Here is a 144,179-nt window from a genome sequence, read left to right on the forward strand (position 1 = left end):
ACCTGCACTTCCTGAGCTGAAAAAGCCCTGTGGGAAGAATTACTTCATGGCATCTTTCCCATGATGGTATTAACTAAAGTGTGGGAAGTCAAGGAGCCTACAGGCTGCCACAGAGATTATTGTACAATGACATACAGGACACTCATGCACACTCCTCAGCTAACTCATAAGTAAGGTAAGCACAAGAACCCCAAACCCCAAACATGAGAATTTCTCCAAAAAAATTCTCCTTTGAATTTCTTTTCAAACACAATTTCTTTTCTATCAAATTGAATGAGAATGGTTGAAAAAAATGTGGGATTTTTTTTTGGCACAGCACTACTAATATATATCATTCAGTTTAGTGTGAAGTGATTGGCTCCTGACTACGAGACTTCAGTGACTCTGTTCAGAAGTCAAAATGAAGGATCATTTATCATCACAAGAAAAAGTCTAAATGACTGTTTGGCCCATAAGTTCCCCTTCCCTTTCCTCCTCCACAAGGAGGAGATCAAAAGCTTTTGCTTCCAGTTTCAATGAACTGCTGGCTAGCATTACATCCAAACCCAAAACTGTAGTTAATCCTAGGGATGGGAGGATTCCCTACCTGCTGGTCCAGGTGGGAATCTGCCCGCAGGGGGAGGTGATCTGTCCCTCCCCCGGAATCCTCGGGAGCTGGCTCCACTCTGTGATGATCCCGCGGAGCCAGCCGCTGGCTCCGCATCGCTGGCAATACGGCCAGCTGCCGTTACCGTGCTGTATCGCTGGCTGAGTGAGGGCTAACTCCGGACACAAAAGGCATAGTGGATGCCATTTGCCGCCATGAAGCTGTTAGATTAACCTAAATGCAGCCATTTGCATCTCTGTTTTTTCACGCGATAGGCTAGGCATCCACTACGCCATTTGCATCTGGAGTTAGCCCTCACTCAGCCAGCGATACGGCATGGCAATATGGATACTGGCAGCCGGCTCCACAGGATTGCCGATTGGAGGAGCCAGCTCAGATTCCAGAGGGAGGCAGAGGTAAGTGCTCCATTTTGCCATGGACTCCAGCGGCCAGATTCTTTGGAATCTGGGCTCACTGGGGTCTGCAGTGGGGATGGCAGAGAATTCCGCCACGGATTCCAGTGAGGCCGGATTCTTTAGAATCCAGCCCCCCGGAATCCGTGGTGGAACGGCCTCCTGCTCCTCTGCCCCCCCCCCGCGGAATCCCCCAGGATGGCACTTACCTGGGGCGGATGCGGCAGATGTGGCGGCAGCGGTTCCGGCGGTGGCAGCGGCTGGTCTCCTGGCCGGCCGCAGCCGGGCTGCAGTGGCCGCCATTGGCGTCTTTGCAGCTGTGCTAGGCTACATAAGAATTTATGTAACCTATCACGGCTAACCCCTCCCCCCAAAAAAACCAGAGTACGCAAACAGCGGCCACCATTTGCGTTCCCTACTTTTCGCCGTTCTAGCTTACGTAAATATTTACGTAGGCAATGACAGCAAAAAAAAAGGGAACCACAAATAGCGTAGTGGGCGCTATTTGCGTTCTTTTTTTCCCACCGTTTTATCCTATGTAAATATTTACGTAGGCTTTTATGGCGAAAAAAAACGAAACGCAAATAGCACCCACTGTGTTATTTGCAGTCCCCCCCTTTTTTTTTGCCGTAATTGCTTACGTAAATATTTACGTAGGCTAGAACGGCAAAAAATAGGGAACGCAAATGGCGGCCGCCGTAGCCGCCGCCATTTGCAAACACGGTTTTTTTTGGGGGGGGTTGCCCAGCCATGATAGGCTACATAAAGACTTACGTAGCCTATCGCGGCTGCCTGGCTGGATGCAAATGGCGGCCGCTACGGTGTCCGCCATTTGCGTCTGCACCAGCCAGTCCGCAGCCGGAAATCCGGCTACGGACGGCCCTGGCTGGCCGGCTGCTCCATGAAGCCGCCGCAGAGCAGAGCTGGCTGGGCAGGATTCCGGGGGGGAGGACTGGATTGCCTCCCCCCCCCATCGAGGATTCTGTAGGGAGGGACGGAGTGCCTCCCCCCCCACCACGAACACAATCCGCGAAAAGGTAAGTGACTTTCGTACATCCCTAGTCTGTGGTGGAATTCTCTGCCATCCCTAGTTAATCGTAGAGTTCATTGAAACAAGCCAATTGTATAACCCATGGTTTGAAGTTGGCTTGTTCCAAATAACCCATAGTTAAGATTAACCACAGCTTGGCAGATTTGGAAGAACCCAAAACCTGTGGCTACTCAAAAACAGAAATGAAAACTTCTGAGATCTTCTTTGTAGCCATGCATGCTGGAGAAGGAGAGTGGAGGGGGAGCACGTGATCCCAGGGCTCACCTAGGCTCATTCCCATTACAATTAACCACGGATTTTAGTAACATCCAAATGCAGCCAATGTGACAAAGAGCCATCTTAGTTGCCAGATACCACTGATAAAATATAATGTGAATGGAAGATGAGCTTCTATGATATTCATTACAGCAGGGGTGGGGTACCTGTGGCTATCCAGATGTTATTGAAAGGCTATGCTGTCTATGGTGTTGACCACTGGCTATGCTGTCTGGGGCTGATGGGAGTTGGAGTCCAGCAGCATCTGGAAGGCCACTCGTTCTCCAGCCCTGCATTACAGAGAAGCAAGACACTTTACATCATAGTGGAAGGAAGCCTTGAGCCAACGTCTAATGATGTAGATTCTAATTTGAGTTACACCAATATAAAGCATGTCCAGTTCTACTGATGGCATTAAAATGGGAAAATAAGCATAAATATAATGTGTGAGGAAAATCCCATTGGTTTCATTTCTACTCCAGATGAAACTTTTCTCCTTGTGGAGCTCGCTGTTCATTAATCTCTGGTTTTGACAGTGGGTGTTATTACTACTGGGTGCTACTAATTTGAGAAACAAATTAGAAATAATCTGCCTGTACCTTTAAAAGGACCGTAAGCAGCATTTTTTGGCACCAGAATCTTTGTAGCTAAGGGAGGGATATGCACAGTTCAATTCAGATAGTTAGCAGGGTGCTGACAGCAACATGTTGGTACAAGACTTTGCTGTTCGGTTTTGTTTTTAATTAAAACAGCATTGGGTTTTCCAGATAGGTCATAAAACTAACATTCTCCAGCAATGCAGCAATATATATAAACCCATTTCATATCATATTTGTAAAACTCTGCTAAATGAGATGAAAATATCTTTAAACAATAAATACCTAAGGAAATTTTCATACAGAAATATTATGGAAAGACATGTATGTTAGGGAAAGTTGCACATAAAAAGAAATGCAAGGTGTTGTTGTTGTTTTTCTAATATTCAAATATTGGGAAATGGAACAGATCCAAGATTCAATACATGGGAAGAAAACTAATATGGACCAGATATAGACTTAGGGCTCAATGCTATGCACGTTTAGACAGAAAAAAAAGGCCTACACCTCCCAGCATACCTCAGCCAGCCATGGCTGGGGTATTCTGGGAGTTGTAGGCCTTATTTCTGTCTAAACATATGTAGGATTGCACTTTTATTGGCCCATCCATAGCTTTTATACCAGATTGACTGTCAGTGTTCCCACCAAAGAATCCTGGGAATTGTAGTTTGTTGGGTGAACTAAACATTATCTACTAAGAGAACCCTAGACTCCCTTAGAGAACTATAGTCTCCATTGTAAAGGTTCCCTGAGCAGAGGAAGTGATTGTTGAACTAGTTTTGCATCTGTAGCATAGATATGCCTTTTCTTACAAAGATTAAGATATGGTAGTTAGGGATTGATGGAATCGCCCCTCTCTGTGCAGCTGGGCACTCACTGAAACCCCGCCAGCTGGCTGCCCCTGTTCGGCTCCCTGGACAAGCTGCCACATGGTCCACAGGTGCCCTGTGAGTGCCTGGCAGCCACCTGACCCCTCAGCGAGCCACCATTTTGTGAAGAAATGGTGGCTCGGGTTTTCCCATAAATGTAATGTTGTGTAAATGGTGGCTGTAATGGGGCCATTTATGCAACATCAAAGAACCATCTATGTCTGTAATGTTGTGTAAAAGGCCTTTACGGCAACCATTTACATAACACTGCATATATGAAAATACTTGAGCTCCCATTTTTTCACAAAATGGTGGCTCACTGATAGAATGGGCAGCTACCAGGTGTTCACAGACCGCGTGGTGGCTCAGTGAAAGGGGTTCAGTAAGCACAGCAGTCTGCAGACTGGGGTCTGGGAGCCTGAGTGGGGGGGAGGGAGTCCGCTGGACTACACCCCCCTCTCGGATTCCCACAGCATCCCTAGTGGTAGTAGTTGGAGGCATGCTTTGTATTCATTGCACATCTTTATTATTTGCAATATGTTGATGTTGCCTTTCTGCTATACAGTAGCATAGGTGGCTCACAAGAAATAAAATTGTGAAAGCAAACATACAACAATGAAAACACAGACACAACAAATAGAACAAATGTTACTGATTGATGACATTTATATCCTGTCTTTCAGCCAGGAGCTCACTGCAGTGAAGGTGGTTCTCTCAACATCTTTTTATCCTCACAACAACCTGGAGGGTGATGGCTGAGAGACTGTGATTGGCCCAAGGTTACCAATGAGAGATTTATGGTAAAGTTGGGGCTTGAACCTGGATTGCCCCAGTCCTCCTAAACTGACGCTCTAAACCTTACACCAGAGGGGTTCAAACCCATAACTCAAAAGAGCAGTAAAAACAAATCCCAGCAATGCAACCAGGCCTCCAGTGGAGGTTGCTAGAAGTTTTTATTTAGTCTGCATCTTGAAGGGAACTGACATGATTGGCAAACAGTAATCCTTCAGGTTTTGCACTTCTCCAAATTTTATAACGTAGTTCTTGGCTCAAAATTCGTACAAAAATACCTATAAATTAGTGTGTTTTAGAATAAAATGCATACAGAAATGCGTATTTTCTAATATGTTAAAAATTTTCTAATGTGTTAAAAAAATGTTCCATGCAGATTTTTTTTTTTAATTGCAGATTGATGGGGAGGAACAGTCTTATGAATGAACACATGCAAAACTGGCCCAGACTGGAAATAGACTGATCTGACCATCTTGACCTCATTCTTAGCCAAACAACCATAGTGTCAGGAATGCTTCTGAGTGCGGGGAGTGGGACAGCAGTTCAGAATTCAATCTGAACAGGAACCGCCAGACATGGGGGAGGTATGTTCCCAGGCTAGTCCAGATATGGATAGGCAGGCTCCTAAGATTTCAAAGGTCCAGCTGAAGGAAGGTCCCTCACCACCACCCCACCACCCCATGAGAGACAGTGAACAGGGAGAGGAAGTGTTTGGTGAATCTGAATTAATAGATGGAGGGCACAGATGCAGAGCCAAGAGGGAGATGGCTGGGGTGGAGCTTGGAAGTTCTTCCTGATTGGCCCTGTGTGAAGAGCAGCGCTTGGAAGCCTCACGAGAGAGAGAGAGAGACCTCCCCCCACCCCTTAAGTTAGGCTAGTGAGCCTGCCTTTTCTTTCAAATGGTGGGCAACTTTCGCAGCTACCTTTTGAACCCCCTGAAGGCATTTCCTTGTAGACTGAGAGTCACTGAGAATTTGCAACTGTATGACCCTTTGTGGTAATGGAATTAAAAGCTGTAGATTGAAGCCTCTTGTCTGTGTTTGATTCGGCATTTGAAGATCAGTGGGGGCAAAGGGAAATCTGACACATAGCACAAACAAACTCCACTAAAAAGTATGTACAACATAGACCATCAACAAAAAGTTCAGGAAACAGGGGATAGGAAAGTATTTGGGAAGTGAAGGATTAAAACTCCCCTCCCCGTGTGCGATAGGGATGGCTGTCGCAGTGAAATCCTGTTCACTTTTGGCTCAATGGATCACCGCGATACCCCTGACTTGTCATGCATTTGCCAAGTGGCAGATCAGCTCCCAAAACCCAGGAACTTTGTCGCTTTTAAAAAATATGTGTGAGTCCAGATTTGCACAAAATCGCAGGTATAGCTGAAAAGCGTACACCTGGCCACCACATTTTGCACCACCTGCAGTTTCTGAACACTCTTCAAGGGCAGTCAATGTAGAATGCATTGCAGTAATGTAATGTGTTAATGACCAAGGTGTGCATCACTGCATGGCCTCATCTGTTTTCTCTAGGAAGGGGCACAGCTGGCATACTAGCCAATTCAAAGCCAAGTAAAGACACTCCAAGACTGAGGAGCTACCTGGACATTCAGGCACAATACTTCATCCAGGAGCATTCCCTGACTACAAGCCTGATTCTTTAGAACAGCCTTCACCAGATGTTTTGGACTTCAACTCCCATCAGTCCCAACCAGCATGGTCAGTGGTCAGGATCAGGAATACTGAGAGTTGTTGTCCAAAACATCTGGAGGGAACCAGGCTGGGGAGGGCTGCTTTAGAGGGAAAGCAAACCCATCTAGAACAGGCTGTACTTCCAATTTGCAATGTTTGTGCTCATTGAGATTCTCCAAATTCCTCCTTGAAACTTGGTTCACCTTGTTGCATTCCCAAACATGACACCTTTTATTTTATTTTAATTTTTTATTGGGAAAAACATGCATTTTTAAAAGTGCACATTTCCCCCAATTGAAAATGAGCATTTTCCCCCATGGACAAAAGGGTGAAAATGTGGATTGAGGAGGGTGTGTGTGTGTGTGTGCCAAATGCAAGATCAGGAAATTACAAAACAATTCCCAGAGAACTATATTCCTGCTCACAATTGCATTCTAGGCTGTGAAGAGGACATGTTTACATGATTTGCGAACAGGAACAAAATTCCTGTACATCTCTACTTCTAATCTTGGATTATGGAAGATCAGAAAGGATGAAGCCAAATGCACAGTCCATGAAAAGGCATTCCAAAGCTTCAGAGTGGCAAGAAGTGTGTTCTAAAGCTCTGGAGTGCCAGCTGAGAAGGCCCTGCTTTTTGTGAATACCAATCTGACCTCCCAATTTGATTACAATTGAAACAAGGCCTTCTCAGCTGCTCTTAAACCATGGAGAAGTCCAGAACCCTCTATAACAACCTCATGACAGATACAATTCTGCTTGTACAAAAATATTGAGGGGAAGAGCCATAGTTCACTGGTACAGTGCATGTTTTGCATGTCCCAGGTTCAATCCTGGCATCTCCAGGTAAGGTGGGGACATTATTCCTGTACACATCCCTGGAGAGCCACTGCCTGTCAGTGTAGACCAGGGATGGAAAAAGTGTAGGTCATGGGCCACATGTGGCCTATCAAGCCATTTCTGTCAGCTCCCTAGCCCCCTGCATCTGCCCTGATGATGGCACTTCCCCTCACTTCCCTTATTTCCAGTCTTTGATAAGAAGTGCTAAGGTGCTTAAGCAGGGATGGATGAAAAAGAGATTTTCATGATCACCCAGATTCTCCAAACACCGATCTGAAGCTTGTCTTGCCTTCTTTCCCGCAGTCATTTGTGCACTTTTTCTGCTTCAGTCAAACAGGAAAAGTGCACATTTAAAAAACTCCAAAAATGTGCACTTTCCCTCCATAGAAATGTAAAAACAACAACAACGAGGGATGGATGGAACACTTACCTTCCGTTCCGTTCTGTTTTCCACGGGGGTGGGGGGGAGGCGATCCATTCCTCTCCCCTGGAATTCTCTGGAGCGGTTCCATTCCTGGAGGATTCCATGGAGCTGCACACCGGCTCCATACCACTGGCGATACGGTAATGGCGGCCACCATTACCATATTGCCAGCTGTATGGAGCCGGTGTGCCGTTCTGCCTGAAATCCTCCTGGAGCGGAGTTAAGTGATCCCTTCCACCACGGATTCCGGAGGCTGGATTCCAAAGAATCCAGCCTCATTTGAGTCCATGGCAGAATTCTTTAACATCCCTAAAAAAACCCGAGTTCAGGTATTTGCAAGCATTTTCAGAGAACACACTCTCCTGCTCATATTTGCAGTGTGTGTGTGTGTAAAGGACATGTTTGCATGATTTATGAACACAAACAACATTACTGTACATTCCTATCCTGTAGCAGCCTTCTACCTTCCCCAGCAACCCAGAAGTAGCCCGAATTGCAGCTTTAGCATTGCTAATGGCAGCACTAAACCAGTGATCCAAGCTCCCCCCGCCCCAGTGTGTATGTGTGGGTTTGTATCCCACCCCATCCCAGTGTGTGTGTGCATGTGAATGTGTAGCCCACAGATACCATGGCAAAACAGGATTTGGCCCTCACGGTCAGGGCCAAAAGGGTTGTGCACTCCTAGTGTAGGCAATGCTGACCTAGATGGACCTATGGCCTGACTTAGTATAAGACCACTTCCTATGTTCCTATGGCTTGTTTTCGTACTATTTAATGAAATATGTAGATAAATTCACCTTAGCTGTGAATAATACTAAGATGAAGGTAGCTGAGGTTAAGTAGCCATTTTAGCAGCAACAAAAATATTTTGACAGACCCTTAAAAAGTCTACAGACATGGATAATTTATGCTTTCAGGTTTTCTTCAAAAGAGTCTCCTCTTCTCCTGGTATAACCGGGCAACAAGAACCAGCATGCCTGGTTTGACAATGACGTTAACCGCAGCTGGAGAGACATTAACTGCAGCTAAGAGAGCTGCCTTATGGATGCATGAAAATACAGAAGTTGGATATTTTCTGCAGACACCTGACAAGCGAGGTTCTGTTCTCTCTCCCTCCCTCCCTTTTAACCTCCCTCCAGGTGAAACTCTGATTCAGCATCTTAAACAAAGTCTGAGAGAACTCTGCCTGTCAGTCTGGGAGTCTTGTTGTCTCTTTCTTCTCATTGCCACAAGACTCTACATGCCAAACTTCGACAGCCTCAGAGGCTTCTGCAGCAAAAGAACAACACAGTGGATCACTCGAGAAAAGCTGCCTGCCTTGCTGGAGTTTCTGGAGCTGTTTAGACTTGCCACGTTCCAGGGAGGGCGTCATAGTGTTCTCTGCTTTGTCACCCAGACAAGGCCTCCTCTGTCAAGGTTGCAGAGACAAATGATCTATATTAATTCCCAGCATTATAGATCCTTTTATGAGGGTGCCATTTAAGAAAAGAAAAGGGGTAGTTATCCACTCTCTCCTGTGTTTCAATCCACATGCAATTATTCTTCAAAGTCCCTGTCCTTTTGCCCTGCTCACTGACTATACAAACTGGGTTGAGTTCAGATGTTCTTAGAGTAGACTTATTGAAATCAATGGGACATACATTACGACCAGCTTTTAGGTACTAGACATGGTTATTTCTGTGAGAGGGAGCTTCGCCTATTGGGCAGTATAGAATTGTAATAAAATAAAATAAAATAAATCTATTTTCCCTGGTATTTGGATAGTTTAATGGGTCAGCTTTGGTTGTTACTTTTGTTCATTGTGCTGGATGGGGAATGTTTTTTGTCCTTCTGGTCATCTCTTCGATGGATACTTCTGTAAATTTGTATGATTTTAATGAATACATGATTGTATACTGTATATGCTGTTGTTTTGTGTTGTTATGTGTTTGCAAATTGCTTTGGCACTTCTTTTGGTTGTGTGAAGTGACACATACAAGTAATAAACTGAACTAACTAGTGCTGCAATCCTATACTCACTTATCTGGGAGTAAGCCCCATTGAACTCAGTGGGGTTAACCCCTGAGTAGACATGCATAGGATTGCACTGTAAACTAACTGTGATTAAGTTTGGATCCAACCCCCTGAGTGACTGCTGTTAAAAGCAATGAAATGAGTCAGTAAACTAACTATGCATATGAAATGCAGTTTAAGCTGTGTTCTTAATAAAGTTGAAGACTGATTTACATGGAAGTGTGGATTAGATGTGAGTTTCACTGCCTGAATAGACACACAGCCCAATGTGTGTTGAGAGGCCAGAACGCTCCCTCCCAGTTAAGATTTGGCAGCCTCCTTTATTCACATATTTTAATGGATGGTGTGTTTTTTGGCTATCTTTTGATTAGTAACTTGATGTTTTATGGTGGTCTTGATGAGAATATCATCAAGATGGATTGATTTCATACATTTATATCCCACCTTTCTTCCATCATGGAACTCAAGGTGGCTACATGTAGTTTCCAGGTGGTCTTCTCCTCCAAGCACTGTCCAGACTGTCCCTACTTAGCTTCAGCGAAGTGGCTGCCTCATGTGCCTTTAGACTATGCCCTGGGACATAATCTTGCTACCTTTTGACGTTTTATTATGGATGACTATTAATGCTGTATTGCTTCATGGTTGATGATTTTTATACTGTATTTTCTTTTACTGTAAACCCCATTGGCTATTTTTAATAATAAAAGCAGGATATAAATAAGAACAATAAAGTAAGAGCACAATCCTATGGTCCCTAGAGGCATCTGAGGGGTCATAGTGTGGGGGATTTCCCCCTCTGAGGCTATGGACAGCTACAACCTTGGAGGGGGAAAGCCATGTGGAGATTTTATCCCACCTCCCAAAGCTCCTCCCAGCCATCACTAAAAGCTCTGCAGTGGCTCCCTTTCCTGAGGCCAGTGGGCAGCAGGGAGGAAAGGCTATGGATCCATTCAATCCAATGGCCTCTCAGCCCTGCTCCAAGCAGTGCAAGTCAGCTAGGTAGGATAAAAAGACATCTAGCAAAAAGCATTGCAAAGGAGAATGGAGAGTCTAAAAAGCCTTCATTGCTCCTCCCACCCTTCTGGCAACAGCCTGGCAGGGCATCAGATAATGGGAAGCTTCTAATCTCAGAGGCTTCCATCATTCAGGCATCATCTAAAAAGGATTGTGCCGTAAGTAAACTAAATTTAAGAACTGCTTTTGTTCAGTTGTCAGAGAACTCTTGAAGAGACAACCATAGGTCTTTTTCTGTGTGATGAAACTTTCTGCTAAGTTGCTCATCATCCTAGCCTTTTTCAGGTCAGCTGGGCTGCTAAAAGCATGAATCCAATACTTTCTTATTGGGTCCTAAAAGGTAAAAGCTGATGAAACCGTTCACAGTCTGTTAGATGCCAGAATCACATATTTGACGGTTTGATTGCAACAGAATCTATGAGTCACTTAATAACGTATACTGTACAAAGTCATAAGAAAAGGCCAGGACTTGCCTTGAAGAGCTGTTGATGAATGTATATGGTAAGATGTAATGTGTGGGGAGAACACAAGGAAGTAGTGGTGAGAAGATGCTGATCCACAGACCTGATGTCTAGTTTTACTAGATTTATGGTAGTCCTTGCACATGAGGAAACTTGCCCCCCCCCATTCTTTCTTTCTCTGACTTTCCTATTCTGGACCTGGGATATAGCTGATATGTGGCATGACTGCCTCAGTGTCACCTTAACAATAACTTTCCTAAGCCCTAGATTCGAGGATTTTAACAAACTTTCCCAAACCCAGAGGTTCACCAGATTCAGAGTTGGGGGTGCCAGTATCAGTCATGCACCCTAGCATGATTCCTGGGGCAGTAGCATCATTTTGGAGAAGAAGCATATCAGTGGCAGCCAGAGCTCTCTGCACCTGCTGCACTGCTGATGCTGCTGTCAAAGAGGATACAGCTTTGAAACGCAGGTCTTTCTTTCTTTCTTTCTTTCTTTCTTTCTTTCTTTCATCTTTCTTTCTTTCTTTCTTTCTTTCTGATTATTTATATCCTGCCAAGAAAACCTGAAAAAAATGTAAGCACTCAAGGCAGCTAACAGCAAATGCATAACACAAATTCAAAAATATATTTAAACAGCAATGATAAAATAAAGGCAGGCATAAAAGCGACAGTGTGGTACATGCATTTACTATATAACAGTCTAATGAAAAGCGTGCCGAAACAAAAGAACAGTTTTAGGTAAGGGGGAAAAAAAACCTTTGAAGTGAAGTGAGAGGGGGACACAACACTGAAGAAAAAGGACAGGAGGCCACCTTCATTTCTACCATGGTATGTCCTCTCCCACTCCTATGTGCTCCTCCCCTTGGAAACATATTGGGACTCCCAGCATAATAGCATTGCAATACCCCCTCCAAGTCACCGGCTGTGATCTGGGGTGGCAAATTGGGGACAGTCATTTTGACCCAGTTCTCAAAAGAACCAATGTAGCCCTCTTATTTTGTTCCCCTTGGTTCTCCATTCTTCCTGCCACTGGTATAGTCTAACTTTGCCTTTATACCTCTGCAGGTGAAAGGGCGGGGGGGATAAAGAGACAAGACACAAGTACTTGGTATAAATTTGGGCCACATTTATTGAAATTGATCAGATCTGCAAAGGGAAACCTAATGGCCGGTAAGCCCCTCCCCTCCCCAGTGGTGCCACTTGAGAATGCCAATGGTGCTCCCCTCATCCCTGCCTCCCTCCCCCACCCGCAAAATCCTTCCCATGCCCAGGCAAGCCAGATGTGGGGTGAAGGTACTTCATTGTAGGGCACCCCAGCTCAACTCTTTACTTGTATTTGTAGAGTCTACACCAGACTCTATGTGGGGAAGGGGATACCTTTAGAAAGGGTCGTGGGACTTCAGTCGGTGTAGACAGAAGCAGCAGCTGGAGTGTTGACAGGAGCCTACTTTTATGGTCATATTAGACCTACATTGCACCAACATGATAGGCTCCCAATTTGTTTCCAGGCTCAATTCAAAGTGCTGGGTTTAATCCTTAAAGCCATAAACAGTTTGAGGCCTGGATGTCTGAAGAACCACTTCCGCTCGTATGCACAGTTCAATTCTTAAAGGGTACCCTACTTTCATTATTACTTGCAGACTGCAGTGTAGTTGGTGGGCTCAAGGAACAAAGAGTGCCTTCGCAGTAATCTTTCTAAGGAATCCTTGATCTGGCTCAGAGGGTTCTGTCTAAGCTATCTAAGAACTCTTTGCCCCTGAGATATGGCTAGCCTAAACCCTATACACCTTCAGCTAACCTAAAACTGTTGTGTTGAGATTTGTTTCTAGTAGGGCTGCGCACGGACCCCCATCTCCACTTTGGATGTAGCTTCAGATACTCCTTAGTGACCCCTATCCACCTCAGACTGATTCGGGGGCCCTATGCTTCAACTCAGATCTGAATCTGAAGTGAGATTCAGATATCTGGATCTAGGGATGATGGAGAATTCAAAGGAATCTGGCCTCGGGAGTCCATGGCAGAATGGGGCACTTACCTCCGCCTCCCTCCGGAATTCCTCCTTGTCCAGATCCTGCCTGTGGCAACTCCGTGGACCCACCAGCTCGGTGGGTTCGCCAGCGATACGGCTGCCATTGCCATGCTGTATCACCAGTTGAGGCCTCACTCTGGACACAAATGGCATACTGGACACCATTTGCGGCTGTAAAGCTCTTGGATTAAGCTAAATGCAGCCATAAATGGCTGCATTTAGCTTAAACTAAGGGCTTTATGGCTGCAAATGGCATCTGCTATGCCATTTGCATCTGTGGTTTTTCATGCAATAGGCTAGCCTCCCCACAGATTGGATTCCCCCCCCCCACCCAGAGGAGCAGGTAGGGAAGCCTCCGATCCCTATCTGGACCACCTGTTTTTGGCATTTTCTCATTGACTTGCATGGGAAAACACAAATGGTCATAACTTTTTCAGTTTTACGATACAGACATGAAATTTGGACACCTCTCAGTCCATCGGGATGGGACCCCACCTGCCAAATTGCAGACAGTTTGGCCCAATGGTTTTTGTGCTAGGTGTACGTGACATTTGACACTTTCCACCAAAACTCCCAAAGCAAAGAGTTATAACTTCTCCCTGTTTCCACAGATGTGTGTGAAACCTTGGCCTCTCCCAGCCCCTTTTGAGGGCATCTCACTGGCCAAAGTCCAGGAAGTTTGGCCCACTGGCTTGTGTGCTTGTTGTTGTTGTTGTTCAGTCATTCAGTCATGTCCGACTCTTCGTGACCCCATGGACCACAGCACGCCAGGCCTTCCTGTCCTGCTCTCTCTCCCGGAGCATGCTCAAGTCCATATTCATTGTATCAGTGATGCTATCTAGCCATCTCATCCTCTGTTGTCTCCTTCTCCTTTTGCCTTCAGTCTTTCCCAGCATTAGGGTCTTTTCCAGAGAGTTTTCTCTTCGCATTAGGTGGCCAAAATATTTGAGCTTCAGCTTCAGTATCTGTCCTTCCAATGAGCAGTTAATTGATTTCCTTTAGGATGGACTGATTTGACGTCCTTGCAGTCCAGGGGACTTGTAAGAGTCTTCTCCAGCTCTCACCACAGTTCAAAAGCATCAATTCTTCGGCGCTCAGCCTTCCTTATAGTCCAGCTCTCACAGCCATATGTTGCTACTGGGAAAACCATAGCTTTGATTGGACGGACCTTTGTCGGCAAGGTGATGTTTCTGCTTCTTACTATGCTGTCTAGGTTTGCCATAGCTTTCCTCCCAAGGAACAAGCGTCTTTTAATTTCATGGCTACAGTCACCATCTGCGGTGATCTTGGAGCCCAAGAAAATAAAATCTGTCACTGCTTCTATTTCTTCCCCTTCCATATGCCAGGAAGTAATGGGCCCAGATTAGGGATGTACGAAAGTCACTTACCTTTTCAAAGGGTGACATTCGTGGGGGGGGGAAGGCGCTCCATCCCTCCCCTCGAAAATCTGGCCGGGGGGGAGGCGCTCCGTCCCTCCCCACCGAATCCTGGCCAGCCGGCTCTGCTCCGCAGGGATTTTGCAGAGCCGCTGGCTGGCTAGCAGGGACGCAAATGGCGGTGGCCGTAGCCGCCGCCGTTTGCGTCCCTGCAGTCAGCCATGATAGGCTACATAAATGTTTATGTAGCCTATTACGGCTGATTTAAAAGGAAAAAGAGTGCGTACACAAATGGTGGCGCTCTTGGGCGCTGCCATTTGCGTTCCTTATTTTGGCACGTCTTAGTCTACATAAACATTTACGTAGACTAAGACGGCGAAAATAAGGGGAGCGCAAATAGTGTAGCGTCTATGCTATTTGCGTTCCCCTTATTTTCGCCATCTTAGTCTACGTAAATGTTTATGTAGACTAAGACGTGCCAAAATAAGGAACGCGCATTTATGTACGCGCGGGTTTTTTTTCTTTTAAATCAGCCATGATAGGCTACGTAAAGATTAACGTAGCCTATCTCGGTGTTTTTTAAAAATCTAGCCATGATAGGCTACATAAATCTTTACGTAGCCTATCACTTTTTTTTTTTTTAAACTGGAAATGGTGGCGGCGGCAGCCGGTCGGAAGACCCGCTGGAGCCGCCGCTGCCAGGAAGATCCGCCCAAGGTAAGTCCCATCCCAAGGGGGGGCGGGGGGGGCAGACCGTTACGCCACCGATTTCGGGGGGCCGAATGCGCTGGCATTCGGCCTCCCCGAGATTCGTGGCGGAATTCTCTGACATCCCTTGGACAGAGCCATGATTGATCTTTGCTTTTTAATGATGAGTTTCAAACCAGCTTTTGCACTCTCCTCTTTCACCCTCAACAAGAGGCTCTTTAGATCCCCTTCGCTTTCTGCCATTAGGGTGGTATCATCTGCGTATCTGAGGTTGTTGATAATTCTCCCAGCAATCTTAATTCTGACCTGTGATTCATCCAACCCGGCGTTTCCCATGATATACTCTGCATATAAGTTAAATAAGCAGAGTGACAATATGCAGCCTTGTCGTAGTCTTTTCCCAATTTTGAACCAATCGGTTGTTCCACATCTGGTTCTTACTTCTTGACCCTTGTACAGGTTTCTCAGGAGACAGGTAAGGTGGTCTGGTACCCCCATCTCTTTCAGAATTTGCCACAGTTTGTTGTGATCCACACAATCAAAGGCGTAGTCAATGAAGCAGCGTAGCCAATGAAGCAGAAATAGACATTTTTCTGGAATTCTCTTGCTTTCTCCATGATCCAGCGAAAGTTGGCGATTTGATCTCTAGTTCCTCTGCCTCTTCGAAACCCAGCTTGTACTTCCGGTAGTTCTCGGTTCGCATACTGCTGAAGCCTAGCTTGTAGGATTTTGAGCATCACCTTGCTGGCATGTGAAATGAGCGCAACTGTACGGTAGTTTGAACTCTCTTTGGCATTGCCCTTCTTTGGAACTGGAATGTAAACTGACCTTTTCCAGTCTTGTGGCCACTGTTGAGTGTTCCAAATTTGTTGGCATATTGAGTGCAGCACTTTAAAAGCATCATCTTTTAGGATTTTAAATAGCTCAGCTGGAATACTGTCATCTCTTCTAGCTTTGTTGTTAGCAATGCTTCCTAAGGCCCACTTGACTTCACTCTCTAGGATGTCCGGCTCAAGTTCAGTGACTGCACTATCATGGCTATCAGGGACATTAAGATCTTTCCTATATAGTTCTTCTTAGGGATGTACGAAAGTGACTTACCTTTCCGCGGATTATGTTGATGCTGTGGGGGAGGCATTCCATCTCTCCCCCCGGAATCCTGGCCGGGCGGGGAGGAACCCCGTTCCTCCCCCCCGGAATCCTGGCTGGTTGGCTGTGCTCTGCAGCGATTCTGTGGAGCAGGCGGCTGGCTTCGCCAGCAGCCGGACATCCAGCTGCTGACTAGCAGGGACGCAAAGGGCTGCGGCCGTAGCCGCCGCCGTTTGCGTCCCTGCAGTCAGCCATGATAGGCTACGTAAATGTTTACGTAGCCTATCACGGATGATTTTTTTAAAAAAGAAATAAACGTGCATACGCAAAAGGCGGCAGCCATGGTCACCGCCATTTGCGTTCTTTATTTTGGCACATCTTAGTCTACGTGAACATTTACGTAGACTAAGATGTGCCAAAATAAGGAACGCAAATGGCGGCAGCCATGGCTGCCGCCATTTGTGTATGCGCGTTTTTGTTTTGTTTTTTAAATCAGCTGTGATAGGCTACATAAACATTTACGTAGCCTATCACGGTATATTTTTAAAATCTAGCCGAGATAGGCTATGTAAATCTTTACGTAGCCTATCAGGTTTTTTTGTTTTTTTGTTTTTTTTTATCTGGAAATGGCGGCGGCGGCCGCCGCCACCAGGACGATCCACCCAATGTAAGTCTCATCCCCGGGGGTGGCGGGGGGGTGGCGGGCCGTTCCGACACCGATTTCGGGGGGCTGAATGCCAGCGCATTCGGCCTCCTCGAGCGCATTCGGCCTCCTCGAGATCCGTGGCAGAACTTTTATACAGCCCTAGTTCTTCTGTGTATTCTTTCCACCTCTTCTTAATCTCATCTGCTTCTGTTAGGTCCCTGCCTTCTTTGTCCTTTATCATGCCCATCTTGGCACAAAACGTTCCCTTGAGTTCTCCGTAGGGATGGGGGAGAATTTCTCCCCAAAACTTCGAGGGGCCGAGTGCCAACGCATTTGGTCCTCCAAAGGTTGTTCGGGAGAAATTCTCCCCCCCCGCCCCCCCCCCCGGGATGGGACTTACCTTTCACGAATGTCGCTCCCGGCAGCGGGTCCCGGTGGTGGTTCAGCAGGTCTTCGTCAGGGGCGGGGGCAGCAGCCGGTCTTTCGACCGGCTGCCGCCACCGCCATTACAAGAAAAGTAAAAAAACCCCAAACACCCCTGTGATAGGCTACGTAACGATTAACGTAGCCTATCATGGCTAGATGTGCAAAGTCAGCCGTGATAGGCTACGTAAATCGTCACGTAGCCTATCACGGGTGACTTAAAAAAAAAAAAAGCACGTATGGCTAATGGCGGCCCCCATAGGGAGCCGCCATTCACGTTCCTTATTTGGTCCCTGTAGCCTACGTAAAGATTTACGTAGACTATGGCGAAAATAAGGGGAACGCAAATAGCGTAGACACGACGTTATTTGCGTTCTCCTTATTTTCGCTGTAGTCTACGTAAATGTTTAGTGCCAAAATAAGGAACTATTTCCTTATTTGGTAAATGTAGTGCCAAAATAAGGAACGCAAATGGTGGCGCCCATGGGAGCCGCCATTTGCATACGCGCGTTTTTTTTTGGGGGGGGGTTACTCAGCCGTGATAGGCTACGTAAAGATTTACGTAGCCTATCACGGTGTTTTTTAAAATTTAGCCGTGATAGGCTACGTAAATCTTTACATAGCCTATCACATTTGTTGTTTTTTAACTTGGAAATGGAGCCGCTGGAGCCACCGCTGCCGCCAGGAAGATTCGCCGAAGGTAAGTCCCGTCCCGGGGGGGTGGGTGGCAGACCATTTTGCCACCGATTTCGGGGGGCTGAATGCACTGGCATTTGGCCTCCCCGAGATTCGTGGCGAAATTCTCTGACATCCCTAGTGCTACTCCATTTCTTCTAAGGGATTCTTGCCCACAGTAGTTGATCCGATGGTCACCTGAATTCAATTTGCCCATGCTTGTCCATTTTAGTTCGCTGAGTCCCAAGATATCGATGTTCAATCTTGCCATCTCACGTCTGACCACCTCCAGCTTACCTTGATTCATTGATCTTACATTCCAGGTACTTAACAATATTGTTCTTTACAGCATTTGACTTTCTTTTCACCACCAGACACATCCACAGCTGAGTGTCCTTTCGGCTTTGGCGCAGCCGCTTCACTCTTTCTGGCACTACTTGGAAATTCCAAGTAGTGGGAATTACTCCCAAGTAGTGGGAGTAGGGGCTCATCTTCCGGCTTCATCTCTTTTAGCCTTGTGATACATTCCATGGGGTTTTCTTGGCAAGAATACTGGAGTGGGTTGCCATTTCCTTCTCCAGTGGATGACATTTTGTCAGAACTCTCTGCCATGACCTGTCTGGCTTGGGTGGCCCTGCACGGCATAGCTTATGGCTTCACTGAGTTACGCAAGCCCCTTCGCCACAACAAGGGAGTGATCCATGAAGGGGGGCTTGTGTGCTAGGCGCAGGTGAAATTTGACATTTTCCACCAAGACTCCCAAATAGGGATGGCGGAGAATTTCTCCACGAATCTTCAGGAGGCCGAATGCCAACATGTTTGGCCCCCTGAAATTGGTGGGGAAATTCTCCGCCAGCCCCCCGCCCCCCCCGGGATGGGATTTACCGTGGCCGAATGTCCCTCTGGGTGCCGGGTCCCGGCAGCGGTTCAGCGGCGGTTCGGTGGGGGCGGGGGCGGCGGCCGGTCTCCCAACCAGCTGCCACTGCCACCATTGCAAAAAAAAAAGGAAAGTAAAGTAAAAAAAACCACAACCACCCATGATAGGCTACGTAATGATTTAGGTAGCCTATCACGGCTAGATGTCCAAAGTCAGCCGTGATAGGCTACATAAATCGTCACGTAGCCTATCACGGCTAGATGTCCAAAGTCAGCCGTGATAGGCTACATAAATCGTCACGTAGCCTATCACGGGTGACTTTGAAAAGAAAAGAAAAAAAGTGTGTACGCAAATGGCGGCGCCCATGGGGACCGCCATTTGCGTTCCTTATTTTGGTACGTCTAGTCTACGTAAAGATTTACGTAGACTACGGCAAAAATAAAGGAACGCTATTTGCATTGCCCTTATTTTCGTCGTAGTCTACGTAAATCTTTACGTAGACTAGATGTGTCAAAATAAGAAACGCAAATGGCGGTCCCCATGGGAGCCGCCATTTGCGTACGCGCTTTTTTTTTTTTTCAAAGTCACCCGTGATAGGCTACGTGATGATTTACATAGCCTATCATGGCTGACTCTGGAAATCTAGCCGTGATAGGCTACGTAAATCGTTACATAGCCTATCACGGGTGTGTATGTGTGGTTGTTTTTTTTTTACTTTTTTTTTCGTGGCCGGGTAGACGGGGCGCTCCTACCCGGCCTGAATTTCACCGGCGAGGGATGGGGCGCCTCCCCCCCGGCCTGAATTTCGGCCGGGCAAGGCGAGACACCTCCCCCGCTCGCCTGAACTTCGGGGGGAGAACTGAAGCGCCTCCCCCCCACCGCGAAGCAAGCTTCGAGAACAGGTAAGGGACTTTCGTCCATCCCTACTCCCAAAGCAAAGAGCTATAACTTCTCCCTGTTTCCACAGATGTGTGTGAAACCTTGGCCCCTCCCAGGACCCCTCGATAGCATCCCATTTGCCAAAGCCCAGGCAGTTTGGCCCACTCACTTGTGTGCTAGGCGCAGGTGAAATTTGATGTTCCCAGAAACTCAGACCAAACCCAGAAGGTTTATCGAAGTGGAGGTCACTATCCCTAATCTCTGTTGCGGGTTTCTTTGAAGTACAAAACAAACCTTATTCAGAAGAATCACTGGCTCAGCCTCTCTATAGCTGGATATACACATTACCTGGCAGGCAGGATGGAAGAGGTTCTTTTTTCTCTGCTTTTGCTTATTCTAGCACACATTAAATGGGTATTTTGAATGTATGTTATATTTTAATGGCCACACCACTCCTGCCAAATTTCAAACAGGTTTTAATTAAAAACCTGATTCTAGGGAACTGAAGGAACTGTTAGCGTAGCAAGTATACATAATTATCCAGTTTATGCAGTTGGTGATCTCCGATGACCTCAGGTTCTCAGTGGTCTTCTGATAGAGGCAGGAAGACAGAGCAACTCTGCCAGGCAGGACCTGTGCTGGTTCTACCGCTCCTACATGCCAATGAGCACCCTATAGGGAAAAGCTGCCTGGGGATAGGGATGGCAGAGAATTCCGTCACGGATCTCGGTAAGGCCGAATGCCAGTGCATTCGGCCCCCCGAAATCTGGGGCGGAACGGCCTGCCCCCCTGCCCCCCCGCAGATTCCCCCCGGGATGAGACTTACCTGGGGTGGATCTTCTGGGCGGTGGCGGCGGCTGGTCTTCCGACCGGCTGCCGCCACCGCCATTTGCAGTCTTGTTGGTTTTCTTTTTTTTTTACAAGATGTGATAGGCTACGTAAAGACCTGCATAGCCTATCACGTCTGGCTTAAAAAAAAAATGTGTAGCATAGCGTAGCAAATAGCGTATTTGCGTTCCTTATTTTTGGCTGTCTTAGTTTACGTAAATATTTACGTAGATTAAGACAGCCAAAAATAAGGAACACAAATGGCGGCGGCCGTAGCCGCCGCCATTTGCGTACGCATGTTTTTTTTGTGTTTTTTTAAACCAGACATGATAGGCTATGTAAGCCTTTACGTAGCCTATCACTGCTGACTACAGGGATGCAAACGGTGGCAGCTACGGCTGCCGCCATTTGCATCCCTGCTAGCCAGCGGCTGGATGTCGCTGGCTAGCAGAGCTATTGCGTTGCCCTTATTTTCGCTGTAATCTATTTAAATCTTTACGTAGACTACAGGGACCAAATAAGGAATGCAAATGGCGGCTCCCTATGGGGGCCGCCATTTGCATACGCGCTTTTTTTTCCCCCAAAGTCACCTGTGATAGGCTACGTGACAATTTACATAGCCTATCATGGCTGACTTTGGAAATCTAGCCGTGATAGGCTACGTAAATAGTTACATAGCCTATCACGAGGGTGGGTTTTTTTTGTTTTTGTTTTTTGCGGCCGGGTAGACGGGGCGCTTCTACCCGGCCTGAATTTCGCCGGCAAGGGATGGGGCGCCTCCCCCCCTCGCATGAACTTCGGGGGGAGAAGCGAAGCACCTCCCCCCCACCGCGAAGCAAGCTTCGAGGACAGGTAAGGGACTTTCGTCCATCCCTATTTCTCCACGAATCTCGGGGAGGCTGAATGCCAGCGCATTTGGCCCCCCGAAATTGGTGGAGAAATGGTCTGCCCCCCCCAGGACGGGACTTACCTTGTGTGAATGTCTCTGGTGGCGGCAGCTCCGGCGGCGGTTCGGCGGCGGTTTGGCGGCAGCAGCTGCGGCGGCCAGTCTTCCGACCGGCTGCCGCCGCCGCCATTTCCAAGTTAAAAAAACAAACAAACAACAAACCTGATTTACGTAGCCTATCACGGCTAGATTTTTAAAAAACACCTTGATAGGCTACGTAAATGTTTACGTAGCCTATTATGGCTGAGTGAAAACAAAAAACAAAAAAACCACGCATACGCAAATGGCAACGCCCATGGGCGCCACCATTTGCATTCCTTATTTTGGCACGTGTAGTCTACGTAAACATTTACGTAGACTACAGCGAAAATAAGGGGAACGCAAATAGTGTTCCCCTTATTTTTGCCATACTCTACGTAAATGTGTACGTAGACTACACTTGTCAAAATAAGGAATGCAAATGGCGGCATCCATGGGCGCCGCCATTTGTGTATGCGCGGTTGTTGTTGTTTTTTTCACTCAGCCGTGATAGGCTACGTCAACATTTACGTAGCCTATCACGGCTGACTGCAGGGACGCAAACGGCGGCGGCTATGTCTGCCGCCATTTGCGTCCCGGCAGGACAGAAGGATTCGCGGCCGGAGGGATGGAGCGCCTCCCCCCCGACCAGAATTTCGGGGGGGAGGGACGAGGTGCCTCCCCCCCAGCCAGAATTTCGGGGGGAGGGACGGAGCGCCTCCCCCCCACCGCGAATCAAGCTTTGGGATCAGGTAAGGGACTTTCGTACATCCCTAGACTGAGGACACAAAGATCTGAACATGTGCAATGTAATACACTGTGAAATATTTGAACATGCTAAGACATTTGAATTCATTGGCGACATTGTTTTGTGCATTTTTATTTTTATTTTACACTTTAGGGCACGGGTGACTTTAAAAAAAAAAAAAAAGCACGTACGCAAATGGCGGCCCCCATAAGGAGCCTCTATTCACGTTCCTTATGTGGTCCCTGTAGTCTACGTAAATCTTTATGTAGACTACGGCGAAAATAAGGGCAATGCAAATAGCGTTGCCCTTATTTTCGCCGTAGTCTACGTAATCTTTACGTAGACTACAGCGACCAAATAAGGAACGGGAATGGCGGCTCCCTATGGGGGCCGCCATTATCCGTACGCGCTTTTTTTTTTTAAGTCACCCGTGATAGGCTACGTGACGATTTACGTAGCCTATCATGGCTGACTTTGCAAATCTAGCCGTGATAGGCTACGTTAATCGTCACGTAGCCTATCACGGGGGCGTTTTTTTTTTTTTAGTTTTATTGGAATGGCGGCGGCGGCAGCCGGTCGAAAGATCGGCTGCTGCCCCCGCCCCTGACGAAGACCCGACGAACCGCCGCCGGGACCCGCCGCCGGGAGGGACATTCGGGAAAGGTAAGTCCCGTCCCGGGGGGGGGTGCGGGGGGCGGGGGGGTGCGGAGAATTTCTCCCTGAAACTTGTTCGGGGAGCCAAACATGTTGGCGCTCGGCCCCCTGAAGTTTCGGGGAGAAATTCTCCGCCAACCCTGGAATATATACACAAGTGTGGTATTCAGATTGTATCAACATTCATTTGGGATGGGTTCCCATTCTCTTATTTTAGACACACAGAAGGAGAGTCTCTCTCTTTTTTCTCCATACAAATTCTAGCAGTACACACATCAAATCTGACACTGGAATGTGCCTGGAGTTCCTCTATGCCATTAGTTTATTAAAGCTTTTTTAAAAAAACAAATAAACAAATAAACAAATAAATAAATAAAGCCTCCCTCTCTTTCTCTGTGTGCTCACAAAAACTTCATTGTTCAGCTCTTGGTGTTCCTGTGGAAGATGGAACAAGCATCCAAACCACAGACCATTAACCCAAGGATGCACTGGGTTGCATAATAAACCTTACTATCAGTGTATTATCATATGGGTGGGGTTTGATAGTGCTGCTGGAGAAACATAAAATCCAGTGAGAAACTTAACCCAAGCACGTCTGGATTGATGTTCAACTGGAAAGACAATGGTTCCAGTTTAGGAACATGTATATGCAGTTTCAAAGCTAGTTGCTGTGTTGCTAGACCTTTTCCCGACATTATTTGAATGTATGGAAAGGGGATGGAATGGGTTTGCGTGTGCCTGATCCCAAAACATTCATAAAATGCCTGAAGATGTCCCTTCATTTTTCAGCTGCATATGCAAAGGGTTATCTTCATTTGACAGGAGGAGGAGGAGGAGAAGGAGGAGAGCGCTGATGGAATGGAGATAGCCCTCTGTGTATACAGGTGCACACTCCATCAGTCATGTTCATGTGTTGCTTGCTCATGTGACACATATTGGCACTAGCAGTGCTATACCGAAACATTTTTCTGAGCATGCATTGAGCTATCATTAGACCAGCGGTGGGCAAATGCCAAAGATCCATAAGGCATTCTGCCCCCCCCATGGGCTTCGCTGGGAAGAAAAAATTAACCACAAAATTGGATTTTAAAAATTGCCAGTTTGAATTTGGCAGAAAAAAACCACTCCATAGTGCTTTGTAGCAGTGAAAGTTAAATTTAGCTTGTTTGCAAGCTAAATGTGATCTTTTTAGTGCTCTGTAGCCTCTACAGAGCACCATTTTGTTCATTGATATTTTTGAAGTCAGGGTAGTGGGGGGCAGTGGGGGGTACATGCAGCCTGCCAGCCACATGTTTCCTACCCCTGTGCTACACAGAGTGGCGAGTGAGCAAGTTGTAGGAGGACAAAGCTGAATCCTCCATGGAGTGGAAGAATTAGGGATGTCAGAGAATTCCACCACAGATCTCGGTGAGGCCGAATGCCAGTACACCCCCCCGCCCCCACGCGGATCCCCCCGGGACGAGACTTACCTGGGGCGGATCTTCTGGGCGGCGATGGCTCCGGCGGCGGCTCCGGCGAAGGCGGCGGCCGGTCTTCCCACTGGCTGCCGCCACTGCCATTTCCAGGCTTGTGGGGGGGAAAAAAAAACAGACGTGATAGGCTACGTAAAGATTTACATAGCCTATCATGGTTGGGAGTGGGTTTAAAAAAAAAACGCGTATGCAAATGGCAGCGGCTACGGCCACTGCCATTTGCGTTCCTTCTTTTTGGCCATCTTAATCTACGTAAATATTTACGTAGACTATGATGGCGAGAATCAAGGGGGACGTAAATAGCGTAGTGGGCGCTATTTGCGTCCCTTTTTGATTCCCCGTTTTAGTCTACGTAAATATTTACGTAGGCTAAAACGGGGAATCAAAAAGGGACGCAAATAGTGCCCGCTATGCTATTTGCATTCCCCTTGATTCTCACCGTCATAGTCTACGTAAATATTTACGTAGATTAAGAGGGCAAAAATAAGGAAAGCAAATGACGGTGGCCGTAGCCACCACCATTTGCGTACGCGGGTTTTTTGTTTTTTTTACCCAGAGCCCTCCACAGCCGGAAATCCGGCTGCAGACGGCTCTGGCCTGGCTGGGCCTGGCTGGCTGCTCCATGGAGCTGCCACGGAGCACAGCTGGCCACGGAGGATTCCGGGGGGAGGAACGGAGTGCCTCCCCCCCATCGAGGATTCCGGGGGGAGGGACGGAACGCCTCCCCCCAACCATCAACATAATTCGCGAAAAGTAAGTGACTTTTGTACATCCCTAGGAAGAATCAGCAAACTGCGCACTCCCCTCGACCCTGCCAGGAAGGCCTGCCACTGCCTCTTCCAGTGGGTGCTCTGGAGAGCCCCACCAGCTGCTCTCAAACTGTGGCATTTGCCACAGCAACCAAGTGGGGCCAGTGGAGCTCTCCAAAGCATCTGCCTTCTTGGTGACTCTGGCAGCTTCTCCGGAGAATCCCACTGGTCCCACTCAATCACTGTGGGAAATGCTGGCAGGGCTCTCTGGAGCAGCCACCCATCCTCTCTTTCGCTCTGGGGGGATCCTCAGAGCAAAACAGAGGATGCATGGCTGCAAGGGATGTTAGAGAAATGTGCCATGGATTCAAATGAGGCCGGATTCTTTGGAATCCGGCCTCAGGAATCCTTGGCAGATTGGCACAACTTACCTCTGACCCAGGAGGATTGGAGGTGGAACAGCTCTCGGCTGCTTCTTCCACCAGAGCTGTTCACCTCCTCTGCACTGATCGCCATTCCTTAAAAAAAAAAAAAAGGCAATTGGTAGGATGTGCCCATAGACTTATACGCAAAATAGAGCCGTGAATCTTGTGTATAAGTCTATCTGTGCATAGGCTTATATGCAAGACTCACAGCTCTATTTTGCATATAAGTCTATGGGCACATCCTGCCGATTTTAAAAAACAGCGATTGGCAGGATGTGCCCATAGACTTATACGAAAAATGGAGCTGTGAGTCTTGCGTATAAGTCTATGTGTCCATAGGCTTATATGCAAGATTCACAGCTCTATTTGTGTATAAATCTATGGGCACATCCTGCCAATCACCATTTTGTTTTTTTAAAAAAAGAAATGGCGATCAGATTAGGGATGGAGGAGAATTTCTCCACGAATCTTTGGGAGGCCGAGCGCCGAGGCATTCGGCCCCCCGAAAGTGTTGGGGAAATTCTCTGCCGGCCCCCCGCCCCCCCCAGGATGGGACTTACCTTCAGTGAATGTCCCTCCCAGCGGCGGGTCCCGGCGGCGGTTCGGCGGTGGTTCGTCAGGAGTGGGGGCAGCGGCTGGTCTCCCGACCGGCTGCCACCGCCGTCATTACAAAATAAAAAAGTAAAAAAAAACAAAAAACACACACACCCGTGATAGGCTACGTGACGATTTATGTAGCCTATCACGGCTAGATTTCCAAAGTCAGCCGTGATAGGCTACGTAAATCGTCACGTAGCCTATCACGGGTGACTTTGGAAAAAAAAAAGCGCATACGCAAATGGCGGCGGCCCATGGGCGCCGCCATTTGCGTTCCTTATTTTGGCACGTCTAGTCTACGTAAAGATTTACGTAGACTATGGCGAAAATAAGGGCAACGTAAATAGCGTGCCCTTATTTTCGCTGTAGTCTACGTAAATCTTTACTAGATGTTCCAAAATAAAGAACACAAATGGCGGCGCCCATGGGCCGCCGCCATTTGCGTACGCGCTTTTTTTTCCCCCAAAGTCACCCGTGATAGGCTACGTGACAATTAACGTAGCCTATCACGGCTGACTTTGGAAATCTAGCTGTGATAGGCTACATTAATCGTTACGTAGCCTATCACGGGGTTTTGTTTTGTTTTTACTTTTTCTTTCACGGCTGGGGAGACGGGGCGCTTCTCCCCAGCCTGAATTTTGGCCGGGCGAGGCAGAATGCCTCCCCCCCTCGCCTGAACTTCGGGGGGAGAAGCGAAGCGCCTCCCCCCCACTGCGAATCACCCCTGCGAAAAGGTAAGTGACTTTCGTACATCCCTAGATCAGCGTGGAGGAGGCGAACGGCTCTGGCCGGCAAGGTAAGTGGCCCTTTAGCTGGTACAGCTCTGTGGAATCCTTGTGGAGCAGAGCCACTCTGGAAGATTCCGGGTGGGGGGGAGGAATGAATCACCTCCCTCCCCCATGGATTCCCCACCAGAATGGATGGTGGGGAATCCGTACACCTCTAGTGGCTGCTCTCAGTGCAAGCCAGAGGGCAGGGGTGCTGTTTGGAGAGCCGTGCCAGCCAGAGAAAGCTGACAGCACACTTCTTCAGAGAGCCAACCAGACACAACTGCCATGCTCTAAGGGGGTCTTACCTCAAAGTCAGACATTGCCTGGCTGGAGAAGTCTTCTTGGATATTGCCTGTACTGCAGGTGATCTCCTGGGGCACCTCTCCTCCAGAGCAGCTGCCTGTTCCTCTGTTTAACCAGGGGATTGGCTGCAACATGATGGCAAAGGCAAGGTAGGTGGCAAAGGGTGGTGTGATGGTGGCGGCAATGGGTGTGTGGTCGTGGCAATAAGGGGTGAGTGGCTGGGTTGTGCAGTGATGGAGGATAGAGGGCATGGTGGTGCACGCAGGCACACATCATGACAGTAGCAGCAGCAGCCCCTGTTGCCCCAGGCATTGAGAGAGTTTGTGCTGGCACAGCTTTCAGACCTGATAATGAACATTTGGTGATGGATGCAATAAGCTCCTCTTTGTATGTGTTCATTTGGGATGGACGGACTCACTGCTGTCCGTGATTACCGGGCACTCACTGTGCTGTTATTGCCCGCACTCTGTGAGCCCCTGGACAGCTTGGCAAGTGCATGGGGAGTGCCATTGGGCCACCCATTTCCTTAGCAGGCTGCCATTTCACAGAAAAAGGGCAGCTCGGGTTTCTCTGTAAAATACAGAGAATAAATTACAGGCATAAATGATCAATAAACCTGTAATGTTGCGTAAATGGCCCCTTTACAGCCACCATTTATGCAACATTACTCTTACAGAGAAAACTGAGCCACCATTTTTATGCAAAATGGTGGCTCGCATTAGCACCAAGCGAATGGGTCCAGTAAGTGGTGACAGCTCATACAGCAGGGTCTGGGGGGCTGAGCAAGGGGGTGTCTGCTGGACCTCAGCCCCTTTCAGACTTCCCCAACATCCCTGGTGTTCATATGAATCTGGGGAGGGCTACCAGCGGCCCTAGTGCTAAATGCAGCCCTTGGACTAATTTCATGCAGCTTTCAGATTAATTTAAAAGGTGCTCAGCAAGCAATCAGTTCAGACCTCTGGAGAGTAGGGATGTACGAAAGTGACTTACCTTTCCATGGATTATGCTGATGCTGGGGGGGAGGCGTTCTGTCCCTCCCCCCGGAATTCTGGCCAGGGGGGAAGTGCTCCGTCCCTCCCCCCCGGAATCCTGGCCAGCCAGCTCCACTCTGCAGGGATTCTGCGGAGCTGCCGGCCGGCTCTGCCAGCAGCCGGACATCCAGCCGCTGGCTAACAGGGACGCAAATGGCGGCGGCCATAGCTGCCACCATTTGCGTCCCTGCAATCAGCTGTGATAGGCTACGTAAATGTTTACGTAGCCTATCACGGCTGATTTAAAAGAAAAAAATGCGCGTATGCAAATGGCGGCGCCCATGGGCGCCGCCATTTGTGTTCCTGATTTTGGCACATCTTAGTCTGCGTAAACATTTACGTAGACTAAGACAGCGAAAATAAGGGGAACGCAAATAGCGTAGCATCTATTATTGAACAGGAACAGCAGGTGGGAAGGAAGGCAACATTTTAACATCTCCACTCTGTCCCAGAGCAATGCCACATCAGGATGCTGCATGAAAATCAAAAAGGCGAATGGCTTGCAGATGGTGCTGGCTTCAAGTTTTGGAGGGCTCTTGGGCAAGACACACTTACTTGGCCTCCTCAGTATGTCTTCCTTCTCACCACCATTGTCACCAGCTCTTGAGCTGGAACAAAATTCCCACCATTCCCTAACTCCATCAGGTAGGCTTTCGTCAGGTGTGAATGATCCTACCCCAGTTCAGCAACCTGCCTACACACACACATATACCACACACATGTGCACACGCACCACTGTAGTTGAGCAGTTCTGTAACTCTGATGCACAGCAAGTGGGAGAAGGCTGTGTGCTGTTGTACAGCTCAGCCATCAAGGTGGGAGTAGCCACACCTGCCAAGCATCTCCCTGCCCTGGAGCTGTCAATAAAAAACAACGACCAGGAGCCTCTCTGCTTTGGGAAGAAATGACTCGCAAAAGAAATCCCCTGAAAGCGTGTGCCTGACAAACAGTTAATGGTTTTTAACTTCTTTTGGATTACAGCCAGGATTGGATTGGGAAAATAGAAATCTCCCCCTCCTGCCACCAAAAGGGGGAAAAATAATACTTCCATTTGTTTGCAAAAATGTGAATGTGTTTTTTCCCTTCATTCAAATCCAACTCCCCCCACTGCACCCCCTGCTCAGATATTCCAAATTGTGAGTGTGTTGCTTGATTTTAGGATTTTAACAAATGGCGAGTAAATTATATCATTTAGTTAGTTAATACTTGACTTATCAAGTTACTATTTTTGCTAGATATACTGTTAATGCTTGTTTTTTTTTTTTTAAGGGACATCACTGCAGACATTTTCTCTACATCCAGATGCCAGGGAGGAAGATACTCATTATGTCCTTGCTCCCTGAGTTGATCTAACACACATGTGGACAACCAGCAGCCCACTTGCAGTGCTCAAAGGCCTTCAGTGCAGCCTGTTCAGGAGTTCAAGTGTCCTCCATCAAATTTTTCCACTGCCCACATTGCCAAATGTTGCAGCTGTCTCTGCTGAAATATCCTGTGTTACTGAGAAGCTCAGTCATGCTGGCTTTCACACATTTTCAAGCATCACCTTAGCAGGAGACAGATGGGAGCAAAAGGTACCTGATGGGAGTGTGCAAGCTGCTAGCACTTAATGAACTGGAGTCATGTACTCTGTTATAAGTAGTGATGGGTGTACTTATCCTGGGTGAATTTGTTATTTCCTCAGATAATAACGAACTTACCCACGTAAGCTCAGATTAGAGTCCTCCCTTAAAATGAACTCTCATTCCACAGAAACAAGCTTTTGCAGACATGCAATATCAACATGCATCTCGGGAGCTGTAGTTCGGAAATGCATACTGCATCATGACACAATGAGTTGCCACGTTATGTACCCCCTTCTAGACTGGTTGCTTTCATGTGGCCTGCCTAGGTGATGTGAATTTACTCGCTCTTGCTGATCACTGGTATATGGAGGAGAAAAGAAAATGGACCGACAGATAGGGATGCTGGTAGGGGTGGATGAAAGTCACTTACCTGTCCTCGAAGCTTGTTCGCGGTGGGGGGGAGGCGCTTCACTGCTCCCCCCGAGAAGTTCAGGCCGGGGGGGAGGCTTCCCGCCTCGCCCGGCCGAAATTCAGGCCGGGGGGGAGGCTTCCCGCCTCGCCCGGCCGAAATTCAGGCCGGGGAGGAGGCGCCTCGCCTTGCCCGGCCGCGAACTCAAAAGTTTAAAAACAAAAACAAAAACGCCCCTGTGATAGGCTACGTGACGATTAACGTAGCCTATCACGGCTAGATCTGCAAAGTCAGCCGTGATAGGCTACGTTAATCATCACGTAGCCTATCACGGGTGACTTTAAAAAAAAAAAAGCGCGTACGGATAATGGCGGCCCCCATAGGGAGCCTCCATTCCCGTTCCTTATTTGGTCTCTGTAGTCTACGTAAAGATTTACGTAGACTACGGCGAAAATAAGGGCAACGCAAATAGCAAATAGCGTTGCCCTTATTTTCGCCGTAGTCTACGTAAATCTTTACGTAGACTACAGCGACCAAATAAGGAATGGGAATGGCGGCTCCCTATGAGGGCCGCCATTATCCGTACGCGCTTTTTTTTTTTTTTAAGTCACCCGTGATAGGCTACGTGACGATTAACGTAGCCTATCACGGCTGACTTTGCAGATCTAGCCGTGATAGGCTACGTTAATCGTCACGTAGCGTATCACGGGGGCGTTTTTGTTTTGTTTTTCTTTTATTGCAATGGCGGCCGCGGCAGCCGGTCGAAAGACCGGCTGCTGCTCCCGCCCCGCATGAACACCCGCCGAACCGCCGGCCAGACCCGCCGCCGGGAGGGACATTCGGCAAAGGTAAGTCCCGTCCCGGGGGGGTGCGGGGGGTGGGTGTGTGTGGAGAATTTCTCCCCGAAACATGTTTGGGGGGCCGAACACGTTGGCGCTCGGCCCCCCGAAGTTTCGGGGAGAAATTCTCCGCCATCCCTAGATGCTGGAGAAATTTGAGACGGACTAAAATGAGTTCAGATTTCTCAGAATCCGACCTGTGGAATCCACTGCAAACTGGCCTCCTCAGGCTGCGTAGACTCTGGACTTTAGGAGGGTTTTTTCCCCCCAACTTCCTGAAATTTGCGCAAATTTATTCATAGGAAAATATGCAAGTTTCTGGTGAGACATATGCCATGCTGTAAAATATATTCAGGGAAAGGTTGAATGGAATGGGGGACAATACATTAAACGTTACGTACTAATGTAAAGTATGGAAATGGTTGTGAACCTTCTTATGGAATTATTTGCTTATTTTCCCACATAACAGAAAAAAGTGAATCTGGCTGTGAAGAGATGCTGGAATAAATGACACCACACAATCCATGAAACCCATTGGGATGGATTTCACAAAATCCAGACATCCCTGCCACCAGAGTTGTCCAGTCCTCCTCCTCCTTGTGGAGCCATACCAGCAATGATGATGATGAGGGAAGCAGTGATGGGCACACTGGATCATTCAAGGTTTAAACCAACCAACTCATAAACAGCATTGTTTAGATACAGAATGCACACGCTCAGAAGCTTTCAATCAATTCCGAACTTAATAGTGAATTTGTAATCTAGGCTGGTTAAAAAGGTGGGCAATACGAATGGGTGAAATCTGACTAATTACAAAATTTGGCAGCATCTCTACAACTGACTTAAGCAGTTGCCCTCATGCAAGCACATAAAAAAATGGGAACTCTGAATATATGCAAATGCCTACTTAACTCCATAGTGAAGTCACCTGAACAATAAGTTGAACTTGCCACACTAAAGCCTTGGCAGACTACTAGATCCTGTAATCCTGAAGTGCCCTATCTCTGGAAAGACAAATAATATTGGCAAACTTACTGTTTTTTAATCTCTGGAGATTCACATGGGGGGTGGGGAGAGCTGGCTGAGGAAGAGGAGATCTAAATCAATCAGAGGAAAACAGCTTTCGCTGGCATCTCTGAGTTTTCTCATGTACCCAGTGGGTGGATAGTTGATAGAGGGCCTTCTTAGTGGTGGTGGCACCCCAAATCAGCGACATGCTATGTGATTAGCATGGTGTGTCATTTGTCCCTAAAAAACTAAGCCTGTGTAACATTCGATGTTTCCGTACAGAAACCACATAAGAACTCAGAATTCAGTATTCTTAGATTCCCAGTCCCAGTTCCCTCTGTAATTCCCCACCCACACCTTTTATCACCTTCAGAACTGATCATATCTAGGGATGTACGAATCCCCCCCACCTGGTTCCACGCCGGGGCATCCGCAGTAGGGGGGAGGCGCTCCATTCCTCTACCCGGAATCTTCCCCGGCTGGTTCTGCTCTGCAGTGGCTCCAGAGAGCCACCGGCTGGGGCTGGCCGCAGCCGGAATTCTGGCCACGGCTGGCTGCTGCGGCCGCAAATGGCGGCCGTTGTAGCGGCCACCATTTGTGTCCTTGCAAGCAGCTGTGATAGGCTACACAAGTATTTATGTAGCCTATCACGGCTGCAAGAATGCAAATGGCAGCTGCAGCAGCCCAGCTGTGGCCAGCCAGGAGACCAGCCGGAGCCGCCACATCTGCCCCAGGTAAGTTCTGTCCCAGGGGGATTCCGTGGGGTGGCAGGGGGTGGGAGGCCGTTCCGCAACAGATTCTAGAATCCAGACTCACTGGAATCCGTGGCGGAATTCTCTGACATCCCTAATCATATCTTGTGTCTAAATTCTACAAATGCTTCTTCTCCAAGCATGCCTCCCATTGCAAATTGGCTATGGATGCTTTATGCCAGTGATGCAGATTTCATATGGAGAAGGTCTATCTTTAATAGCTTGGGTAAGAGGGAGAATTTCAACACACTGTCCTGCTTGTGGGTTTCCCATGGGCAGCTGGTTGGCCACTGTGTGAACAGATTGCTGGACTAGATGGACCTTTTGTCTGATCCAGCATGACATTTCTAATGTTCTTACATCCTTATACATTTTGCCTGGAGACGTGACACCTGCTGATATTTAGGGATGTACGAAGGTCACTTACCTTTTCATGGATTGTGTTCATGGTGGTAGGGGAGGCGCTCCATCCCTCCCCCCAGAATCCTCAATGGGGGGGAGGCGATCCGGTCCACCCCCCTGGAATCCTCGATGGCTGGCTCTGCTCCGCGGCAGCTCTGCGGAGCAGCCAGCCAGGCCAGGGGTGTCCGCAGCTGGATTTCCGGCTGTGGACTGGCTGGTGCAGACGCAAAGGGCGGCTGCCATAGTGGCCGCCATTTGTGTCCAGCAAGGGAGCCGTGATAGGCTACGTAAGTTTTTACGTAGCCTATCACGTCTGGGTAAAAAACAAACAAACGGCGGACGCAAATGGTGGCGGCTACGGCAGCCACCATTTGTGTTCCTCATTTTTCACCGTTTTAGTCTATGTAAATATTTACATAGACTATTATGGGGGGAAAAAGGAATGCAAATGGCATAGTGGGAGCTATTTGCGTTCCTTTTTTATTTGCCGTTTTAGCCTATGTAAATATTAACTTAGGCCAAAACGGCGAATAAAAAAGGAATGCAAATAGCGCCCTCTATGCTATTTGCGTTCCCCTTTTTTTTCACTGTAATAGTCTACGTAAATATTTACGTAGACTAAAACGGCGAAAAATAAGGAACGCAAATGGCAGCCGCCATAGCCGCTGCCCTTTGCGTATGCCTTTTTTTTTTAATTGGCTTGCCGTGATAACTATGTAAAGACTTACATAGCCTATCACAGCAAAGACCAGAATGCAAATGGTGGCCGCGGCAGCTGGTCAAGAGACCAGCCGCTGCTGCCGCCACTGGAGCCACCGCTGTCCGGAACATCCGCCCCAGGTAAATCTCATCCCGAGAGGAATCCGCGGGGGGGCAGGCCGGTCCACCATGGATTTCGGGGAGCCGAATGCCAGTGCATTCGGCCTCACTGAAATCCATGGCGGAATTCTCCGCCATCCCTACTGATATTGTAGGATCAGAAGGAGCCCTATTTGTTTTGAATCTGGCAATCCTATCAGGGACTGATTTGTTATCAGCGAGCTGCCCCTGAAGTGAAGCTTTGAGGAAATGGTTGGTTGATTGGTCTATTCTTACCTCTGGGGTTTGTAGGATCTTTGAGTCTCTGCTGGAGTTCTGACTTCTGTAACCATGCAATTAAGTGAAAATATCCAATTTCTCCCCCACCCCTTTTAAGAGCAATTTTCTAAATCCCCACGGTTGTTGAGAAAACTTGAAAAAGTGAACCCTACAGGATCAAAAAATGGCACGTCAGTAAAATAACCCACAAACACTGTTATTTTGAAGACAAACTGAAACCTCTCCTGATGTTTCAACCCATGCATTATGATCTTTGGGAGCCTGAATGATACTGAACATCTTTCCTTATGCATATAACAACAACAGCAATGGAATCTGCATTGACACGGCATGTAAGTATCTGCATACAGTTGTCGGTGACTTGCCGGTCATAAGCTTATACCTGAAAAGTTGCTGCTTATCAGTCCCTCTTGAAAAGCAAAATTGACTCTGTGGCCTGGTACATGGAAATGCTGACATCTTAAGCTGCAAACTGCCAGGTCTGCTTGAGTAAGAAAATCCTATTCCCACTTACCAGCCAAGGAGAGAAACCTCCCCAAGACAAAGTTCCACTCAGGTGCCTTTTACACACAGGCTTGTGTATTAAATTAAAGACTTGTATGTGCTCTTTCCCATTCTTGAGGGGCTGTGGGCTTCAGCAAAGGGCCGCTTCACAGCCAGGAGCGACTGGTCACAATTGGTTATTAACACCGAAGCTCCTTGCTGCTTGCTGCAGATCAACACCAAGACTAGAATCCATCAAGAATTGCCAAGGAAGCAGAATCCTATAATGCTACCCAACCCCACCTTTTCATAAATGCAGAGGACACTCTGGAGATGATGACTGTTAGTCAGCAACTGACTCAAGTGCACTGCTTTTACAGAATGCCTGCTTGGAAGAGTTTGGACCAACTTCACCCCAAGTCTTTTTTCTCAGCTGATGAAACATGTTGTGTCAATCGAAAGTGGCCACACTCTAAGCCTGTTGTGCCCCAGAGAACCTGAGGAAGCGTGGAAAGAAGGTACACCAGGGCTGCATGATTAAAAAGCAAAATAGACTACGACTAGCAAGCCCTACTCAGGCACTCCCCAAGGTGTGTTGTTTCAACATGTGAGGAGGGGGAGTGCGCTGGCCCCAACCCCTTCGTTATCACTCTTATCACTTCTACATGTGGGGAGGGGGAGACTTTATGAGGAAGAGAATTCCTTTATCTATGCGGGGCTCTCCACACAATCCAGAACACTGGCTAATCAGCATTCCGGATTATGCAGAGGGCCCGCACAGATAGAGGAGGCTCTCCTCTTCACAAAGTCACCCTCCAAATGTAAAGGGTGATGAGAATGATGATGGAGGGGGCGGGGCTAGTGTCCTCCCCCTCCTCCTGTGTTTAGGCAACACACAATGGGAATACCTGAATATGTCTGCAGTCAGGCTGATATCCATTATAAATAAAGCATGCTTCTCACACTTCTTTCAGGAAGGATACAATGGTTTTGTAGCCTAGATTTGGGCAGGGCATGTGTATGATATACCATATGGATGCATGTCTCATTCTGATTAATTTCTGGCTATTAAATGTGGAATGATTCAGTCATGCTGTCCCCAAGCTAGCTAGCCCTCTTTTGCTGCCATCCCACCCTCACTCCCACCCCAATGTAGGATGAGCTGGTTGCTTAGGGGCTCAGTAGGATTTTTTTTTTTTTTTGCCTGTTAACCAAATTGGCACAAGATGTCAGGTTTTGTTATTTGTTTTATTCTGTCTACTCTACATTATTCACCTAGTGGGGTTGTGTCTGAGGGCTGTTTCTAAATGGTTAAGTGAGTCATTTGGTTGCAACAGCAGGGCTGTGTGGGAAGAGTAACATAAACAGGTAAGAACATTTGTGAAGACTCTGAGGCACCTCTAAGATGATGATGATGATGGTGTGTGTGTGTGTGTGTGTGTGTGACGGGGGAGCTCTCCAAAGAGATGCCACTCAGAACTGTGGGACCTGTGATGTGAGGTATGCAATCCCTTTATGGTCAACCCATCTCTCCTACCTAGAGTTCTGGAACTGGGGTGGGGGGCGGGATGGGATCATGCAGAAAGGACTCCTTCAACACCTGAAGCAGTGTGGTCACTGGGGAAGAGGAAGTTATTAAACTACCTCCAACTTATGGATGGGTATGGCTCACTCTTACTCTAGGGAGGAAGCTGCCTGCAAGGTGGGTCCTGAATTTGGAGTATCTCACACATTGTCATGGTTGTTGCAGACCCTATTATGTTAAAGTTACATAAATATGTGGACCTAGTTAATCCAATGACATCTGTCTCATATTTGTTATTCTGCGTATGGTCACCATCTGCTTTCCTCTTAGCTACTGGTCTTAAGGTCAAACTACACGTTATGTTAATTGCGAAGCATATAGCTGAGGATTATCATCTCTTTTGCTCTAGAGTAATTGTATATGGTCCTGTTTAGGATTGGGAGCAGAGAATTAAACCTTCCCCATGCACAGTTTTCTTCCTGAAATCCCCGTGGTGAAGGGCTTTAAAAAGAAAAAAAAAAGTCTCCATTGGTATCAATGGAGGTTTTTTTTTCTTTAATTCACATGCAGGGGAGTAGGGAATTTCAGGAAGAAAATGGAGAGAGGGAAGGGGGAAGAAGGTTTAATCTCCCCCCCCCACACACACACACACACACTGTGGTCCTGATTAAAACTGGAAATACAAACCTATCCAGAAGAGCTGACATTCTGTGCTTGAGCCAGCAGGCCTGCTGACCAATGTCTATCTGGATTTAATTGTTATTCACCTAAATGTGATTTACTGGATATGTCTCCAAAGTGGGGAAATGTATATTTTTCTGGGATGATCAGTATTCACATATGACTGTCAAGATTCCCCAAATACTGAGCACTCACTTTACTGTATATAAATAACATATTTGGAAGTGTTATACTTTAACTCACTGATCAGTAAAACATCTGAACCAGTCACAGTGTGTGCAATGTTCCTGGCCCCTTTATGATTTCCATGATCTTTGTTCTCTCAGATTTAATTTGATCTCTAAGTGCTTTGGGAACAAAAAATCCATTTTCATTTATGAACAATTGTTTTTCATAAATATCTCCCCAACTTTAGGACAAGCCAGTCTATAAATACATGTGGGCAAATGAACGTCCAAATATGCTACACCTTCCAGTAGTTTGAGTTTGAAGGTTTGGGGGAATTGGTTATTCTTGTGTTAAGTTACCTGAATTTACTTCCCTTAGCTTGCAATAGCAATGATCGACAACATATCATTTGTAATTTGCCATTTTGTTAGCAGATGTTCAGCTCAGCTGGAGACTGCAGTTAGGTGGGCACAGTTGTGCAAGGAGAGAAGGGGAATCTATTGTTGATATCAAAGCCTGAAAAGGCTCCAGAGTCTTCCAATAAATGACTTCTTGAGGGTTTTTATCGAAGTGTCTAGGACTCCTAGGAGAACATTCTTTGCTCAGGCCATATGCTGTGAGCAAAAACATCCAATCTACAACATCACTTGGATAATCAGAAAGAAGGAGTTGTGATTCATATACAAAGACAATGAAATCTTTAAGCACAACTCTGAATTTAGCTTTGGATGAAAGCTGAAACAGCTCAGTTTGCCTTCTGGTGTCAATTTGCAAGACTCCAACATAATGGCAAAAGGATAGTGGTGCAAGGTGAGAATGGCAGAAACAGGTATTGGAGCAAGGGGCAGAAGACATGAGCATAGGTACTTGGAAGGGGCAGCCAATTTCAATGGCAATATGTAAAAATGCACCCACCCACAGCTAGAAAAAGTAAGTATTTCATTTCCCTGTGAAATTCCTTTAAATTGTGAAATGACATCCTTGGTCCGTGTGGGGCCAATGTGCCTGAACACCTCCCTCATTATCTTGTTTGCCCAATTTATGGGGACTTAAGAACAGCCATGTTTAGAGATTTAGACCTGCCATCAGGAAGATCTGTTGGGTGTTTGATTATTAATTTTTATTGGGGGACAGGTCCCCTCATGTTTCTGAAAAGGTGGACTACTTTGCTTTTAGAGCAGCAATTTTAAGGGGGAAAGTTTGTGATAAGTTGAACTGCCTTGATGAGCAGTCTTTTATTTCTTAGAATGCTAGATTTTATTATTATTTTAGCTGACTAATGTATTTTACTCTGTTATTGGCCTTTGATGTGTTCTGTTTTTGTGATGGCTTCTGCTGTACAAAATAAGCTATATTTGATTGGAATCCTTTGATAGATTTTGGACTGGTTTTCAAGTAAGAAGACATTCAGTCACCTTGATTTAGGGATGTATGGATTGTGTAAAATCCACTCCATCTGCATTTTGCAGATTGTCAGGCACCTTTTTTCCATTGACTGTTTTGTTATGTAGAAATTATATGCGAATAATTCCATAGGAGGATTCACAAAATTTACATAATTTACCTTAGTACGTAACATTTAGCGTATTCTCCCCCATTCCATTCAATTTTTCCTCAGTAGAAATTTGTGTATGTTCCTACAGATAAATATGTGTAAATTTTGGGAAAGTAAAAAAAAAAAAGAGAGAGAGAGAGAGATCCCAAAGTCTGTGGTTTCTGTGCAGCCTGAGGGGTTGGTCTGCAGTGGATTCTGCATTTCGGAGTCTTAGAAATGATCCGAGTTTATTTTAATCCATCTCGATTTTCTCCAACATCCCTACATGTATTCATTCATTAATACTTTCAGGTTGACTATAGCTTTTTAATCCCCCCCCCCCATACATTGAATGGACATCACATAGAAAATATTTTGAACATTAGAAGATTCTAGAAATGGGCATGCTTTACACTGATGCACTCTTAATAGATTTGAATGACTAAGACCTGCCTTCTAGGGCTGTGCATGGCCCCCCCACTCCTCTTTCAATGCCGGTTCAGATCTTCTGAAGTGGCCCCGCTCTGCTTTGGCCTGATTCAGACCCCATCAGCTTCAACTTGGATCCGAATCTGAAGTGAGATTCGCACATCCGAATCACTTGTTTTTGACATTTTCACATTGACTTTCATGGGAAAACACAAATGGCCATAATGTTTTCAGTTTTTATGATACATATGTGGGATTTGGAGAGCTCTCAGCTGCCTTGGAGAGAACTCCACAGGCCAAATTTCAGATAGTTTTGGCCCAGTGGTTTTTGTGCTAGGTGCAGGTAAAAATAGATTTTTTCCACAGAAACTCTCAAAGCAAAGAGCTATAACTTTTCACTGTTTCTACAGAAGTGCTTGAAATCTGGGCCCCTCTCAGCCCCCCTGGAGGGCATCCCACTTGTCAAAGTTCAGACAGTTTGGCCCAGTGGTTTTTGTGCTAGATGTAGGTAAAATATGCTGTTCTCAGAAACACAAACCAAAGTTCAAAGGAATAATTAAGTTAGGTGTTGAAACAGTGAGGAGGTCACTATCCCTACACTCTTCTGTAGGTTTCTTTGAAGTGCAAATAGTACCACTTTCCTATTCACAGTCAATAACCTCAGGGTCTCTTTGGCTGAATTGCCTGGGAAAACACTGGCTGGTAAGCAGGAAGCAAACGAAGACAGCAACCCTGCCAAGTGGGCACATTGACTTGAACGAAGAGCAATGACAGTTGTCTGCTGGACCAACGGATGTAGGAAGCAACAAAGCAACCCTGCCAGGAGGGCACAGCAGCACCTCGCCCATCTCTGCCCCTGCCAAGTCCCCAAAGATATTGGGCTTGCTTGCTTTGAAACACATAGTGCAGTATTATATTATTTAAATAATAGCTGTTAATGTGTGTAGTCCTTTGCCCACTGTTTTTGGAAATGCGGACCGTGTGTAGTCCTTGTTTGCTTGTCCACACAGCACAAGCACACGTGCATGCACAGACACACACACACACACACACAAGCAAAAGAAAAGCAAACACTAAACTACAAGCAAAGGAGAGGGGAGGACACTAATTATAATCCTAAAAGAAGTGAAAGGGGTTTTTATTTTTTTGTTTTTTTGTTTTTGTTTTTTTTTTAGGTAAAAGCAATAAAAAATGGCAAGGGAAGGAATACAGGAATTGAGAAGGGGAGCTGGAGGAGACCCAAGAACAAGGGCAAGTACTTAGATGGAATCAAAGGAAGGGCAAACTACTGGATGAGAGAGAATTGAAAATGTCTGTGTGTTGGGTGGGGGGAGAGATAAGCAACTACAGAGAAATTTTCTGAATTTTTAAATGAATAAAAAACAAGAATGATCAATAAACCTATTACAGAAGGGTGGGTAGGGATGTTAGACAAATCCGCCATGGATTCAAATGAGGCCAGATTCCTCCGGAATCCGCAGCTGATTGGCCCTACTTACCTCCATTCCAGGAGGATTCCGTGCGGAATGGCTCTGGCTGCTTGCTCCTGGACCCGTCCCATTCGCCTCCACGCTGATCGCCATTTTTTTTTTAATGGCGATTGGCAGGAGGTGCCCATAGACCTATATGCAAAATAGAGCCGTGAATCTTGCGTATAGGTCTATGTACATATAGACCTATACGCAAGACTCAAGGCTCTAGATTGCGTATAAGTCTATGGGCACATCCTGTCAATTGCCATTTTTTTAAAAAATGGTGATCGGCGTGGAGGAGAATGGGACGGGTCCAGCATGTAAGCAGTCCTCAAACCGGTATCCTTGCAGAGTGGAGCTGCTCCGGAGGATTCGGGGGGGGGAGGAACGGATTGCCTTCCCCCCTGGGCAGATTTCCCACTGGAACAGACAGTGGGGGATCCGTACACCCCTAAGGGTGGGGTGGGAAGACACTAACATAGCTGTCACAGTATGCACTTTCTTCTCGGCTTCGTTCTGCCAAAGGAGAGTGGGAAAGGTTAAGGCTTCCTCTGCCATGTCTGGCAGAGACTGGTGCAGTTGCTCCCAGTGGCTGCAGCAGAGGCAGGATAGGACTGGAGTGGAGAAAGAAATGCCATGGAGCTTCCCTCTCAGCTCCCATCCCATCCCGCTGCTGCTGCTGCTGCCACAGCCACCATCATTACACACAATGACAGCTCATCTGGGCAGTGGGAGGCTGCTCAATTATCAGGTGGATTGCTCAACCGAATGGATTGTCTTGCTTCCTCCCTGGGGTACATGCACCCCACTTTGGAGTCAAATGGCATCCAAGCCAAATAATGTTCAGACAGTCCTCTCCAGTAACACTACCTCTCTCACAATGAGCGAATGGAGGCTGACTCACAGCAAAGTTCACTCCTTCCTCCTCCTCCTCCATCCCATCTCCCCTTCCCCCACCCCTCTCGGTGTCCAGATCTGTCTAAAATTGATACATTTGGTGCCCTCTCCCCTTCCTCTGTGTCCTCTCCCCTTCCTCTCTCTCTCCCTCCTCCTCCTCCTCCTCCCCCCCTCCGTATTATATTTCAGAACTTGATACATTTTGGATACAGCCTGTCTTGGCTGCTCAGAAGGCATAAGAAGAGGTCTGAATAAGTGAGGCGGACCAAGGTGCCTCGTAAGTGACCCGCTACTGTTCAGGGTGCCTCGCTGCTGTTCTCATCTGCTTCGCAGCAAGATGAGGTACCTCCAAATCAGCCTGCTTCGCCTCGTTATTTTGGCTTCAGACCAAAGTTGCCTTCAGATAAATGACTTTACTAATAGCAAAAGACTGCACAGAAGAGGAAGAGGGATGGTTAGGTAGGAATGTACGAAACCCCGCTTACCTGGCTCCACCGGGTTCCGCAGGGGGGGGGAGGCGATCCATTCCTCCTCCCGGAATCCTCGACGGGGGGGAGGCGATCCGTTCCTCCCCCCAGAATCCTGCCCTGCCAGGCTGCGGAGCTGCTGGCCAGGCCAACCCACAGTGGGGCCTCCAGCCGCTGCCGGGCTGGTGTGGACGCAAATGGCATCCTGAGTAGGGGACGCCATTTGTGTCCCTATGGTAGCCCATGATAGGCTGCATAAATATTTACGTAGCCTATCACGGCTAAAGCGGGAACGCAAATGGCGTAGGTGATGCCATTTGCGTCCCTGCTTTAGCTGTGATAGGCTATGTAAATATTTGCGTAGCCTATCACGGGCTACTATAGGGATGCAAATGGCATCCCCTACTTGGATGCCATTTGTGTCCACACCAGCTTGGCAGCAGCTGGAGCCACCACCACCACCACCACCACTGGAGCCGAAGCTGCAGCTGCAGCCACAGCCAGGTAGGCTCCGTTTTGAGGGGCTTTCGCAGGGTGGAGGGGTGGGGGGCTCCATTCCGCCACAGATTCCGGGGGGGCGATTTCACTGGAATTTGATTTCACTGGCCTCCCTAACATCCCTATGGTTAGGTCAGACTCTGTTCTATCTTCCTGAAAATAATGGGATGGTACATATCTCATCTATTTCATCCCATCCCACCCCAATTTGAGCGGTGGCACTAGAGGATTACATAGTATCTCTCTTTACACATCTGACTATGCTGTAACTAAGACAGAGTGCCTTGCATAGTTACATCACAGGACTAATAATCTGAAGACAGATTAACTTTATAGAAAGCACATTTGGCATTTAATAAAGCTTAATTATGAATAACAGGGAATCATGTCTCTTTCTCAGCCTCAGAAACAGTGCTTGCAAAATATACAGTGCTGAATATCAAGAAATAATTGTTGCATCAAAAGTTTTGATCATATTCAAGGGGGCAGGACCTAATGTCTGTGCTTCTGTTTGCCCTCTGGGCTTGTCTACATGGGAAAATCTGGTCTACTTAATCCCTATGCTCCATGGATATTAAACCATTGTGATCTAGTTCATAGGAGCACACCTTTTCCCATATCAGAATTTGCCTTCCTGTATCAGGAAACACACAGGAATGTCTTATAACCACCAAGACTCCCCTTCATTTCCAGCAAGCAATCCACTGACACCTACACATAACCACTCTAGATATAGCTAACACACTGAGCTGTCTTATGTGGTAGCAGAGAAAAATTCCTCCTTGGTTGTCCGTAAGATCAAAGTCCATGTAGGAGCCTGACTGAGATGAAAATAGCAGTTACACCTCTGCAACCAATGGCAATAGGCTGCCTGTAGATTTCGGTAGGCATCCTGGGTTCAGTTTACCTTCAGTCCACAGCTTTCAGATTCTTTTAGTAGCCATAATTGTAAAAATAAAATAAATTGCTTTGTTTTTAATGGATCAAATCGGATGGGGCAACTTCGTAGGGGTGAACGAAAGTCACTTACCTTTTCTCGCAGCTTTTTCGCGGTGGGGGGGAGCGCTTCGCTGCTCCCCCCGCGAAGTTCAGGCCGGGGGGGGAGGCTTCCCGCCTCGCCCGGCCGAAATTCAGGCCGGGGAGGAGGCTTCCCGCCTCGCCCGGCCGCGAACACGAAAGTAAAAAAAAAAAAAAAAAAAGTCCCCTGATAGGCTACGTGACGATTCACGTAGCCTATCACAGCTAGATCTGGAAAGTCAACCGTGATAGGCTACGTGAATCGTCACGTAGTCTATCACGGGTGACTTTAAAAAAAAAAAGCGCGTACGCGAATGGCGGCCCCCATAGGGAGCCGCCATTCGCGTTCCTTATTTAGTTGCTGTAGTCTACGTCAATGTTTACGTAGACTACGGCGAAAATAAGGGCAATGCAAATAGCGTTGCCCTTATTTTCGCCGTAGTCTATGTAAACATTGACGTAGACTACAGCGACCAAATAAGGAAGGGGAATGGCGGCTCCCTATGGGGGCCGCCATTATCCGTACACACTTTTTTTTTTTTTTAAAGTCACCCGTGATAGGCTACGTGACGATTCACGTAGCCTATCACGGCTGACTTTGCAAATCTTGCCGTGATAGGCTACATGAATCATCACGTAGCCTATCAGGGGACGTTTTTTTTTTTTTCTTTCATTGCAATGGCGGGGGCGGCAGCCGGTCGAAAGACCAGCTGCCGCTCCCGCCCCGCTTGAACACCGGACGAACCGCCAGCCGGACCCGCCGCTGGGAGGGACATTCAGGGTAGGTAAGTCCCGTCCCGGGGGGGGCGGGGGGGGCAGAGGATTTCTCCCCGAAACTTGTTCGGGGGGCCGAACACGTTGGCGCTCGGCCCCCCGAAGTTTCGGGGAGAAATTCTCCGCCATCCCTACAACTTCGGCTGCATTTTGCATTGAAAAATCTAACTTCTGCATGAAGGAGAAACTCACCAAGGAGATATACTGTCAGGAGCGCCCTAGCTGCCTCTGGCAGTCCCCTCCAATAGCCAACTCAGGATACAGATGATGAGGAATTCTTTCCTAGACTTTATTCCTTTATTACTTTATGACTCTTTCAGATACTAATCACTAAGCAAAGGACAAAGCAAGGAACAGCACTGGGGAAAGACAGCAGAGTAGAATAAACTCCAGGTAAGGCAGTTGGTCCCCATTTGAAGGAGAAGTGCGAGAAGTCTCTGAACTTATGGGCTATGGAGACACCCTCCCTCTTTCCCTTGGGTCCTTGGGACGCGACCATTGTTTGCTCACCAAATGAGCGGAGCGCCTCCTTTCGGCGCCCTCCATCTGGCGCTGCTCCCTGCGTCTGCGCCAAGCATCCAGCAAGCCCCCCTCCAGCACTCTCTCACTGCCAGGGTCACTATCTCTCTCAGGAATGCCGGCAGGAGGAAACTCTCCCTGCCACTGTGCCTGTGAGAGATGAGCGAGCTCCTATCCCACGGGTTGTTGCTCTTCCTCAGAATCGGAACTGCTCTGGGGCTAGGGATGGTGGAGAATTTCTCCCCGAATCTTTGGGGGGCCGAGCGCCAACGCATTTGGCCCCCCGAAATTGGCGGTGAAATTCTCTGCCCCCCGCCCCCCCTGGGATGGGACTTACCTTTGGCGAATGTCCCTCCCGGCGGCAGGTCCCGGTGGCGGTTCGGCGGCGGTTCGGCGGCGGTTCGGCGCGGGCGGGGGTGGCGGCCGGTCTCCCGACTGGCTGCCGCCGCCACCTTTGCAAAAAAAAAACTAAAGTAAAAAAAAAAAAACCACCCGTGCATACGCTACGTAATGATTTACGTAGCCTATCATGGCTAGATTTCCAAAGCCAGCCGTGATAGGCTACGTAAATCGTCACGTAGCCTATCACGGGTGACTTTGGGGAAAAAAAAAAGCGCGTACGCAAATGGCGGCTCCCATGGGGACTATTTACGTAGACTACGGCGAAAATAAGGGCAACGCAAATAGCGTGCCCTGATTTTCGCCGTAGTCTACGTAAATCTTTACGTAGACTAGACGTGCCAAAATAAGGAACGCAAATGGCGGTCCCCATGGGAGCCACCATTTGCATACGCGCTTTTTTTTTTCCCCAAAGTCACCCGTGATAGGCTACGTGACGATTTACGTAGCCTATCATGGCTGACTTTGGAAATCTAGCTGTGATAGGCTACGTAAATCGTCACATAGCCTATCACGGGGTCTTTTTTGTTTTTTTACTTTTTGTTTCGCGGCCGGGGAGACGGGGCGCTTCTCCCCGGCCTGAATTTTGGCTGGGCGAGGCGGGAAGCCTCCCCCGCCTCGCCTGAACTTCGGGGGGAGAAGCGAAGTGCCTCCCCCCCACCGTGAAGCCAAGCTGCGAAAAGGTAAGTGACTTTCATACATCCCTATCTGGGGCTCTATGGGCTCAGTTTCCACCCTGACATATACATTCCTCATTCATCAGATCAACGGGCATAACATAAATGCACTTTGTACAGTTCATTGTGATGGCACTTGGGCTCAAATAGTTATTTATTTGTTAGTATATTTATATCCCAGCTTTTCCTCCAAGCTGGCATGCATGATCCTCCTTCTCTCCATTTTATCTGCACAACAACCATGTGAGGTTAGGCTGAGAGAGAGTGACTGTTTCAGAGTCAAACAGTGAGCTTCATGGCCAAAGAGGGGCTTGAACCTGGGTCTCCCCAGTCTCAGTCCAATATTCCAGCCACTCCACCACATAGGGATGGCAGAGAATTCTGCCACGGATTCCAGTGATGGAACAGCCTCCTGCCCTCGCCCCCCCCCGTGGAATCCCGGGACGGCACTCACCTGGGGCGGCTCCAGCGGCGCGGTGGCGGCAGATTCGGTGGTGGGTGCAGTGGGGCGGTGGCGGCAGGGGCGGCGGGTGTGGTAGCGGGGCGGTGGGTGCTGCAGCAGGGCGGCAGCAGCGGGGGCGGCAGGGCAGCAGGGTGGCGGGGGTGGTGGGGTAGCGGGGGCAGCGGGGCAGCTGCAGGGGTGGCGGGTGCTGCGGTGGCAGCTGGTAATAGTTACGTAGGCTAGAATGGCGAAAAATAGTGAACGCAAATGGCGGCCGCCGTAGCCGCTGCCATTTGCGTACACTTTTTTTTTTACTTTGCCGTGATAGGCTACGTAAATATTTATGTAGCCTATCATGGTTAAGTACAGGGATGCAAACGGTGGCAGCTACGGCCACCGCCATTTTTGTCCCTGCTGCCCAGCAGCCAGATGTCCGGCTGTGGGTGGAGCCGGCCAGCGGCTCTGCGGAATCCCTGCAGAGTGGAGCTGACCGGGCAGGACTCTGGGGGGAGGGACAGAGCGCCTCCCCCCCCATCGAGGATTCCGGGGGGAGGGATGGAGTGCCTCCCCTCCCACCGCGAAGGAGATCCGTGAAACGGTAAGTGACTTTCGTACATCCCTAACACCACATCAGTGGAGGCTGATGGCTCCAATTTTGGTGGGACTATAAATCAATTCCAGATTTCAATCAGACCCAGCCAGAACTCTAGAAGTGTTATCCAAGGTGCTGAACTCCATCCCCAAAATAGGTTCAGCACTTTGGATAGTTCCGTTAGAGTTCCAGCTGGTGCTGACTGAAACCTGGCATGCATTCATTGCTCCACTGCATCACACCAGCTTTCATTTACAGGATAACATAATACTGAATATCATCACAGTGAACAAGGAAGAGTGGAGGTATGGGTATAGATGGATGGATCAGTCTGTTTCTAGTCCATGTCAGTTTTGCATAGGTTAATTCATGTGTCTGTTCCATCCCACTTCCACATCAACCTGCAATTTTTTAGAAACAACACACATACACACAATTATGCATTATCGTTTTAATGTACAAAATGCACAGGTTTGTGCTTATTTTATCCTAAAATATGCATTTTATAAGCATTTTGGCACAATTGTTAAGCTGAGAGCTGTATACCAAAATTTAGAGATGTCCGAAAAGTGCCTGAATATATGTTCATAAATATGTTCCAATCTGCATATTAGTTATGCAGACCGGTCGGTTCAGTTAAAAATTCAGACCAAACAAAATCCTTGAGGATCCCTAAGCATGGGATGGAGTTACTGTACCACTAGGGATAGAGTCAAAGTGTCAGGTGGACACTGAGCCCATAGAATCCCAGAGTAGTTCTGATTCTGAGGAAGAGCAGTCGCTCCTGGGAGAGGAGCGCGCTCCTCTTTCCCAGGGCCAACAGTTGACGGAGATTCCTCCCACCAGCATTCCTAGCTTAGATAGCAGTCCTGGGAGTGACAGAGCGCGGGAAGCAGACTTGATGAATGCGCGACACCGATGCAGAGAGCGGCGCCAAATGGAGGGCGCAGAAAGGAGGCGTAGTGCCCGGTTGGCGTGCAAACAACGGCTGCGCCCAGAGGATCCAAGGGAAAAGGGGAGGGACTCTCCCTAGTCCTTAAGTTCAGGGGTCTGCCAGTAATTCCCTTTCAAATGGGGACCAACTGTTCCAACTTAGGGCATAGGTACTGTGCTGCTCATATCTAGTTGCTAACGGTAGAGTTGTTAAGTTGTAAAAGAAGAATAAAGCTTTGAAAAGAATCCCTTTGTCTGTGTCTGGACTTGGCTACTGGATTAGACTGAGAGAAGCCTCCAAGGAGCCCTTGACACAAAGCTCCTGGGCAGGAGGAATAAAAAGTTGTTCAGATCCCACAAACTCAAACGAGAAATCACTTGCAATTAGGGCTGTGCACTGCTTCAGCCCGAGGCCTGAAGCCTGAGTCAAGGCGGACCACAGTGGGCCACTCTGGGCCCCTTCTGAGGCAAAGCGGAGGGGGCACAAAGTGACCCAAAGTGGGTCGGGGGCTCTCTGAAGTACTTCGCTGTGCTTCGGAGCTTTGGCAACCTGGCCCAGCTGTGCCAGCACCTTGAGTGCCTTACCTGAGCCATTGCAAGGAGGAGTCACCATCGGCATTGCTCCCACTGCCATCACCACTGCTGCCTTCGCTGCTGCCTCCTTCGCTACTGCTGCCTCCACCTCCACTGCTGCCACCTCCACCGCATCCACCTCCTCCATCACTGTTGTCACTGCTACTGCTGCTGCCACTGCTATCGCCACCACCATCATCGCTACCGCCAGCTCCTGAGCCCTGGACGCATGCCGGCTTTCATTGCAGGGAGTCATCATTCTTAAAACAGTGACTCCCTGTAACAAGAGCCGGCATGTGTCCAGGGCTCAGGAGCTGGCGGCGGTGGGTGGTGGCGCCTGCAATGATGGCAACTGTGACAGCAGTGGTGGCGGTGGTGGCAGCAGCAACAGCATAGGTGGAGGCAATGACGGCGGAGGTGGAGGCGGCGGAAGTAGTGGCGATGGTGGAGGCAGCAGAGGTGGCGGTGGCAATGGCAGTGGCAGTGATGACAACATTGACTCCTCCTTGGGTTGGCTGCCAGAGCACATCCTGAGGGCCCAGGTAAGGAGCTGGGGGGTTGCACAGCACAGTGGGGGCATCAGGAGGTGCCCCAGAGCTGGATTCAGCCTTCGGAATACCGCTTTGGGTTTGGGGCCAAGGTGGATTGGGAGGGGCCTGAATCAGCCAGAAGCAAATTGGGCCCGCCTCGGAAGCCCTGAAGCAGCTTTTGAGTCAGTTTGGGGGGGGGGCATGCTACTTGTGATACGTAGGGCACATTTTTTAAAACTGAATTATGAAGTCTGCATGCTATCATATCAAGAGATGAAACAGAGTTCAGAAGATCCCAAATATTCTCAGGACTCTTTGTTTTCAGTAGGGATGTACGAACGTCACTTACCTTTTGCGGATTATGTTCATGGGGGGGGCATTCTGTCCCTCCCCCCAGAATCCTAGCCAGGGGGGGAAGCGCTCCGTTCCTCCCCCCCGGAATCCTCCGCGGCCGGCTGTGCTCCGCATATATTTACGTAGGCTAAAACGGTGAATCAAAAAGGGACGCAAATAGCGCCCGCTATGCTATTTGCATTCCCCTTTATTTTCGCCGTCATAGTCTACATAAATATTTACGTAGATTAAGACAGCAAAAATAAGGAATGCAAATGGCGGCGGCTGTAGCCGCTGCCATTTGCGTACGCTTTTTTTTTTTTAAACCCACCCAACTATGATAGGCTACATAAAGATTTATGTAGCCTATCACGTCATGTTTTTTTTTAAAAAAAACCCTAACCATGATAGGTTACGTAAATCTTTACGTAGCCTACCACGTCTTTTTTTTTTTTTTACAAGCCTGGAAATGGCGGCGGCGGCAGCCGGTTGGAAGACCAGCCGCCACCGCCGCCCGGAAGATCCGCCACAGGTAAGTCTATCCCGGGGGGGATCCGCGGGGGGGTGGGGGGTGGCAGGCCGTTCCGTCATGGAGTTCGGGGGGCCAAATGCACTGGCATTCGGCCTCACCGAGATCCATGGCGGAATTCTCTGACATCCCTAGCTTTCAGCTGTTTTTATCCTTGGATGAATTCCTTGGTTGTGTCACTAAATTAGTGATTGAGGAGAGGCTGTCATCTCAGGCACACAGAATCTTTAAGGAGGCCCTTAAAGTGCTATCAATAACAATCTTTATGTTAAGCACCTTTTGAGAAAGTAGGAGAAATTTATTTTCCTATCAAAGGGAATGGGTCATTAAGAAGACGTCTGCTATTAAATGCGATCAAGGGGCTACAGTGAGAAAGATTTACATTCTCCTGACCTAGCTGACCTCTGCTTATGTCTGGAACTTGAAGTTACTGATAGCTGGAATAAATGTGCTCTGTTTAATTTATTAATTTTGTATTATTTTTTAAAACCTGTATATCTCACCTATTTTTGAAAGCGTTCTAGGTGGCTCTACCTTACTCTTGCAGCCAATGGATAGGATGTTGTATTTAGCCTTTTTCATATATCGTAATTGTTTTTTGGTAGCTAGCGCAGCTCAAGGGCCCAAGCTTTACAGTTTTATAATTGTGTCTGTATGGCTTTAGGTGGAAAGACTAGGGAATGGGTCTTAGAGGTACTGACCCAGCTGCCTGCAGACCCTGTAAGCAACTGTTGCCCCCAGTTTGATCCCTTGAGAGCCCATTTGACACTGTAGGAATGCAGAGGTCAATTGCTAATTTAGATTAGAATCTCCACCCCACCTACAAGTATACACTGAATGGCTGGGGAAATGATCCATCACTTTCCTAATCTTTAATTCTTATGAGTACCAAAAATAGTCACAGGCTATTAAGGAGTGATAATAATACACCTAAAGTTTTCAGGGTACTACTATTTAGTAGTGGAGCGTTTGGAATGACTTGTGCTCTTTAACCACAAACTTAGATAAGAGTTCCGAATAGTCCTTACTCCTTCTTTTGGTATTGCCAATAAATAGACCGTTTTTGGAACCCATCTGCCTAGTTCCATTTCTGATTCTTACTCTCCCTCTTGTAATATTTCTGGTTTAATTCATTCCCAGTTTTATTTTTAATTTGGTGCACAGCAATAAGATTTTTAAATGTCAAGTCTGCTTCCATCTTTATTTCCATCTTTCAGAAAAAAACTGTAATGAATCCAAATGAGAGAGCTTTCCCCCTTTTCTAAACTGCCCTCTTTCATTATTTCCTTAATTAAGGAGCTGAACCGCTCCCAAGGACCAAGACATCATCCAGTTGGAGACTTGATCCCTTGGGCAGTTGCTCTCTAGAAGTGCAGGTCTTTCAAGACAAGTATAATATAGTACTGATACCATACACCTGTTAGCAGCCTTTCTGCCACATTTTGCAGCAATGGAAGCTTCTGGACACTCTTAAGAGATAGCCCCACATAGAGTGCATTGGCATAGTTGAAAAGTGATGTAACCAAGGCAAGGATAACTGTTGCCAAGTCAGACTGGTTAAATTAGGCACTCGTTTAATCCCTTTCAGCCCTTTGCTGCTAGGTTTTATCCTGGTTGTATTGTTATATTGTGGTTTTAATGCTTTTATATTTTACATTGTTTTACTGTGTGCTTTTTGCTTTTCATTTTTGTGAATCACCCAGAGAGCTTCAGCTATTGGGTGGTATAGAAACGAAATACATACACACTTACATAGTCTGATTCTCTACTCTCATTTGCTTATAGAGGGGTTGCCCAGTCTGTGTGGCATCTCCCTTTACAGGCAGAGGATCGATAAGGCTTGTTCGTGACAGTTCAGCTCATCAACATCTGGTGAGCAAGTGGCATACAGAAGTATAGCCACTACACTAGCAGAATTTCACCATCGATCTGGTGAAGCACTTGAGAGAATGGGAGTAACAGGGCAATAAAGCTTGCAATATATCTTCCAGCTTGGCTTTTGGCCTGTATAGATCAGAGCTGCATTAAGAACATTACAGCCTGGCTGAGTCTGATGGGAACAGACTTTGTTGGAAGAAAAGGATGAGCTGCTAATAATGAAAGGGGTGGCGGGGGGGGGGGCACACACGTACAAAAATATCCTACAATAAAAGGCTACCAAATCCAATCAAATTCCTCTCAAACTTTAGCCTAAGCTGAGAGACTTTTAATAAATTTTCTGCAAAATATTAGACAGGAAGGTATATTCAGATAATAACAAGGCACACTTAGAGATGGTGTACACAGTTCATGTACATCATGTGGAGGCCTCTTTAAAATTAATCCCTGCAGAGACCAGCACTACGTGGAATGATTTGCAGCAGCCTCCATGTGACTGTCAGCACATGTGCACATAATGGTCGAAGCATATAGATACGATCTGTCTGGTCAACCTAACTTCTAACATCATGAAATGTTGCTGGGATTTAAAAAAAAATAATAATAAAAAATCAATCAGTCAGAATTACCATTTTGACTGCAGCAGCATACAGAAATAATGTGGAAAAGCCTTTGCATATCAGATCGGAGCATGTTGGGAGTGTCTGAGGTAAGCATAGCAATGTGGAAGGCTGGTAGGACAATACAGGAAGACAGAAGTATGGAACTGGTGGCAAGCAAGTTTGATGGGGAAATGATTACATGGTGGAGTCCTTCTTGGACTGTACCACTTCAGAATGGAGTGAGAAGATCTCATTTCTGAATGTCCAAGTGTGTTTTTAAAAAATAAATAAATCTCCCTGCATGGAGGAAACTAGCACATCAGGGAGTTTACTAGATGATTTCCTTCATGTGCTAGAGGTTTACATGCAGACATATTTTATTTGTTTTGTTTTGTTTTTACTGTGTGGAAACTCATTGATGGGACTTTATCTAAATGCATCACTGTTTTGCATTGGGCTTTCATATAGCGCCTTTTACCTGCTTCAGCTGGTTTGCCAACTTGGCCTCTCCTGGACAGGGATAGCTATCACTACGTACGTAGCCTAGATTTCCAAAGTCAGCCGTGACAGGCTACGTAAATCGTCATGTAGCCTATCATGGGTGACTTTGAAAAAAAAAAAAAAGCACGTACGCAAATGGCGGCGCCCATGGGGCACCGCCATTTGCATTCCTTAGTTTGGCACATCTAGTCTACGTAAAGATTTACGCAGACTACGGCGAAAATAAGGGCAACGCAAATAGCTTTCCCTTATTTTCGCTGTAGTCTACGTAAATCTTTACGTGGACTAGACGTGCCAAACTAAGGAACGCAAATGTCGGCGCCCCATGGGCGCCGCCATTTGCATATGCGCTTTTTTTTTTCATAGTCACCCGTGATAGGCTACGTGACGATTTAAATAGCCTATCATGGCTGACTTTGGAAATCTAGCCATGATAGGCTACGTTAATCATTACGTAGCCTATTACGGGTGTGTGTTGTTGTTTTTTTACTTTACTTTTTTTTTTGCAGCCGGGGAGATGGGGTGCTCCTCCCCGGCTTGAATTTCGGCGGCGCGGGATGGGGTGCCTTCCCCCCGGCCTGAATTTCAGCCGGGCAAGGCGGGGCACCTCCCCCCCCTCACCTGAACTTTGGGGGGAGAACCGAAGCGCCTCCCCCCCACCGCGAAGCAAGCTGCAGGAACAGGTAAGTCCCTTTCGTCCATCCCTACTTTAATTGGTAATAGCTTGTTTAATGGTTTAATATGTTTCTATGTGTTTATTTATTGTTTTACACTGTTTAAATTGATTTCATATGTATGCCATCCTGAGATCTTAATGATATAGGGTGGGGTACAAATGTTTTAAATAAATAAATAAAAATAAACAGCTTGGGACCAGGATATCCGAAAGTGCCTTCTCCCTTACCAACCTGCCTGGTCACAGAGGTCATCGGACGGTATGCTCCTGGTGGTTCTGCATGGACCTATGGCCTGACTGGAGCCCACCTGGAGGAGAGACTTCAATGTTGTGGCTCCTGTCCAATGGAACTCCCTGTCTCTGTCAGGGAGGTGTCAACAGTAGGTTGTTTACAGCACCTCCTGAAGACTAGGGGTGTATGAAACCCCACTCAACTGCATCTGCGGGGGGTCCACCAGGGGGGGAGGTGATCCGTTCCTCCCCCCACGGAATCCTCCCCGGCTGGTGCCACTCTGCGGCGACTCCACAGAGCCACCAGCCGGGGCCATCCTCAGCCAGACCTCTGTCCGCTGCCGGGCTGCTGCGGCCGCAAATGACATCCTGCATAGGGGACATTATTTGCGTCCCTCCTGTAGCCCGCCTGGAGCCCGTGGCGGAATTCTCCACCATCCCTACTTAAGACATCTCTTTTCCAGGAAGCCTTCCTGGGTTAACCAGCCTCGGTTTTATTAGCACTCTATTTTATTGTGCTCCTGGTAGGAAACTCAATTTGCTCAATTTTAGAGGCATAATTCCTCTACGATTGTGCATATGAAGCTTTCCCCACCCTGAACTGTGCATACTTAAATATGCATATTTTTAAAAAACCCTTTTTTCACAGAAAAGGAGGAAAAATGGTGGGTGTTCACTGGATGGGGTCGCAGTGAGTCTGGGAGGGTGTGAGTGGGTGCAAGCAAGGACAGGAGCTCAGTGGGTGCATTCCAGGCAGGGGTTGCAGGCAGGAAGGTCCAACGGACTCCCAGACCCAGTCAGGTGCCTGTGACATCCCTAGCCCCTCGTGGTTCCACATGGACCTATGGCCCATTTGGAATCCACCAGGAGAAGAGCCTTCAGTGTGGTGGCTCCCTTTCTTTGGAATTCCCTGCCCTTGGAGGTCAGGCAGGCACCAATACTGTGTTGTTTCAGGTGCCTCCTGGAAACAGCACTGTTCCAGGAAGCATTCCTTAATTGAGCAGTTACAGTTTTTATTGGTATTCTGTTTTTAAAAATAGCACAGTTGTAATCTCGTGTTCTAACCTTTTAATCCTTTTACTGTTTGATCTCTTGTGTTCATTGCTCCGAAATCTGTTATAGTTATGGAGCGGTATATAAATATTGTCAATAAATAAATTTGGGGTTTTACCTCCTTCGACAAATGTCAGGAGGATCAATTGATAACACTCCCTGAACTGTGCCTGGTGCTTTGAGTAAAACTTGAAGCATGCCTGAAGATTTGCAGCTGGGCCCCAGGATCTGCCCCCTGCTGCTAGCCTTCCAGCCTCAGCCACTGCAAAGCTGCTGCCAACGTGACTGTTGTTGCCATTTTTAATGTAGCCCAGATGTGCAAGCAGACACGGAAGCCAGAATGGCCACCACTCAGTATAATGATGTACAGAACAAAACCAGCCAGTTTTCTTGGTGGCCCTGGTCATGTCAGTTGTTATTTATTCCTTCAGGCCTTTGGTATGTGATGCCAATGGTAAATCAAGAAGTAGACCGCCGAGAAATTATGGTGTGCTTGGCAAGGCTGTGGTGCCTTTGTTCAGAATGAGAGCTTGCTGACATCTAATGAAAGAGAAAAGCCTATTCCACTTGCCATTCAGGTTCCTTTTGCATCCTGCTCATTTTAAGGAACCTGTTAGCACGTGTTCAGCCAGAGTGCAGAGTGACTCAAGTGTTTTATTTTCAAAAAAACTTATTAATTTTAAATTGCAGGCAAAGGCTTCACATCAGGCCCGAGAAGGCTTAATCTTTCTAAATGGAGTGAAACCTCCCCTGCAGCTGGAAAGATGCATCCGGCTCATCACAAGGGGGAGTGGGTGACATGATGCCTCCTCCCTTTTCCCTTAGGGAAATGCGGCCCTGCAGGAGGAGGGAGGGAAGAGGGAAGATCAAAGAGAGCAGCAGGATTGCTGCCTCCTTCCAACCAGGGAGAAGCTAAACCCATCATTACTAAAGTGAAATGCTATTAGAGATGAACTGCAAGTGGGAAGGACCAGGGCAGTACAGAGTTTTAGATCTTCCACAGGCAGCAAAGGTGGAGCTTCAGATGAGAGTCAAGTTGGGAGGGACCATTGGTTCTTCCTTCTCCTGGGGCAAGCTAGACACCAGGTGTATCTCTGGGACTCCTTTGGTTTCATAATCGACTGGGAAACACATGTCTATTGCACTCTATTAGTCTTTGCTTCTTACAGTCATCACTAAGTTATGGAGTGGATTTCTCACTGAACTGGCCTTTCCCTATTTCTCCTTCCTAGACTGTTGACTGAGCCTGGCTGGCATGGAAGCAGAATGAGATAGGGAATTAGATGTTCTTTAGATTCAATCAGATTTTTTTTTTTTAATGCTCCCCTGCATTTAAACCAAAACAAAACACCTTCCTAGAAGTAGTAATCTTTCTAGCACACCAAGAAATAGACTGTGTGTTATATTTTAATTAAGAAGGAAGTGGATTTCTCTATCTTTGATAGAGGAATACATTCAATATGGTATCCCCTCTCCCATTATAAGCACACACACACCTCCAGCCTGAAGTAGTAAAGAAAGGGCCTTCCCTTTGGTTGCACTTGAATTGGGAAACTCTTTGGCCTAGGAAGATGGATTGGCCCTTTTCTTATTGTGCTTTTCCATATGGCAAAACCTTTCCTCTTTAAGCAGACATTTGCTTTATTGGATAGATGAAAGAGAAGCATTGGATAAAACTTATCTGCTACACATGTCTGTTTTTATTATATTGTATGGGGGGGGAGACATCATAACATAAAAATATATAAACCCTATGCAGGTATTCAGCTTGCTCACATGAGGGTTAAAGGTGGGGAGGGGATGTGTCTACACTGAGCATTCAAGGTGCTCAGTCTCTGACCTTCTCATATGGGGCGGGGAGATGGCTGAAGAGGGTATCTACTCACATTCATTTTATTATGGTTTATGATTTCACATTAGCTTTTACTTGCTCCTTAATTGTTTCAGTGTGCGGGCACAGGAGACAGTTATTTGGTATTGAGGGAATGGGTCGGCACTCAGTACATGCTCAGAGATTATTTTATATATTAATATTTCTTCATTAATAGTAGGATTACTCTTTTTCACAAAGAAGGGTGGGATGCTGATACATACGAGAAGGGGCTAAATGGACATGGATAAAAGAGGAGGAGTGGGTTTACAAATCCAAGATCAACATTTTTGATATAGTTATCTCACTGATGGTCAGGCAAAATTCTGCCCTTAGTTGATAAATGCTTCGTAGCTTGATTTGAAGACTGCAGGCAACTAGCTGAGCTATATCCATCTAGCTAAGTGCAGCTCTCTCCGAGCCATTTCAGCTGGTTTGCCTAATGGGAAGTCCCAAGCACCAGATGTCTAGCTAGAAGACAACTACTTATCAATAATGGACATCCTTTCCATTCACAAAATACGTTTCATTGAGAGGAAATGTATCCCAAGGTGCTTTACAAAGAATGCTCCAAATTCATCCCTGGTGTCACAGCCTTAATGCTTATTCAATAGAATGATGCTGTAGGCCCAGTAGGGTCACTTAACACAGCCACCTCATGGGGCTGAATAAGAGCCGACACTTATATCAGTTCTAGTAGCAGAATCACCGTATATCGTATATCAATGCTTATTCTGTATCTAAACAGCCCTGAATGTCAATGCAACTAAAGTGTAAGGATGGACGAAGGTCCCCTACCTGGTCCTGCAGCTTGCTTCGCGGTGGGGAGGAGGCGCTTCGGTTCTCCCCCCGAAATTCAGGCCGGGGGGGAGGCGCCCCATCCCTCGCCGCCGAAATTCAGGCCGGGGAGAAGCGCCCCGTCTCCCCAGCTGCGAAATAAAAAAGTAAATGTAAAACACACACACACGTGATAGGCTACATAACGATTTACGTAGCCTATCACGGCTAGATTTCCAAAATCAGCCATGATAGGCTACGTAAATCGTTATGTAGCCTATCACGGGTGACTTTGGAAAAAAAAAAAAGTTCGTACGCAAATGGCGGCACCCATGGGCGCCGCCATTTGTGTTCCTTATTTGGGCCGGGTAGTCTACGTAAAGATTTACGTAGACTACGGTGAAAATAAGGGCAACGCAAATAGCGTTGCCCTTATTTTCGCCGTAGTCTACGTAAATCTTTACGTAGACTACCCAGGCCCAAATAAGGAACGCAAATGGCGGTGCCTATGGGTGCCGCCATTTGCGTACGTGCTTTTTTTTTCCCCCCCAAAGTCACCCGTGATAGGCTACGTAATGATTTACGTAGCCTATCACAGCTGACTTTGGAAATCTAGCCGTGATAGGCTACGTAAATCGTTACGTAGCCTATCACGTGTGTGTGTGTGTGTGTGTGTGTGTGTGTGTTTTACATTTACTTTGTAATGGCGGCTGCAGCAGCCGGACGGAAGACCGGCCGCCACCCCCGCCCCCGCTGAACTGCCGCCGAACCGCCGCCGGGACCCGCCGCAGAGAGGGACATTCGCATGAGGTAAGTCCCATCCCGGGGGGGTGGCGGGGGGGTGGCAGAGAATTTCACCGCCAATTTCAGGGGGCCAAATGCATTGACATTTGGCCTCCCCAAGATTCATGGAGAAATTCTCCGCCATCCCTACTAAAGTGTGGATGGAGGGCAAAGGACGTTTAATTTTGAGCCATCACTTTAAGATTTGCTGCTTTGGACCATTCCAAGACAGAATTGAGCTGAACATTCATCACCACTCTGGTTCCTAAATGGAATCCTAAGTGGGGCAGACGTCAAGCTGAGTTTTATATTCTTTGAAGACCTGCAATTTTGTGATGCTAAAGGTAGTTGCATTTGAACAGCAGCAGCACCTTCTGCAGCTATAAGTACCACTGAACTGAACCCTGCCCCCTCCATGTTCATGGGGCCATTTGGATCCACATGAAAGTATTGTGAGTGGGGGATTTTCAGCCAATTTCATGGAGTTTGGGAAGGAAAACTTGAATTATTTTCAGAAGACAGGGGGCTTATCATTGTGGTGGCAAAGGATTTTCTCATCTTTTTTTGACTCGAAACAAAGAAAAAATCACTTCAAGTGGAGGCAGACCAGCAATGAGCAGCTCACCCATATTCTGTCCCATACCAAGGCCCAATAGGAGTATCATTCTCATGCTCATTATGTGGGGTTGGGCGAGAAGATGGCTGGATTTGACAATGGATAGAGCCCTGAGCTGATTCTGACATTGAGATGGATAAATCTGTCAGTTTTGCTTTCTCCCACATTCTTTTTTTTTTTTAATGTCAAGTTCTTTCTCTCTCAAATATGAACTTAATAAGTTTTGGTAAATAGGGATGTACGAAAGTCACTTACCTTTTCGACGGGGTGATTCGCCGTGGGGGGGAGGCGCTCCACACCTCCCCCTGAAATCCTAATCCGGCTGGCTCCGCTCCATGGAGATTCCGTGGAGCCGCTGGCCAGGGCCACCCGCAGCTGGACATCTGGCCGCTGGGAAGCCTGCACATAAAAAACAAACAAAAAAAACAGTGTACGCAAATGGCTTGCGTTCCCTTTTTTTCACCGTTACAGCTTACGTAAATATTTACTAGGGATGTAAGAAAGGTACTTACCTTTCCGCGGATTATGCTGATGCTGGGGGAGAGGCATTCTGTCCCTCCCCCCGGAATCCTGGCAGAGGGAGGAGGCGCTCCATTCCTCCCCCCCGGAATCCTGGCTGGCCGGCTCCGCTCCGCAGGGATTCTGCGGAGCTGCTGGCTGGCTCCGCCAGCAGCCGGACATCCAGCTGGTGGCTAGCATGGACACAAATGGCGGCGGCCATAGCCACCGCCGTTTGTATCCCTGCAGTCAGCTGTGATAGGCAATGTAAATGTTTACATAGCCTAGCCTATCACATTTTTTTGTTTTTGTTTTACCTGGAAATGGCGGCGGCGGCAGCCAGTCGGAAGACCAGCCGCCGCAACCACCGCCGCTGAACCGCCGCCGGAGCCGCCTCCGGAGCTGCCGCCGCCAGGAAGATCTCCCTAAGGTAAGTCCCATCCCGGGGGGGGGTGGGGGGCCATTCCACCACCGATTTCAGGGGGCCGAATGCGCTGGCATTCGGCCTCCCCGAGATCCGTGGCAGAACTTTCATACATCCCTAATATTTACGTAGGCTAAAACAGCGAAAAAAAGGGAACGCAAATGGCAGCCACTGTAGCCGCCGCCATTTGTGAATGCTGTTTTTTTTCTTTAGCTTGCCGTGATAGGCTACGTAAATACTTACGTAGCCTATCAAGGCAAAGAGCAGGATGCAAATGGTGGCCATGGCAGCCGGTCAAAAGACCAGCCACCGCCGCCGGAGCCCCAGGTAAGTTTCGTTCCGGTGCTATTCTGTGAGGTGGCGGGGGTTGGGAGGCTGTTCCGCCACGGGTTTTGGGGGATTTCACTGAAATCTGTGGCAGAATTCTTCGCCATCCCTATTGGTAAATTCTGCTCAAAACCAAACTGCAACAAAACTCTCACCCATCTGAACCAGCCAAATTCAATAGGCACAGCTATTCTCAACATGGAGAGGATCATCTTGTGCTTGCCTGTCATATAGCTGTTAAATTGAAGAGCCTGTCATAAAAAAGAGGTAGCAATAGGGATGTCAGAGGGATCTGTCAAGGGGGGTGGAGCTCGCTGAGCTTTCATCAGCTCGGCTCCCCAGACTTCGGCTCACTTCTCAGTGTGCTGGCCTGATTCGATCTGGGTTTTTAATTTATATAAATAGAAACGTGCACAAATTGCAGTGCGAAATTGCCACGATTTATGCAAATTTTGGCCATAAATTGTGTAATTTGCCCCCAGTGCAGCCACAGTGTGTGTAAACTACACAATTTGCAGCCTCAGGTTGCATAAATCCTGAAAACTGCAACTGAAATTTGCACACATTTCATTTTTTACATATTTTAGTTTTAGTTTTTGTTTTAAAAAGCAGAAAACTTCCCAGATTTTGAGAAAATCCCCATGGCTCAGCCCACAAATGTGAGCGGGGAGCTTGCACGGAGTCCATCAAGCCCCAAAAGGGAAGGATTCCACAGTGACGGACATCCCTAGTGGCAACCCTAATTCAGCACCACAAACACAGGGATTCAAACCCAGACTTTTAAAAGCTAAGCAATCAAAGCCCTGGGCCTGGATGGACAAATCTGTCAGTTTTGGTTTTTTCCACATTCTGTTTCTAAAATCTCAAGTTCTATCCCCAGAATAGAGAATTTTGCAAAATTTGGTAAATTCTTATCAAAACCGAACTAAAACAAAATTCTCACCCATCTCTACTGTGACAACCCTAATCCTTCAGAAAGATGTCTGTAGCCTGCAGGCTTACAGTATGACATTCTGTACTACTGCAATGACTCAAGTGCCTGGGAAGTAGAGTTGGGGGGAGAATATTAACAGTTTCCTGACTATATCACTGTAGCATGGCAGGAGGTAAGACAAAATAATACACCCTGTCATTGAACTAGGGATGGCAGAGAATTCCGCCATGGACCACGGTGAGGCCAAATTCTAGTGCATTTGGCCCCCCGAAATCTGTGGCGGAATGGTCTGCCACCCCCCCACCCCCTCACGGATTCCCCCAGGACGAGACTTACCTGGAGCGGATCTTCTGGGCGGCAACGACTCTGGTGGCAGCTCCGGCGGCGGCGGTTGGTCTTCCAACCGGCTGCCACCGCCATTTGCAGTTTGTTTGTTTTTTATTTACAGAGACGTGATAGGCTATGTAAGTTTTTACGTAGCCTAAAATCTCTGGGTAAAAAAAAAAAAGAGGCGTATGCAAATGGCAGTGGCTACGGCCGCCGCCATTTGCGTATGCCTTTTTTTTTTACCCAGACATAGCCTAAAAACTTACGTAGCCTAAAACGACTGGGGGAAAAAAAAAAAGGCATACGCAAATGGCGTAAACATTTACGTAGACTAAGACGGTGAAAATAAGGGGAACACAAATAGCGACAGCTACACTATTTGTGTTCCCCTTATTTTCACCATCTTAGTCTACGTAAATATTTTAGTCTACGTAAATATTTACGTAGACTAAGATGGCCCAAACTAAGGAACGCAAATGGCGGCGGCCATAGCCGCCGCCATTTGTGTATGTGGTTTTCACCCCCCCCCCAGAGCCCTCCACGGCCGGAAATCCGTGGAGCGGCACGGAGCTGCCCCGGAGCACAGCCAGCCTCGGAGAATTCCGGGGGGGAGTAACGGAGCGCCTCCCCCCCGTCGAGGATTCTGGGGGGAGGGATGGAATGCCCCCCCCACCATCAACATAATCCGTGAACAGGTAAGTGACTTTCGTAAATGTTTACGTAGCCTATCACGGCTGATTTAAAAGAAAGAAAGAAAGAAAAACGTGCGTACGCAAATGGCAGCGCTCATGGGCGCCGCCATTTGGGTTCCTTATTTTGACACGTCTTAGTCTACGTAAACATTTATGTAGACTAAGATGGCAAAAATAAGGGGAATGCGAATAGCGTAGACGCTACGCTATTTGCGTTCCCCTTATTTTCGCCATCTTAGTCTATGTAAACATTTACATGGACTAAGACGGCGAAAATAAGGAGAACGCAAATAGCGTAGTGATTACGCTATTTGCGTTCCCCTTATTTTCGCCGTCTTAGTCTACGTAAATGTTTATGTAGACTAAGACGTGTCAAAATAAGGAACGCAAATGGCAGCACCCATGGGCACCGCTATTTGTGTACGCGCGTTTTTTTTCTTTCTTTTAAATCAGCTGTGATAGGCTACGTTATCACGGCTGACTGCAGGGATGGAAACAGCGGTGGCTACAGCCGCCGCCATTTGCGGACCCGGCCGGCCAGGATTCGGGGGGGGAGGGACAGAGCACCTCCCCCCCTGGCCAGAATTTCAGGGGGGAGGGATGGAGCACCTCTCCCCCAGCCAGAATTTCAGGGGGAGGGACGGAGCGCCTCCCCCCCACCGCGAATCAATTTTGTTAAAAGGTAAGTGACTTTCGTACATCCCTAGTTTTCCCCCAAATCTGGGAACTTTTAAAGGTTTCTTTGTAAAGAGAAACCTGTGCAAATTGCAGCCATGATTTGCATAATTTGTGCACATTGTGGCCAAAATGTGCACAACTTTCTATTTATAAGAAAAAAAGCCAGCAGCCAGAAAATCCATGAGCTGGCCCAACTTGATGCAGATTGAGTTGGGCCAACTTGTGGGGAAATGAGCCGAAGTCCGGGGGGGTGAGCTGATGAAAGCTCAGTGAGCTCCATCCCTTGGAGGGATTCCTCTGACCTTGTACCATAGGTAGCCCCTGGGGATGAATGGACAGTACGCCCACTTGTGCACCCCCAGACCTGAATCATTGCATAAATAGAGCCTTTAGGGCCACTATGTGTGCAATATTACATTTACAGAAGTTCCTGAGCCTCCATTTTGTGAAAATATGGCCACCACAGAAATGACAGGAGCATGGGAATGCCTCCAGGTAGGTTCCAGCAGCTTGGAGAGTGCAGGGGGGTGCAAACAGGGGCAGCAGCTTGGTGGGCACAAGCCTGGGGGAGTTTGTCAGATTCCCAGGCTCAGCCGAGTGCCCGCACCATCTCTGATAGCTCCACTACCATAGGTAGCTCCAGTTGCACAGCTCACTCACCAAATTATTGTGAAATAGGTCTAACAATGAAGTAAATGAAAGGTCTCTTGACCAGCTCTTTGGTGGGAAGGCTGGGTTTGCTTGCCTATAGGGATCTACGAATCCCTTACCTGGTTCCAGTTGGGGCATCCGCTGGGGGGGAGAGACGATCCATCTCTCCCCCCCCCCGGAATCCTCCCTGGCTGGCTCTGCTCCGCTCCGCAGCAAAGCTGAGGAGCTGCTGGCCAGGGCCAGCCGCAGCCGGACTTCCGGCCACTGCTGCTGTGCTGCGGACTCAAATGGCGGCTGCTACACTGGCCGCCATTGGAGTCCCTGCCTTAGGCCGTGATAGGCTATGTAAGTATTTATGTAGCCTATAACGGCAAAGAGCAGGGATGCAGATGGTGCCCGTTACGCCATTTGTGTCCCTGCTCCTTTCATGATAGGCTACGTAAGTATTTACGTAGCCAATCACAGCCACGGGCAGGGATGCAAATGGCGGCAACTACAACTGCCACCATTTTGTTCCACAGGCCGGCTGCAGAAGGAGGACGACTAGGGATGTACGAAAGTCACTTACCTTTTCGCAGCTTGGCTTCGTGGTGGGAGGGAGGTGCTTCGCTTCTCCCCCCAAAGTTCAGGTGAGGGGGGGGAGGTGTCCTGCCTCACCCGGACGAAATTCAGGCTGGGGGGGAGGCTTCCCGCCTCGCCTGGCCGAAATTCAGGCCGGGGAGAAGCGCCCCATCTCCCCGGCCATGAAACAAAGTGTAAAAAACCAAACAAACCCGTGATAGGCTACGTAACGATTAACGTAGCCTATCATGGCTAGATTTCCAAAGTCAGCCATGATAGGCTACGTAAATCGTTACGTAGCCTATCAAGGGTGACTTTGAAAAAAAAAAAGCGCAAATGCAAATGGCGGCGCCCTATGGGGGCCGCCATTTGCGTTCCTTATTTGGTCCCGCTAGTCTACATAAAGATTTACACTATAGTCTACGTAAATCTTTATGTAGACTACTGGGACCAAATAAGGAAAGCAAATAGGGCGCCGCCATTTGTGTACGCGCTTTTTTTTTTTCAAAGTCACCCGTGATAGGCTACGTGACGATTAACGTAGCCTGTCACAGCTGACTTTGGAAATCTAGCCGTGATAGGCTACGTTAATCATTATGTAGCCTATCATGGAGTTTGGGTTTTTTTTTTACACTTTGTAATGGCGGCTGCCACCCCCGCCCCCGACGAAAGGCCGATGAACCGCCGCCAGGACCCACCGCTGGGAGGGACATTCGCCAAAGGTAAGTCCCATCCCGGGGGGTGCCGGGGGTGTGGCGGAGAATTTCACCACCGATTTTGGGGGGCCGAATGCGTTGGTGCTCGGCCCCCCGAAGATTCAGGGAGAAATTCTCCGCCATCCCTAAGGACGACCTGACCTGGAGCATCTGCCATCAGGTAGGGTCCATCCTGGGGGGATTTTGGGGGGTGGCAGTGGGGGGGTAGTCCATTCCGCCACGTACTCCAGGGGGCCAGATTCCAAAGAATCCGGCCTCACTGGAGTCTATGCCGGATTTCTCCAACATCCCTATGTCAAGGATGGGTCAAGGCTAGAAGGGATATAGAAGGGATTTGCAGGTAGAGGACTACATGAGGCAGGGCATAGGGATAAGCATGCAAGGTTTATTCTCTCTTCATTGCCACATGATCCATCAACATGTAGAAATGTAATGCTGGTTGGGACTCAATAGATGCTTGGACACTAGTTGCAGATGACAAGTAAATGATTTCTAAGGGACTGGCTCTCTTTGAAGTAGTTTTTCTTTCCAACAGCTGCCATTGACCATTGACACCACTGCTGGAGAGGAGAACCAAAACAAAATGTCAATCATCCCATTGGCTGTGGCACTACAGCAGGTTAAACACCCATCATTTGGGGGATCTCATGCATCGAGTGACATCACTTGAGCCCCATCTGTCAAATACAATCACCAGAGAGGACAACATTCCACCACCTATTTCTCCTGACTAGTTCTGGAACACACATTTCACCTTCCTTCCTTCCTTCCTTCCTTCCTTCCTTCCTTCCTTCCTTCCTTCTCCTCATTCTTCTTCTTCTTCTTCCTCCCCACCACATACTGAAACGTTCTCATATGAACAACCTTTTAGCTTTCCCCACTGCAGATAATATTTGCTTTCCAATTGGCTGGATTTACCTCATGATTTCAGAGCCTGTGTGTTTATGATGAGGAGTTCTAAAACAAACTGACTCATCCTCAGCTGCTAAGTTCTGACATGTACTTGAGATAAGTAAACCGAAGCAAGGAACAGAGGGGTGGAGGAGCAACCCTCACTCAAAAGCATCCCACCAATCGGATAAATGATCACTTTCCATCAAGCAGTTTATCATTAAACCCAGCTGGTGCCAATCTGGCCAGTCCATTTCTCCCAGCAAAGCTAACAAAGCACTTATTTGTTATCCAGGGAACTACCTCTAATAGACTTCTAGTGAAATAATATTTGCTTTCCAACCCCACTTTGAATCCCACTCATTTTTAAAAAAGATTGCCTCCGGCTGTCTCTGCTGGGCTAATCTAATAGTTTCTAGTTTGTACAAGCAATGCGCTTTCAGCCAACTATATAAATAACTTAAAGAGAAGAAGACACTTTTACAGAGCACTGTGCCGGGTGCTATAGAACATGACAGATTAGCAAACGACGCCTCAGCACAGCTCATCTGGGAACCTCTGTCAGTTGAATATGAGCAATTACAATATTGTATTTGGGCTGAAAGAGTTGTCTGTCTTCGTGCAAAAAGACTAACAAGAAAAATAATTCCTGTCTTCTTTGTCCTGTGAATGAAACTGATCTAACAACCTTCCCTTCTCTCTCTGTCCCCATCATTTCCATCTCAGCAGCAGGAAAGTAAGAGAAAAGGAGAATGGGAGAAGGCAAAAGAAAGGGAGAGAAAGAATATTTTTTTCCTCTCTTTCCACTTTTGGCTTGATTAAAATAGAGCCAAGAAAGAATAATATTGGGAAAACGGGACTCCCTGATGCTTGTGAGGGAATGTCATATCATCATATCAAAGGACTCTTTAATGCCACCCCCCACTTTTACACCAGCAGTGCTGTGTTTGTCTTAAATTAATGTTGCCTCTGCTCACTGGAACATCCTGACTTATTCCAGCTCACCTGCTAAGGTCACCCCATGCCTTATATGTTCAGAGGGTTACACAGGATGCACCCAAGTCATTTACATTGTTAACAAATGTTTGAACCCGGTGTTGATGGAAATTCAGGTGCCTAAACTTCATAGCCTGTTTAAAGTTACTTAGGAAGCTTATTCATGCCAAAATTGAGCTTATCAGATTGTCAAAGGTCTCATGTCATCATGAATCACAATTCTGGTAGTAGCATGGGGGTTGCAGAAGCTCTTTCCTATTTAGACAAGAGAGCTTTCAGAATGTGGGGACTGGGGAACATTTCAGTTCAGCTTATTTTTTTATCCGAATTTACCAGCACTTGCTAATTTCTCCATATTCAAGACAGAAGGAACTTGAGTTTTTAAAAAATCACATGTGGGAGAAACCAAAGGCTTTTTAGTGCTTAGCTCTTAAAAATCTAGGTTTGAAATTTGAATTAGCATTCTGCCAAAAATTTCTCCCACATTTTTGTTGACCATTCTCATTCAGTTTGATGGAAGAGAAATTGCTTTCGAAAAGAAATTCAGAGGTGAAGAAATCTCTGAGAAATTCTCATGGGTTGGGTTTGGGTTTCTTGGGCTCACCTGACTTAGGAGGTGGCTGAGGAGGAGTGAGCACAAGTGTCCTGTTTTTCATTTCACAATCATCTCTCTGGCTGCCTGTAGCTTCCTACACTTCAGTTAAAGCCCAGTGGAAGGCAACGTGAGGTAAATCCTCCCATAGGGCTTTTCAGATCAGGAAATTCAGGCAGCCTGGGAGGCTAGCCTTGGTTGGGTATGCTCAAAAACACCACACACACACACACACACACACACACTGAGAATGAGGCAGAACAATGGAAGCCCCTTTCATGGGGGAAGAAAACTTTCAGGAAATTGGAGGACCAATTTTGTCAGAACATTAACTCCTCCTCATCCCCGGAGCTAACATTCCCCCTCCACACACACACATGCTTACATTGTGGGGCATGCAAAATGCGGGCCAGCCTGGCAACACAGTTGCTGCTGCTGCAACATGAAAACCCCAAAAAACCTTACCAAAAAAAGAGAAAGAAGTGTGCTACAAGCCCTGCTAATGGGGATTCCTACCTGAGGAGAAACTGTTGAGAATTTCTCGTCCCCCTGAAGAAATTTGGTGAAATGGTCTCCCGGATTTCACCTTTCACAAATAACGTGGAGAATTTCAAGAGCCATTTGCACACAGCTCTGGTTTGAATCCCTGTGTACTCAATCCTGTTAGTGCTAAATTAGGGCTGCCACCTATTTATTCTGAGAAGCTCCTCAGCTTTAACAGCAAAATAGGAGGAAGGTACATCATAGTTCTCTCTACGCTGGAATAGGTGTACCTATTGCATTTAGACAGTGCAGAAGGGTGAAGATTTTGTTTCAGTTCAGTTTTGACATGAATTTACCAAAACTCATATATCATAATTTACCAAAATTTGCAAGTTTCGTCCTATTGAGGACAAAAAGAACTTGAGATTTTAACAATTGAAATGCAGGAGAGAGTGAAAGATTAATCCATCCCTATTTCAGAATGCCATTGCCATACTTATTTATCCACAGAGAAAAGAGTCAGCAAAGTATTCCAAGGTGTTTGAGTGACCTCATTCATCTACTTATGACAGAGGAATCGAGCAGTAATATGCTAGTGTTCTGCAACTTAAGAGTCACAATAGATAATCTAGAGGTTGGTTGGAGGGGGGTGAGGGCAGGAAGCTCAAAGATTTGTACTTCCTGCAGCTTATCACCCAAATGAGAACGTTTGTGTATGCTGCTACAGAAAGATGGGAAACATGTCCCCACATTGGGAGCTTGCACATTCCCATGGAGATCTGTGCAAATGTTCTATTTGCATAGCATGGAGGAATACAGACATCAAGAAGCACATTCAAGGAGGAACCAGTGTAGACCAGCTAAACAGGATCTGTTCAACAACTCTCACTGAGTAACAGGGGACATAATTTGAAGGAATGAAATTTGGATGTATAGGAAGAACCTGTTGAGATGGGCCTTGGAATGTCTTTACTGTAGCTGGGCATCAAGGGAGGAAGGAGGATGCAGTAACCCCAAGCTATAATGAAGGGCTGGCAAAAGGTTTGAGGGGGCCTTGGGCAATGTGCCCCCTGGTGGGCCCTCTTCTCCATTGATGGGCCTACCTGAGAGAGCAGATGGAGCAGTGGTGGATCTAGCCACCATTTAATTTCCCACAATGCCTTGGAGCTATGTTATGTCCAAAGCATTGTGGGAAATTAAAATGGCAGCTCTATCCAATCACCCAATGCTGCTCAGAGCACCAGGGTGGTGACAAAATAGAGGGATTGGGCAGGGCAGACATCAGTGGCGGGCCAGCTAGGGTGCTGTGATCCGGGCAGCTGCCCAAGGATGCTGGGTGCACATGTTTGCCCTATTATCATAGGGGAATTTGGTCCCTGAAATTAGGGACAGTTTATTTGTTCCAAAACTATAGAATGTCAACCACAGCAACATGGATTTCTGTAGGGATGGGAGAATTTGAGCTCACCAGGATTTTCTGCTCTTCAAAGCTTGGTTCGTCCTGCTCCCATTTTCATTTGTGACCTGTTTTTGTTTTTTGTTTGAATAGGGAAGTGCACATTTCAAATGGGAAATGTGCACATTTCCATGTGCATTTTTCAGAGGTGTGCACTTTTCTCCATTGATTGACTAAAACATGAAAACACCTTCTTCTTTTTTTAAGTGCACATTTTTCAAAAAAAACCCTACCTTTTTTTTTTTTTTAATGTGATTGCAAGCTTGGGAATGTGCAAGCTTTTACCCCAAAATGCATTCCCATTCGTGTTCACATTCAGGGTTGTTATCAAGTTCTGATGATGTGTGAATGGAAACAAAATTCTCATACATGGCTAGATTTCTGTGAGGTAAAAGGAAATGTGGCAAAGAACCCAATATTTTATGGAGTGCATACTCTGATGTGACCCAAAGGCACGTAACTGCCAATTCTTGTTACTCAAAGGATATATATATATATATATATATATATATATATTTGAAAGCAGCCTTTCCTCATTCTGAAACAAACCAAATCAATTCTTGGCATCCTTTTCCTAGGGCAAACCCTTATGGCCGTGTCTGGTCTTTCCCCTTCTGCAAACACATTGCACAAATCTTGCTTTTATTCTTGTGCATTCAGGACCTGGCTGAAAACTTGGATGGGAGTTCGCAGCAAATTTGTCTTAGGTTAAAAGAATAAATGAGATGTTATTTTTGCACCAGAGGAGCTGTTCACCTTCTGAGAATCCAGAGCTGCTTGTGTGTCTTATACGTTCCATACTGAGGCACAGGTTAAGAGCTCAGAGGCCCCCTATTGTTTTTGGATCAGCTAAGCTCCACTGGAGCTTTGTGTAAACTGAAGGCTTTGTTCTCAAATCTTCCTGAATGAAATCTGTCTAGTCCCTCTAAACCAAGGCCTGCAGGCAAACAAGGCTGGACGTTAACCTCTTCCATGCCATATCTCTGCATGTCTTATAACCTTGACACTTGACAGCTGCAGTAGTAGGCTTTACAAGGGGCGGTGCTGTTCAAGATTGTTTCAAGGCTGAAACTGGTGCAGAGAGTTCAGGGGCCAATTGCCCAACACTAATCAGGGATGTTAGAGGAATTAATTCTTTCTGAATTCCAATATGAACTGACTGGATCTGCGGCTCTCTGACCAATGTGCAGATCAGAAGGCAGTTATCTGTTTGGATTTTGCACATCTCCAAATGTTGTGATGCAGTTCTTGTCTCAAAAAGTCTACCAAATATTCACCAGCATGCATATTTTAGGGCTGGGCTGGGCAAATTGTGGCCCTCCAGGTAATTTGGCCTGCAAACTCCATCAGCCCTAGCCAGCATGGCTAACAGTGAGGGATGATAGAAGTTGCAGGCCAAAATGTCTGGCGGGCCCCCAGTGGCCCAGCCCTGTTTTAAGGTAAAAATACATTTAGAAATGTATGCTTTGAGAGAGAGAGAGAGAGAGAGAGAGACAACATATTTACAAAGATAGATTTTATAGGGAAACAGGTTCAAAAATATTTTCACATGTATCTGAATCAGAATTGTTGTGTTTTTTTAAACTGCAAATTAATGCAAAAACAGGGCAGAATACACTTATGAACATATGCAAAATGAACATGGACTGGAAATAGACTGATTCATCCATCCCTAATATTAAACCCATTACACCAGCATTCCAGTGACTGTACTGGCTTCTTACAGCTTTGAAGGCAGACATCACGATGGTCCTTCACCTGTAGGAGATGATGAACTGCCGGCTCAGGCAGCTCTTCTTCATGCAGCATGACTTGTGTCTTGACCACACCTCTCTCCTTCACTTCCCAGTTTCCCAAACCATGTCAGCCCCCAATTTGCTCTGGAGGTCACTGGTTAACCCCCTCCCATCCCCATACATCTTTCAATGAGCTTTGCACCCAACCCAAAGTTCATGTCACTCTGCCTACTCACTTCCTATTTTTAACTTTGCCCCAATTGGCCCATTTCTCACACTACAAAGAGGCAACCCTCATCTTGCCTCCAAATAAGGGCCAAACTAGGGTTCCCTTCATGTGTGCATTGTGTAAAGGGGGCATCACCCCATTATCAGGGAGCAGAGCCATGCCACTGTCTCCTGCCCTGGACATCCATGCATTGGAGGGGAAGTTACCTCCATATGATCTGATTCATTATGGTTGGCTTCCACACAATCTTGACCCCATGATTGGCTTCCACATAGTTATGACCCCTGCAGCCACACATAGGTTTCTCAGTGCAGACCCCACCACCCTGGGATATTTTTGATGAAGGGCAGTTAGGAAATAATTTAAATCAAGCAAGCAACCAAATAAGTAAAACCTGGTCTCTGCCTCTAATCCACCCAGGTGCCAGTTATTTAAATGAAAAGTTGGCAGTCGAAGACAACCCTAAAAATGCAATGGGTCAAGCATCCCTACAACACTATTTCATTTCCTCCCTTCATGCACAGAAACACATACATCATGTTAATGTGTGAGAAAGGAAAGGGCCTTCCAGTTGCAGCTGCAGCAAACATTTGCACCACTGTGAACTTGTCAGCCATCAGCGTCCACCAGCCTTATTCCCTTGGAGCAAAGTTGCAGCCAGTACAATAATTTTCACACCAAAAAGTATGATACATTCTCATATTAATAATAATATATATGCAGCTCATCTTTGACTTCAATGGGAGTTTGCAAAGGGATAATACAGCAAAGATTTGCCCTACAGATCATTTCTTATGGAAGATAGCTCTATTTCAGAAGCCATGAATCTATTATACAGTCTATTTATAAACATGAAATTGAGATCAATGTAACGAGATTAGTTACATTTCATGTCCAAACATAGAAGATGCCATGGGGTTCGTATGCTGCTGAAATTACTGCCTGCATCCCCTTTACTGATGGAGTTCTCTCTGCTTATATCAGCAATGAATCCAGCCACTGTCTTTTTTAAAAAAATATGTGGGTTGATAGTTAATAATGTTGGCTTCTTCTATTGACAGCAAACAGCTATAACTCTTGGTGTGCCTTTTATGTGAGTGTGTACACACACACACACACACACACACTTTTGCCTTAGACAATGGTGGTTCTTCAGCTTTCCATTTTGAACACATGAAGCTGCCTTTCACTGAATAAGATAATTGGTTCATCTAGGCCAGCATTGTCTACTGTGACGGGCAAAAACTCTCCAAGGTCTAAGATAGTGGTCTTTCATAGGCTTGCTACCTAAGATCCTTTTAACGGGAGACACCAGGGACTGGACCAGGCATCTTCTGTATTCACACCATGTGCTCTACAACTGAGCCAACGTGTTACATTTCCACCATCCATATTCTACTATGTTAATGGCTATAGTACTCCACATACACATGTGAAAAAAATGCCATTCAGGTAATAAACACCGGTAAGTCTGAAATATGCATTCTCTAAGCCTTTGCATCCAGCCCATTGCCTCCGTTCCTCACTGTACCCCACAGCTTGGCATTTAGACTTACAAAAGAAGACGCTCCCATTCAGGTGAATGGGAGATATTAGTCTAAGCCTAACCCCCCTGTGCTACAATTAAGGGGGATGGGGGAAAGAAGGGGAGAGGGAAGGAGAGAGAAAGAGAGAGAAGGGGGAAAAGAAAAGGGGGATGAGAGAGAGAAGGGAAGGGGGAGAGAAGGGAGGGAGGAGCAGAGAAAGAAAAAGGGGGCCAAGAGAGAAGGGAAGAGGGAGGGAGGAAAGGGGGCCAAGAGAGGGAAGGTAATAGAAAGGAGGGGGAGGGAGAGAGAGAGAGAGGGAGAGGGAGAGAGAGAAGAGAAAGAAAAGGGGGATGAGAGAGAGAAGAGGGGAGGAGGAGAGAGAGAAGGGTGTGGCACTGGCAGAGAAAAAGAGAGAGAAGGCAGTAGCATGAAGAAAATTGGTGGCCAACTCCAGCTCTGGACTTGCCAACATTTGCCTTCAGCCCCTCTGACCACCAACATTGGCCATGCCCATCAGTGGTATGCAGCCACTGAGAGATTCCCCCACAGAGAATGGTGCCCGAGAGAGAGAGAGAGAGAGAGAGAGAAATGTTCCTCACCACTGCCATAAACTATGTCCTATGAATGAGGTCTACATGCTGTAGAAATAATTCACTATGACATTATTTTTACACCTACCTGAGCTGTTAGTAAGATTGTGCCAGGACTGTGGTTGCCAGAGAAGCCTTTGGGTTGCTTTTATCTGAAAGCTGGTAAAACACGTTTTTGGTTTTCACCAGGCAAATGAAAGAGTCCAAACAGCTGATTCCTGGGTGAAGAAGAAACTGAGCTAGAGAGGGCATATCTATATTCAATAATGACAAGGATGTGTGACTTCTTTTAATTAACATAGCTACAGGTGAAAAGCTATGGCAGAACCCTATGATTACAAACACAGTGAATTGAACAATTTTACTCCTTGCGATGTACTTCCCTACAAACTAGATTAAGAAAATATGCATTGAGAAAGCAATTTCAAACTAGGAAAGCTTGAAAAACAGTATTTAGCTGGTTAGTCTTCATTAAGTATCTGAGTTAGGGATGGATAAATCTGTCTGATTTACTTTCTGTAACATCTATATATTTTCAATTACAAGTTTGTCCTGTCCCATTCCTGCACCAGTCTGAGCATTTTTTTTAAAAAAGCATTAAAATTTGGATGCATTTTTGTGTACATATTCATGCATGCAAAAATTGGCATGTGTTTTATGCAATTTTCCCTAATATACTCTTAAAAAATTGCAAGCACTTTCACCTAATATATACCTTTCATACACTCTTTCCCCTGATGTACATTTTTTAAATCAGAAAACTGCATTGCAAAATTCAGAGAACTGCAAAAACCAAAGAATAAATGTGTTCCAGTTTCCATATTATTTCAGCAAGTACAAAGTTCGTATTACCATGTGAACCAAACAAATTCAACCCCATCCCTAAACTGAGTACCCCTAAGGGGGTTCAGAAGAAGACACATTAGAAGAATGTATGAGGATGTTGAAGAGCCATGTGCTAGCCTCACCCAGATATTGAGACCGTGATGGCCATGCCTCCACTGAGACCATATGTTCAGCACACTTAAGAAGGGCCTCTACACATGTAAGAACATATGTGCACAGCTCTCCTCTGCACAAGCTTGGATTTTCAAGGGTGGATCTTATCCCCCACCAATTTATGTTAATACACACAAGGCCCCTTTTCACACATGCTGAAAATGCAGCTGCCAGGGGTTGTAATAAGCACACACACCATTGGAGGGGGAACTGGAGGATGCAACCCCACTGTCCCTCTCAACACATAAAGAGTATTTTAAACACCTCCCTTAGAGGTTTATGTTTTGTTCTCCTTTTAGAAGATTGCTGTGGATGATGCTGATAATTTAGCTGTGCAGAGGCAAGAAGATACATTGCTAAAAAACTGGATCCTGACCAGTTAAAGCACTGGGACATTTGCCAGTGACATCAGAGGGAACAGGACTGGGCATAGATATTGTTGGGAACTTTCACAGTTATCAGGCAAGATGGGTCAAGTTGCCCTGTGCAGCTACCTGGCACTGACCAAAGCTTTAGAGAAGCTGTTCACATAGGAATCCCTCAAGAGGTTTACTTCAGTAATTTTAATGGGTGGTCCTGAGGAAGTGCATCATTATAATGAGTGTATTAAACTTCCTCCTGAGTTATTCATTGAAATAGATGCAGTAAATCATTGAAAACTACTGTATGAGAACAGCTTGCCCAGCATTCTGATTTCTAGATGTCTATCAACACATGTTGAGTAAGCTAGGCAAGATGTGGGAAGAAGACAAACTGATAGGTAATCTTTCAAGTTAAGAAAGAAATAACCAGTGGAGTATGTCGGGACTTATCCTTTTTCTCTTTTCATTATGATCTGGAACACAGAAGTAGAAATACGTTGATGAAATGTGTATATGCCTTCAAGCTACAAAGGATTATTAATGCAAAAATGTTTATTTGCCTAAAAGTTCTATATCTTGCCTTTTGATTGAATGATCCTCAAGGTGCCTGCAACTGGGGATGAACAGATTTTGTGAAATCCATTCCATCTATGTTTCATGGATTGTCAGGAGCCTTTCATTCCATCGTCAGCTCATTGACAGAATCAGATTTTTTCCAGTTCCCCACTTTCCCAAATTCACACTTACCACAATGCACAAATCCCCTCTAAATGCACAAATCCTCCTCTCTAGTGTGTAGTTTCATGCTTTAAACAATGGGGGAAATACAAATTTTTGCCTGTTTTTTTTTAATGTATTTTTCGTTGACTAAATGTGCATTTCGGAAATTAAAAAAACAAACAAAACACAATCCACTGCAGAATCTGCATGTCATATTCATAAAAATCCAAACTCATTTGATTCCATTGCAGATTTCTCCAACAACCCCACTTACAATAAGTTATAATAATCATACACAATCTATGTGTATGATTAATTATGCAGAAAAACTAGCCTGAATATTATTGAATTCTCTAATTGTGGAATGAACTGGAGTTATGTAATAGGCATGTAATGAAATTCCAAAGTACCCAGTGTATGGTTATCCACTGGGGCAAACTAATATTGTCAACACATTGGGGTGAAGTGAAAGCCATGGCTAATTTGGGGGATCCTGCTCACATTAGTCTAATTTGTGGGATCCTGCTCAAATCTCTCTAATTTGGGGAATCCTGCTCAAATCAAACCGCCCAGAGAGCTTCGGCTATTGGGCGGCATAGAAATGAAATAAATAAATAAAATATAAATAAAATAAATTAGGAATGGGTGATAAATTAAATGGGTAATTTAGTTACAGCTCATTTTTTATAAGAATTTACCAAAATTCACAAAGTTCTCATAATCAGGACAAGAAGAACTTGAGATAATAATAATAATAATAATAATAATAATAATAATAATTTGGGAGAAATTGACACTCACAGATTTGCTTATCCAAGCCCAGCGCTTTGAGTGCTTTGCTCTTAAAAGTCTGGGTTTGAATCTCTGTGTATTCACCCATGTTTATCATTGCCACCTCTTCTGCAGGCTCTTCATCTTTAACAGCTATATGGCAGGCACATACAACATGGTCCTCTGTATGCTGGGAATAGCTCTACCTATTGAATTTGGCTGGTGCAGACTGGTGAGAATTTTGTTTCAGCTCATTTTTTATAAGAATGTACCAAAATTAGCAAGTTTCTTCATATTCAGGAGGGAAAGAACTTGAGATTATTATTTTTTTTAAAATGAATGCAGGAGAAAGCAAAACTGACAGACTCACCCATCCTTACCTCAGACAGAAGACCTACAAAAATTTCAAGGGAAGTTAGAACATTTTTAAAGGATAAGCAACATTTCACAGTTGTTGGTAGTGGTGGTTTTGAACATTATATTGTGTGTTAGGTGCTGGAGGGTCCACAGAGGAGGAAATAGATCTTCCACCTGGGAAGGGGAATTCAATCTGTTCTGGGAAGTTTTGCAGCCCATAAGGCCACCCTAAAATATTTTGCTACCTGAAGCAAAGTACAAGTTGGCACATCCCCCATTCGATGCACAGAAGCCAACTGTACTGGCAGTTGGCTCTTACTTCACCACTGGCAATGGGTCAGGGTCCAACACACCTGAGGGTAGGAGGGAGGCTTAGGGTGCACAGGTAGACCACACATAGCCTTGTCCACTCCCCACCCCACAGCATCTGCTGCCTGAAGCCACCACCCACTCTACCTGATATTACGGATGGGCTGGCATACCTCCAAAGGAGCAGTTTGGTGGTGCTCCTCCTACAGCTTTGTCACTGAATCCCAGATAGCCTCTGTGACACAGAGTGCTTTCATAGAATCACAGAATCATAGAATAGTAGGGTTGGAAGGGGCCTACAAGGCCATCGAGTCCAACCCCCTGCTCAGTGCAGGAATCCAAGTCAGAGCATCCCTGACAGATGGCTGTCCAGCCTCGTCTTGAACGCCTCCAGTGTGGGAGAGCCCACCACCTCCCCAGGTAATTGGTTCCATTGTTGTATTGCTTTAACAGTCAGGAGGTTTTTCCTGATGTTCAGCCGGAATCCGGCTTCCTGTCACTTGAGCCCATCATTCCGTGTCCTGCACTCTGGGATGATCGAGAAGAGATCTTGGCCTTCCTCTCTGGGACAACCTTTTAAGTACTTGAAGAGCGCTCTCATATCTCCCCTCGGTCTTCTCTTCTTGAGACTAAACATGGCCAGTTCTTTCAGTCTCTCCTCATAGGGCTTTGTTTCCAGTCCCCTGATCATCCTTGCTGATCATCCTTCCCCCAACTTGAGGCTGCTGCACAACACAAGCTGCAACCCTTTCTTCACAGAGAAAGCCTGGCTACCGTTCTCTGTAAGGTAACCTCCAGATTAGACTAATGCAAGGCATTGTGTGTGGGGCTGCCTTGAAGACTGCTTGGAAACTGCTGTTGGTTCAAAGCACTGCTGCTAGGCTGCTAACTGGGACCAGGCACTGAAAACATATTTCCACAGTCCTTGAACAACCACACTGGCTCCTGATCCATTTGGGGGCACAAGTAAAAGTTTGCCTTCTTAAACATGAGTCTGATGGAGTTTGTTATCAGAGGGTGGGATCAGGCTCCAGAGCACCTGCAATGAAACTTCCTAGATTGTCAGGTTCCCCAAGCTAGATCTGAAACTGTGACGGGGCCATGGGTGGTGGCATCCCCAGGCACCTCCAGGGAGCTGCCAGGGCCCAAATACCCCGCTAATGCCCACTGCAGCTAATGCCTGTGTTCGCTCTGCTGCCCAACCTGTTCCTTTGGCTGTTGCAGTAGCTCAGCCTGGGAAGCTGCCTACCATTTAAAATTTCCCAGAATGCTCTGCAGTGCTTGACGTAGTTTTAGGACACTGGGGAAAATTTAAATGGTGTGTAGCTCCCTAAATTAACTAGGTGCTGCTACCACCAGGTAAGCCCATGGCCTTGATGGCACACCAAGCAGCACCTTGCCTGGTGCCAGCCCTTGGTGGGACACAGCAGCAGAAGAAAGGAGTAGCAGCTGTCCAGTCAGTGGACTCTGGAAGACGAGTACCCAGGACAGAAGTCCCATATATCCAACATATGATTTGTGTACGCAACATGCTGCTTTGAGTATATTCTTCCAAGTTCGATTCGAGCAGCTTGCCTGTTTCAGCCTAATGATCTTTCACCACTTTCCAGAGCATACTTCTTGCCAAAAGGGAGAGACCCAGAGTACTTCTTATGTGTCAGTCGAATAGACCACAAGGGGCTCTTTAACACCCGCAGTGTCTAACAAGAAAGATGCCTCATCAGCGTAGACCTTTAAACTCTTCTGTGTCTAAGCACCTGATGAGCGGTGGTTTATTCTTTCTCTTTTTTCTGTTTACATGAAAACTTACCGAGATTGAGTCAAAGCGGAACATCTGCAGGAGACTCATTAATCTTGAATGAAAGCCAAATTTGAGGGGAGGAGGGAGGGAAGGCAGAGAAAGCAGGGATGGGGAATGTGGTTTCTTATTTATTTATACTCTCCTGGTCCAGCCCCCTTTTTCACAGTATTAAGCTGTTCATCACCCCATTCCTGAGGCTCCTCCCCTTCCTCCCAGTCCCACCCTAATCCACTGTTGAACAGTTATATCCAAAGAGTGACTTGGGGGTATAGTAACGCTCCTCCCGTATGCCTAAGGCTGACACAGTTGACAGTTGTGTATCCTGGCACTCGTACAACTGAAACCTCGCCTTGGCCCAAAGCACTGCAACACCCAGATAGACACGCCTGCCAAAGAAGGGCCTGTCTGAGGCATTGTGCTTACAGCTCTCTCAATTGGCTAATGAACTGCTTGTGAGCAGCAGATAGCTTGAAGACAAGGGAGTATCCTGTCCAGGAAATTCAGATTATTTTGCAGTCATATAGTTTTGATGGCAGCTGTCTAATTCATTCTCCCCTCAAAGAGGTGTTCAGTACCAAATCAGAACCAGAGATGCCCACATCACTGTACAAACCCAGCAAAGGAGAAGTGTGTGGGGAGGGGGAGGGGGATTGTAGGGTGAGAGGCTTGAAGCTGAAAGATGTGTGCCTTTCTTGCTTAACTTTCATTTCAAAATTGTTATTCTGCCCTCTCTTGAAGACTCAGTGTGGGTTACAACACATATTTTTTTAAAAAGATCAGCAATAAAAGAATACTCTGAATATAGGATTTATAAGACAGAATAATAATAATAATAATAATAATAATAATAATAATAATAAACACAACCCTGCTGCAATAAAAATCTTCAGCTCAAACTACTGAGAAGGAAGGGGGCAACTTCATTTTTACCAAGAGTGGGTGGGGGAAATGAGGATTTTAAGGAAAGTGTATACATAAAAGGCAGGTACTATGAATAGTGCAAAAAAGTGAATGGAGGAATGGGAGGAGGTTCAATGTAGTCCCTCAAACAGGAAGATGGTTACAGATCTAGGGGGGTACATTTGTTGTTGTTGTTGTTGCTGTTGTTGTTGTTCAGTCATTAAGTTGTGTCCGACTCTTCGTGACCCTATGGACCATAGCACGCCAGGCCTTCCTGTCCTCTGCTCTCTCCCAGAGTGTGGTTAAGTTCATATTCATTGCATTGGTGATGCTATCTAGCCATCTCATCCTCTGCCGTTCCCTTCTCCTTTTTCCTTCAGTCTTTCCCAGCATCAGGGTCTTTTCCAGGGAGTTTTCTCTTCGCATTAGGTGGCCAAAATATTTGAGCTTCAGCTTCAGTATCTGTCCTTCCAATGAGCAGTTAATTGATTTCCTTTAGGATGGACTGATTTGACCTCCTTGCAGTCCAGGGGACTCGTAAGTAGGGATGTACAAAAGTGACTTACCTTTCGCAGATTATGTTGATGGTGGGGGGGGAGGCATTCCATCCCTCCCCCCAGAATCCTGGACGGGGGGGGGAGGCGATCTGTTCCTCCCCCCTGGAATCCTCGATGGCCAGCTGTGCTCTGTGGCAGCTCCGCGGAGTAGCCAGCCAGGCCCAGCCCAGCCCAGAGACGTCCACAGCCAGATTTCCAGCCATGGAGGGCTCTGGGGAAAAAAAACCATGTACGCAAACGGCGGCGGATGTAGCCCCCGAAATCTGTGGTGGAATGGCTTGCCACCCCCTCGCCCCCCGCAGATCCCCCCTGGGATGAGACTTACCTGGGGCGGATGTTCCGGGCGGTGGCGGCTCCAGCGGCGGCTGCGGCGGTGGCGGCTGCGGCAGCTGGTCTTCCGACCGGCTGCTGCCACCGCCATTTGCAGTCTGGAGGTTGTTGTTGTTGTTGTTTTTTACAGAGACGTGATAGGCTACATAAAGATTTACGTAGCCTATCATGGCTGTGTTAAAAAACAAACGTATGGCCGCCACCATTTGCGTTCCTTATTTTTCGCCATCTTAGTCTACGTAAATATTTACATAGACTATTACGGCGAAAATAAAGGGGAACGCAAATAGCGTAGCAGGCGCTATTTGCATCCCTTTTTGATTCGCCATTTTAGCCTACGTAAATATTTACATAGGCTAAAACGGCAATTCAAAAAGGGACGCAAATAGCACCCGCTACGTTATTTGTGTTCCCCTTTATTTTCGCCGTAATAGTCTACGTAAATATTTACATAGACTAAGACGGCCAAAAATAAGGAATGCAAATGGCGGCGGCCATAGCCGCCGCCATTTGCATAAGCAGTTTTTTGGGTTTTTTTACCCAGAGCCCTCTGCGGCCAGAAATCCAGCTGTGGATGGCTCTGGCCTGGGCCTGGCCAGCTGCTCCGCGGAGCTGCCACAGAGCACAGCCGGCCGTCGATGATTCCAGGGGGGAGGGACGAATCACCTCCCTCCCGTCAAGGATTCCGGAGGGAGGGACAGAATGCCTCCCCCCCACCATGAACATAATTCGTGGAAAGGTAAGTTACTTTTGTACATCCCTAATTTTATCCTCACAACAATTCTATGAGGTAGGTTAGACTGAGAGTCAATGGCTGGCTCAATTAGGGATGGCGGAGAATTCTGCCATGGACTCCAATGAGGCTGGATTCTTTAGAATCTGCCCCCCTGGAGTCCGTGGCAGAATGGACCAACCCCTCATCCACCACCCCACGAAGTTTGCCCAGACGGATCCTACCTGCCGCCAGCCAGGTCCAGGTCCTCCTGCTGAATCCGCAGCTGTCCGCTACGCCAGATGCCATTTGCGCCCACAGACCGGCAGCGGGTGGAAGTCCGGCTGCGGACGGACCCAGCCAGTGGCTCTGCGGACTCGGGGAGGATTCCGGGGGGAGGAACGGATCGCCTCCCCCCTGCGGAACCCCAGGTGGACTGGTGAGTGGCGTTCGTACACCTCTAGGCTCAATGTCATCCAGTGAGCTTCATGGTCAAGTGGGGGCTTGAACCTGGCTCTTTCTAGTCCCAGGCCAATGCTACACTACACTAGCTCTCTTGCACTGGTTTAACCCTCCTCTCTCTGTGCATGGTGGCCCAGATCCAGACTGGGGCCCCACATATCTACTTGTGAGTAAAAAACAGAGATGGTCTGCTGCATGTATTGGCATAGTTTGACCCTTGCTCTCCTCTTTTGCCTCATGGACTATGAGCTTATGCGTAGTGCACAGTGCCCATGCATGTGCATACACTAATTTTACAAAATAATAATTTCCCCTTTTAAAAAACACAAAGCAACAGAACATTCAGGCTGTGGGGATGTTTCAGGTCACCACAGATGCCAGAAAAACATCAACAGTATTGTCCTGGACAAATAGGCCAGTTGGGCCAGATGAGGGGATGGGCTCAGGCCATCAAGGTAATTACTCAGTTTTTCTTCAAATCACATCAAGGTTTTCAGTTCTAGGAGTCTTTCTTTTTCTGCATCTCCTGTCCTGATTCAAGAAGGAAGGAGATATGAAGGATGGAGGTTGGCATGAGGCTAACCTGTTCTTCCATCTCATGCTGCATGTTATGAACCAGCAACAGTATCTCTCCTATTTCAAAAAGTGGAAGATAGACTGCTTTTGTTGGGACAGAACAGCCTTCCTCAACCTGATGCCCTCAAGATGTGTTGTAATATGATTCCAGTCATCACCAGCTTCCTGGGTTCGGGATGTCATAAAAATCTGCAGTGGTTTCAAAAGAATTTGGATTTCTATGAATCCGACCTGCAAATTCCACAGTGGAATGGATTTTTCTCAGTTGCACAGAATTTTCACTGTGTGTGTGTGTGTGTGTGTGTGTGAGCTATTGTATTAACTAATGTGCATTAGCGCTAATGCACCCTTGTGAATTAGTGCAACTAGAACACCATTCTTGTAAATAAAACCCAATTCTGTCAATGAGCAGATGATGGAATGAAAGGTGACCGATAATCCACAAAACACAGATGGAACAGAATTAACAAAATCTATACATCCCTATCCTGGGGATTAATAAAGGCTGTGGGCTGTAGCACACACTCATCTCAAGGGTACCAGTTTGAGGAAGGCACAGAGTGTCTTAAACAGAGACACAGAGTATCTTAAACAGCCAGCAAAGTTAGAATCCATATTTTAAGAGAGTTAGAATCCATGTCAGAACAGAATCCATTTTGCATCTATGTCAGTTGCACAACTGAAGGGCCTCTCCCTTTGTTTTAACAATAACATCTGGCACTGGGGAGGAAATGGCTTTGGAACCAGGATTAGGATGAGAGGTTAACAACAGAGTCCCACCAACTAACCCCCTCCCACCTGCTTTCCATGGGTGCCACAGTGTACCCCCTAGCACAGCATAGAAGAGCAACAGGGGTAAGCACAAAAAGAATTCTCCATGTCATGGGGGCAATAATTGATAAGCATCATTGCCAGGTGACAACTTAGATACTGCCTTAGCCTTAAGTGTTTTCAGGCAACAAGAGTGTATACAGTAGCTCTCCTAACTTCCTGTGCTCCAGCAATACTTTTGCCCACACTCATCCAATACCTTTTTGTGGGACACAGATAGCATCCTGCTTTTATTCCCTATATGCTAGTAATGAAATCTTAAAAGATTTAAGGCCCCTTGTTAATAAATGAGATACAGTACCAAAGCAGAAGGGATGACAAGACTTCAGGTTCAAATGGAGGGGTGGGGCAACTCTGGCCCTCCAAATGTTGTTGGAGTCCAGATGCCATCAGCTCCAGCCAGCTTGGTCAGTGGTCAAGATTAATCATAGGAACTGTAGCCCAGCCACATGTCAAAGGCCAGATTCCCTACCCCTGCCTATATCAGAAGATGCCTGTCCCTGGATCCATCCTGTACACCTGTTGGAGAGAGAGGGAGAGAGAGAGAGCATCCTTTCCTTGCCTGCCATCTGGGATCTTTAATGCAATATGTTTAAATTTATGATTCGATAGCTTGCGAGATACACTTCAGGGTAGATTTTTGTAATCTCATAGTGTGTGCAGGCATGCAAGTGTCTGGAAGACGGGGAAAGAGAAACGTGCTGGAGACAGTGGAGAGTCAGATGAATATACACAATGTATGGATGTCAGAGACACCTGCAATGGGTTCAGATGATTTCAGATTTCTATGAATCCAACCTGCAGATTCTGCAGTGGACTGGGTTTTTCCAAGCCACATGATTTCTGTGGACTTGCAGAGAGTTATTTTACTTTTGTGGGGGTATTTGCAGTAAATGCGCACTTGCGAACAGGAAGGAAATCCTCATACATCCCTTAAAACAAAAATCCCTTTCTGCCAATGAGCAGACAATGGAATAACAGATGCCTGACAATCCACAAAACAGACAAAACTGATGGAACAAAATTTGTACATCCCTAACGTGATGAGGTCCCTCCAGGCAGAGTAGTATTTGCAGGAAAGCTCTTCCTTTTAGAAGGAAGTGCAATTTCACAAAGTTTAGAAACAGCTGGGTTAGGGGCATCACTGAATGTCTCTTGATGAAGTATAACCAGAGCATGTTAAGCTGTGTCCATACCAGTATTCGGGCAGGAAGCCTGCCTGCTTGCCTGTTGTGTGTATGTAGGCACTGAGGGTTCTAAGGGAACTCTTGGCTCAGAATAGCAAGCAAGGGAGTAGAAATTGCAGTAAAAGCAACATGTGGTCTTTCACTCTGCTGCTTTACCTCAAATGAACCTCCATTAAAGTGTCTATAAGCCTGTTGTTTCCAAATGCCCCTGTTTTCAGAGACTACCATGCTCACTAACATGCCATGGTAATGTGATTTATTTCCTTTTTAAAGAAAATGTGAATCTAAAATATTACTCTTCCATTCCTGCTTGTTTTGCAGACTTCCCCAAACCTGGTGCCCTCCAGTTGTTTCACACTACAGTTCCTAGCATTCCTGACCTGTGGCCATGGTGGCTCAGGCTGGTAGGAGTTGAAATCCAGAACAATTGGAGGGCACAAAGTTGAGGATGGCAAACTCCTCCACCATGGAAAGATTTTGGCACTGGCAGACATAAGTAATTATAATTCTCCCCCCACTCCTTTTTTGTATATTGTTTATATCTGTGGTGACGAGGGAGAGTAGTAAGAAAGTTTGATATTTGTAATTGTTAATATTCTATTGAAAAAGAAATCTATAATAATAATTGAGGATGTCTGTCTGTCCATCCCTGTCACTGCTATAGTGCCAGGACCATGAAACTTAGACACCTGAAACTTGACATGCATACTAAGGGGACCATAGGAGTGTGCACCTCAGGGTTATTTTTACACACACACTAGTTTTAATTAATTGAAATGTGTCCATGGGGTTGAATTCTACAGTAACATGTTTAGCAGTGAGCGGCAGCTTTCTGTAACCAGTGCGTAGCTTTGCAATCCAAACAGTCTGAAGGACGGGGACATTGGTAGGCTGAGGAATAGAGTTACCGGGCAGCCCTGGGGATTTCCAGAAATTCTGAGGCCATGAAAAACAACAAGATCTTTTTGGGGGAAAAAATGGAAATGGGGGGGGGGGGATAAGCAACACTTATTTATTTATTTATTTATTTTTAGTGCTCTTTACAGATCTAAAGTCACTTTGTTGCTTCAAGACAGCCTTCCCCAACCTAGTGCCCTCCAGATATTTTAGACTTCAGCTCCCATCAACCTCAGGCCAATGGTCAGGAATGCTGGGCATTGTAGTCCAAAACATCTGAAGGCACCAGGTTGGGGAGGGCTGCTTTAAGAACATAAGACAGACTTCCTGTTCCTAAAGTTATATTATGTATAACTTGGTTTGCTCATAAAATCATTATAGTCTGAAAGGTTTATAAATAAATTCCATTAGTAAACGTGTAATTATTGGCTGAATAAACTATACTTTTATATTTAATGTACCAAACCTGATAATTTTATGAGCGAAACAAGTTATACATAACCTATTTTAAGTTCCTGTTTAATATCTGACCAGAGTGAACATCGTCAAGTTGTTCCTGAAACATCTGAATCATCCTAGAAGTGAGAAGAAGCAGCAAGGACTGGAGGCAGAGGAAGTACATCGTCTGTTCCTATTTGTAAGGAAGTTCAGGAAAATTCCCAAACCTGTTCCTGTTTGTGGGGTGGAACTTAGGAAAACCTGATATGAAGAAAAAGCTACTGAGATTCTATTTTTCCAGGAAAGACTCAGCTTAGGAATGTCTATCAGTAAAATATACTTTAGATCAAAAATGTTAATAGGGAATGAAAGAAATAACTTGGGAATCTTACAGGATTCAAAGAGACATTTTTTCCCCTATGGCTTCATTATTTCCAGACATTTTACACCTCTAGTCTTTCTATAAGAATGTTCTTATTACATAGTTTTTAGAAATCATTTTGGAGGGAGTAAAGGCTGGGTAACAATATATAAACACCTTGTCTTAATTCTAAAAGAAAATATTACATAATCCAAAGCTGTTCAGTTTTTCCATTTTTTTTCCAGAAATAAACATAAATGGTCATCAGGAAAAACACACACATGTTCTGGCCTTTTTTCTGGGCCTTCACATGTCTAGGCAGGCCCCTGCCCCCTGGTTAGGGGTAGACCCTCCTCAGGGAATGGAGTGGGGAGACCTCCATGGCAGGGCCGATGCCTACGGGTGCAAGCTAGGGATGGATGGACACTCCCCCATCCAGGTTCTCTGGGTGCCCATCCAGCCACTACCCCTGCTTGCACACCCCCAGACCTGCACACATATCCCCCCCCACACTCACTGAGTACCTACCTGGAGCTGTTCTTGAGTGCCTGTCTTTCCTGTGGTTGCCATTTTTTTCATGCAATGGCAACTCAGGAACTTCTGTAAATGTGATATTGCATACATAGCAGCCATAGAGGCCCCATCTATGCAATATTGCAGGCATAAATGGGCCATTTACACCTGTAATATTGTGCAGTTTGGGGCCTTTATGGTCAGTATGTGTGCAATATTACATTTGCGGAAGTTCCCAAGTCACCATTTTGCAGAAAAAAGTGATGATTGCAGGAATGATGGGCGCTTGGGAATGGCTCCAGGTAGGTGCTGGTGGCTCAGCAAGTGGGGGGGGTGAGCAGGGGCAGCAGCTCAGCAAGCACAGCCCAGGCCAGGGGGGAGTTCATCAGATTCCTGGGCTCAGCCGGTGCCTGTGTCATCTCTAGCGCCAGCAGGCATGGCTTCACAGCCAGGGTAGGCAGAATGTGTCCAACTCACATTTGACAGCTGCATAACTTTGCTTGAAGTCTTCACTGTATCAAGCTGAAGGTTATTCCAATTGTTCTCATCACCACACCTAAAAAAGTATATTGTAGAGCTGGAAAAAGTGCAGAAAAGGACAACTAAAATGATCAAGGGACGGAGCATCTCCCCGATGAGAGAAGGTGACAACAGCTGGGATTGTTTAGCTTGTAGGGATGTACGAAAGTCACTTACCTTTCCACGGATTATGTTGATGGTGGGGGGGAGGCGTTCAGTCCCTCCCCCCAGAATCTTTGACAGGGGGGGAGACGATCCGTTCCTCCCCCACGGAATCCTCCATGGCCAGCTGTGCTCCATGACAGCTCTGCGGAGCAGCCGGCCAGGCCCAGCCCAGCCCAGCCCAGAGCCATCCACAGCCAGATTTCCGGCCACGGAGGGCTCTGGGGAAAAAAAACAAACGTGTACGCAAATGGCAGCGGCTACGGCTGCCGCCATTTGCATACCTTATTTTTGGCCATCTTAATCTATCTAAATATTTACGTAGCCTATGATGGTGAAAATAAAAGGGAACGCAAATAGCATAGCAGGCGCTATTTGTGTCCCTTTTTGATTCACCATTTTAGCCATAGCCGCTGCCATTTGCGTACACTTTTCTTTTTTTTAACCCAGCCATGATAGGCTACGTAAATCTTTACGTAGCCTATCACGTCGTGTTTTTTTTTTAACCCAGCCATGATAGGCTACGTAAATCTTTACGTAGCCTATCACATCATTCTTTGCTTTTTTTGCAAGACAAATGGTGGCGGCGGCAGCCGGTCAGAAGACCAGCCGCTGCTGCCGCCGCCACCGCTGGAGCCGCCGCTGCCGACTGGAAGATCCGCCCCAGGTAAGTCTCATCCTGGGGGGGATCCATGGGGGGGGGAGGGGGGGCAGACTGTTCCGCCACAGATTTCAGGGGGCCGAATGTACTGGCATTCGGCCTCACCGAGATCCATGGTGGAATTCTCTGACATCCCTATTAGCCTGGAAAAAAGGAGGGTAAGGGGGACATGACAGAGGTGTAAAAATTAGGCATGATGTGGAGAATGTGGAAAGGGGGACATCTTTCTCCTCTCTCTCAAAATACTAGAACCTGGGGTCATCCCATGAAGCTGATTGGTGGGAGATTCAGGACAGATAAAAGGAAGCACTTCTTCACACAGGGGCTGAACTAGTAGGGATGTTGGAGAAATCTGCTGCAGATTCAAATGAATCCGCAGCAGATTAGCACCACTTACCTCCTCTTCAGGAGGACTGGATGCGAAACGACACTCGGCTGCTTCTTGCCAGCCAGAGCCGTTTGCCTCCTCCCTGCCGATCACCATTTCTTTTCTTCTTTTTTAAAGGCGATTGGCAGGATGTGCCCATAGACTTATACGCAAAATAGAGCCATGAATCTTGCCTATAAGTCTATGGACTTATGGCTCTAGCTTGCGTATAAGTGTATGGACACATCCTGCCACCTCTTTTTTTTTAAAAAAAAAAATGGCGATCGGCATGGAGGCGAATGGGATGGGTCCAGGAGCAAGCAGCCGGAACTGTTCCACATGGAATCCTCCTTGAATGGAGGTAAGTGAGGCCAATCCACCATGTATTCTGGAGGCTGGATTCCAAAGAATCTGGCCTCATTTGAATCCACAGTGGATTTCTCTAACATCCCTGCTGCTGAGTGCCTGAAAGCTGAGTGAGGCATTTTTGGTGTTGTTGTTAAAACAACAACAACAACTCCTCATTCAACTTTCAGGCTCTTCACACATCCTTTGCCTTCATTGGTCCCATGACCGCCAAAGTAGTGACTGATTGGCTGACCTTACTTCCACGCTTGCTCTGGGGAAAACGATTTAAATTTAAAATGGTGCATGGCTGCAGCCTTGGAATTAGCCAGTGTAATACTTTATTTTCCACCATGCACTGGTAGAGAAAAAGGCTTTCTTCACATGGAGCTCTTATCCTGTGATTAATATTGCTTCTTCACGGAAGTTTGTGGGCTCTTTACATGACGCTGTGACCCTCCAGGGCATCTCCTGCACTAAATGCCACTTGTTCCATTTTTAAATAGATTGCAGATAATGAGCTATCATATTACCCTGTTGTGTTCCACTTGAGTTCCCTCTGTGAAAACAGGAAAAGAGGCTAAAGAAGAGCGAGATCAATGAAAGACCATGAAAGGCTCAGATATGGGGAGAAGGAGGAGGAAAGGGGAGGGGGGAAGGAAGCAGGTGAAAAAGGAATCATTGTGATGCTGCATTTAAAATGGAAGCAGAAAGCCCCATGTTAAATGCAGAATTTTAGGCTGATGTAGAGAAGCCCAAAGAGTCACCATTTTGCCAGTTTCACCAGCCAGGCAGTTAGCCCTAGAGGGAGGGAGGGAGGGAGGGAGGGAGGGAGGAAAAGAACTAGTAATAGTAATAACAACCACCACAGCAGCTCCTGCTTGCTACACCATCACCACAGACAAGAATTATGTAATATGTTGGGATGCCAGAGGAAAATGTATATACTTGGTTTTTATTAGTCCAGCTTTGCACATGCATTGTTTGCTTTGTACTTCATTTATCTGCATGGTGTTCTCTGTAGGGATGGCGGAGAATTTCTCCCCGAAACTTCGGGGGGCCAAGCGCCAACGTGTTCGGCCCCCTGAACAAGTTTCGGGGAGAAATTACCTTTGCCGAATGTCCGTCCTGGCGGCGGGTCCGGCCGGCGGTTTGTCGGGTCTTCGTCAGGGGCAGGGGCGGCAGCCGATCTTTCGACCGGCTGCCGCTGCCGCCATTGCAATAAAAGAAAAAAAAAACGCCCCCGTAATAGGCTACGTGACGATTAACGTAGCCTATCATGGCTAGATTTGCCAAGTCAGCCGTGATAGGCTACGTAAATCGTCACTTAGCCTATCACGGGTGACTTAAAAAAAAAAAAAAGCGCGTATGGATAATGGCGGCCCCCATAGGGAGCTACCATTCCCGTTCCTTATTTGGTCGCTGTAGTCTACGTAAATGTTTACGTAGACTACGGCAAAAATAAGGGCAACGGAAATAGCGTTGCCCTTATTTTCACTGTAGTCTACGTAAACATTTACGTAGACTACAGCGACCAAATAAGGAACGCGAATGGCGGCTCCCTATGGGGGCCGCCATTTGCGTACGTGCTTTTTTTTTTTTTTAAACCCGTGATAGGCTACGTGGCGATTTACGTAGCCTATCATGGCTGACTTTGCAGATCTAGCCGTGATAGGCTACGTTAATCATCACGTAGCCTATCACGGGGGCATTTTTTTTTTAACTGTTTAGTTCGCGGCCGGGCGAGGCGGGAAGCCTCCCCCCCCAGCCTGAACTTCGCGGGGGGAGCAACGAAGTGCCTCCCCCCCCACCGCGGGAAATCTTTGAGGACAGGTAAGTGACTTTCGTCCACCCCTAGTTCTCTGTCATGCAGATAAATGCATGTGCAAACAGGGAGACTTTTTTTTAAGACACTGATCCAGTAGGGAAGTAGGAAACACTTACCTGGTTTCATCCAGGGACATCGGCAGTGGGGGGAAGGCGCTCCGTCCCTCCCCGCGAAATTCTCTCTGGCCGGCTCCGCTCTGCGGTGACTGTGCAGAGCCGCCCGCCGGTGCTGTCCGCAGCTGGACATCCGGCTGCTGGGCTGCAGGGGGACGCAAATGGCTGCCACCATAGCCACCACCATTTGCGTCCCTGCCTTTCGCCTTGATAGGCTACGTATATATTTACATAGCCTATCACGGCAAAAAAAAGGGGAACGCAAATGGCGGCTATGGCAGCCACCATTTGTGTTCCTGTTTTTTTGCCGTGATAGGCTATGTAAATATTTATGTAGCCTATCACGGCAAAAAAACAGGAACGCAAATGGCGGCAGCTACAGCGGCTGCCATTTGCATTCCCTTTTTGCCGTGATAGGCTACGTAAATATTTAAGTAGCCTATCATGGCATCTGCAGGGATGCAGATGGCGTCCCTGCATTAGCCATGATAGGCTACGTAAGTATTTACATAGCCTATCATGGTAATAATGAAGAATGTGAATAATAATGCGAATGCATTATAAGAATGCGAATAATAATGAAGAAGCGAATGGCGGCCGCATCTGCGGCCGCCATTCGCAAAGCAGCGCAAACGGCACCAGGTAGGTGCTCTGTTTTGCACGCCTTTCGCGGGGTGATGGGGTGGGGGTCTTCGTTCCACCATGGATTTTGGGGGGCTGAATGCACTGGCATTCTGCCCCACTGAGATCCGTGGCGGAATTCTCCAACATCCCTACGATCCAGAGAAATGTAGAATACCCATGAGAGATTGCCCCAGAATTCCTGCAGGAACCACAGATTACCATGGTATCTATGATCACCAGGAAGTCCCTGGTCCAATGCTTCTAATATATTTTCCATCAGCATCCCATTTTTGCCTTAACAAAAATGTCCGGGTTTTTTTCTGTGTTAAGAAGCTACCATTTCTGTGTGTAGCATGTATCATATAAACTACACAGATTTCCATAATGTACATGTTAAATTATTGTTAAAAATTCAGATTTCAGCTCACAAAATGTGACCCATCTTGCCACAAAATGCAGACTTCCCTTTGGAACAGAATCCATTACGCAACAACCTAACAGCTTCCAAATCTTTACTGTCTAGAAGAAATGGTCCTGCTAAAACCCCAGAGAAAGTCTGCATCTGGGTTTCTGATTATATGTTCCATTACGAGAGTGATGTAATGTTTTACGCTATAAAACATGTGAATCAAACATGCTGTGAAGCTTGTGAAAGTTAACTGGCTCATTTTATACTTGGGTCTTCTGAGGGTCATTATTTGAAGTTGGAATATCATCTGAATGATACAGACGGATGACTATTTTTAAAATAGTCCCTTTTTCCCCCTCTCTGGAAAAGAAGCCACAGTCATGCATTTGTAAAATTAAGAATCCTGAAAAAGATAACTTAGTTAACCTCCGGACCCTTTAGCTAGTATAAAGTAATGAATTGCTACATGCATTAACAGAATAGACTAAATCATAGAATCATAGAATAGTAGGGTTGGAAGGGGCCTACAAGGCCATCGAGTCCAACCCCCTGCTCAATGCAGGAATCCAAGTCAGAGCATCCCCGACAGATGGCTGTCCAACCTCATCTTGAATGCCTCCAGTGTGGGAGGGCCCACTACCTCCCTAGGTCATTGGTTCCATTGTCGTATTGCTCTAACAGTCAGGAAGTTTTTCCTGGTGTTCAGCCGGAATCTGGCTTCCTGTCACTTGAGCCCATTATTCCGTGTCCTGCACTCTGGGATGATCAAGAAGAGATCCTGGCCTTCTTCTCTGGGACAACCTTTCAAGTACTTCAAGAGTGCTATCATATCTCCCCTCAGTCTTCTCTTCTCAAGGCTAAACATGCCCAGTTCTTTCTGTCTCTCTTCATAGGGATTTGATTCCAGTCCTCTGATCATCATTGTTGCCCTCTTCTGAACCCTCTCCAGCTTGTCTGCATCCTTCTTCAAGTGTGGTGCCCAGAACTGGACACAGTACTCCAGATGAGGCCTAACCAGTGCTGAGTAGAGGATCTAGTACTTCCTGGGATTTGCAATCTATGCTCGTATTAATGCAGCCCAAAATAGCATTTGCCTTTTTTCAGCCACATTGCATTGTTGGCTCATATTAGTTGCCGTTAATGAGTCTGAAAAAAAATCTGGTTTTAAATGTGAGGACATTGATAATCCTTAGTTTTATATGACAGTGAATGTAAAGTCAATGGTAAGCAAAGCATCAACCAAACATATTCTCATTCTGGATGAGGCCACAGAGGTTTTTTATTTTATATTAATTAATTATTACAGTTTATCCCACCTTTTTTTTCTCTTGCAAGGAACCAAAGCCAGCTTATATGGTCTGTGGTTTTTGCTTTGCTTTTTGTTTTTGTTTTTAAATCACAATGAAAATTCACTTTTTCAAATGCAATTTTCCTAACATGCTGCATATTTGTACACAATATCTCCCAATATACTCATTTTTTCTATGCAGCTTTCTTTCCCCAATACATGGACATTTGTACACAGTTTTTGAGCCAAGGATTGTATTACAAAATCCTGGCAAGCACAGAATCCAAACCATAACTGTGTTCTTCTGACCTGCAAATTAGTCCAGGAAGTGTAAATTAGATCAGTTCACTTTACTTAACAATTCAGACCAAATGAAATTATTCCCCGTCCATAGTACAGAGTGAGCTTTGGCATTAGAGGTGAGCCAAAATTTATTTATTTATTTATTTATTGCATTTATACCCCACCTTTTTTCCTCTTGCAAGGAACCCAAGGTGGCTTACATTATCCTCCTCCTCTCCATTTTATCCTCACAACAACAACCCTGTGAGGTAGGTTGGGCTGAGGAAGGAGAGCTTTTCTAGAGCATATAAACAGAATCATTGGCTCAGTGGGTTGAGGAGCTTCCCTGAGCTTCATGCTGTAGAAAAGCTCAAGGACTGCACAGATCCCTTGCCTTGCTCCCAAGGTTTGATAACTTCCCCAAGTTCAAGGACTGCACAAAACTACAAAATGGGACTTGGAAGCTTTTATTTATTGATTTATTTGTTATATGTTTATTTGTTACATGTATATCCTGCCTTTCCTCCAAGGAGCCCAAGGCAGCACACATCTTCTTCCTCTGCATTTTATCCCCACAGGCCACAACAGCCCTGTGAGGTAGGTTAGGCTGAGAGTCAGTGACTGGACCAAAGTCACCCAGTGAGCTTCATGGACTGGGTCTCCCAGTTCTAGTCCTAGTCCCAAACAGCTGCACCACATGGGCTGTCTTTTATACAGGACTCTAAGCTGAGATTAATGTCCAAGAGATTTGGACAGGGAAGCAGCTTTGTTTTTTGTGGAATTTACTGTTTGATGTAGAATTCTTCCTTATCAAACATACACATTTCAGCTCAGAAATCAAAACTCACAAAAGTTGGCTCAGCGCTCCTTAACATCCATTTAAGGAACAGGGCTATATATGTACAGAAGAAATGTGCATTGGGAAATGGAGATAGGCAGGGAGAGGCACATTTTTTTAATAAAATCTCTGGACCAGCATCTTCAAACACTTCCTTCCCTTCCCCCTTTGCCATTATTTTGGAGAACATCCATGTGGGAGCCGATCTGTGGAAAGAAGGAATGAGCAGAAGCGAAGTGAACAAAACAGACGCCTTGTAAAGCTGCCACAGTAAGAGGAAACAGTAGCAATAGCATAGGTACAAATGCAGGGAGGAACGTAAGGGGAGAAGGAAAATAAGGGTAAAAAATTAATTAAAAGCAATAATACTGTGACATGGTGCCGCAAGGAAAACCAAAGTGGGCTGTTTTGTTTGTTCCTGTGAAAAACTGATGAAATCCAGATTGAGAGAGTGTTCTGACCCTTTATAAGGCTGGTATTTTAAACTGGACTGGCTTTGTACAGCAGCGCGTTGCTGCAAAATTCAATAAACCTTAACCATGGTGGGAAAATGCCATGTGCCAACAGCTATTTTCCACATTTTTTTTATTTTTTAAAAAAGCAGAATGAAATGCAGAACATTGATTTGCAGCCCTGGCAGGAGTAAGGAAAACTAGTAGCATGAAGCTGTGGGCCAATAATTTATGTTTCAAATATCACAGAGTACTTTCCCTATATAATTTCAAGGGAGAATGATAATAATTAAAAGCACACACATTCACCAGTCATTTTGTATGAGGGAAAACGCTGAATGGAGTAAGCATGGGGATTTCTTTTGGTCCTTAATGTTTCCAGTGGAGTATTCAAGAATTAAATACATAATCGTATCTGCCTCATCTCAAACCATCCCTAGGCAAATTCCAGCATGTGTAGAGAGGAAATGCATCACCCACAAGTGCTAGGCAGGGCAGGCACACCAAACTGAAACGTGGCAACTGCTTAATAACACACACAGCTATACTAGCTGATGCTAGTGAAAAAGAATTCAGTACATAGTAAATATACTTCCAGTCAGGCTTTTGAACACAGATAAGAAGCCATTTTGATCATCCGTATTTAAGCTATTCGCTGTACTAGGCCCTGGTGCAGATTTTGTGGGGTGAGGGGTGGGGAAGGTGGGCTGGACAGACTTTCCTTGGTTGCCCTACCTAGGGACAAATACTCATAGAACCATAGAATCATAGAACAGTAGGGTTGGAAGGGGCCTATAAGGCCATCGAGTCCAACCCCCTGCTCAATGCAGGAATTCAGCTCCCCAGCACGCACTACCACTGCACCCCGCCCCCCATGATAGCACTGCTACAGTCACATTCCCTGTCCTCATGGGCTTACCTGGCAACAGTGCAGTAATGGGCCAGGAGCCCAGTATATTATTGCAGCACTCACCCCACAGTGATGGTGATGTAATGTGCCAGAGGCAAAGCAAGTGTGTGAGGGGAAAGTTGGTGGCTGTAGTAATGCAACTGCCTGGAGCCCCACGTACTACTGGGCCCTGGGGAGCAGCAAGGATGGATGAATCCGTAAGTTTCTATTGCATTTGCATTGTTAAAATCTCAAGTTCTTTCTTCCTTTCTCAAATATGAAGAACTTTGTGAATTTTGGTAAATTCTTATCAAAACTGAACTGAACTGAAATTCTCACTCTATGCTAGGGGCAAGAAAAGTGGCCACTGAAATTCTCACCCTATGCTAGGGGCACTGAAAAGTGGCCACTCATCTGCACTGGCCACTTCCACTAGGAACAGTTATTCCCAACATGAAAAGGACAAAGTTGCACCTTTAGAACTCCAAAAGGATCTCTAGATGAATGAACATCAAAATGGCAAATGCAGTTCAATGTAAGTGAGCGTAAAGTGATGTGTAGCGTGGCCAAAAAAATCCAACTCCGCATGCAGTGGACTAACCAAGAAAGAGATCTTGGGGTTGTGGTATGCAGCTCAATGACAATGTCGACCCAGTGTGCAGTTCCTGTCAGAAAGAAAGGCAAATTTCAGGTTAGTCATAATTAGAAAAGGAATCTAAAGTAAAGCTGCCAATATCATAGTGCCTGCATATTAACCTATTGTGCGCCCACACATGGAATACTGTGTACAGTTCCTTTTGTCCCGAATATGGAAAACTTCAGGAATTTTGGTAAATTCTTATCCAAACCAAACTGAAATGAAATCCTCACCCATCTCTAGGGGTAAGCAAAGTGGCCACCCCAGTGGACACTACCAGGGTGAGCAGGCCCCCCAAATACCACAGTATGACAGGTACTGACGCTGGTCCTGAGCTCTAACTCTGGGAGAAAAGACACCCCAATGTCACATGAATATCTGTGGTCTCATCTTGGCTCTTCAGTCTTCACGAACACTTGAGGAAGGAAAGGGAAGAAAATAAGGGTCTGTTTGCATAGGGAGAACATTTATATTTCATTTGGCAGGAGAGATCAACCACAAAGCAATTTTTACTTCTAATTTTCCTATGGTTAAGTTTTATTGTGCCCTGCCACCCAGCAAGACTGTTTGTTATATTCTATAAAATTAGATTGTCTTTTAAAGTTGTTCAGAACCTGACCAAATAGGAATCTGATCATGCAGGGGCACCTCTCCTAAAAGCTTAGCTGTAAAAGAATGACTGGGGGGGGGGATGTACCAAGTGTTTTTTTATTATTATTTTTGTCAAACATGTTTATGTGACCTCACTTTAACTTGAACCCTATTCACATATTTATTTTTGAGGTGATAAAGTCTGCACATGATTATTTTACAGCTTGATTTTTCAGTGAGAAAGCTGTTTGCTTGAAAGCTGAAATAACCTCGAAAACTTGAAATAACTCCCAGGAGAAAAACTTAAAAACTTATGTTTTAAAAAACTTTTTTAAAAAACCTTAAAAGTTACCATACTAGAGAAAGCTCCACCAATGCCTGTAATGTTGTGGACATGGCCCCTGTAAGGCCCCCATTTGCACAAATGGGATACTTACAGAAAAGAACGAGCAGCCATTTGAGTGGAAAATGGCAGCTCGCTGAGAAAGCGGTCGCCTGTGCACCACTGCTGAGCACCCTGTGGACCACCCAGCAGCTTGCCCCATGCCACTCGCCTGTGCCAGGTAAGTGCTGGGGGTCCAGCGAATGCTGCACGGGGCAGGCACAGGGTGGTCCATCCATCCCTAATATCTTCCTTTCCTTTAAAAAGTTCAAGGTGGCTAACAACAACAAGTTAAAAACAAATAAAACAAAGGTGACTAGATGCCTACAAGCAGAGTGCTGTAATGGCTAGAGTGCTGGACTGCGAGTCGGGAGATCCAGGTTCTAGTCCCCACTCGGCCCTGTAATAAATAAATGAACGATACAAGGTAGTCATTATAGCCATTAGCTATCCTCCAGCAATGAAGGAGGCAAGTTGAGCTTCCCTGGGAGGGAGCTCCAGAACCTGGGCATGGCCATTGACAAGTTTCTCTCTCTGGTCACAGAGTGGACCTCTGAGGTCATTGGGGTAGAAGACAGGGCCTTTGTTGAAGGAAAAGAAGGTGAGGAAATTCCTACAGGAGAAAGGGGTCATTTTGCTGTCCTGGTCCCCAGTCATGAAGTGCTTTAAAGGTCACCACTTTAAATTGTACCTGGCCTGGAAGCAGATTGAAAGCCAGTGAACTCATTTTCAACAAGGGAGTCCTATGCTCCCCATATGCAGGTCTAGTTAACAACCTGGTTCCCACATTATGGACCAATTGTAGTTTCTACTAGGGTTGTATGAGAATTTAGTTTTTGCCTTCAAAACATGCAAGTGTGCCCTGTTTGGAGCCCTGAACATGAGCACGAGCATGTATCCTCTGAAAACATTTGCAAATGGTTAAACACGTGCTCATGTTCATCTTATCCCTGATTCCCAGTTGGAGTCGCACAAATTTCCAAATGTGCACACATTTCTTCAGTAGACTGAATCAGCCCCGCTTTAGTTTATGGAGAAAATTTTCACAAATTAGGAAAATGAGCAAATTTGGAGAGATTTGCACCAATCTCCCATTCATTTGTTGCTTGATTTGCACAAGTTTCCAGTCTGCACAGAGCAAGTAGTGATCGCAAACAGTGGAGGCTACTGGCTCTGATGTCAGTGGGGCGGTGAATCCACTCCGGGTTTCAGTCAGAACCAGTGAGAACTCTGAAGGACCTATCTCCTTGGATAGCTTCACACCTTGGATAGCTCTTTTAGAGTTCTGACTGGTTCTGACTGAAACCCAGAGTGGATTCACCGCCCCATTGATGTTGGAGCCACCAGCCTCCACTGATCGCAAACACAAATGGGAAATGGGCACAAGACGAGTGGTGACATGATATCTGGAGAATCCTGCAATCTTGAACATTGCCCATTCACCCACCTCTAGTTTCTGGACACTCTTTGTAAGCAGCCCTATGTACAGTGTGCATTACAGTAGTACATATGTGATGCACCTAGGGCGTATGTCACCTTGGACTGATCTGCAGACTTCAGATATGTGACCATTATTGATGCACCAGCCTCAGCTAGGCCAAGCCACTCCTGGCCATGACCAACACCTAGGCAACTCCAAGTCAAGGCCAGAACCAGAAGAACACCCACACTATGATCCTGAATGTTCAAAGGGAACTCTATCCCTTCTAACACAGGCTGACGGTCCGCTGTGGAATCTGTGGGTCACATTCATGAAAATCCAAACTCATGTGGTTCCATTGAGGATTTCTCCAACATCCCTACTGAAGGATCATGTCCAGTCCAACTCTACTGACAAGGAACACCTTTTGTATCCATATTAAGCTTATTCCCTACCCCGACCCCCACATCCTGTCCATTACTGTCTCCAGGGACTTTACAGCCTCCTTAGACCTGAGAGAGAGGTGGGGGGGGAGATGTCATCCACATATTGATGAAAATGAACTCCAAATCTCTGGATCAATTCTCCCAATGGTTTCATTTTAGGGATGTACAAAAGTCACTTACCTTTTCGCAGCTTGGCTTCGCGCTGGGGGGGAGGTGCTTCGCTTTTCCCTCCGAAGTTCAGGCGAAGGGGGGAGGCTTCCCGCCTCACCTGGCCAAAATTCAGGCTGGGGGGAAGGCTTCCTGCCTCGCCCAGCTGAAATTCAGGCCAGGGAGAAGCACCCCATGTCCCCGGCCGCGAAACAAAAAGTAAAAAAAAAAAAGACCCCGTGATAGGCTACGTGATGATTTACGTAGCCTATCATGGCTAGATTTCCAAAGTCAGCTGTGATAGGCTACGTAAATCGTCATGTAGCCTATCATGGGTGACTTTGAAAAAAAAAATAAAAAGCGCGTACGCAAATGGCGGCGGCCCATGGGCGCCGCCATTTGCGTTCCTTATTTTGGCACGTCTAGTCTACGTAAAGATTTACATAGACTACAGCGAAAATAAGGGCAACGCAAATAGCGTGCCCTTATTTTTGCTGTAGTCTACGTAAATCTTTACGTAGACTAGACGTGCCAAAATAAGGAACGCAAATGGCGGCGCCCATGGGCTGCCGCCATTTGCGTACGCACTTTTTTTTTTTCAAAGTCACCCGTGATAGGCTACATGAAGATTTACGTAGCCTGTCACAGCTGACTTTGGAAATCTAGCCGTGATAGTCTACGTAAATCGTTACGTAGCCTATCACAGGTGTGTTTTTTTTTTTACTTTAGGGGTTTTTTTTTGCAATGGTGGCGGCAGCAGCCAGTCGGAAGACCGGCCGCCGCCCCCGCCCGCGACGAACCGCCGCTGAACCGCCGCCGGGACCCGCCGCCGGGAGGGACATTTGCCAAAGGTAAGTCCCGTCCCGGGGGGATGGCGGGGGGGTGGCGGAGAATTTCACCGCCGATTTCGGGGGGCCAAATGCGTTGGCGCTCAGCACCCCGAAGATTAGGGGAGAAATTCTCCGCCATCCCTATATGTAGATAATAAACAGTACAGATGTCAATTCATGTGTACTACTGGGGTTTGGTGTATGAAACTACAGCAGTCTTCACACCAAGGAATGGCATATAATAAATGAGTAAACAGTATAAAGTGATAATTCACTGGGTAAACTTACATTGGTGAAAGTGTTTGCTGGTTTTCAATATACACAGAAATATTTGGAAGGTAGAAGGGAAGGATAGCAGCAGTTTGCTAAAATGTGTATACACTGCCAGAATCTTTTGCTTCCGTTCTTCAGCATACTGTAGATTCATCTAATAAAATTATACTGTTAATTATTAGTGTAATAATATATCAATTTTTGTCTTTTGGTGAATAAGTAACTACTTCAGAGAACAGAGAGGATTCAAGTTTTTTAAAAGGAGTCTCTGTTTTAATTTGCACATTTAAAAAAAAAAATCATTAATGAGAGGAGACCCCCATCTAGAAGCAGCAAGGGTGATCAGGTGGATGAAATATGAAGTAAAATGTACACAAATTTTCAGTACACAAAATAATCAGAGATATATGTTTTGAGGAGTCAATGTTTTCTGTGTTTCAAATAAAAATAACATTCAAGTGGTATTCATTCATACAGGTAAAAATCACAACTGACCATACATAACTGCACATCATGCATCGATGTATTTATTGCAAATCCCAGCATGTAAGACCTTACAGGCCATTTTTATATAATTTGCAGATGTTCCTGAGGCTGCAATCCTATATGCACTTACCTGAGAATAAGTACCATTGAACTCAACAGGACTTACTTCTGAGTAAGGATTGTAACAGTGCAATCCTAGGAGTGTGTAGTCAGACATATACTCCAGCGTGTTTGATGGGGCTCTTAAGTAGGTATGTAGAGGACTGCATCCCAAGGCTGCTGTCCTTTAAACTCTTAGGAGTAATCCCTGTCTAACACAGTGGGATGTATATAATCACAGGATTGTGTTGAAAGAGATCAGATGTCAGTAGCAAATTGGAACATGGGGGAGCAGTATTAAAATAACTGCAGTGCCCGCCCCTACCCCCAAAGGTGATGTTTCAGTTCCATATTTTGGGCACATACCCTCTTGGCTTTATTTTATAGGGTATTTTTAATACAAAATTTCTCCCAAATGCTTTCTAGCTATAAATAATACTCCTGCAGAGTTAAATAATAAGCAGTTATTGGCTTCTGTTGACATTAATATTGACTAAGCTGAGCAGAGCTCCATATTTTCTCCTAGATTATTATAAATCAGGACATTCACTGAAACAAGACAGCATTGTACGCGCACATATATTCCAATTATATTCAACAGAAATTCTTCAGACTTTCCCTTTTCCTTTTGGCTGTGTGCACCGCACAGTTCAATTTGGGAAACTCTACAGCAGCTGTACCAACTTATTTTGTTATTCTGTTGTTACACAAAATCCAAGACTTCTGTTGTGGCTATGTCACCTAATGTGCTTAGCCAATTTCAGACATGATTTTTCTGGAAGTGCCTTTGGGCATTGTGGGGATCTGCATGTCATTACCTCAGATCTGTCCACTTCCTCCTACACTGGAGTATAAAAGATGACAAAGGGAGGCAGCGAAGGGGAAAGGGTGGATTATGAGAGCAGAGAGTCCACAGGAGAGAAAGGGGCAGCTGATGGGGGAGAAGCAAGGGGGCAACTGGTGGATCCTAGTAGGGCTGAATAAGCTAGCCCTCCTAAGGGTTTGATTCACTGATATATTTCATTCTTTTTTGCAGTCCTTGGGCTGCCAATGATGAAGAGAGGCTCTGATCTGGCTCACCTACCCTCTGCCAGGTTAAGGGAACTGAAGGTGCCTGTATTACAGGTAGGAATGGACAAATATGTCTGTTTAACTTTCTTCTACCATCACCTTTTGTAGATCTCAAGTTCTTTCCATCCCATATATGAAGATATTTTTGGAAAGTTCTAAAAAATATATAAAAATTAACCAAATGAAGTTCTTACCCATCCCTATGCCTGAGTACATATTTAAGGTGTTCTCTAACAGACTAGATGCCCTCTAGATGGAGGACTCTGATCTCCCCTCTTTTCACCTCCTGTTCCTCCTTTATGCTACTTTGTGCTTTCTGCAGGTGGGGGCAGGAACTGAGATGCTTCTGGATCCAGCAGATCCACACAGTCTCCTTTCCCGTCCCTGCCCCGCCCACTGGCACACACCTTTCCTTCCTCCCCATCCTCTTCTTGGGTCATGGCACCAACCTTGTTTTTCATCAGGAGAGAAAGCAGCTGGGAAGCTTTCCAAGATGGCTGGAAAAGTGTGGGGGGGTGGGGGGGAAATATGAGCAAGGATTCCACCCTCCAAGGCCATAGCAATGTCTACATTCACAGAGGGGGAAATTCCCAGTATCCTATGGCCCCTCAGGCACTGTCTACTGTACACTCCATAGAATTATTCTCCAAGGTGAGCAGGCAAGAATAAGCCCAGATCAGTTAGCAAAGTGGTCCACTGCTAAATAGGGTTGTACGGAACATTAGTTTCAGTTGTTTTTCATCAGGATTTATCCAGTTCACACCTTCCGGATGGAACACAGACTCAGACACAATCCGCAAAGTCCATTCATTTCTGAGATGACAATGTGATTCGCACACACCCCCACCCCCCAATGCATCCGACAACACGTGTACATTGGGGAAAATGTGCATGAGAAAATGTGTACATCTGAAAAATATACACACGTTCACTTTGATCACTGGGAAAAGAATGTGTACATTTCAAAGATGTGCATAATTGATCTGTACATCTGAGATGACAATGTGATTCGCACACACACACACCCCAATGCATCCGACAACACGTGTACATTGGGAAAAATGTGCATGAGAAAATGTGTACATCTGAAAAATATACACACGTTCACTTTGATCACTGGGAAAAGAATGTGTACATTTCAAAGATGTGCATAATTGATCTGTACATCTGAGATGACAATGTGATTCGCACACACACACACACCCAATGCATCCGACAACACGTGTACATTGGGAAAAATGTGCATGAGAAAATGTGTACATCTGAAAAATGTACACACGTTCACTTTGATCACTGGGAAAAGAATGTGTACATTTCAAAGATGTACATAATTGACCTGTACATTTGGAAAAATACGCACCAAAATATGCACGGACTTTCATGCAAAAAGAGAAACCCCCCCCCCCCAAAGCTCACAATCCGACACAGACTCAAGTTGGTACAAGCTTTGAGTTGGAATTCAAAGAACTTTGGCCCTCTTGAGTTTTGCTGATTTGCACATCCCTACTGCTTAGAGTCAGGGGTGTAGTCATGGGGTGGGGGTTGAGTTAGCCAGTTGATAACATTGTTCCCTTGTCACTGATCCTTGTAAGTTAATAAATCTGTGGCCCTCTTGTTCCATATCAGTGCCTCATGTCTTCATTCCAGTATGGGAGAGAGCAATTGTCTGCCGATGCTATACATATTCTTGATCTTGACACATTTTCATGCAGCATTTGAACTTGCTCTGTCAACAGGAATCAATTTACCAGACCCAATGAGAGGAGTGCTGTTTGGCTATTACTGTAAGAACATATTATAAGAATGTGTGGTCTGCTAGGGGTATTTGAAATAGTCTGTCAGTTAGGTGAGGATTTGGGAGGAGAGCGGGATATTACAATCTTATTTTCTTCCCAAATATATGATGTCTGTGAATTTCAAAAAGGTTTTGTGGGGTTCTTTTCTTCACTGAAATTGCAACTCTGAACAGGAAGCCAAAATTACAAATCCAAGACAAAAAATATTATTTACCTCCTGTTGTGCAAATAATCAGTTTTGTAGCAGTCCCTTGAGCTTGTAGCAAGGTGTTCACCTTGGTAGAGGTCATCATCAGGATGGCTGCCAAATATGTTAAAACATATTCTTTACATGCACAAGTACTTCAGACAAGAAATAAGTCAGAGATCAAAAAGCTTTAAGGGGCAAAACAGAGCTTTAATTAGAGATGGGTGAGCAGCCTTGTATTTGCCCTGAAAAGTATTTGTGCTCCTTGAGCTTTAAAACCAAATGCTCACTAAGCCTTGAAGAAGCTCACTGAGTATCATCGTTCCCTCTATTTCCCTTCTTTAGCCATGAGTGCCGATATTTATGTCGTTCAAAACAGCACCACATACACACCCAAAATGGAGGTATCAGCAGGCTCAGCTGGATCCCTGAGGTCACAGAAGTAGAGTTTGTTTTTGCTTCTTCTTTTTTTAAGAAAAACACACACATAAAACAAACCTGAAAGAAGGGAACCACAAAATACAGCCTAATGAAGAATCTGCAACTGTTCAGTGTCTACAAGATACTCACATGTGGGGGGGGGGTGGAAAACCAGGCCATAGGGGGAATGGAATTGAGTATTGTGGAAGAGGGCATGGTTTGACTGGAACAATGGATGGGAGAATGCCACACTGTAACGTTTTGTTGCGGGCCAAGCCCCACTTGTATATAGATGTCAGGGTGGACACTGAGCCCATAGAATCCCAGAGTAGTTCTGATTCGGAGGAAGAGCAGTCGCTCCTGGGAGAGGAGCGCGCTCCTCTTTCCCAGGGCCAACAGCTGATGGAGATTCCTCCCACCAGCATTCCTAGCTTAGATAGCAGTAGGGATGGGGGAGAATTTCTCCCCGAAACTTCAGGGGGGCGAGTGCCAACGCATTCGGTCCTCCGAAGGTTCAGGGAGAAATTCTCCACCACCCCCCGCCCCCTCCCAGGGATGGGACTTACCTTTTACGAATGTTGCTCCCGGCGGCAGGTCCCGGCGGCGGTTCGGCAGGTCTTCGTCAGGGGCGGGGGCGGCAGCCGGTCTTTCGACCGGCTGCCGTCGCCGCCATTACAAGAATAGTAAAAAAAAACACAAACGCCCCTGTTATAGGCTACGTAACGATTAACGTAGCCTATCACGGCTAGATTTGCAAAGTCAGCCATGATAGGCTACGTTAATCGTCACATAGCCTATCACGGGGCTTTTTTTTTTGTTTCTTTTGAAGTTCGCGGCTGGGGAGACGGGGCGCTTCTCCGCGGCCTGAATTTCGGCCGGGCGAGGCGGGAAGCCTCCCCCCCGGCCTGAATTTCGGCCAGGCAAGGCGGGAAGCCTCCCCCCCCAGGCCTGAACTTCGGGGGGAGAAGCGAAGCGCCTCCCCCCCACCGCGAAGCAAGCTGTGAGACCAGGTAAGTGACTTTCGTACATCCCTAGATAGCAGTCCAGGGAGTGACAGAGCGTGGGAAGCAGACTTGATGGATGCGCAACGCCAACGCAGAGAGCGGCGCCAAATGGAGGGCGCAGAAAGGAGGCATAGAGTGCCTGGTTGGCACGCAAACAATGGCTGCGCCCAGAGGATCCAAGGGAAAAGGGGAGGGACTCTCCCTAGTCCTTAAGTTCAGGGGTCTGCCAGTAATTCCCTTTCAAACGGGGACCAAGTGTTCCAACTTAGGACATAGGTACTGTGCTGCTCAGATCTAGTTGCAAATGGTGGAGTTGTTAAGTTATAAAAGAAGAATAAAGCTTTGAAAGGAATCCCTTTGTCTGTGTCTAGACTTGGCTACTGGATTAGACTGAGAGAGGCCTCCAAGGAGCCCTTGACAATAGAGATGCATGAAAAATTAGATTCAGTTTGTTGATCAGGATTTACTCAGTTTGCACTTTCCAGTCTGAACACCAACTCAGATGGAAGCTGTGGTTGAAGTCTATACATTTCTGAGCTTGGAATGTGATTTGAGGACCACCCCCCACTAGGGATGTACAGACTGTATAAAATCCACTCCCTCTGCATTTCACAGATTATCAGGTACCTTTTCTTCTATCGTCTGCCCACAGACAGATGCAAATATATTTTTTTCGTCATGAGGAAAAATACGCAAATAATTACGTAAATATTTACATAAGTATTTACATAATTTACCTTCGTATGTAACATTTAGCATATTGTCCCCCATTCTAGTCAACGTTTCCTCAGCAGAAACTTACACATTTTCCTACGAATTTATATGCATAAATTTTGGGAAAGTAAAAATTCATCTGAAAGTCCATGGACTCCACGCGGCTTGAGGGGGCCGCTCCACAGCAGATTCCACAGGTCAGATTCTTAGAAATCTGAGCACACTTTAATCCATCTCAAATTTCTCAAGCATCCCTAGTTTCCCGCCTCCCAGCTGAGCAGAGCAGAGCAAGCTGCTCCAGCTGGTCCAGGGACTACAGAAGCAGGCAAGCTCCCAGAGAGCGAGCGAACAGAGCGAGCGAGCAGGGGGAGCAAACAGGAGTTGGCCAGGGGAGTTGCAGTGGTTGAAGAGACAAAGGAGACAAAGGAGACAGAGGCTAAGAGGTAAGTGGGTTGCAGGAAGCCCAGGGGGCTGCCCTTTATCCTTCTGAGTGGCTGTGAGCTCACCAGGTGCTTCTGAGAGCTCCAACTGAATTGGAGGGGTGTGGCCTGAGTACTCCCAGCAGCTGACTGGGCGGGAAGCTTCAGTCTGTTTCCCACCTCCCAGCTGAGCAGAGCAGAGCAGAGCAAGCTGCTCCAGGGACTACAGAAGCAGGCAAGCTCCCAGAGAGCGAGCGACCAGAGTGAGCGAGCAGGGGGAGCAAACAGGAGTTGGCCAGGGGAGTTCGGCAGGGGAGGTCAAGGGGGAGGCCCCTAATATTTTTTTTAATTATTTTTATTTTTTATTTTAACTAACTTTTTTCCATTTATTTGTCTTGTAACACACACTTTCACACCAGTGGGACTCTGCTTTTAACCTCTACTGAGTAGAGGAGCAGGCACAGGCTAGTCTAGAACAATCACAAAGCTAGACACAAAAAGGGAAAAGAGGCTATGGAAGGACATGACTCTCCAGTGGTGGTGACCTGCAAGGTGTGTGCAATGTTTGTTTTCTTGCCTGAGAACAACATGGCCTACACCTGCAACAAGTGCAAGTTGATCACGCTGCTGGAGGAAAAAGTAAGTGGACTGGAGCGGCGACTGTCGAGCCTCCGGGGAATAAGAGAACACGAAGAGGTCTTGGACAGAATGGGGGAACTACAGCAGCAAAGGGCAGACCAGAAGCTTGAAGAGCAACAGCAAGATGAGGCAGTGGGAAATGCTGAGGTGAAGAAAAATGGAATAGAGGATACTCCTTGGAAAAGGGTGACAGTTAGGAGAAGAAGAACTAGATGCCACTCTGCACCAGTGGAAGCAGTGGAGCTGTGGAACCGATTCCAGGTACTTGCGGATGAGACTGGAGGACAGCCTGCAGAGGAAGATTCACAGGGGAACCTGCATGAGAGTGAGCAAGAGGCTAAAGGTCAGTCAAACAGAGGCGATGAAACCCAGGCCTACAAGAAGAAGAAGAGAAGAGTGGTAGTAGTGGGAGACTCCTTGCTGCGTGGGATCGAGACCCAAGTATGTCGCGAAGACCCATGGACTCGCCAGGTATGTTGTCTCCCGGGAGGACAGATTAGAGACGTGACTGAAAGGTTGCCTGCACTCATAAAGCCCACTGACAGGTATCCCTTTCTTCTCATCCATGTGGGAACAAATGATACTGCCAAGCGGAGCTACGAAGAGATCACGTCAGACTTTGAAGCTTTGGGAAGGAAACTCAAGAACTTGGGGGCCCAGATAGTTTTCTCATCCATCCTTCCAGTAGTTAGAAGAGGGATAGAAAGGGAACGAAAAATACGCCGGGTGAATGACTGGCTACAAAGGTGGTGCCGACGAGAGAGATTTGGATTCTGGGACCACGGGCTATACTTCCTGGAAGATGGGCTGTTGGCTAGGGATGGGTTGCACCTCACAAAGGCTGGGAAGATTGTGTTTGGCCACAGCATGAAGAACTTCATCAGGAGGGCTTTAAACTGAATCCTACAGGGAAGGGAGATGTAATGTTGGGGGTAACAATGGACATAGGCGCATGCACTGTAATGGAGAGAACAGCACTGATAGTGCCCAATAATAGTCTTCAGACACATGTAGGAAGAAAGCCAGACTATGAAGCACATGGTCTTCGATGTCTATATACTAATGCCCAGAGTATGGGAAACAAACAGAACGAACTTGAACTCTTAATACAAGAGGGAAATTATGACCTGATAGGTATAACTGAGACTTGGTGGGATGACTCTCATGACTGGAATACAGCAATTGAAGGATATAACTTGTTCAAAAAGAACAGGAGGAACAGAAAGGGAGGTGGGGTTGCACTGTATGTGAAAAATACGTATCTCTGCACAGAAATACAGGAGGAGGAGCTTGGTAGCCCCATCGAGAGCATCTGGGTTGAAATAAATGGAGCAAAGAATAAAAGGAACCTGGTGGTCGGAGTCTACTACTGGCCACCCAATCAAGGAGAAGACAAGGATGAAACTTTGGAAAAGCAAATAGCCAATGTTTTAAGGAAGCATGAGGTAGTAGTAATGGGGGACTTCAATTTCCCCGATATTTGTTGGGAGACAAATTCTGCAAAACATGGCCCCTCCAGCAAATTCCTGACTTGTGTGGCGGATAACTTCCTCCTACAGAAAGTAGAGGAAGGAACTAGAGGATCGGCTATCCTTGACTTGATCCTAACCAACAGAGAGGACTTAGTGGATAAAGTAGCAGTTACAGGAACTCTGGGGGAAAGCGACCATGTTGTACTTGAGTTCTTGGTTCTAAGGGAAGCAAAAGCCGAGTGTAGTCAAACGCGTACCCTGGATTTTAGGAAAGCTGATTTTCATAAACTCAGAACAATGATCAGTAAGGTCCCATGGCAAGCGATGCTTGCGAGAAAAGGAGTCCAAGATGGGTGGGAGCTTTTAAAAAAGGAAATTCTCAAGGCACAATCACAAGCAATTCCAACAAGAAGAAAAGGTGGAAGACAACAGAAGAAGCCAATGTGGCTTCACAAAAAGCTTAGGGATGACCTGAAAACAAAAAAGGACACATATAGGAAGTGGAAAGAAGGCCAAGTAACAAAGGAAGAGTACAGGCAGATAGCACAGAATTGCAGGGATGGCGTCAGGAAGGCTAAAGCAGAGAATGAGCTGAGGTTAGCAAGGGATGTTAAAAACAACAAAAAGGCTTTCTTCAGCTACGTGCATAGTAAATGGCAGAGGAAAGAAATGGTGGTTCAGCTATTAAATAAGGATGGCAAAATGATAACAGATGACAAAGAAAAGGCAGAGGTGCTCAATTCCTACTTTGGCTCAGTCTTCTTCCCAAAGAGGGTCTATGACCCCCCTGGCAAAGGCGAAGTACAGGCTGAAGGGGCAGTATTGCAGCTTGAGATCGATAGGCATATGGTCAAGGAACACCTCATGACTTTGAATGAGTTCAAATCTCCAGGGCCGGATGAACTGCATCCTAGAGTCATAAAGGAACTGGCAGAAGAACTCTCAGAACCGCTGTCTATTCTCTTTGAGAAATCATGGAGGACGGGGGAAGTGCCAGATGACTGGAGGAGGGCTAACGTTGTCCCTATCTTCAAAAAGGGTAAAAAGAAGGAACCTTGGAACTACAGATCAGTCAGTCTGACATCAATCCCTGGGAAAATTCTGGAGCAGATCATAAAGCAATCCATCTGGAAGCACCTTGACAACAATGCCATGATTACTCGAAGCCAACATGGATTTGTCAAAAACAAGTCCTGCCAGACAAATCTGATCTCACTTTTTGATCAAGTAACCTCCCTTGTAGACCGTGGGAATGCTGTAGACATCATATACCTTGACTTCAGCAAAGCTTTCGACAAAGTGCCCCATGATATCCTGATGAGCAAACTAGCTCAAAGTGGGCTAGATGAAACAACGATCCGGTGGATCCACAGTTGGCTACAGAATCGGACTCAAAGAGTGCTTATCAATGGGATCTTCTCAAACTGGGGAGAGGTAACGAGTGGGGTACCGCAGGGCTCAGTCCTGGGCCCAGTGCTCTTCAACATTTTTATTAATGACTTGGAGGAGGAGGTGCAGGGAATGCTGATCAAATTTGCAGATGACACAAAATTGGGAGGGATAGCTAATACTTTGGAAGACAGAAACAAAATTCAAAGTGATCTGGATAGACTGGAGCGCTGGGCAGAAAACAACAGAATGGCATTTAATAGGGACAAATGCCAAGTTCTGCACCTAGGAAAAAGAAACCAAATGCACAGTTACAAGATGGGGGATACGTGGCTCAACCACACTACAAGCGAGAAGGATCTTGGAATTGTTGTCGATCACAAGCTGAATATGAGCCAACAATGTGATGTGGCTGCCAAAAAGGCAAATGCTCTTTTGGGCTGCATTCATAGAAGCATCGCTTCCAAATCCCGGGAAGTACTAGTTCCCCTCTACTCAGCACTGGTTAGGCCTCATCTGGAGTACTGTGTCCAGTTCTGGGCACCACACTTTAAGAAGGATGCAGACAAACTGGAGAGGGTTCAGAGGAGGGCAACAAAGATGATCAGGGGACTGGAAACAAAGCCCTATGAAGAGAGACTGAAAGAACTGGGCATGTTTAGCCTTGAGAAGAGAAGACTGAGGGGAGATATGATAGCACTCTTCAAGTATTTGAAAGGTTGTCACAGAGAAGAAGGCCAGGATCTCTTCTTGATCATCTATCCCAGAGTGCAGGACACGGAATAATGGGCTCAAGTTACAGGAAGCCAGATTCCGGCTGAACATCAGGAAAAACTTCCTGACTGTAAGAGCAATACGACAATGGAACCGATTACCTGGGGAGGTGGTGGGCTCTCCCACACTGGAGGCCTTCAAGACGAGGCTGGACAGCCATTTGTCAGGGATGCTCTGACTTGGATTCCTGCAATGAGCAGGGGGTTGGACTCGATGGCCTTGTAGGCCCCTTCCAACCTTACTATTCTATGATTCTATGATCCCTACCCCACCCCCCAACATTGAACACCATGCATATATTTGAAAAATGCACATTACAAATGCATCCTTTTGAAAAATGCACAGAAATATGCTTCAATCAATGGGAGAAGTATATGTACATTTTGAAGATGTTCATAGTTGATGGAAAAATATGTATGACAATGACAATACACATGGATTTTCATGCAAAAGAAAAAAAAACTCACAATCTGATATGGACTGAATTCAGAATGTGCTTTGAGATGGGATTTGGGGAACTTTGCTGAGCTCGAATTTTGTTGATTTGCACATCTCTACTTGTATATACTACTTGTGAACTCAGTTATGACTTCAGAGTGAGGACTAAGTAGGCTCAGTGGGCATGGAATGCTGATTGAAGGTTTGGGGAAAATGGAAAACCCTGTGGAAGGTAGGGATGCTGAAGAAATTTGAGATGGAATAAACTGAGTTTAGATTTCAAAAGAAGAATATGTCTCCATTTTTAAAAAGGTGGTGGCGGCAACAATGACTCATGTAAGGAGCTGGGGGGGTTGCACTGGGGCATCGGGGGCCTCCAAAGTGGGATTTGGCCATCCGAATCCCTCTTCACTTTCAGGACTGAGATGGATCGGGGGGGGGGGCTCAAATCAGCCCAAAGCAAATCACACCCACCTTGGAAACCCCAAAGTGGCTTCCGAGTTGGTTCAGGGGATCCCTGCACAGCTCTCGTTTTTACCCGGTTTGAATACATCAATCAAAGGTAGGGATGGGTGAGACATCAATTCTAATTTCAATTAGAACTTAACCAAATTTGCACTTCCTGAACCTAAACACAAACTGGAATGCAGTCAGATATCAAAATATCTCCTTTTCTGAAGTTTGTGATGCAATTAGCAAATGAAAAAGTGAACGCTAAACGCGCATACATTTGAAAAGGCTCATACAAAAACGTGCATGTATTTTGAAAACATGCACAAAAATACTTTATCACTTGCAAAAGTGCATACATTAGAAAACATGTCTACATTAGAAAACATGCATACACATTGAAAAATGCACATAAAAATATGTATGCATTTTTCATGCAGACTGAAAAGTACATTTGGAATCCTACACAGAAATGAGAGAGAAATGTGAAGAAAGCCAACCTGGGCGAAATAGAGGTAGACAGATTCCGCCCCCCCCAATCCAAAACCAGTGCTTATACTTAATAAAATATATAATTTCATTTATATGAACTCAGCTCTGACCTGCAAATGGAATACTTAAAAAAAAAAAGTAATATAGCAATCTTGTTCCAGCAGCACGCACAGGGAGAGTAATCTTGTTTTGTCATTAACCATCACTAGACAATTCACTGGAGCCACCTCTTTGAGACAGACTTTTTCCTGAGCAGAGAGAGAAGAATGTCAGCTGAGTTAGCTACAAGGAGCAGGTGTTGTGTTGTTGCTCCCTGTGGAGACCATTTCAATACCCAGATGTCATTAGCACCGCGAAACAGTACATTGTAGTACAGTAAGTACGTCACATTGTGCTGCTTGCTATAGCACTCTGGAACATCCTGCAATAGATCACTGCAGGATCCTGTCAGGAAAGGTTGTTTTGAAGGAGGGAGGGGCTAGCCAGTAATAGCAGGGAAGTATAGTAGTGGAAGTGGGCTGGGTGGGAGGCATGAAATTGCCATAGCTACGACACCTGGCCTGCCTTTCCTATTTAACAAATATTCGAAGAGTGAACAATTTAGGAGAATGCTTTGGTTTTATTCTACGTCCACGCCCTGTATAAAGAAACTCCTCTTTGAACCTCTGTTCCCATGAACACATTTGGGCCTGAAGACGTTGCATCAGACTGAACAATAGTATAAGGATTACAAGATAGTGTGGTGTTGAGTCCCCTCCTGGACTTTGGCAACCTCTTTACTTCCCTGAGAAAGAGGCAGTGGTGGTTTTTCAGCTTCCTTCACAGAGATAGTGAGAATTTTGGAGACATTTCTTAGTGTGCAGTCCTTAAGGGCATAGCTGATTTTAACAAGGGGGCCAAGTGTGTGTGAATGTGCTCTTTCTTTTTTGACGTAGGTCCCATTCTCCTGTGCTTTGCATGCAGCCTGCCTAGCTGCTTTTCCCTAGTGAATGCCTGAAAGCCAAGTGAGGAGGAGGAGGAGGAAGAGGAGGTGGTGATGTCCTTTTAACAACAAAAAACAAAAATGCCTCATTCAGCTTTCAGGCAGTCAGTAGGCAACGGCACTGGAAAGCCCCAATGGAGGAAGTCCTGACTAAGTCCTCTAGCAGGCTTTTCAGAAAGCAGAAACAGTCTGAGAAGCTGCAAAAGCACAGGAGAATGGGATCTAACTTGAAAAAGAAAGAGCACACGCACACACACGCGCGCACACACACACCCCTCAGCCACTTTGTTACAGTAAGGCAAGCCCTTAAGTACTGCACGCTCAGGGCAGTATCCAGTGGGGCCTTTGCATGGACAGCTGAGGTCTACCGGCCTCAGTGCACACGTGGCTTGGCCTGCCAGCAGTGGGGCATGCACAGCCCATGCCGCTGACGGCCATGATACAGTGCTTCCGGGGGCAAATGTTGAAACAAACGAAAAGGCTTCATTTGTTTGGAAGTGGGCAGGTCACGCCCCTTCCAGAAGCAAGCATTTCTGCTCGTTTCAGGACTTGTCCCCAGAAGCACTACACCATGGCCACCAATGATAGGGGCCATGCCTGCACCAGGCCTGCACAAGGGCCCCATTGGATACTGCCCCAAGAAATTTCTCCAAAATTTTCATCCCTTCCCTCAATTTTCAGATCTCTTTTTGCCCCTCCCCCTCCCAACAAATGGTTGAAAATAAACAGATTAAAAAAAAATATGGCACAGCACTATTACAAGACTGAAACAAACCTGAAGGTCATTTAGTTTTGTCCTCTCTGCAGCACCTAGCTTCATGGGAGGACCACTTTGTGAAGTTAATGCAGGTGGCGGTCCATTGCCCCCTTAGTCCTTCGATGTGCATTGCAAGCAATTTCCTTTGCCTCCACCCCCACCCACCCATTCCCCTCCACACATCTCTCTTGCCTCGGGGTTGTCAACTCGGGGATCAAATGGTACTCCTCAAAGACTTTGGTTTGACCCAGTTGCTACGAAGTGCCGGTGCCTTGTTTACTCCCTCGTTCTAAATACAGCTACATATTATGCACAACACAGGGCAGTGGTAAAAAAATAAAAATGGCATCTCCATGTCAGATTGGTCCCTACCTTCCTGTAAAGAAGGGAATATAAAACAACCAATATAAAAATTTGTATTTGTTATTAAAATGAGTAGGAAAAATGCATATTTCTACAGCTTGCAGACATGGGACTGAGCAAGCGTATGAATGAACACCAGCAAAATTGACATGGGCCAAAAATAGACTGATCCATCCATCCTGAGTGAAGTGACACTGTGATACATCCATTCAGATTTACAATTTGCCTAAGCAACCAGGCTGCAACTGCTTACTGTCTTGCCACACTGTAGGTAGCTGCAGGTTGCATTTGGCCTTGTTGGTTTTATTCCCTTCAGCCTCTTGGCTGCTGAAAAGGGACTTGTCCGTGGGATGAAAATGTCTGTGAATGGCACCCCTTGCTTGAGGTCAACACAATGGAGAGTAAGAGAAGAGTGGCAAAGTCCTATGGCAATGCTCTCTGGCTGGGTATGGAGGCAATGAACGTGCCCGCTGTCATCACTACTGATCGTGAAGGTGGAGATTCAGCATTTACCTTAACTGATGCAGGGAGCTGTTTTCAATACAACCACATTTAGAAAGTTTCAAACAACGTGTTTTGTGTGATGGATGGCCCTGAATGCTGCTCTGCCTAATCAGGTTTAACAGTTAGACTCTTTAGGCAAGACTCCTCTGTCTTCCTTACTCAGTCGAGAAAGCTTCGAAGAAGCTAAAATGTGAAAAGAATACCAAGACCTGAACATTCCATCCAGTAGACAGGAGTTTTCCACGGCCTGTTTGGCTTGGCCTGCCTCTGCCATTCCTTCCTTCCTTCCTTCCTTCCTTCCTTTCTTTCTTTCTTTCTTTCTTTCTTTCTTTCTTTCTTTCTTTCTTTCTTCGGAAGTGTGAAACTGGTTGGTTGCTGGTGTTTGTTCTGTGGTTGATGCTAACTGTTCCATCTGTGTAAACTCTGTCCTGCCAGCTTGGGAGTTTAACAACACTTTCTCTTCAACTGCTTCATAAGAAAATGAAAGACCTAGTTAAGTGGCACTTAGAAGCTTTGCAAACAGACAGATAACTTGGAGAGAAAGGCGGGGGGGGGGAGTGCAAGAAGGTCAAATTTGATCCACCCGGACTTCTCCATTACTGATGCCTCCTCCTTGGTAACTGAACTCCTTAATTAGGGAAACGGTATCCTATGCAATCCTCTAGCTTTTTACACACTTCATACCATAGATCATAATGGAATGGAATATCACTACTTCATGTTGAAGGCTGACATGGGCCAGTAAGTAGAATATTAAGGACTTGATGGAAATTCTTATTTCTGAGCTCAGTAGGCTGAAATCCTTACTTCTGAACTAGGGATGGCACAGATGCCCAATTCCATCCAGGAATGTGATGGAACTGCCCCTGCCCACACCCCTGAGCCCGCTTGCTGAGTTCCTGCTTGCCCCTTGTCCATGCTTGGCGAATGGCCTGCACTCACCCCAGTGGCCTCATCAAGCTTTGCAGCCACCATTTTTTGAGAAATAAAATGGCAATTGCAAAAATGTGCATATTTGTGCATGTGTGAAAATGCACATTTTTGCGAATGCGCATATTTGTGTATGCGTGGAAATGCACATTTTGTGAATGCACATCTTTGCATGTATGCGAAAATTTGTTTTTTTGCAAAAATGTGCATTTCCATGCATGCACAAATATGCACATTCACAGAATGCACATTTTCATGTACACGAATATGCACATTCACAAAATGCACATTTTGTGCATATGTAGATATGCACATTTTTGCGATTGCCATTTTATTTATCAAAAATGGCAACCACAGAGCTTGAGGAGGCTGCCAGGGTGAGTGCAGGCTGCTCACCAAGAACAGGAGGAGCTCAAGTGCAGTCTGGGGATCAGTGAGTGGGGGCAGGGGCTGGGCGGGCGCCCTGAGAATCCAGACTGGGATGGGTTCACACATCCCTATTCTGAACTCACTACTTCTGAACTTACTTGGAGAAATAATTTTCTTCCAGCCTCAATTGTCCCCATGAAAAATAGATGGAACTATGATGACCACTATTGCTCACTGGCTGGTCATTGACCAAATCACGTGACTACTGTAAGGTTACATGATGTAAAGACTGCAATACAAGTTGCACTTTTTTCCCATGGTGCTGCAGAAATAATATCATCAGGAGAACAGGGCTGTTGTTAAATGGTTTTCCCCTGTGCAGAGCATGGAGGACACCGAAGGTGGTGCCGTGTGTTTGCATATATCTCCCTTCCACCAACAACCCCTTCATAAAGCTTAGTAAGGGACCAGAAGGCCTGAGAAAGAGAAACTACAGTTCTCATAGCTCTTGAAGCCCACAATGCTCTGCTGCCTAATGAAGGTAGGGATGTGAAAATCTGTAAAACTCAAGCTCATAGAGGTTCTTCAATTTCCACCTTGACGTTCATCATCCCAAGTCTTGTGTGTGTATATATATATATATATATATATATATATATATACACACACACACACACACATATATATATATATATATATATATGAACGTTAAAAAGCTTAAGCTTATTTTTTATTTGCATGAGAACATTGTCTGTTTTGGGGTGCATAGTTTTCCAAATGTATTCATCAATTACGCATATTTTTGAAAAGTACACTTTCCTCCCATTGATTGAAGTGTGTTTGTGTTCTTCAAAAGTACACACTTTTTCATGTGTCCTTTTCAAATGAAATGTATGAATTTTCAAACACACTTTTCTTTCATTCACAAATTGCATTCCAAGCTTAGAAATATATGGAATTCATCTAGAGATTGTTTTTGAGTCTGTGCTTGAGTCTGGGAAGTGTGAACTGGATAAATTCTGGTCTGAAATGAACTGGAATGAATTTCTCATACATCCCCAAATGAAGGCTGCAGCAGCAGCACCTCTCATTGCCCACAGGTAAGTTTCAGAAGGAAAGTGAAGAAGATGACAGGAGCAATGGGATGGGCTGTTGCTGGGGTTAATTGAAAGCTGAGCCTGAACTCTAGAGATGTTTGGGCTCAATTCATAATTAGTCTAGAAGTTCTGAACTGGAGCAGTTCAGATTCCAAGCATTCAAATTCCAAGCCTGGGCTCTATGAACTTGTAGATCTACCTACTGCTCATCCAGGTGCATAATGCAATGTGCCAGCACTCATCATAACTGGTTCTCTCAACACTTGGCTTCCTCAGCCAGATGGCAACCATCCAAACCATGCAAGGTTTGAGCAACCAGCTGCTGACCATACAACATAATGTAACTCCAGCTCTTCGTTACATTGCTATTATGTTATTTCATTATTATCGAAAACAATGTAATGGCAGCAAGTCTATTGTTTTATTCTGTTCTAGTCTATTTTTGAAATGTCTTAATGTTAGTTAAGTAATTATTTGATGGTGTTTATATACTGCCCTTCATATAGATATATCCCAGAGTGATTTCCAATGCAAATTTACAATAAAGTACAATTACATCATTAAAATACTACAAAAAGAACAACTAAAAGAAAAGTGCTTTCCAAATTCACCACAACTTCAAAACCAATTCAGACAGAAGAACATAAGAACATAAGAAGAGCCAAACTGAATCCATCTTGTCCTGCATTTTATTCAAACAGTGGTCAACTAGCTGCCTGTGGCAAGCTGATAGGCAAAACATGAGTGAAATAGCACCCCACTACTCACATTCCCCAGCAACTGGTACATAGAGGCATACTGTCTCTGAAAGTAATAGATAGCCATCATGACTAGTAGCCATGAATAACCTTATGCTCCATAAATGCATCTAATTGCCTTAAAGTCATCAAAGTTAGTGGCCATCACTACATATAGTTTAACTATGTGCTGTGTGAAGAAGTACATCCTTTTATCTGTCCTGACTCTCCCACCATTCAGCTTCATTGGATGATGCTGGGTTCTACAATGATCAGAGAGGAGTATGTTTTTCTCTGTCTCTTCTAATACTAGAACTTGAGGGGCCATAATTCAGTGGTAGAGTACCTGCTTTGCAAGCAGAAGGACCAGGTTCAATCAATCCCCAGCACCTCCAGTTAGGGCTGGAAGAAACCCTGGAGAGCCGCTGCCAGTAAATGTCAACAGTACTGAGCTAGATGGACCAAGGATCTCACTCATTATAAGGCAGCTTCCTATGTTCCTAACCGGGAACATCTAATGAAGCTGGGAGAAGTGGTTCATTTCCCTTCCCCCTTCCCTATCTGCTTCCTCCGCACCTTGCATAATTTTGTACACCTCTATTATATCTCCCCTTTCTCACTGTTTTTCTAAGCTAAACAATCCCAGCTGTTGTAACCTTTCCTCATAAGGGATTTGCTCCAGCCTCTTGATCATTTTAGGGCACAATCCTATGCATCTTTAGACAGGAAAAAGTCCTACAACTCCCAGCATGCCCCAGCCAGCATGGTTGGCTGGGAAATGCTGAGTGTTGTAAGCCTCTTCTCTGTCTAAACATGCATAGGATTGCACCCTTAGGGTGCAATCCTATGCAAGTTTAGATGGAAAAAAGTCCTACAACTCCCAGCATGCCTCAGCCAGCTATGCTGGCTGGAGCATGCTGGGAGTTGTAGGCCTTTTTCCTATCTAAACTTTCATAGAATTGCACCCTAAGTTGCCCTTTTCTGCACTTTTCCCAACTCTATGATATCATTTTTAGGTGTGGTGACCAGAACTGTACACAGTATTCCAAGAGTGGTTGCACCATAGGTTTGTATATGGACAGTATGATACTCGCAGTTTTATTTGCAGTTCTTTTTCTAATTCTGCCCAACATGGAATTTGGGAAGAGAAAACCAGCATCCATTTCTGAGTTCTCTGGTGTGTTCTTTTGGTCACAATGGTGTTGCATTTCAATGGATGTTTGAATAGGACTGGCTGGGCTCTTTTTGCCCTGTGTCATGATTGCCTGATTTGGTGGTGGTGGTGGGTGGGCATGAAATGGTCTAAAGGAGGCCAGGAGTGGATATTGCAAATTCCTCCCATTTTGAGAGGAAGGGGATTACCATTTGTTAATCTTTTTTTAAAACAGTTTAAATAAAAGACACCATCACTGTTGGTGGCTTTGGTGGCGTGGTGGCAAAAGTAGCATTTTGGCTGCTGCTGCCAGTTTTCTTTCCCAGAGTGCCCCTGTGAATGATGCAAGCATTGGCATCTTTCCTCTGAGGGGCTCAGAGAAGTCTACATGTGTTTTCCAGGAAGTGTCCCATTATAGCGTCCTACTCAGCCAGACCTGCTCAGGTTTGGCAGTCTCACTGCATCATGAGGCTATGATCTGGGATCATACACACACACACACACACTTGATATATCACGTATCAGTTGTGTTGTATGGAAGCAAGGGGCAGTGGCCATCTGAAATGTAAGATAGGGAAACTACCCTTTAAAACAAGGGATGTCTTGCAAGCCTTGATTGATTAATAACCCATAATTCACAGACTTCATCTGGTCATTTGCAAAGTTCTCTAAAAGAAGAGTAAACAAAACCAAATGGCAAGATGTATTTGCAATGGTTGCACTCCATGGGAGAGGAGTTCCATTAATGTTCCAGTGACAAGAGACAGGGATGGAAAAGACCTTGGAAATGACTTCTTTCAGTCACTGCTTAAGTTGCTTTTAGCTACAATTACAAACTCAATTAGAAAGTCATTTCAGCACTAATGAAACAACAAATGGCTATGAGTTAATGCACTTAGCAGGCCATTAGTCCAATACTAAAAATACAACAACTAGATGGCCAAATCAACTGGTGGGGCAGTGAGGGAACAGCAGAAATCCAAAACGACATATGGCCAAAATGTTGATATTAACTTTGCTTGTGTCAAACAAAACCAGTTTAAAATGGGCACACAGCCCTTTAACATTTATTGAGGTCTGTAAGCAGTCTGGGATCTTGTGGCTTCCATGTTCTGTATAATCAGTAGTTCTCCATGGATGAAGTAGACTCTATTCCATGAAAGCTTATGCCATAATGCATCTGTTAGTCTTTAGGGTGCCACAAGACTTTTTATTTTTATTGTTTTTGAATATATTTTATTAATTTTCTAAATGCGAAGACAACAAACAAAATAAAACAAAAACACATTGAATTTAAGTCTAGTTATTGACAGAAGGTAGTATGTTTAACATTTTCCCCCTTCACTTCAGAGACAAAAATGTAGGTGGAATTCATTGGCTGCTTGGAAGGTTTTCTTTATAGTTCTTCATAATGCCAACTTGTGTTGGCAGCACCTAGAAGGATGCAGGGAAAGAAAGGTGTGGAGGGTGACAAAGCACATAAAGACTGACGTGGATTAATAACTGGTCACGATATTTATTGGTTACAGCATAAAATAGGAAATTCTTGGCTGGGCACAGGACATACATAGATCCAGCCTTCAGCCAGCCCACCTGATGGCCTGAAACCTCTGCTCAGACAGTGTGACAGTGGTGTGGTGGGGAGCTCAGGTGTCAAGGCTCACGGCAGCACGTATCTGTCATGTAAGCCCTTCCTGTGCCACCCATGTGGTGTGGGGGTTTCTCTGCCTCCCCCTCTGAGGCAGAGTCCTAGATCTCCACAGGTGAAGCCCTCTTGGACTGGCTACAGATCATGGGCTAGGGATGGCCATCACAGGGAAATCTTGTTTGCTTTTGGCCTGACAGATCGCCATGATGCCCCCGACTTGACATGTATTTACAAGCTGAGTGGTGGGTCAGTTCCCAAAACTCAGGAACTTGGGTGCCTTTTTTTTAGATCTGCAGGTCACAATTTGTGCAAAATTGCAGGTATAACTATTTATGGAAATCACAACTTGCACAAAATCACAGGTGCAGACCATTTACTCCTGCAATTTTGTGCAATTTGCACTATTTACAGCTGTGATTTTACACAAATCATGATTTCCATAAATATTTATACCTGCAATTAGTGCAAATTAAAAAAAAAAGTGGAAAACCATGAGTTGGCCCGACTCTTCCTGTGACAAGTCAGGCCAGCTTGGGGATGCATGAGTTAGAGTGGGGGGTGGAGCTGGTGAAAGCCAGTGAGCTCTATCCCCCCCCCCAAATGGATTCCTCTGACTTCCCTATCCTGGGCATTACTATTAGTGGTTCCTGGTCCTCCAATTCTTCCTCCACCAAGGAGTCTTCCAGTGGGGCATGACACTATTCTTTTGCATAGTCCTCTCACAGGGGTGGAGGTCCTGGTTTCCCTGGAAACAGCAAACTAGAGCAAGGGCATACACCTCACTGGTATCTTCCCAAGAATGCTTATCTGGTCTGTACCCGTTCCAATCAATGAGCTACTGAAGGTTCCCATGTGGGAGATGAAGTCCAGTATCTGTGCCACATCATACTCAACCATGAGCAGTGGTGGAGGTGGTTCTGAGGGGTCTCAGAATAGGTGATCCAATGACACAGGAACCAGGAATAAGGGATGAATCTAGTCCCACATGGAAGAGGGTAAATGCAACTGAAAGGTGACAAGATTGATCTGCATAGTTATACAGAAGGGACCCAGAAATTGGGAATCCAACTTATGGCTTGGTCAGCATGTTAGGAGGTAGCAGGATGACAGCCATAGCTGGTCCCAAACCTGCAGTAGAGGTCCCAGTTGATGCTTCTGATCTGTGAAGTGTTTGTAAGTTTGTTTAACCTGCTCTAGCTGGTCCCACAGTACCTGGTGCATGTCCCGTAGGTCCTGAAAGAGGTGGTTTACAGCCAAGATGGGGAACTTGAGGGAGAAACCTGGGAAGAACTGAGGATGATACCTGTAGCTGGCATAGAAAGGTGTCTGTCAGGTAGAAGAATGAAGGGTATGATTATATGAGAACTCCGCCAAAGGCAGTAACTCCCCCCAGTTGTCCTGGTGGTAGTTAATACAGCACCACAGGTAGGGTTCCAAGCTTTAATGTGTTCTGTCTGCCCATCTATCTGAGGGTGATAGTCTGTGGAATGAGGCAACTTCACTGCCTGGATTACTGGCTGTGACTCAGCCTTGATGCTCAAAATTCTCAGATGTATTATAAATTGATCAGCATTTTCTCCTAAAGCTCTTCTGCAATTTGGGGTGTAAATTATGATCCTGCAAGATTTTGTGCAGGTGTTGTCAGAGTTCAGCAGGTGTCCAACGCTGTCAGTATTATACATGCATAAGCAATAGTTTTTGGGTTGTTTTGTTTTGTTTTTTTTTAAAAAAACAGAATACCAATAAAAACCATGGCTGGTCAATTAAGGAAGGCTTCTTGAAATATAGATGTCTTGTGGTAGCTCCCTTTCTGTGAAACTCCCTACCTCTGGAGGGCATGCAGGCACGAACATTATGTTGCTGAAGAGATGCCTCTACTCCGGGTGTATTCTGATTGGGTCATAGACCCATGCAGAACCACCAGGAGTATCCTATCTGATGACCTCACTGACCAGGCAGGTTGATAAGGGAGAAGGCGCTGTCTCAAGTATCCTGTTGTTTAGGATCTTATACACTAGTAACAAAACCTCAAACCTGGCCCAGAAGCAAATAGGCAGCCAGTGCAGCAGTTCCCTCAGCAAAGGAACTGTATACTGAAAAGGGTCAGCTTCTGATAACAGCTGAGCTGCTGCATTCTGCACTAGCTCCAGCTTCCACAATGGTGATGTTGCAGTGATGAGTAACCTTTGCTAACTTTTCCCATCATCCAAGCTTTCTTCACTGTAAGAAATGACTGTATAAGGGGCACCATATCCCTCAAGACCTTGCTGATCAATTAAAGGACAAATACTTTGCCATGACCATTCTTACCAAGATGGATTACAAGCAGCTGCGAAATCTCCTCTTGGTTTGTCTTTTGACAACATTGGCAACAGCTGACCCTACAACATTTTCTGAATCAGAACAATGGATTTGGTCCATTGTCTAATATCCTGGTCAGTCATCAGACCACAGTGAATTACTCCTCTCTCATTCCTAAACACCAGTCTGTGTCATAGTCGCAACAGATGCCCATAGATCCAGTTCCTAATAATTATGAATATCCAATGAAAAAGATGAGCACAAAAGAACAACAAAATGAGTTTGTTCCCTAAACCTTACTGAAAGTGAACCTGTTTCCTTTCCCACATTTTCCCCATCCTAGCACAATGGGCTTTATGTATTCATTTTCACCCAGACCCTCCACCTGCTGTAATATGGTAAAAGACCAATTTCACACCAATGCCTCATCTAGCTCAACTCTATCTACTGATAGCACTCAAAGGAGACCACAAACAAGACATGATGGAGAAATTCATATCCTATTGTGTGTCTTCAGCAGCTGGTAAGCAGAAGCAGAGCATCTTCGAATATTGAGATTATTACAATTCTGGCTATAATCACAATACATTTCCTCCAAATGAACTTGGAATATCTACACCCTAGTTGCCCTGACTTCTCTCTTGGGTCTTCTGGAAAAGTAGTGTGTGTGTATGTGTTGTGTGTGCTTTACATGCCTCTTTCAAGGGCAGCTGTATACATGCACTTCATGGACAGCAACCTCTGTGAAACGAGGAAGTTCCCTGAGTGAGGAATCAAGCTGACTCCCCAGAAACATGAGACTGCTTCATGGTCACCTTCTTGTGCCTTTTTATGCCTCCTAATCTGCTTCCCCAACATACTTAGGTTCTGTCTTGGTAGTTTTAAAAGCTCTGCTATGGTGTCTAATTAACCATTTGAAATCTAAACAATGAAATGGAATGTTCAATGGAGTGTGCCTTGTCAAGGTTTGCTTCTAATAACCTCCTTTTCACATTCCTGCAATGTGTTCTATGTGTGGCTGCCTTTGAAACTTTCATTGGTTCAAAATGCAGCAGCATTTTGTTAACTGGGACTGGACCTGCTAATCATATCACACCAGTATGTTTCTATCTGCACTGGATACCAATCTGTTTCCAGGCCAAATTCAAGGTGCTGGGGTTAATCTTTAAAGCCCTAAATAGCTTGAGTGTAGGTTACCTGAAGGTTTGCCTCCTCCCATACTTACCTATCTAGATCCTAAGATGTTCTTCAGAGGCACTTGTCAGGGTGACCCTGTCAAATGACATATGACAGATGGCTCCCAGAGAAAGGATGTTTTTGGTGGTGGTACCAAAGTTGTGGAACACCCTCCCAAGAGAGGTTTACCTGGTCTTTTCAGGACCAGGTGAAAACCTTTTTTTTTCTTTTTCCATTTTCCTGGGCATTTTATGATTTCTTTTATGATCATTTAAAGACCTTCAGTGTGTTTAAATCTGCTGTGTGTTTCCCACCCCACCTTTTTGTTGTTGTTGTTGCTATTATTGGATATATTAATTGCATTTTTCTTACTGCTGTTGGCTTTATTCTGTTTGATTTTTAGGATTTCAGTTAGTGTTTTTATGTTTTTTAACTTTTACTGTTAACTGTGCAGTAGATATTGTCAATGGGTGGTAATCAAATGATATAAATAAATACATATGTATGTACACACATACATAGCCCACCTGCAAATGCATAGCCACACTTGGAATGCTGTGTACAGTTCTGGTCACCACATCTAACAAAGTGTATCATAGAGCTGGAAAAAGTCAGTGCAGGAAAGGGCAACTAAAATGATCAAGGGGCTGGAGCATCTCCCTTATGAGGGAAGGTTACAACAGCTGGGATTGCTTAGCTTGGGAAAAAGGGGGGTAAGGGGAGATATGATAGAGGTGTAGAAAATTATGTATGGTGTGGAGAATGTCGATAGACATTTTTTCTCCTGCTCTCAAAATACTAGAACCCAGGGTCATCCTATGAAGTTGATTGCTGGGAGATTCAGGACAGATAAAAGGAAGTACTTCTTCACACAGCACATAGTTAAACTATGGAACTCACTACCACAGGATGTAGTAATGGCCACCAATTTGGATGGATTTAAAAGGGGGTTGGACAAATTCCTGGAGGAAAAGGCTATCATTGGTTACTAGTCCTGATGGATGGTTGGCCACTGTGTGAAATGAATGCTGAACTAGATGGACCCTTGGTCTGATCCAGCAGGGCTCTCCTGATGTTCTTATGTTCTCATGTTAGAACAGGGATGTTGAACTTCGTTCAGCCCGAGGGCCAAATGCAATTTTGGAGAAGCTCTCAGGGGCTGCAAAGCAGACATATACAGTCAGTGATGATTTGGACCTGCATGGATATCCCAATCACGATGGCATGAATATTGGAGGAAAATATGTGGGAAGGCAGAAACAACACCCCTTGAAATGAAATGACAGGTTTTACACATAATCCCTAATCTCTAAGGGTGCAATCCTATGGCCGCTAGTCAGTGGCTAGATGGCCATAGGATAGGTTGGTTCCTGGGAACCAACCTTGGAGCCTGTGCTCTGAGGTCGATTCCCAGAGAACTGACCCTCACCCCTCCCATGCCACCTTGTAGGCAGCGTGGATCAGCCCAGTGCTCTGCACTCATAAGAGCAGCACAGACCAGCGAAAATAGGGTGTTCCCGGGGGCGGGGCGGGGAGGTCGGAAATGCCGGTATAACACACCCTATGTGTCATCCAGCTGCCACTTCCTGCACTCCAAGGTCCCGCAGCTAGACAGCTAGACAGCTGAAATCGGCTATCTAGCCATGAAAGCAGGTCAGGGGGAGCAAAGAGGAGATCCACTCCTCACCACTTCTCCTGCACTGACTTACCTTGTCCCGCAGCTTTTTTTGCGGTGGGGAGGAGGCGCTTCGCTTCTCCCCCCGAAGTTCATGCGAGGGGGGGGGAGACTTCCCGCCTCGCCCGGCTGAAATTCAGGCTGGGCGGGAGGTGCCCCATCCCTCACCGGCGAAAGTCAGGCCAGGTAGAAGTGCCCCGTCTACCTGGCCGCGAAAAAAAAAAACAACCACCCCCGTGATAGGCTACGTAACAATTAACGTAGCCCATCATGGCTAGATTTGCAAAGTCAGCTGTGATAGGCTACGTTAATCGTCACGTAGCCTATCACGGGTGACTTTGAAAAAAAAAAAGCACGTACGCAAATGGCGGCCCCCATAGGGAGCCGCCATTTGCGTTCCTTATTTGGTCCCTGTAGTCTACGTAAAGATTTAACGTAAGCGTTCCCTTATTTTCGCCGTAGTCTACGTAAATCTTTACGTAGACTACAGGGACCAAATAAGGAACGCAAATGGCGGCTCCCTATGGGGGCCGCAATTTGCGTACGCGCTTTTTTTTTTCCAAAGTCACCCGTGATAGGCTACGTGACAATTAACGTAGCCTATCATGGCTGACTTTGCAAATCTAGCCGTGATAGGCCACGTTAATCGTTAGGTAGCCTATCACGGGGGTGGTTTTTTTTTTTATCTTTCCTTGTAATGGCGGCGGTGGCAGCCGGTCAAAAGACCAGTTGCCGCCCCCGCCCCTGACAAAGACCCGATGAACCGCCGCCGGGACCCGCCGCCGGGAGGGACATTCGTGAAATAAGTGGTGGCGGAGAATTTCACCACCGATTTTGGGGGGCCGAATGCGTTGGCGCTCGGCCCCCCAAAGTTTTGGGGAGAAATTCTCCCCCATCCCTACCGCAAGGATAACGATGGCGGTGGAGAAGGCAGCAGAGGAGAAGGCAGCAGCAGCAAGGTAAGGGGGTTTGTGTGGAGCTCCCAGGGAGGGACTTGAATCAGGGTTCAACATCTGAATCCCACTTCGGGTTCGGGGCAGATCAGATTGGGGGCCCGCTGAACCAGCCCGAGCCAGATCAGGCCCACCTCCGAAGCCATGAAATGGCTTCCGCGTTGGATCGGGGGGTCCCTGCACAGCCCTGCCTTTTATGTCTACTCAGAAGTAAGTCAGAGGTTTCTTGGGGGCTGCAAGAAAACAGTACAGAAGAAGTTAAGCTACGAAAACAAGGCTCTCCTCACCCTCGTCCTCCTTTGCACACATGCCGGGGAGGGAGGCACTCCCTCAGTTCAAACCAGTGTCTGCCATGTAGGAAGGAGCCCTTCCTAATCCCGCAAAGAAACCAAAAGCAGGACACTCCAGAAAGGATGTGGATTTTTGCGGGGGGTTTGCTTAATGTAGAAACATCCAGAGCGAAGCTGAAATTTCTCAGAAGACATTTTTTTCTGAGAAAATGCCTCATTTCTTTTCTTTTTCTCATCCCCCTAGAAAAAATGTCACTGCTGATTTTTATCCACCATTTTTATTTTTATTAAAGGTGTACAGATTCCCCACCGTCTGTTCTGGTGGGAATCTGTGGGTGGGGGGAGGCGATCCATTCCTCCCCCCGGAATCCTCTGGAGCGGCTCCGCTCTGCAAGGATTCTGGGGGGGGGAACCCACTTGGGGGCCGCTTACCTTCCCTCCTGCCAGCCAGAGCCATTCGCCTCCTCCAAAATAGAGCCGTGAATCTTGCGTATAAGCCTATGGACACATAAGTCTATGGGCACATCCTCCCGATAGCCATTTTTTTTTTTTAAAGACATGGCGATCGGCAGGGATAGGGAGGAGGCGAACAGCTCTGGCTGGCAAGAAGCAGCCAAGTGCCATTCCGCCTCCAGTCCTCCTGGAGTGGAGGTAAGTGGTCCCAATCCACTGCTGATTCCTGAGGCTGGATTCCAAAGAATCTGGCCTTATTTGAATCCGCAGCAGATTTCTCTGACATCCCTAATTTTTATTTTTATTTTTTGTGGTGTCATTTTTCTTCCACAATCCCCTGGACATATGCTAGATCTGGAGCATTGTGGAAGAAAATGGTGGACAGGCTGCCAACATAGTTGCTGTCACTTGCAGCAGCAGCAGCAGCAACAACAACAACAACACCATGGACAGACATGCACATGCACACACACACACACACACACACACCCCTTAGGAGAAAAGAAAAAGAAAGAAGCTGTGCTACTACCATGAGTGATGGTGAGCCACACTCCAGCCTGAGAAACACCTGGTGAATTTCTCCTCTCCCTAGAGAATTTTGGTGAAATATTTCCCCAATTTCTCTACCCACAAACATGGTGGAGTCCATTTCAAGAAGCCATTTGCACACAGCACTAGAACCTAGTAAGAGAGCTCACACCTCTATTGACAAGTGTCCCTAGCTCCTTAGGGAGGCCAACCTCACTCTTTTAGAGTCATGGTTCTTGAAGCAATCTGGGCCAGAAGAACCACTGTTCAATTACATGATTAAGTTAGATTCTCATCTAGTTTGGAATGGATTTTATTTTGCACATACAAGTTGCCTTGACTCTGTGTTGGAGGCTGTCCCTGTAGATCAAGTTGGCATACTGGTATTGATAATAGCATGTAAAATACCTTGGACAGAAAAATGCATTCGTCTTCTGTCTTGCTTTCTCCCCACTCTGTTGCTTTAAAAACACTGTTGATGTTGTGTGCTGGGAGCGGAGTTGCATTTTGCCTACAAACCTACTTTCAGAATCAATTAGAGAACCTCTCAGCTGCCTAAAGAAAACTCTAGGGGGGGTTCAGCTTGAATTCTGTTGACAAGACAGGGAAATGAGCATGTCTGCATTCATTCAAAGTGAGAATTTCACATTTCAACCTTATGTATAAATTGCACCATAGAACTGCCAGACTATTTCGTGGAAGAAAACAAAGTAGTGAGAATTTGTTTCACTTTCAGCTCTTTGCCATTCTTGAAGTATAAAATCATATCAGGCGTAAAACTGGAAGAGATGACTAAATAAATATTGTGATGCTTCAATGGATGTGCCTGATCTTGTCTGATCTCGGAAGCTAAGCAGGGTCAGCCCTGGTTAGTACTTGGATGGGGAACCACCTGGGAATCAGGCTTCCTGCATTGAGCAGGGGGTTGGACTCGATGGTCTTGTAGGCCCCTTCCAACCCTATGATTCTATGTCTATGTCTAATATACTTCCCCCCTCCCAATGTACAAGAATCAAATACTCTTCATGTCAACCTGTTACTAGCTTACCACAGGGCAAGCTGTGAACGTGACAGGCATGTATATTATTATTTTCTGATCACGTGAGTGATGTTCTTAGCTTTGACAACAGAAATTCCATTAGCCACAGTTAATTTTCAGTGTGCTAGGTGCTATGCACAATACAGTAAAATGCACTACCTGTGTAGATTGTTACAGTCTATATTGGATGACAAGACAAGGCTGGGACCAGGAAGAATGCAGATATTTTACTACTGCTACTACTACTTCTACTACTAATAGTAGTGCTTTTACATCTGTTTGTACCTCACCCTTCTGTCAAGGAGTTAATGGCAGTTTACGTGATATTATCTACTTTTCGGCTCACAACAATCTTATGAAGTAAGTCAGATGGACAGCCTGGCCCAAGGTCACCCAATCTGAACTCTTATTCCCCTCGTCCAATGTTCTCTATCCACTAGACTGGCAACAAGGCATCAGGATGGGACTGGCATGGATCCAGTGGCAGTGAAGGGAGCCATTGCTAATATACTTCCAGCTAAGCTTAGTGAGTACTGAGGAGAATGTGAATGTGAAGGAGCACCTTAGGGATGTTGGAAAAATCCTCCATGGACCCCAATGAGGCTGGATTCTATTGAATCCTGCCCCCAGAATTATGTGGAGGATCAGATCTCCTACCTTGTCTTCCAGCGCAAAGTCCTCACTGGCGGATCCCCCCTACCGCCGGCTCCGAAGACCCAGAGATACGGCTGCCATAGCTGTATCACCGGAATGCAGATGCAAATGGCGTCTACACCATTTGTGTCCCTGCTCTTTAATGTGATAGGCTATGTAAATCTTTATGTAGCCTATCATGGTAAAGAGTAGGGATGCAAATATATTTATTTATTTATTTATTTATTTTTATTTATTTATTTCATTTCTATACCGCCCAATAGCCGAAGCTCTCTGGGCGGTTCACAAAAATTAAAACCAAACAACACACAATAAAACAATTTAAAATATATAGAACATTAAAACCACAATATAACAATACAACCACAATAAAACCTAGCAGCAGTACAGGAGTTTAAAATACAGATTTAAAACAGCAAAGATAACAATTTAGATAAAAATCCACTACGCCATTTGTGTCCCTGCACTTTACCGTGATAGGCTACGTAAAGTTTTACGTAGCCTATCATGGTAAAAGTGCAGGATGCAAATGGTGTCTGCTATGCTGAACACCATTTACGGATGAAGACTGGCCGCAGCTGGAAGTCCGGCAGCGGCTGGCCCTGGCCAGTGGCTCTGCGGACTCGCAGTGGAAGCCAGGGAGGATTCTGGGGGGAGGACCAGATTGCCTCCCCCCCGCAGACCCCCCAGTGGACCCAGGTAAGTGGGATTCATACACCCCTACCTGGGAACCCCAAAGGCAGCCATTTTATGAATGTTCCCAGCTCAGGCTGGCCCTTGGTATACAATAAATAATTTTGTTTCTCCTAGGATGTACACAAACCTGACTTTTTCATCACATGATTGGTTTGTCACTGGAGAGAATGCTGTAAAATGTGATTGCTGGTCCCATCTCCATCTCACCACTGCTAATTAAACACCTTTAGTTCCTCTCTCTCTCTCTCTCTCTCTCTCTCTCTGAGTTTGCCTGGTTCCAAGAGGATATTATTTTTAGCTCCAAAGGGTTAAAGGGGAAGGGAACTGTGCCAAATTCAGGTTGTTTGGAGGTAGGGAGAGGAAGAAACTATGAGGGGGATCCATCATAATTAAAATTCCATTCCTCAATAAAGCAGCACACTGGTCTGTGGGTCTCAATTAAGCCACCAAGTGGGGAGCTCTTTCCAAAACCCACTTAATGAAGGACTTAATTAGACAATATGGCAGAGTCACATGGCTCCAGCTTGGCATTCAGTAAAGACTTGGACATTTATTTAAGCATCTGAGAAAGTAACCGGTGTACACAAATCCCTGTATATTCTGTTCAAGACAAAACAGCCTGTTGCAAGGTCTGATGGGCTAGACACTCAGTTGAAGTGCTTTCTTTGGAGTAGTCTGACCCCCTTCCCTCCCGCTTCACCTAAACACAGTAATAAATGGTCTACTAGCACAATCCCGATTAGGGGGCCAGGAGGTTAATCTCTAGGTCTCTGTCTGATAAAGTCTGTATCTAGACACCGTACTCCACTGACTATTGATAATCTTGGAGATTGCTTGTTATTTAGTGTCGGTGTTGGATTGAGGTGTACAGTCTGCAGTACTGGCTCAAACAATGTGATCAATCTAAGTCAGCTTTGCTTTTTTCTTATTCCACTTTGCTCTGTCCTCCTCTCCTCCCCTCCCCTTCTCTGTTCCATTGATTAAAGATGTAGTATCCCTAGCCATTTACTGACAGTGCAGAACACTATCTGAGGCAAGGTGAGTCTGTCATGTTAGACAGTCTGGAGGAGAAGAAAAGAGAGAGAAAACTCACACTTACACAAACCACTAAGCCCTTTAGACTTCATTCACACAAGCATCTTTGTATCCCAGAGAGGGGGAAAAATGGTTACAGGGCTGCTGCATATCAATGCATTTGGGAAGATGCCCCAATTTTATCCATAAATCCGTCTTCATTTCAAATGGGAAAAGCTCATAGTGGTTCAGTACTAAGTGTGGCATGAGGCCTAGGTTAGGGTTCCCATCCACTCCACTTCAAACTCCACTCCTTGGCCCAGAGGTGTTCTGTCTTTCCCTGATTAATTCATTTTCTTGCTTTGCCACACTTTAGAGTTATTTTTCCTTGATAAATGATCTTGAAGTAACACCTCTCAGAGCTATACTCAGGCTGGAAATCAGACAGGCTGGGGTCCAGAAAATCAGTAGCCTCCAGCTGCAGCCATCCCTTAAGAAGCATTCAAGAAATATATCTATAGCTGACATCAGAATGTACTCATACTGGGCAGCATCCAACAGGGCACTTATGGCCCCACTGATGACTTTGAGCATGTGGTGGGTCCTGCCGATTACGATGCGCAAGTAGAAACCAACCACCGCTCACGCAAGGGACATTCAGCACTAGGGGAAGCTCCAAAACAAGCAGAAATCATAGAATCATAGAATAGTAGGGTTGGAAGCAGCCTACAAGGAAATGCTCATTTCCACTCATTTCAGGTTCCCTTGGAAGGGATACATCACTGTTACACAAGTGGTAGGGGCCACCTGCACAATGCAATTAGCAGGGCAGAAGAAAATTAGTAGGGGTAGAAATTCAACCAACCAACCAACCAACCAGAATCCACATTTTGGCTATCAAGTCGATGCCAGCGGGAAGAAATGGAATGAAATCCACATGGTCCAATCAGAAAAATCCATTGAGTTTTCACCCCTGAAACAGGATTCTCATAGAACTCTAATGTCAACTACGCCCTTCCCTGGGCAGGGATAGCTTGGCCGCTGCAGTCCATGCATTGGCAACCTCGCATTTAGATTATTGTACCGCACTTTATGTGAGGCTATCCTTGTGCTTTGTCTGGAAGCTGTAGCTGATGCAGAATGCAGCAGCCAGGGTGTTGATTGGGGGCATCTGGCTGAGCACATATTACACCAGTAGTGAAGCAACTGCACTGGCTACATATTAGATACAAGTCAAGTTCAGGATCTTGCTGTTGACATATAAAACCCTGAATAAAGTCAGACAAGGTTACCTGTGGATCACCTTCCCTGATATAGACCTGTTGATTGCTAAGATAATCAGAGGAGGCCTTGCTGGTCATACTGTTATGTGCAGATCGCCATCGGGTGGCAACCTGGAAGTGGGCTTTCTCTGTGGTGGTGCCCACTTATGGAATACTTTATGGACTGCCTCCTAGTATTCAGGAGGTCCTAACTGTTAAGACCGGCCTCTTTGCCCAAACCTTCCATGATTGATTGTGCTGCCCTGTTAGTAGGGATGGCAGAGAATTCTGCTGCCACAGATTCCAGTGAGGCCCGCGGAATCCCCCAAAACTTACCTGGGGCAGATGCGGAGGATTTGGCGGCAGCGGTTCTGGCAGCAGTGGCGGCTCCGGAGGCGGCGGTGGCTGGTTTCCTGGCCTGCCGCAGCTGGGCTGCTGTGGCCGCCATTCCCATCCTTCGAGCTGTGATAGGCTACGTAAGAATTTACATAGCCTATCACGGCTACCCCCCCAAAAAAATCCAGTGTACGCAAATGGTGGTGGCTACGGCGGCCACCATTTGCGTTCCCTATTTTTCACCGTTCTAGCCTACGTAAATATTTACGTAGGCAATTATGGCAAAAAAAAGGGACCTGCAAATAACGTAGTGGGCGCTATTTGCATTCTTTTTTCCCCCGCTGTTTTATCCTACATAAATATTTGCATAGGTTTTATGGCAAAAAAAGAAAAGAAACACAAATAGTGCCTACTATGCTATCTGTGGTTCCCTTTTTTATCGCCGTAATTGCCTACATAAATATTTACGTAGGCTAGAATGGCGAAAAATAGGGAATGCAAATGGTGGTTGCCATAGCCACCATTTGCATATGCTGGGTTTTTGTGGGTTTTTTTGCCCATTTGCGTCCGCACCAGCCAGTTGGCAGCCAGAAATCCAGCTGCAGATGGCCCTGGCCAGCTGCTCCGTGGAGCCGCCGCAGAGCGGAACCGACTCAGCAGGATTCCGAGGGGAAGGACCGGATCGCCTCCCCCCCCATCGAAGATTCCAGGGGGAGGGATGTAGCACCTCCCACACACCGCGAACAGAATCCGCAAACAGGTAAGTCACTTTCGTACATCCCTAACTGTTAGTCTGTATATTATTTTTTGTGCTTTGTGCTTTCATTTAGAATATTTAAAACATTTTAACTGATGAGTTTTTGAATTTATCATAGAATCATAGAATCATAGAATAGTAAGGTTGGAAGGGGCCTACAAGGCCACTGAGTCCAACCCCCTGCTCAATGCAGGAATCCAAGTCAGAGCATCCCTGACAAATGGCTGTCCAGCCTCGTCTTGAAGGCCTCCAGTGTGGGAGAGCCCACCACCTCCCCAGGTAATTGGTTCCATTGTCGTATTGCTCTTACAATCAGGACGTTTTTCCTGATGTTCAGCCGGAATCTGGCTTCCTGTAACTTGAGCCCATTATTCCGTGTCCTGCACTCTGGGATAGATGATCAAGAAGAGATCCTGGCCTTCTTCTCTGTGACAACCTTTCAAGTACTTGAAGAGTGCTATCATATCTCCCCTCAGTCTTCTCTTCTCCAGGCTAAACATGCCCAGTTCTTTCAGTCTCTCTTCATAGGGCTTTGTTTCCAGTCCCCTGATCATCTTTGTTGCCCTCCTCTGAACCCTCTCCAGTTTGTCTGCATCCTTCTTCAAGTGTGGTGCCCAGAACTGGACACAGTACTCCAGATGAGGCCTAACCAGTGCTGAGTAGAGGGGAACTAGTACTTCCCGGGATTTGGAAGCGATGCTTCTATGAATGCAGCCCAAAAGAGCATTTGCCTTTTTGGCAGCCACATCACATTGTTGGCTCATATTCAGCTTGTGATCGACAACAATTCCAAGATCCTTCTTGCTTGTAGTGTGGTTGAGCCACGTATCCCCCATCTTGTAACTGTGCATTTGGTTTCTTTTTCCTAGGTGCAGAACTTGGCATTTGTCCCTATTAAATGCCATTCTGTTGTTTTCTGCCCAGCGCTCCAGTCTATCCAGATCACTTTGAATTTTGTTTCTGTCTTCCAAAGTATTAGCTATCCCTCCCAATTTTGTGTCATCTGCAAATTTGATCAGCATTCCCTGCACCTCCTCCTCCAAGTCATTAATAAAAATGTTGAAGAGCACTGGGCCCAGGACTGAGCCCTGCAGTACCCCACTCGTTACCTCTCCCCAGTTTGAGAAGGTCCCATTGATAAGCACTCTTTGAGTCCAATTCTGTAGCCAACTGTGGATCCACCGGATCGTTGTTTCATCTAGCCCACTTTGAGCTAGTTTGCTCATCAGGATATCATGGGGCACTTTGTCGAAAGCTTTGCTGAAGTCGAGGTATATGATGTCTACAGCATTCCCACGGTCTACAAGGGAGGTTACTTGATCAAAAAATGAGATCAGATTTGTCTGGCAGGACTTGTTTTTGACAAATCCATGTTGGCTTCGAGTAATCATGGCATTGTTGTCAAGGTGCTTCCAGATGGATTGCTTTATGATCTGCTCCAGAATTTTCCCAGGGATTGATGTCAGACTGACTGGTCTGTAGTTCCCAGGTTCCTCCTTTTTACCCTTTTTGAAGATAGGGACAACGTTAGCCCTCCTCCAGTCATCTGGCACTTCCCCCGTCCTCCATGATTTCTCAAAGAGAATAGACAGCAGTTCTGAGAGTTCTTCTGCCAGTTCCTTTATGACTCTAGGATGCAGTTCATCTGGCCCTGGAGATTTGAACTCATTCAAAGTCATGAGGTGTTCCTTGACCATATGCCTATCCATCTCAAGCTGCAATCCTGCCCCTTCAGCCTGTACTTCGCCTTTGCCAGGGGGGTCATAGACCCTCTTTGGGGAGAAGACTGAGCCAAAGTAGGAATTGAGCACCTCTGCCTTTTCTTTGTCATCTGTTATCATTTTGCCATCCTTATTTAATAGCTGAACCACCATTTCTTTCCTCTGCCTTTTACTATGCACGTAGCTGAAGAAAGCCTTTTTGTTGTTTTTAACATCCCTTGCTAACCTCAGCTCATTCTCTGCTTTAGCCTTCCTGACGCCATCCCTGCAATTCTGTGCTATCTGCCTGTACTCTTCCTTTGTTACTTGGCCTTCTTTCCACTTCCTATATGTGTCCTTTTTTGTTTTCAGGTCATCCCTAAGCTTTTTGTGAAGCCACATTGGCTTCTTCTGTTGTCTTCCACCTTTTCTTCTTGTTGGAATTGCTTGTGATTGTGCCTTGAGAATTTCCTTTTTTAAAAGCTCCCACCCATCTTGGACTCCTTTTCTCGCTAGCATCGCTTGCCATGGGACCTTACTGATCATTGTTCTGAGTTTATGAAAATCAGCTTTCCTAAAATCCAGGGTACGCATTTGACTACACTTGGCTTTTGCTTCCCTTAGAACCAAGAACTCAAGTACAACATGGTCGCTTTCCCCCAGAGTTCCTGTAACTGCTACTTTATCCACTAAGTCCTCTCTGTTGGTTAGGATCAAGTCAAGGATAGCCGATCCTCTAGTTCCTTCCTCTACTTTCTGTAGGAGGAAGTTATCCGCCACACAAGTCAGGAATTTCCTGGAGGGGCCATGTTTTGCAGAATTTGTCTCCCAACAAATATCGGGGAAATTGAAGTCCCCCATTACTACTACCTCATGCTTCCTTAAAACATTGGCTATTTGCTTTTCCAAAGTTTCATCCTTGTCTTCTCCTTGATTGGGTGGCCAGTAGTAGACTCCGACCACCAGGTTCCTTTTATTCTTTGCTCCATTTATTTCAACCCAGATGCTCTCGATGGGGCTACCAAGCTCCTCCTCCTGTATTTCTGTGCAGAGATATGTATTTTTCACATACAGTGCAACCCCACCTCCCTTTCTGTTCCTCCTGTTCTTTTTGAACAAGTTATATCCTTCAATTGCTGTATTCCAGTCATGAGAGTCATCCCACCAAGTCTCAGTTATACCTATCAGGTCATAATTTCCCTCTTGTATTAAGAGTTCAAGTTCGTTCTGTTTGTTTCCCATACTCTGGGCATTAGTATATAGACATCGAAGACCATGTGCTTCATAGTCTGGCTTTCTTCCTACATGTGTCTGAAGACTATTATTGGGCACTATCAGAGCTGTTCTCTCCATTGCAGTGCATGCGCCTATGTCCATTGTTACCCCCAACATTACATCTCCCTTCCCCGTAGGATTCAGTTTAAAGCCCTCCTGATGAAGTTCGTCATGCTGTGGCCAAACACAGTCTTCCCATCCTTTGTGAGGTGCAACCCATCCCTAGCCAACAGCCCATCTTCCAGGAAGTATAGCCCGTGGTCCCAGAATCCAAATCTCTCTCGTCGGCACCACCTTTGTAGCCAGTCATTCACCCGGAGTATTTTTCATTCCCTTTCTATCCCTCTTCTAACTACTGGAAGGATGGATGAGAAAACTATCTGGGCCCCCAAGTTCTTGAGTTTCCTTCCCAAAGCTTCAAAGTCTGACGTGATCTCTTCATAGCTCCGCTTGGCGGTATCATTTGTTCCCACATGGATAAGAAGAAAGGGATACCTGTCAGTGGGCTTTATGAGTGCAGGCAACCTTTCAGTCACGTCTCTAATCTGTCCTCCCGGGAGACAACATGCCTGGCGAGTCCATGGGTCTTCGCGACATACTTGGGTCTCGATCCCACGCAGCAAGGAGTCTCCCACTACTACCACTCTTCTCTTCTTCTTCTTGTAGGCCTGGGTTTCATCGCCTCTGTTTGACTGACCTTCAGCCTCTTGCTCACTCTCATGCAGGTTCCCCTGTGATTCTTCCTCTGCAGGCTGTCCTCCAGTCTCATCCGCAAGTACCTGGAATCGGTTCCACAGCTCCACTGCTTCCACTGGTGCATAGTGGCATCTAGTTCTTCTTCTCCTAACTGTCACCCTTTTCCAAGGAGTATCCTCTATTCCATTTTTCTTCACCTCAGCATTTCCCACTGCCTCATCTTGCTGTTGCTCTTCAAGCTTCTGGTCTGCCCTTTGCTGCTGTAGTTCCCCCATTCTGTCCAAGACCTCTTCGTGTTCTCTTATTCCCCGGAGGCTCGACAGTCGCCGCTCCAGTCCACTTACTTTTTCCTCCAGCAGCGTGATCAACTTGCACTTGTTGCAGGTGTAGGCCATGTTGTTCTCAGGCAAGAAAACAAACATTGCACACACCTTGCAGGTCACCACCACTGGAGAGTCTTGTCCTTCCATAGCCTCTTTTCCCTTTTTGTGTCTAGCTTTGTGATTGTTCTAGACTAGCCTGTGCCTGCTCCTCTACTCAGTAGAGGTTAAAAGCAGAGTCCCACTGGTGTGAAAGTGTGTGTTACAAGACAAATAAATGGAAAAAAGTTAGTTAAAAATAAAATAAAATTGAAAATGAAAAAAAATGTTAGGGGCCTCCCCCTTGACCTCCCCTGCCGAACTCCCCTGGCCAACTCCTGGTCGCTCGCTCTCTGGGAGCTTGCCTGCTTCTGTAGTCCCTGGACCAGCTGGAGCAGCTTGCTCTGCTCTGCTCTGCTCAGCTGGGAGGTGGGAAACAGACTGAAGCTTCCCGCCCAGTCAGCTGCTGGGAGTACTCAGGCCACACCCCTCCAATTCAGTTGGAGCTCTCAGAAGCACCTGGTGAGCTCACAGCCACTCAGAAGGATAAAGGGCAGCCCCCTGGGCTTCCTGCAACCCACTTACCTCTTAGCCTCTGTCTCCTTTGTCTCCTTTGTCTCTTCAACCACTGCAACTCCCCTGGCCAACTCCTGTTTGCTCCCCCTGCTCGCTCGCTCTGTTCGCTCGCTCTCTGGGAGCTTGCCTGCTTCTGTAGTCCCTGGACCAGCTGGAGCAGCTTGCTCTGATCTGCTCTGCTCAGCTGGGAGGTGGGAAACCAATCATGATGTATTTTAATCTCTGTGTTTCTGTAAACTGTTTAGAGAGATCTTTTGATATGGTCATCAGCAGATAAATTATTTAAATACATAAACAAATAAAATAATAGAAAGAATAAACACAACACCTTCAGCCACCTAACAATGATGAGATTAGCTCAAAAACACTACCAAAAGAAATTCAAAAGAAATGCTAAAACACCATGAGAATATAGCAGAAAAAAAAATTGAACCCTCTTCCATGCGGAAAGAAAATTTCCAGGAAATTAGAGGACAATTTTGGTACAGCACTGGAATCAATGGATTTCCTTTGCTGGTTACATATGTCAGTCATGCTGATTCAGGCTGCCTGAAAAAGCTTTCTGTCTGAAGGCACCCTTAGAGAAAAGAGGAAGAGCTTCCATTGTTAAAGTTTCTTTAATTATAACACAATTTGGAAATTGATAGGGGCGCCAGCCTTTGGTTTAGAATGTGCAAAGCCTCATCCCCCCAGTGACATAGCCCCTTTAGGAGTACACTGATAATAGAAGAAAACTGTTCATTTCTGGAGGAAAGGGGAAACGTGGCTGAACTGTAATTCAGGACCAAGGCCAGGACCAAGGGTAGGCATGGTTGGGTACCTGCTGAGGGCCCACAACCCAGCAGGGGACCACTGACAAGAGCTCCTGGACTCATTTTCACCATTGCAACCTGCTTTTTCGTCTGCCTCTTGTTCTGGCCAAGACAACAATGGTGATGAGGAGGAACAGTAGAGACCATGACTTGCTTGCTCCCTGGCTTTCTGCCTGTCAAGCAAGCAAGTGGTAGCAATGATGAGAGAGAGGATAAGGTGCAATAGCAGCTTGTGATAATGGTGATGAGAAGGTAGACTCACTGAGGGACAGGGGACCATTGAGGAGGTCTTGCCCAAGGGCCCTCAACCATCTGGAGCTGCCATGTTTCTCTTATCTGCAAGGTTGGTACATCTAGTCTGCTGGGAATCTTGCTGAACATAACCATAGCCATTGAAGAGGTGGACCAATCAGTGGGAAAGAAGATCCTATCCCCCTGATGGGCACTATGCAGTGGTAATAAAGGCAGGTGGAGGTGTGGTCAAAACTGTGCAGGCCATCCCTGCCTCAATAACCATTGCACAAGGCATGCACTTAAGGGTGCTGGGGCCTTCCCTCTACCTTGGTCACCACTCAGAGGCAGCAACCATTTATAATCTTAGGGATGGGGGAGAATTTCTCCCCGAAACTTCGGGGGACCGAGTGCCAACGCATTCGGTCCTCCGAAGGTTGTTCGGGGAGAAATTCTCCGCCCCCCCGCCCCCCGCACCCCCCCCGGATGGGACTTACCTTTCACGAATGTCGCTCCCGACGGTGGGTCCCGGCGGCGGTTCGGCAGGTCTTCGTCAGGGGCAGGGGCTATTTGCGTTGCCCTTATTTTTGCTGTAGTCTACGTAAATCTTTACGTAGACTACAGGGACCAAATAAGGAACGCGAATGGCGGCTCCCTATGGGGGCCGCCATTTGCGTACGAGCTTTTTTTTTTTAAAGTCACCCGTGATAGGCTACGTGACGATTAACGTAGGCTATCATGGCTGACTTTGCAAATCTAGCCGTGATAGGCTACGTTAATCGTTACGTAGCCTATCACAGGGTTTGTTTTTTTACTTGTAATGGCGGCGGCAGCAGCCGGTTGAAAGACCGGCTGCCGCCCAGGCCCCTGACGAAGACCTGCGAACCGCCGCCGGGACCCGCCGCCGGGAGCGACATTCGTGAAAGGTAAGTCCCATCCCGGGAGGTGGGGGGGGCGGGGGGGGCGGGGAATTTCTCCCCGAACCTTCGGAGGACCGAATGCATTGGCACTCGGCCCCCTGAAGTTTCGGGGAGAAATTCTCCCCTATTCCTAGATGGGGGAGAATTCCACCATGGTCTCCAATGAGGACCCCCATGCCCGCCGGAGTCTGTGGTGGAATGGAAGACTTACCCCCGCCTCCAGGAGGAATCCTCTTCAGATGGATCCTCCGGCTCCAGATTGCCAGTGATATGGCAGCCATGCCATTTCGCTGGTTGAAGGGAAGTGACTGTGGATGCAAATGGCATCCGGGACGTCATTTGCGGCCGTGCTTTTCATTAACGTGATAGGCTATACAAATATTTGTGTAGCCTATCACGTTAATAAAAAGCACAGACGCAAATGGCGTCCAGAACGTCATTTGCAGCTGTAAAATCTTTAGTTTAAGGTAAATGCAGCCATTTACGGCTGCATTTACCTTAAACTAAGGCCTCTAATGCTGCAAATGGCGTCCTGGACGCCATTTGCATCCACAGTCAGTTCCCTCCCTTCAACCAGCAATACAGCATGGTGGCTGTATTGCTGGCACTTCAGAGCTGGCTGGCAGCTAGGGATGTACGAAACTCCACTTACCTGGCTTCGCCGGGTTCCGCTGGGGGAGGGAGGCGCTCCGTCCCTCCCCCCGGAATCCTCGCCGGCTGGCTCCGCTCCACGGGGATTCCGCAGAGCCACCAGCCGGCTCCGCCAGCAGCCGGACATCCGGCTGCTGGCTAACAGGGACGCAAATGGCGGCAGCCGTAGCCGCCGCCGTTTGCGTCCCTGTAGTCAGCTGTGATAGGCTACGTAAAGACTTAAGTAGCCTATCACATCTGGCTTAAAAAAAAAAAAAAGTGGACGCAAATGGCGGCGGTTATGGCCGCCGCCATTTGCACTCCTTATTTTTGGGCGTCTTAGTCTACGTAAATATTTAGACTAAGACAGCCAAAAATAAGGAACGCAAATGGCGGCGGCCGTAGCCGCCGCCATTTGCGTACGTGTTTTTTTTTTTAAGCCAGACATGATAGGCTACATAAGTCTTTACGTAGCCTATCACGTCTTGTAAAAAAAAAACCCTGACAAGATTGCAAATGGCGGCAGTGGCAGCCAGTGAGAAGACCAGCCGCTGCTGCCGCTGAAGCCACCACCTGAGCCGCTGCCACCTGGAAGATCTGCCCCAGTTAAGTCTCGTCCCGTGGGGGACCCGCGGGGGGGCGGGGGGGCAGGCCGTTCAGCCACAGATTTCGGGGCGAGATCTGAGATCCGTGGTGGAATTCTATGACATCCCTACTTGCAGTTCCGTGGAATTGCCAAGGAGAGGAGCCGGCCAAAGAGGATTCCGGAGGGGAGGAACGGATCGCCGCCTCCTCCCCCTGTGGACAACCCCCCAGAATGGCAGTTAAGTGTTTTGCCCATCACTATGGACAACTCTGTCTTTTTTGTTTTTTCTCCCCTATTTTTCCAATCTTTCGGCCAGTTTGTCTCAAACTTTGATAATTTTGTTTTTAAACGTTCACATGAAAATTCATAAGTGCTTTTGTGCACATTTCTCTTAAGACATGGATGTTTGTAAGCATGTTTGCCTAATCTACACATTTTTCCCAAGCAATTTTCCAAATATTTTTTGTTATTAACAGTTTGTTAGATGTTTTTCATTTTCCAGTACAATTCAAACAGTAAACCATTCATCCCCACCTGCCCCCATTCTATCCCCTTTAGGTTCTCCATCCCTTCTTCATATCATCCTATATTTAATGTTATTTTCCCTAATATACACACTTTTGTTTGCATTTTTTGATTGGAGAACTCACTGAACAAGTCAGAGAAGTGTGAAGTTCAAAGTATAACTGAATGTTGGTTCACATAATGTTTCAAAAGTGCAAAATGAGGTGAGTCCATATTAAAGCATGAACTGAACCAATTTCTCTCCCATCTCTACAATATTCCTATGGTTAGATTTTCACAGCTGCTTTTGACTTGATAAAATCAGTTTTGTATGATGGGATGACCATTTCCTTTGAAAGCCCCCTCACATGGTGAGATCTGGTATTTATCATGCTAAGGCAAGCTTTAATTTTCAGCAAGGTTTCTTGCATATGTGGAGGGGGACATTCAAATGAAATGCTTACCATATGAAATTGGGGTTCTTCTGAGCCCCTGACAAAAATGGTACTGCAGCACCAATAGCAAATTGTAAGAATTGGATGTAATACAGTGAGATGTTTATAACCAAGGAATGCCTCTCTCAACATCTCCCCCCGCCCCCTAATAACTGACTAGGAGTTCATTGCTTTAGGTTTGTTTTTGCTTTTATCACTGGGGAAATGTTGCGGTCTTCTGTGTTTACACAGCTAAAACATTACAAAGTGCTATTTGGAGCAGGCATTTAGCCTATGAGCCCAAGCTGGAAACCATCAGCAGCAAAGCCACATTTAATACTGACTTGGTGATCCATACTATAAACTTGCTTCTCGAAATAAAAATAAAAAATTGTGCTGCTCTTGCTTCAGCATGTGTGTACTCTCCATATGCATCATCCAAGACTTGGATTTCCTAGTGTGCTGCCAATCTGGAAGGCAAAATATTAGGACTTATTAAAAAACAATGAATCCTACCCATGTATTGTTTATTTTGTTTAGGGTTTTATTATTATTATTATGGTTCCTGCTTAACACGACATCTTCCATCTGAGAAATCCATTAGTGCTGGAAAGATGGGTAGCTTCATTTCATTGGAAAGGGGGTCTGTTTGCTTTCTTTGGAAAGCCATAGGCTAGAAGAAATAAAATTGACAAAATAAGATGAAACTCCAAAACCCTGAGCAAACCCTGTGCTCCCCTCCATCAAGCCTCCTGCAAGATTTGTCATTTGTGTGCATGTGAGCATGGTATGGTGTGACCTCTGAGAAGCATCCAAACAGAGGTCTATCAAGTAGGGATGTCAGAGGAATCTGTCTGGGAGGGTGGAGCTCACCAAGCTTTCATCAGCTCGCCCCCCCGGACTTCGGTTCATTTCCTACAAGCTGGCCTGACTCAATGCAGGTAGAGTTGGGCCAGTTTGTGGATTTTTGTTTGTTTGTTTTTGCATAAATAGAAACTTGCACAAATTGCAGGCACAGTTTTTGTAATTTGTGCAAATTCCAGTCATAATTTGTGTGATTTGCACAAATTGCTCTTGTGATTTGTGTAAATTACATGAATTGCAGTTGAAATTTGCATGAGCTATGCAAACTTCAGCTGCAATTACCACAAATTTCTATTTACACGAATGAGTTTTTTTAAAAAAAATCCCAGATTTCCAAAAAAACCCACAGCAAGCAGAGTCGGGGGCAACACAGAAATCCAGTGAGCCCCGAAAGGGCTGGATTTCCTGGCAACAGACTTCCCTAACATTAAGTCTCAGATGTATGTATTGTATTTGGGGACCTCCAGACATCTGGGCAGCACCTGTTTGTCCACACCAATGGATGCTTAATCACAGGTTGTGCGTGAGCTTTGGAGCCCAATACAGCAAGGTATTATGTTGATGTGAGAAACCCCAGGACAGACTGCACTGCTTGCCCCAGGATTACTTCTCACATGTCCATTTCTATGTTAATGCATGGAGATATTTTGGTGTGGATGAGCCCATACATGATTGGAGATGTATTCAATTGCACCCCAAAATTTCCACTGTGTTAATAAAAATGAATCTATATCATTCAAGAGAATCTGAAAATATCATCTGCCCATTCTATATTACTTTGCTGTTCAGCCCACTGAATTAGGAGAGTCATAGAGAGCACAATTTCACCATTCTAATATTTGGCTAGTGTCACATTCCAGCTGTTATCTGAGCCCACAAAACCCAAATCAGTGTCATCTGCACTTAATCATTTGTAAGTCCTGCCTTTTCTTTCAGGACCTGACCCTTAAACACTTTTCATTCTCTGTGTGTCATTTCTGTATATTTGTGAAGTAAAAAAGCAGACAATAAGAATGGGGTGGGGGAGAGGGAGGGAGGGAGGGAGAGAGAGAGAGAATGTTGTGATTGGAAAGACATTATTCTGGGACCCCTGGCCTCATCTGCTATGTGCAGGGGGCAACTGAGATCCTGCTGAGAAAAAAAGCAGCATATCAACTTCTGACAGAGCTTGTGCTCTCTTGACAGAGACACTGACCAGCAAACATATTAAAGGGGGGGCATTTCTTAGTTCAACATAGTCTTTCTCCCCATATTTCTGGGTTAGCACTTCCTGGCTAGAAATGGGAGAACTTGAACTGTCCTATAAGTAACATGTGGGGCTGGTTCGATTTGGGTCACCGAGCAGCTGACCCTTGGAAAGTGTGAATTATAGGCAGTTGTGCATAAACCACTTCAG

This window comes from Heloderma suspectum, chromosome 4 (genome assembly GCF_057233095.1).
Source record: "Heloderma suspectum isolate Gila_16-S chromosome 4, 16-S_ref, whole genome shotgun sequence".
In the NCBI taxonomy this organism is placed as follows: domain Eukaryota; kingdom Metazoa; phylum Chordata; class Lepidosauria; order Squamata; family Helodermatidae; genus Heloderma; species Heloderma suspectum.